The following is a 132377-nucleotide window of genomic DNA, read 5'->3' on the forward strand; positions in this document are numbered from 1 at the left end:
TCCCACTGCAAAAGGAATAGCGGACTTTGCAAGACAATTTTACTGGACACGTCATCTCCCTGTGGACTTCCGCGGCTCATTTTGTTTTGGTTACACTGCGTTGTTAGGCCGGCCGGCATCTGACCTCAGTGTTACTTCTTTAACGTGTTTCCACAAAATGAATCCAGCGAGCCACCTTTTACTCCTTTTGAGTCCTTTTCCCATGCGTTATGCATCCGTTGTGCACACAATTAAATGTTTGTCCTTGGTCTTGTGTTACCTTGCCACTGATTAGTGATTGTGCTCACCTGCTGAGGCGCCGCGGAGCAACGCACACGCCGTAGCGTGCATGCAGCAGCACGGCTGTCACACACACGCAGCTGCACCTCCAGGCAGATCGCCGCAGCAAATACTTTTGCTGGTCTTTTGCTACCAGCAGCACCAGCTTAATGAGCAATACGTGAGAGTGCTTGGTATTCGCAAGATGAGCTTCCTGTACCGTAATTCGAGAGCAGAAGAAGAAAAAAACTTCCCGACATTGATACGAAGGTCCGAACTATAAAAAAGTTGTTTTCACACTGCAAAAGGTTCGGACCTTGGTTCGTTTGGTCCGGACCGAGACCACCTCTTTTGGTCGGACCAAACTTTGGTCCTTTGGTCCGGACCGTGGTCCGCGGCACCTTTCACACCTGGAATTTAGGTTCGGATCAAACTGAAAAGTCCGAAAGTCCGGACCAAACGAGATAGGTGTGAAAGCGCCCTTAGTTAAGTAGAAATTTTGGGTATCTACCATAGACTGTATATAAATAATGGACGTAGTCACCGTGACGTCACCAGTTGGTTTGTGGCCCGTTGGAAGCATCGAGTTCAGCGTTATACTCGTCGCCATCTTGTTTCTGATACAGGAAGCAGACCATATTTGGACTGTGGAGGAGGAGAGGGATCTGATCACTGACTACAGCCTCTCTACACCTCAACCTGACTGATTCATATTAGCATTAACTTGGATGTTCATTTTGGCAAAAAACAAAATGTATGATACTGACCTCAGAAAACTGAGCAGCGACTCCTTGGAGTGTCTGTTAGTCCAACCAAACACTGAACAAGACATTTACTGAACAAAACGTTCAAATAAACTGTCATTAAGTGAAAATACAGTGAAAGGGTCAAAGTTATGAGACCAAACTGGTAAACTTTCTTTTTTATATATAACGTTATCATATCTTTTAGATTTAGATTAGATTAGATTAGATTTTTATTTGTCATTGCACAGAAATTCAACGAAATTCAATGCACTCAGGTACTGGACTCATATAAAAAAGCATAATAAATAGTAAATAACAAGAGCATACGAGACATTTAGAAAACAGTAAACTGCTAATAAACTAACTAGAGAGTACCAATACGTTGAGTGCTGAGCCGCAGCATGTACACGCGCCGCCATTGCAATCATCATCAAATTGGAATGACTATCATCATAGTCATCATATCTTCCACTCCATGAAACACATGTTAATGCTCAAGTAGTACACATATATGGTTCTTTAATGTCTTTGCACTGGACTAAAATATGTTCATTTTCAACGAGCTGGAAGAGGTGCTTCCCAAATGTTTCAACATTAACATTTATAAACAAAAATAGCTGATAAGAGTTTAATTTAAGAGCTGATATCTAGACATTTAACATGGTTTTCTGTGGCTCCGTTGGTAGAGCGGTCACCCACAGGTCGGTGGTTCGATCCCCGACCATGGCAGCTACATGTCGAAGTATCCTTGAGCAAGATACTGAACCCCAGATGTCTCCTGATGCTGCGTTCATCAGTGTGCGAATGAATTCCCAATGGTGGCAGGTGGCCTCTGCCACCAGTATGAATGTGTGAACGGGTGAATGAGTCAGTCTGTAGTGTAAATCGCTCTGAGTGGTCGCAAAGACTAGAAAAGCGATATAAAAGTGCAGGTCCATTTACCATTTCTAAATGTTCCTTTCCTTTATTCTACCTGATATCTATTTTTACTCTAAAATAGTCAACTTTTCATGTCAGAAAAACAGAAACCCTTTCCAGCTTTGTGAGGGGCATTTTGTGGCGTCTTCTCCTCTTCTTCTTCTTCTTCTTCTTCTTCTTCTTCTTCTTCTTCTTTTTTTTTTTCAACACAAATCACTGAGTCACACACTAGAGCAACTGGAGCCAAAAGCTGTTTCTCCTCCTGTTTGTAAGTTTTTACTAAGAGCATGATGGGAAAAAACTGCTAAAAGAATCTAGTTGTAGTCGTGTAAAGAGTTTCCCTGCTAGATTCACAGTCTAAAAACTCTAAACACTTGTCTTTAGATGTGAGCTGATAGTTTTCCAGGAGTCTTTTCCAAATCTTTTCAAAGTCTTCTGATGTAAAGGAAGCATAAGGGGGACAGATTGTTCACAGTCAGGGCCCCGAGGAAATCCGCTTGGCTGAGTCAGTGATTCTCTTATAAGTTTCTTCTTTAAACAAACTTTTATTGGAGAGCCTTTTCTGATTTTACCTGAACTTTAACTTCCCTTAAACTGTCTTTTAATTGCACAGAATGTTGTCACTTTCTCACATAACTTTTATCTGTAGTGTTATGTTTTTAACTTGTCTTTGTAAAGCACTATTTTACATGTTTTTTGAAAAGTTCTCTCTAAATAAAGATTATTTAGTTAATTATTATCATTATTGTTATTATTTTTATTTTCTGTCCGCTTGTGATCCGATCGCCCAAGGCACATTTTTAAACCAAGGCTCAGAGACAGATAACATCATGCTCTCATTGACTCCTACGGGCAATTTAAAGTAAAAATTTCAAGAAAAGCTGCACGTCTTTGGATTGTTGGTGGAACTGGGAGCTTTTAAGGTCATGATTAGATATTTTTCTATTTAAAAATAGTCTTGAATCATAAAGATTTAAGGGTAATTAGTTTTATGCCATGAGAGATTAAAAATAAAGGCTTCATGGTATCAAGTGCAATAAAAAAGTCTTATTTTTTTGTAAATGTAGCACACTAAGGAGATAAGGTTAAAAAATCTGATTTTGCCAGATATCCAGCTTTTATATTTCAGTAACTGAAATAAAAAACTCTTTCGATCAATTTTCACCTTAGATTTCAAATCTTGTGTGAAGAAGTGGCGCGGGGGATTAAACCAGAGAGAGAATAGAGATAAAAGCAGAGTGATTGTATATCAAAGAAAGTGGAAACTCTCCAGCTTATTTTTAGGTCAGAGAATACAAACAGCATTGTTTTTTTCCTGCTCTTTGTTTATAAGATAATCAGATGATTCTTGACCAGACATCAGCTGTCCTCCTTCTTTTGTCTTTCAACTCCCTCTAAATTAAAGCTGGATTAAAAAATTGCCCTTCTGCCAAGCAGGAAAAAAAACGCTCTGATGTGCGTTTTCTTCTAATAGCTTCTTCATTTATTTTCCTCGGTCCATTCTGAGTCACTTTAACACAGCAGGAGGCTTTAAGAGCACAGAAAAAAAGGCAAACACTCCGACTGCAAACACTTGAAAAAGAAAAAAACAGTTGAGAATAAGTGCAACACACTGCAGAAAATGAAGTCAGTGTGTGTCATGAGGTGAACTCAAAACAAAACTAATTAACTGTAAATGAGAACAATATCTGAGATCAAGATGCATGTGATCGAGCCTTTGATAAAATCTGTTTTCAAACTTTTCATGATTGCTTTGACAAAAAAAAAGATATGGAATTTATCTAAAATTTAATCCACATTATTGTAGTGACTCTTACATTCTCCAATTGTAAAAATATAGACAGGAAAATAACAACCTGGTCTCACAGGAATCCGTGGAATAGCCACGGAATCACTCAAATTTCCGTGAAACTGGCACGGATTTCGCTACAATGCGAGTTAATGACAGTCATATCCCGTGGCTATTCCAACATACAAAGTGATTATGTACATTCACTGAGTGAATATTTAGAAAATAAAACATATTTCTTGCTAGAAATGTGATCAAAATCCATTTTTATGCAGAAACTAAGTCAAAATATTGATTTTTTTTTCACTAAAAATGGACACAAACCAATAGGAAGTTCCAAAAAAGTGCCGGATCCTTCATTCCCATAATTCAACGCAGCAGCATATTTCCTTAAGTTTCCCCCAAAAAGACACAAAATGACCAAAAAAAGACACAAAATGACTTAAAAAAGACACAAAATGACCAAAAATGGAAACAAAATGACCAGAAAAGACACAAAAATACAAAAAAAAAGACACAAAATGACCAAAAAAGACACAGAATGACCAGAAGACACAAAATTGACACGGACACGGATTTGGCTACAATGCAAGTTAATGACAGTCATATCCCGTGGCTATTCCAACATACAAAGTGATTATGTACATTCACTGAGTGAATATTTAGAAAATAAAACATATTTCTTGCTAGAAATGTGATCAAAATCCATTTTTATGCAGAAACTAAGTCAAAATATTGATTTTTTCACTAAAAATGAGAGAACTGTCCGCCATGTTTTTTATTCTGACCGCTGGGACCTTGAAAGTCACGTGACTTGGAACAAACCAATAGGAACAAATATCCATGGAATAGCCACGGGATATGATGTCATTAACTTGCATTGTAGCCAAATCCGTGTCAGTTTCACGGAAATTTGAGTGATTCCGTGGCTATTCCACGGATTCCTGTGAGACCAGGTTCGAAAATATATATATTTTAGTCAACTTAAATGTGCATCATAGCCTATGACCATCTGGCTCTTTGTCCTATCCTCTTAATTTTTGCCCAAAATAGCTCCAACAGAAAAGACAGATTTGTTTAACATGAACCTCCAGAGCTTCACGATGAGTGATTTGCTTGATTTGCAGCGAATTAGCAAATTACATTCATTATAAGGATCAAAGATGCAGCTCCGGAGGGATTTTTCTTTCTGTTTTTTGGCCAAAAATGTCTCTTTTCATGGAAAAGGTTGCTGACTCCTGACCTATACAGTCATGGAAAAATGTATTAAACCCTTGTTTTATTCAAGTTCTTGTCCATTTTAATGCCTGGTCCAACTAAAGGTTCATTTATTTGGATGAATATAATGACAACAACAAAAATAGCTGATAAGAGTTTAGTTTAAGAGCTGATATCTAGACATTTTCCATGGTTTTCTTGCTAATAACCAAAATCATTATCAAGAAAACCACTGACAAAATGGGAGTCCTATTTTAGAGAAAGCTCGGTCCACTCTGGCTGATCTCTATTGTTGCTCAGACATGTTGAAAGGTCTGCAGGTTTTTATTTGTCACAAACTCAACATGTCTCCTCATTGTGCTGTGAAGTGCTTGTTTGCCTCTTACAGCACTCTGCCTGAAATATAGACATAAAAATATAATATATACAACAGTACAACTGGAGAACAACACAATATATACTACTATGCAGGATAGACAACAAGTGTATAGAATGTGCAAAATGAGAGTATTTATATCCTTGTTCATGTAACTTTGTGGTGAAAGAACACAAGCACCAGTTATCTTTATTTGTGCATCATTTTTCAATTTTCGAACACTTCTGTGACCCCGCAAAAACTGCAGTAGTTCTCAACGTTTTTGAGTCGCGGCCCCAAATTTAACATGCATTCAGATCACCCAAAAAACAAACAAAAAAATGACCACAAAAAGACACAAAATGACTAAAAAGACACAAAATTACCAAAAAAGGAAACAAAATTACCAAAAAAGACACAACATGACCAAAAAGACACAAAATGATGCAGAAAAGAAACAAAATGACCAAAAAAAGACAAAATGACTAAAATAGACACAAAATGACAAAAAAAAGACACAAAATGACTAAAAAAAGACACAAAATGACAAAGAAAAGACACAAAATGACGAAAAAATGAAACAAAATGACCAAAAAAAGACACAAATTGACCACAAAATTATCAAAAAAGACACAAAATGACCAAGAAAAGACACAAAATGACAAAAAAAACCCCAAAATGACCAAAAAAAGACATGAAATGACCAAAAAGACTAAAACACATTAACACATGAACACTTTAACACAGTGGAGACAGAGCTGACTTCCTAAATGATTTGGAAGTGAAATGAAGGTTGAGAATAGCTGCTCTATAGTACAGTGTTGCCCTCAGGCAACATAACCATTTTTGGCCTGTCAAATTTCTACAATGCATGTTTTATATAACAATAATAATACATTTTATTTATAAGGCACTTTTATTAAAGTAATCTCAAAGTGATACAGAAACCAGAAACAAAAAAAACAAAAGACTAAGAGAAAAAAATGATGTGATACTTTAAAAAGGAGGGAAGAGTCTAGGGAACCAATAGCAATGCTTTAATTTGTCACATGACAGCTTTGACATTTTGTGCCACAAAAAAATCACTCAAAACATAATTTCCTTCCCTTTTCCATCTGTAAAAATATATATTCCTACTGATAGATGAGTTAACCTTCAGTTTTGATAGTTTCATACATTTAGACTGTTCATTCATTTCAATGGGTCGTTGGTTCAATGGTTCAATGTTTCCTACAGGCAACATTCAGACAAGAAACCGGTTAAAAAAGTTCCTTTTATAATCTTTTTAAATGTAAAATGTTATGTATTGTACCCTGTTGAAGCTAGTTGAAGTAGTTTTGTTGCTTGAACCTTACTAAGTAGTTCTTTTATAAAATGTCAACAAGGTTTTATGAGTGATCGTCACAAGTTTTAGTGTTTCACAACATAAAATATAATAGTCTAGTAATTTTTAGAATATGAAACATCTCCATCATTTGTGAAATTACATTGACATAAGTTGTTTGTTTCTACCCTGTTAGATCCTCAGGAGAGCTTCCTAAATCAGCGCCATTAAAGGTGTCAGGAGATCAAAAGTCCTTATACTAAATGTAACTTTTGCAGTTTTTAACGTGGTTAACCTAGTAAAACATTAGCTAGCTATTAGTTTTTGGTTTAGGCAAAAAACTATGAAAAAGATCGTGATTTGGTGAAAAATAACTATGTTATACGTTACTTCCCTGCTAAATGTAATAAATCTGACCTACTTACGTACTTAATGTTATAATTTTAGTACCCTGGTTAAGTTAAAATAAGTTATTCCTGAATTAAGGTGTCACATGGGACATTGAACATCATCTCCTCAGTTAAAATCCTGTTTGTTTGATCCATTCGAACACTCCGACCTCTGTCCTGTGTGGACTTTATCGCTCTTTATACAATGTCACAGAACATCCTACTTTGCTCCCATCATATTTTTTTTGTGCATGAGGTCACAGCCTAACAATAAACTGAAAAAATATTAATACGGACCATCCACCAATGAATTCTTCTGGTGTATCATGGACATTAAATCCTTAATTTTGTCTAAATCTTAACAAATCAAAGAGGTTTTTGACTTTAATCAAACAAAAAGCTGTTTAATGGATTGAAACATTGAGGCCTGAAACACACAGAACGAATATAAATTGTGTCAAATGATCTTTAATGTGAAACATCAAAGATTTGTGATTTGTTTGCGCTATAATGAATTTCTTAACTACATATTAATAATTAAAATGTGGAATCTAAGTAATCTCCCTTTTGAAACAGATAATTGTTATAGATGCCTTCATGAATAAATCAGTGTTTTGTGATGATTATAAAATCATGTAGTAGAATTTATAATATATATAATGTGGGTCAAATGTAAATGTAGAGGCATAGTTACAGATCCACACAAGCCTTTATGCTCAATTTAATGCAGTTCTTCACGTTCGAAGTTGTAAAATATTGCTTTCAATATCTGCGATATCTCTGTCTTGTGGAATCCCTCCAGTGATTCACTTTCAAATAAAATATGTTCAGTTTACAGGGTAAGAAACTCTATTTATTTAAATAATATTTGTGGTGCTGCTGTAAAAACTGGCTGTGAAACATCTGTAATGGGGTTACAACTTCAGATGCCTTTAAGCAGAACTGTGGGGGGTTTAAATCATAAACACAGCTTGATATATTTATAATGTGGGTCAAATGATAAATATAACATGCTTTTACTTTTACTTTTACTTTTACTTAGATTTTTCAAATTTTGCAGTATGTGTTTCAACATTTTTAATGCAATCTTTTGTGTTTACTGTTTTTTTTTGTGTGTGGTTTTGTGTGATTTTGGGGTATTTTTTGTGTTTTTCCTGTGTTATTTGTAATTTTTTGTGGTTTTTATGTTTTTAGTAAAAAACAAACAAAAAAAAAACGTTTTTTTGTAAAAACAAAATTGTGCTTTTTGTGTGTTTGTTTGTGGGTTGTTGTTTTTTTTTAAATTTTGTGTGTGTTTATGTGTGTTTTTGTGTTTCAAAATGTTGATCCAGTAAGTCAAAATGACAAAATAATAATGAGGTAGAGGTTGAGTTGAAAATGATGATATCAGCATGACATGGTGATCATTATTTAAGTTGCATATACAGGCAGAATGAAAAAGAGTCAAAAAAATAGTTTATAATATATATAATGTGGGTCAAATGTAAATGTAGAGGCATAGTTACAGATCCACACAAGCCTTTATGCTCAATTTAATGCACTTCTTCACGTTCGAAGTTGCAAAATATTGCTTTCAATATCTGCGATATCTCTCTCTTGTGAAATCCTTCCAGTGATTCACTTTCAAATAAAATATGTTCAGTTTACAGTTTAAGAAACTCTAAAACTGGCTGTGAAACATCTATAATGGGGTTACAACTTCAGATGCCTTTAAGCAGAACTGTGGGGGGTTTAAATCATAAACACAGCTTGTTATATTTATAATGTGGGTCAAATGTAAACAGCCTCTTCCCAAACAGTGGGGGATATACCAGGGAGGGATTTAGCACATTTGTGGATAAATTTCTGGATGGTAGAATGAGTCTTCACAGCTTTGGATACTCTGGTATGAAGCCTTTGAGCATGCCTTGATGTATGGCGTTTAATTTTTAAAGGTAAGGGAACATTACGCTCTCCGTCGGCTGCTTTCTGCTTCAGGCTCCTGCAGCTGCACATATTTTCAGTCGGCGCTGCTGAAAACAACCACATAACAGCTGGAGATTAAACTCATTATTTACTCCCCCGACGTGTCAGCAGAAACACAGCTAACATCATAACTGCTTCAAATAAAAAAAAAAATATCAACAGAATTCTAAACAAATGAAGAGAAAAGGGATGATGAGGAATCTCAGAGCATGCAGGGACTCTGATAACTCTGATAACAGGAGCTTTCTGCCCTCTGAGGACGCTTACAGCAGCATCAGTCCTCATAACGCAACAGTTAGAGGACCACAAGCACAACGAGGACGGATCGCCTCTCAGCACTGTGTGTGTGTGTGTGTGTGTGTGTGTGTGTGTATTTGCATGTGTGTTTGTGTGTGTGTTTGCATATGCATGTGTGTATTTGCGTGTGTGCATGTGTGTGTATATTTGCATGTGTGTGTGTGTGTGTTTGTGCGTATGTGTGCACGTGTGTATTTGTGTGTGTATGTTTGTGTGCATGTGTGTGCGTGTCTGTGTGTGCGTGTATTTGCATGTGTGCGTTTGTGCGTGTATGTGTGTGTGTTTGCATGTGTGTTTGTGTGTGTGTTTGCAAGTGCATGTGTATGTGTGTATTTGCGTGCGTGCATGTGTGTGTTTGCATGTGTGTGTGTGTGTTTGTGCGTGTGTGTGCACGTGTGTGTGTATTTGCATGTGTGTGTGTGTGTTTGTGCGTATGTGTGCACGTGTGTATTTGTGTGTGTATGTTTGTGTGCATGTGTGTGCGTGTCTGTGTGTGCGTGTATTTGCATGTGTGCGTGTGTGTTTGTGCGTGTATGTGTGTGTTTGCATGTGCGTGCGCATGTGTGAATTTGCGTGTGTGCATGTGTGTGTGTGTCTGCGTGTGTGTTTGTGTTTGCGTGTGTGTGTGTGTGTGTGCATGTGTGTGTATTTGCATGTGTGTGTGCGTGTGTACGTGTGTGTGTGTGCATGTGTTTGTGCGCGTATGTTTGTGCGTATTTGCGTGTGTTTGCCTGTGTGTGTGTGTATTTGCGTGTGTTTGCATGTGTGTGTGCGTTTGTGTGTGTGTATGTATGTGTGTGTGTGTGTGTGTGTGTGTGTGTGTGTGTGTGTGTATGTATGTATGTATGTGTATGTGTGTATGTGTGTGTGTGTGTGTGGTGCTCTTGTACTTCTGTCTTTGTGAGGACCAATTTGAGCTTTCGTCCTTGAGAGTGAGGACATTTATTTTTCTAGTCTTCATTTTTTTTTTAAAAGGCTTCTTTAAGATTTAAAACTTTCAGACTATTTTTTTCTTCAGGTCAGAGCGTCACGTAGGGCCACCTGATAAGAACACAAGGTTGCAAAAATTATGAATAAGAAAAGATGACATTCTTTAAAATCTAATTCACTTTTGACATTTCATTCAAATTGCTGAAAATAAATTGCTTTAATGTCAAGAACATTGACCTTCCTGCAGGCTGCAGGTTGATGTGACCAGGCAACCACACAGCTGAAAGGAACTATAATAAGGTCGTCAGAAACATCTACTGGAGCTGTCAGGAAAATGAGAATCCATTTGTGGAAAAGGTTTAGTTTGAGACAAGAAAGACTCACTCAGAGCTGATTTTAGACCAAATTACACATGTCTTGGCTGTTTTTCACAGCATGGAGAGTTAAAAGGTGTTCACTCTTTGTGCTGGTTTGCACAAACAACAGGAGAGCATATTGTAGGCAGCTCTTTATTCAGCTCACTGTGGTAGAGAAGTACCGAACAAGCTGCTGAAAAGTACATTTTTCTATAAATTATTAATTTTTCACATGAGAAAAGCTTGACGGAAACACCAAAATTTGATAAAACGGTAACACTTTACAATAACCATCTAAGTAATGTTTCTTAGACATTTTAATAATGAGTGAAACTAAAATTATTAATAAACTATTAATTATAATTTAATTGTTTGTTAATGGTAAATTAATTATAAACTTACATTTTTCTGAGTGCCCTATTAAGGGTTAAAGGGAGAGTTTGAAGTTTGAAGCACTCCCCCAGCTTGGAGGTGCAGGCAGGACGCTAAGCAAAGTGTTGATGGTTTAAATGTAAGTATTTCTGGGATATTTTCAGTGCTGTCAGACAGTCCTGTGTAGGTCCAGAAGGGCAGAAAATTGGTCATTCTGCTTACAAGCATGGAGATGGTGCCCCGCTTTAAATCGTCTACCAGTCAACAGCAAAATAAGAGTTGACCAGAGAGTTCTTTCTCTGAGATCTGGGTCAGGGTTAGGCAAGGCAAGGTAGGTTATGGCAATAACACAATTTAAAGGTCTTTTTATAAAACAGTAAAAGCTCAAAATCAACACTTTACAAAAGGACATTTACAGACAGGTTGACAGTTATTAAAGACCAAAGAGAATCAAATATAAAAATTGAATTAAACAGGAATAAAAGCAAGAATAAGAGTCACAGTGTGGTGTTAGAAATTAATGATTATTTGACTTTATTCAAAGCCTTCAACCTTCAGTTATGAAATGTACGACATCAAAGAGACATCAAACACACACACACACACACACACACACACACACACACATTGTACAATTGTAACCTTAAAAAGTCACGACAACACATTTTGTAGGACGATATACTTTCCCAGAAACTATCACGATAGTATCGTTGATGTAATTTTAGGACCATTTAACCACTTATATAAAGATACAAGACCATAATGATCCAAGTACATCCTTTTCAACAGCATTCATTTTTAAATCTCAAGAATATTAAACATTGTAATTGAATTGTGGAAAAGAAATATTAAAATATCCTAGATAAATGAAACAAAAACACCTGTGTTCCTGACAGGTTTGTTTGTGTATTCCTTGTGTTTTAATGACCTATGTATTGCAAGAAAATGGGTTCTTAGCATTTTATTCAGTATTCATCCATATTCTCAGGTTTGTATAAAATATTGAATATCCTAAATCTCATTTCTTCGAACCTTTCTATAAAAAAAGTATTTTACTTGCAGTAAATGAAGCATAGGAAGATGTGACTCTTTTTTTTTTTTACTCACTCATTATTTATGCCTTTTTCTTTTTTTTTTTTTTACATTAATAGTAATGTTGTAGGTCCAGTTTTGGGCCATAGTATAAGTAATATCCTGCAGGTACAAAGCTGATAAACAGCCAGATTAAAAAACCCCAATAAGATCCAAGTTAAGCTAATCGGGCAAGTTGTAAGATAGTTAAGCTAGCTGTAAGTTAGTTGTAAACTAGTTGTGAGCTAGTTAGGTTGTACGGTACTTTAAAGCTACTTCTAAGTTAATTGAGCTAGTTTTAGGCTTGTTTAAACTAACAACCCCTGCCCTGGTCAACCAAGGCGTCCCACAAGGATCTGTGCTTGGACCCCTCCTCTTCACTATGTACAAATATATCAACATGGCCTCAACTTCTGCTCTTACACAAACAACACAGATGTACATTAGAACCAAACCCTCTACTGCAGGGTTAGGGCTATCAAATCCTGCATCGACTACAAAATGAACCTGGTCTCACAGGAATCCGTGAAATAGCCACGGATTTGCTTAACTCAAAATCCGTGGAATAGCCACGGAATCACTCAAATTTCCGTGAAACTGACATGGATTTCGCTACAATGCAAGTTAATGACAGTCATATCCCGTGGCTATTCCATGGATATTTGTTCCTATTGGTTTGTTCCAAGTCACGTGACTTTCAAGGTCCCGGCGGTCAGAACAAAAAACATGGCCGACAGTTCTCTCATTTTTAGTGGAAAAATCAATATTTTGACTTAGTTTCTGCATAAAAATGGATTTTGATCACATTTCTAGCGAGAAATATTTGTTTTATTTTCTAAATATTCACTCAGTGAATGTACATAATCACTTTGTATGTTGGAATAGCCACGGGATGTGACTGTCATTAACTTGCATTGTAGCCAATCCGTGTCAGTTTCACGGAAATTTGAGTGATTCTGTGACTATTCCACAGATTTTGAGTGAAGCAAATCCGTGGCTATTTCACGGATTCCTGTGAGACCATGTTGACAAAATACTCCCTCCCACATACAAATCCCTCCATTCCCTTGACCCCCAGTACCTAGCTCCATCCCCTTCACCAGGCAGCAGACTTTTTGGAAACAGAGCTTTCAGTGCCCCTCTTACCCAGCCAACATTTTTAAGTGGGGCCCATGTGGGTACAAAGTGGGCTAAATAATGGGTCCTGTATGGGATTCTCAGATCACACCCATATGGGATTGTCCGCGGGTTCCATGGTGGCCCCAAGCCAGTTGCCCATGTGGGTTTAAGGTAGGATTACACAAGGTTTTAGGTAGGCCCCAGCTGGGCAAAGCAGACAAGACTCATCTTGGTCCCAGCTTTAAGTCCTATGTGGGACCTACATGGGGACAGTATGCAGGAATATTATACATTGTATAATAGTTTAACTCTCTGGAGTCATATAGGGATATTTTGTCCATTTTTGAATCCTTTTCATGTCTTTACATGTCTTTGTAAGTCATTTTGTTAATTTGGTTGTCTTTTTTAGTTATTTTGTGTCTTTTTTTTGTCATTTTGTGTCTTTTTTGTCATTGGTGTCATTTATGTGTCTTTTTTGTGTCTGTTTTAGTTATTTTGTGTCTTTTTTGGTCATTTTTATGTCTTCTGTGGGTTTTTTTTTTGGTTATTCTGTCTTCTCATTTTGTGTCTTTTTTGGTCATTTTGTGTCTTTTTCAAGACATTCAAAGATTTTGAATGCTTAAATATCATCTTTGCCATTTTTTCATGTGCTAATGTGCCCCTCTGATTAAACACTGGCCCCTCCTTGGCCCCCACAGTAAAACTGGTCTGGAACCGCCACTGACAGTATGGGCCAAAATATGGGTTGCAAGTGGGATTGTCCACAGGTTCCATGTTGGCCCAATGCTAACTGACCATGTGGGTTTAAGGCAGGATTACACAAGGTGTCAGATGGGCTCCAACTGGGCAAGATATGCAAGACCCTTTTTTGTCCCAGCTTTAAGTCGTATGTTGGTCCTAAATGGGGACAATGTGAGCTGAAACATGGGTGGATAGTCTAGTGCTGTAACTCGCTCCGTAGACATGTTTTGATAAGGATGATTAAAAGTGCTTCATATTATTTTGTACTGTCATTTATTAAACCATGTATTTATGATTTCAAATCAAACATTTATCAGTTTATGAGGTCCATGCATTCCAAAGTCCTGCAGTAAATCCTCCCTTTATAACAATAAATAAAAGTTTATTGATCCCAATAGAACAAATGCAGGTGTTGGAGCAGCACAAAGACTGAAGGAAGTCCAGAAACTGAATATATGTTTTTTGAACAACCTTGAAATGTTGCAGAAGATGTGTTTAGATGGAGCTGTTTGTAGTTTGAGGGACTAAACTGGTTCACTACCTGTGAAAAGGACTTCTAATATGATGTTTAATCTATGTTGGGTTGGTCAGTTTTTTTATTAGCGTGTCATAAAGTGCTGTAGACTCGCCCCATAGACACGTTTTGATAAGAGAGATTAAAAGTCAAAGTCTCTCTGGTTACTTCACTCTGTCCCTCGTTGTGATGCAGATGCTACCTCCGTGTTAAACTTTGGGTAAGTGACACTTGTTTTAGGATTCTCAGCTGATCTCTGATCACATGTTAGTTTAATCAAACTGCAAAATGCAGAAATTCAGGCGTTTGTGTGTGTAAAACTGCAGTTTGTAATAAGAAGAGCTCAGCTCTGTGCTAACAGTTAGCCTCCATGTTCAGGATCACCAGCTGCTCTAACAGAAGCACAATGATTTATATTCAACAGTGTTTAAAAATGACTGAAAAAACTTAATCATCAAAGTAGTCGCTTGTTTGTTTAATACGGCAGTTTAAACTAGAACAACACACCTGATTTTATAGATTCTTTGTTTTGTCTGTACAATCTTCATCTGTAGAGTAATAGTAACTAGAAAATTTCTAAAGAAATTTTGATTGTGTGCTTGCCTCTGGACCGTGACTCTTGTGGCTTATCAAAAGGGGCAGGGATTAAACAGGGACTTTCTGCTGAGTACACTGACACCTCATACAAGTCTCCAGGACAAATGGTTCAAGAGTTAGTAAAAGGGGGCGTGGCTAATAAAAAGGGGCGGGGTAATCAATCACCAGTTAAACAGGGACTCTATTCCGAGTACACTGACACCTTATACAAGTTTCTAGGACAAACAGTTCATTAGTTATGAAAGGGAGCGTGGCTAATCCTGCGTTTTTAATATGGGAGCCAATGAGGCTGTTGGTGGTGTTGGTGGATCATCTGTGCATCCTACGCCCAAACTATAACTCTGACAGCCTTACCAGAGGATTGTGAGGGAGAAGACAAATTTTCCTACGTTTCTATGTATAAATTATTTCTGTAGAGTGGAATTTGCGGCCAGTTTTCAAATGAATTTTTTGACAGTTTATTCTCTCCCTCTACACTCTGGCGATGATGTCACACACTGTGACACGAACATTCCGTGCAATACACACCCATTATAATCTCAGAATTTCTCCAAAAATGATCATGGTCATTGAACAGGGATTGATAAAAAACTATATGACCTATCGAAACGTGGATTAATACACTGATACACAAGACTTGTGTCTACTGTTTAAAGTTTAAATGGAGTCTCTAGGTGAAATTATGCCGGAGAAATAGACATTTAAAAATCTCCAATTATTGTTCTTTTTCGCTCATTTTCTTTCGCCCGTCCCATTCATTTCAATGCAAAATTTTGGGCATTTTTTCACGACTTACGTCACAAAAAATTCGTATTCTGTAGAGAAAAGTAATAGCACACCGATCCCGATCAAACCGCACGTTTTGATATATAATTTGTCCTGCAACTCTTCAAGTTGTAGGACTAGTAGCGGGACGAAATTGCGTCCGGAAGAGGAAGAAGAAGAAATCCACAGTATAACAGTAGTGCTCGGTGTGATTGCCCCGAGGCCCTAACTATCAGATAAATGTAGTGCAGTAAAAGGAGAAAGGAACACAAGATGCAAATACTCAAAGTACAAGAAATTGTGAAACTCAGGGCTAAATGTTATTTTCTACTATCATTTATTATTTGTGTATTTGATATAAAATCAATAATTTATCAGTTTATGGGTCAATACAGTCCAAAGTCCTGCAGTAAATCCTCCCTTTATAACATTAAATAAAACTTTATTGATCCCCAGAGAACAAATTCAAGTGTTGGTCCAACAGCACAAAGACAGAAGGAAGTACAGAAACAGAATATATGTTTTTTTATATGTTTTTCAACCTTGATATGTTGCAGAATATGTGTGTAGATGGAGCTGTTTGTAGTTTGAGGGACTTAACTGGTTCATTACCTGTGAAAAGGACTTTTAATATGATGTTTAATCTGTGTTGGGTTGGTCAGTTTTTTTATTAGCGTGTCATAAAGTGCTGTAGACTAGATCCATAGACGTGTTTTATAAGGGAGATTAAAAGTCAAAGTCTCTCTCTGGTTACTTCACTCCGTCCCTCGTTGTGACGCAGATGCTACCTCTGTGTTAAACTTTGGGTAAGTGACACTTGTTGAATGATTCTCAGCTGATCTCTGATCACATGTTAGTTTAATCAAACTGCAAAAAGCAGAAATTCAGGCGTTTGTGTGTGTAAAACTGTAGTTTGTAATAAGAAGAGCGCAGCTCTGTGTCACATCTCTCTGTTTTGTCTGTAAAATCTTCATCTGTACAGTTACTGTAACAGTTAGATAAATGTAGTGAGAAAGGAGAATAAATAAAGGAGAAAGGAACACAAGATGGAAATACTCAAAGTAGAAGAAACTGTAAAACTACAAAAATGCTTCATGTTATTTTGTACTGTAATTTATTAAACCATGTATTTATGATATAAAATCAAACATTTACCAGTTTACGAGGTCCATGCAGTTCAAAGTCCTGCAGTAAATCCTCCCTTTATAACATTAAGTAAGGAGTAATCTGATTCCATCTACTATAATACATCAATACAGTCATTTATCCAGTGGAAAATTTAATTAAAGTTAATCTGATAAAACAGTTACATGATAGGTGCCCCATCCAGAGGTGACCCAGAGTAAATGAAGTCATAATATTTTATATAATAATAAATGTTGATAATTATTAATAACTTCTGACCCACATAAGTGGTGCTCAGGTGTGAGGCAGAGTAAATCCCAACAATTATTACTGTTAAAACATGGTTATTATTGCTAACTAAGTGTTGTTGTTGTCTAAACCTGCTCATTTTAGTTGCTTGTTTCAAATAATTAATAATAATAATAATAATAATAATAATAATAATAATAAGACATTAAAATAATAATAAACACTAATTTTGTCACAAATATGTGCAACATATTATAAAAGCATTTATTTTTTTAACAAAGCAAAGTAAAAGAAAACACTGTTTATTCCAAGCAGTGTTTCCCCTATATTTTTTTTGTAGCAACAATGATGTGAGTTGGTCACCTAGCAATGCGAGGGGGTCTGGGGGCATGCCATATCGAAAAATAACCCTTTGAAATGGTTACTCGTGGTGACATTTTTTGGGGAAAAATGGACAGATTGAGACTTAAAAATATGACATAACAATCAACAGAGTCAAGGTTTATGCTGAGACCGGATTAATGTGCAAATGTAATCTCTGTTATATGCTGTGTCTTGGGTTTATAACCTGGAGACCCCTGTTGTGAAAGAGGTCCTTCTGACTAATGAGGTCCTCATACATAGGTGTGAAACTGTGAGGGATCCTGGGGAACTGAGTTCTGAAGCTGAAGATACAAAGACTCTGAGCTGACCAGAGAATATCGTCACTGTTGTTGTTGTTGTTGTTGTTGTAGTGACAGAGTAAATCTCTCTCTGCAGGTGTGGACTCTGCTATGGATCAGTGGGAGGACAGCGAGGAGGGAGACCCTCCCTCTGAAACTACTCTGTGTGGGGAACATGACAGCCAGACCAAAGCTAAGAGGTGAGTTGAGGATCTTTAACTGTCCAGGGGCCTCATGTATCAAAGAGTGCGCAGCTTTCATACTGAAAGATGGCCTACTCCCAAAACTAGGAAAGTATGTACGCAAACTCACCTTCACATGTATCAAACTGTGCTTACGCCAGGTTCTGCGCACCTTTCCTTGATACATCCCAACCAGCGTGGAACTGAGCGCACATGCACGTGCCACCAACCACGCCCCGGCTCCTCCAGCAAATGAATACGCAGATGACATACAAATGACTATAAATCCGCCGGCATACCCGCTGATTATCTAGAAACAATGGCAATTCAACGTCTTGGATCAGCAATAAGGTGTCACAGAGATCCACACCATGGCAGAAGTGTCCCTAAACTCTCGGTCCGTCTAAGATCTACCGTTGTCTCTGTTATCCAGAGCCAACAGAGCAGCCTTTGCGTAACGCATGCCAAAATCATTTTTACGCATCAGTTTATACGCCACACTTTGCCTGTACCTTTTTCCTAATTAATCATCACCTGCGGGATCAAATATGCACCACACCTGACTCATTCTGAAAGGATTTCCCACACATGTTTTTTCTCAGGGGAGAGAGGTATCTGTGCGTCATGAATTGCTGTGCACCATGTTAAACCAAAGAGGAAACAGTCAGTGATCGGGACTTTGACACAGTGATTTAGGCATGTTATCTGTGAAGAATTTGTTTCACTAGGTTTATATTGCGCTCCATATTGATCAGAATCAGAAATACTTTATTGATCCCTGGAGGGAAATTCAGTAAATATTAAAATAGTGGAAATAGCAAAAATATATAGACTCAAGAAAATATACAATCTTAAAAAATAAACAGACTTAAAAATATACAGACTTCAACATACTATTATTGCACAAGTAAGCAGCAGTATGCAGGTGAAATATAAAATATAATAATAGATGATAAAAATCATGGAGATTTTCCTCCATTGTCAGAGAGCTATAAACTGTGAACACAATGGCAGTTGGTGTAGTTTTAGTTTTGATGTAAAAAAAACCCAACAACCACATTTTAAATAGAGCGTAAAAGACAGTAGTTTCTGCCATACAAAAGTTTGCGGTGCACCGCATATTCTCAACGCAAGTTCACTTTTCATCATGTGCCGTGTGTGGGAACAGCGTATGCAATGTTTTTGTGCGTACGCACTTTGATACATAAGGCCCCAGGACTCTTCATGTCAGAGCTCGGCACTCAAATCACTCCACCATCATTATTCACATCAGACACTCAACTACTGAATGTATACATAGTGTTCTCTCCTTATATACAGTTTTAAACTATACATTGAGGAGTGTCTAAACTAAATGATGATCATGATTTGTAGAAAAGGTTACTGCACTGTACCTTTCTGGCTGAATTTATCTTGTGATTCTATTAGGAGAAAACTGGAAAAACCTGAACCCAGCTGTGTGTCCATGAAGAGTGACAAGTCTATGGGTACTCCTTTTTTCTTCAAAGATGAACGCCACTCTGTTGATCAAAGGTAAGGTTTGATAAAAGACAAAATCATGTGTTTTTCAATCCAACTATTAGTTGTGAGATCTCCAGTTTCTAAACCTTTACTGGCTCAGATGAAGTTCTCAAAGCACCAAAAGTCTAATATAAGTCAAACACATTCACACTGGGATCTGCCCAGTACAACCAGTGTGACACCAAACAGCTCCACTGGAGCAGCTGGAGGTTCTGGGTGTCTTGCTCTAGGGCTCTTCAGCAGTGAACAGTGAGGGAGAGTTATATGGAGGGTTGATGAGAGCTTTTGGGACTAAACCAAACTGACTGGTGCAGAAAACAGTGAGCTGAAAGCGACAAAAAGCTGCAGACTGAGCTGTTGATTCTCAGATCAGCAGAACGAGTAACTTGAAAACTGGATCTACTACAACCTCTTAGATACAAAAATGGGGACGAAAGGTTCAGATGGCCCGCCTAAAAGGTTCAAATAAAACTAAAACATGTCTAAATAGCATATTGATTAGGAATCATGCAAGCTGTGTTGTTTATTGTAGATTCAGAGCAGAATTTATCTTGTTTTTCTACCAGGAGGAAAATAAAAAAACCTGAACCCAGCTGTGTGTCCATGAAGAGTGACAAGTCTATGGGTACTCCTTTTTTCTTCAAAGATGAACGCCACTATGTTGATCAAAGGTGAGGTTTGATAAAAGACAAAATCATGTGTTTTTCATCCGACTATTAGTTGTGAGATCTCCAGTTTCTAAACCTTTACTGGTTCAGATGAAGTTCTCAAAGCACCAAAAGTCTAAGTCAAACACATTCACACTGGGATCTGCCCAGTACAACCAGTGTGACACCAAGCAGCTCCAATGGAGCAGCTGGAGGTTCTGGGTGTCTTGCTCTAGGGCTCTTCAGCAGTGAACAGTGAGGGAGAGTTATATGGAGGGTTGATGAGAGCTGTTGGGACCCAATTGACTGGTGAAGAAACAAGTGAGCTGAAAGCTACAAAAAGCTGCAGAGTGAGCGGTTGATTCTCAGTTAGATCAGCAGAACGAGTAGCTTGGAAACTGGATCTACTACAACCTCTTAGATACAAAAATGGGGACGAAAGTTCAGATGGCCCTTCTAAAGGGTTCAAATAAAACTAAAACATGTCTAAATAGCATATTGATTAGGAATCATGCAAGCCGTGTTGTTTCTTGTAGATTCAGAGCAAAATTTATCTTGTTTTTCTATCAGGAGGAAAATCGAAAAACCTGAACCCAGCTGTGTGTTCATGAAGAGTGACCAGTCCAAGGGTACTCCTTTTTTCTTCAAAGATGAACGCCACTATGTTGATCAAAGGTGAGGTTTGATAAAAGACAAAATCATGTGTTTTTCATCCAACTCTTAGTTGTGAGATCTCCAGTTTCTAAACCTTTACTGACACAGATGAAGTTCTGGGGTTGTGAGGTTCTAGGTGTCTTGCTCATGAGGACTACAGCAGTGAACAGTCATGGAGATTAATATGGAGGGTTGATGAGTGCTTTTGGGACTAAACCAAACTGACTGGTGCAGAAAACAGTGAGCTGAAAGCGATAAAAAGCTGCAGACTGAGCTGTTGATTCTCAGTTGGATCAGCAGAACGAGTAGCTTGAAAACTGGATCTACTACAACCTCTCAGATACAAAAATTGGGACAAAATGTTCAGATGGCCCGTCTAAGGGGCTCAAATAACACTAAACATGTCCAAATAGAATATTGATTATGAATGATGCAAGCCGTGTTGTTTCTTGTAGGTTCAGAGCAGAATTTATCTTGTTTTTATATTAGGAGAAAACTGGAAAAACCTGAACCCAGCTGTGTGTCCATGAAGAGTGATCAGTCTAAGGGTACTCCTTTTTTCTTCAAAGATGAACGCCACTATGTTGATCAAAGGTGAGGTTTGATAAAGGACAAAAATCATGTGTTTTTCAATCCGACTCATAGTTGTGAGATCTCCAGTTTCTAAACCTTTACTGGCTCAGATGAAGTTCTCAAAGCACCAAAAGTCTAAGTCAAACACATTCACTCTGGGATCTGCCCAGTACAACCAGTGTGACACCAAGCAGCTCCAATGGAGCAGCTGGAGGTTCTGGGTGTCTTGCTCTAGGGCAATTCAGCAGTGAAGAGGGAGGGAGAGTTATATTATGGAGGGTTGATGAGAGCTGTTGGGACTAAACCAAACTGACTGGTGAAGAAAACAGTGAGCTGAAAGCGACAAAAAGCTGCAGAGTGAGCGGTTGATTCTCAGTTAGATCAGCAGAACGAGTAGCTTGGAAACTGGATCTACTTCAACCTCTTAGATACAAAAATGGGGACGAAAGTTCAGATGGCCCGTCTAAGGGGCTCAAATAACACTAAACATGTCCAAATAGAATATTGATTATGAATGATGCAAGCCGTGTTGTTTCTTGTAGGTTCAGAGCAAAATTTATCTTGTTTTTCTATCAGGAGGAAAATCGAAAAACCTGAACCCAGCTCTGTGTCCATGAAGAGTGACCAGTCCAAGGGTACTCCTTTTTTCTTTAAAGATGAACGCCACTATGTTGATCAAAGGTGAGGTTTGATAAAAGACAAAATCATGTGTTTTTCATCCAACTCTTAGTTGTGAGATCTCCAGTTTCTAAACCTTTACTGACACAGATGAAGTTCTGGGGTTGTGAGGTTCTAGGTGTCTTGCTCATGAGGACTACAGCAGTGAACAGTCATGGAGATTAATATGGAGGGTTGATGAGTGCTTTTGGGACTAAACCAAACTGACTGGTGCAGAAAACAGTGAGCTGAAAGCGATAAAAAGCTGCAGACTGAGCTGTTGATTCTCAGTTGGATCAGCAGAACGAGTAGCTTGAAAACTGGATCTACTACAACCTCTCAGATACAAAAATTGGGACAAAATGTTCAGATGGCCCGTCTAAGGGGCTCAAATAACACTAAACATGTCCAAATAGAATATTGATTATGAATGATGCAAGCCGTGTTGTTTCTTGTAGGTTCAGAGCAGAATTTATCTTGTTTTTCTATCAGGAGGAAAATCGAAAAACCTGAACCCAGCTCTGTGTCCATGAAGAGTGGCCAGTCTAAGGGTACTCCTTTTTTCTTCAAAGATGAACGCCACTATGTTGATCAAAGGTGAGGTTTGATAAAAGACAAAAATCATGTGTTTTTCAATCCGACTCTTAGTTGTGAGATCTCCAGTTTCTAAACCTTTACTGGCTCAGATGAAGTTCTCAAAGCACCAAAAGTCTAAGTCAAACACATTCACACTGGGATCTGCCCAGTACAACCAGTGTGACACTGAGCAGCTCCACTAGAGCAGCTGGAGGTTTTGGGTGTCTTGCTCTAGGGCACTTCAGCAGTGAACATTGAGGGAGAGTTATATGATGGAGGGTTGATGAGAGCTGTTGGGACTCAATTGACTGGTGAAGAAACAAGTGAGCTGAAAGCTACAAAAAGCTGCAGACTGAGCTGTTAATTCTCATTGGGATCAGAGTCATCTGATTCACTGTTCACCTCCTTACATCTCCTCATGGATCTTTACGGACGTAATGTGAGCTCAATCTTCATGATTCCTCCACAGAGTGGACCAGGAGAGCTCAGAGGTTCCCAGTGGTCACTCTGCCCAGCAGCATCAAACGCACCTGGATTCCATATTTAGGGTCTGTACATGTACAACAGCTACTTTTACACCTATTCTGGTCACAATCATTTCCATGCTGCACTGTTTAGACAAATGGACTGTTAGTCTGCCCAACATGGAGCTATGTTTGCTTCTGGGATTTTCGTTTGATTGTGTTGTTTATATAATATTCTGTTCCAGCTGCTGGAGGAGGACATCGTCACTTTTGTGAAGAACGAGCTGAAGAAGATGCAGAAGGTTCTGAGTCCAGATTACCCAGAATGCTTAGAGAGTCAGAGGGAGGATGAGGAGGAGTTGGAGGGTGAGGATGAGGAGCAGAGGAGGAGAAGCAGAGTGGAGTTTCTGAAGATCACACTTCACTTCCTGAGAAGAATGAAGCAGGAGGAGCTGGCTGACTGTCTGCAGAGCAGTAAGTGGAATTCTCTAAGATTTAATATGATAAAAGATGAAATGGAAGCAACATAGGCAATGTTTACATTTCCAATTTCTGCAGTGCATATACTGAACACATCTGTATCAGATCACAAGCTGTTTGTCCTGATGAGCCAAATAAAACTGTCCGAGGAGCAAAAACTCTACAGTCACACTCACATGTTGCATTAAAGGATGCACTCACTGATTTCATCTGTTGTTTGTTCATTCAGGAACTCGTGCTGCAGTGGGCCGACGCAGCCTGAAGTCTAACTTGAAGAAGAAGTTCCAGTGTGTGTTTGAGGGGGTTTCTAAAGCAGGAAACCCAACCCTTCTGAATCAGATCTACACAGAGCTCTACATCATAGAGGGAGGGACTGCAGAGGTCAATAAGGAACATGAGGTCAGACAGATTGAAACAGCATCCAGGAAACCAGCCAGACCAGAAACAACAATCAGACGAGAAGACATCTTTAAAGCCTCACCAGGAAGACATGAACCAATCAGAACAGTGCTGACAAAGGGAGTGGCTGGCATTGGGAAAACAGTCTTAACACAGAAGTTCACTCTGGACTGGGCTGAAGACAAAACCAACCAGGACACCCACTTCACATTTCCATTCACTTTCAGAGAGTTGAATGTGCTGAAAGAGAAAAAGTTCAGCTTGGTGGAACTTGTTCATCACTTCTTCCCTGAAACCAAAGAAGCACGGTTTGAAGAGTTTGATGTTATGTTCATCTTTGACGGTCTGGATGAGTGTCGACTTCCTCTGGACTTCAACAACACTGAGACCCTGACTGATGTCACAGAGTCCACCTCAGTGGATGTGCTGCTGACAAACCTCATCAGGGGGAAACTGCTTCCCTCTGCTCGCCTCTGGATAACCACACGACCTGCAGCAGCCAATCAGATCCCTGCTGACTGCGTTGACATGGTGACAGAGGTCAGAGGGTTCACTGACCCACAGAAGGAGGAGTACTTCAGGAAGAGATTCAGAGATGAGGAGCAGGCCGGCAGGATCATCTCCCACATCAAGACATCACGAAGCCTCCACATCATGTGCCACATCCCAGTCTTCTGCTGGATCTCTGCTGGAGTTCTGGAGGAGCTGATGAAAACCAGAGAGGGAGGAGAGCTGCCCAAGACCCAGACTGAGATGTACATCCACTTCCTGGTGGTTCAGTCCAAAATAAAGAACATCAAATATGATGGAGGAGCTGAGACGGATCCACACTGGAGTCCAGAGAGCAGGAAGATGATCGAGTCTCTGGGAAAACTTGCTTTTGATCAGCTGCAGAAAGGGAACCTGATCTTCTATGACTCAGACCTGACAGAGTGTGGCATCGATATCACAGCAGCCTCAGTGTATTCAGGAGTGTTTACACAGGTCTTTAGAGAGGAGAGAGGACTGTACCAGGACAGGGTGTTCTGCTTTGTCCATCTGAGTGTTCAGGAGTTTCTGGCTGCTCTTCATGTCCATCTGACCTTCTTCAACTCTGGAGTCAATCTGATGGAAGAAAAACAAACAACCTCCAACTGGTTTATCCTACTACTAAACAAACCTGAACCAACACGTCTCTACCAGAGTGCTGTTGACAAGGCCTTACAGAGTCCAAATGGACATCTGGACTTGTTCCTCCGCTTCCTCCTGGGTCTTTCTCTGGAGACCAATCAAACTCTCCTCAGAGGCCTGCTGAGACAAACAGGAAGTAACTCAAAGACCAATCAGAAAACAGTTGAATACATCAAGAAGAAGATCAGTGGGGATCTGTATGTAGAGAGAAGCATCAACCTGTTCCACTGTCTGAATGAACTGAATGACCATTCTCTAGTGGAGCAGATCCAACAGTCCATGAGATCAGGAAGTCTCTCCACAGATAAACTGTCTCCTGCTCACTGGTCAGCTCTGGTCTTCATCTTACTGTCATCAGAAACAGATCTGGACGTGTTTGACCTGAAGAAATACTCTGCTTCAGAGGAGGCTCTTCTCAGGCTGCTGCCGCTGGTCAAAGTCTCCAACAAAGCTCTGTAGGTGCACACATAACTATCCAGATTAAATGTAGTTTCCATTGTTTGCATTTGTTATCATGTTTTGCTGATTCCTTTTCCAGGCTTGGTGCCTGTATGCTCTCAGAGAGAAGCTGTGAAGCTCTGTCCTCAGTCCTCAGCTCCCAGTCCTCTAGTCTGAGACACCTGGACCTGAGTAACAACGAACTGCAGGATTCAGGAGTGCAGCATTTTTCTGCTGGACTGAAGAGTCCGCACTGCAGACTGGAAACTCTCAGGTCAGAATTCAACTGTTTTTTAGAAGCTTACAGCTGTTTTATTTTGAGCTCCATTAGTGTTACAGTTATGAACATCTAGCAAGGTTTACGCTTACTGTGTGTGTGTGTGTGTTTAGTCTGTCAGGCTGTATGATCACAGAGGAAGGCTGTGCTTCGCTGGCCTCAGCTCTGAGCTCCAACCCCTCCCATCTGAAAGAGCTGGACCTGAGATACAATCATCCAGGAGACTCAGGAGAGAAGTGTCTGTCTGCTGGACTGATGGATCCACACTGGAGACTGAAAACTCTCAGGTATGGACAGGCAGGTGGACACACAGCAGCTCTCACTCTGTCTCTGTCTCTAACTGAGTGTCTCTGGTTCACATTCAATGATGATATGAAGTCGAATGTGTCTGTGTCTCTTCCTACAGGATGGACCATAGTGGACTGCAGTGGTTGAAACCTGGTCTGAGGAAGTGTGAGTGTGTTTCAGCTTAATTCATTAGAACTCTGCACATGTTACAGCAGATTTCACATTCTGTTTTCAGTCAGTGTGGCTGGAAAGATGTTAGAATTCAATCAATCCATTTAAAATCCACAAACACAAAGAAAGGGAACACAGTGATCCAACAAAACTAATAAATACATTTCATGAACAGTGCAGCCAACATAAAGCGGACTTTGTTTCCTGGTACTTTTACGTCCAGTTAACCTAAGATTATGACTGAGCTGAAGCAGTTCTGTCAGGAAGAATGTCCAAAATTCCTTCTGAACGTTGTGCAGGTCTGATCAGCAGCTACCAGAAGCATTTGGTTTAGGTTATTGCTGCCAAAGGAGGTTGGACCAGTTATTAAGTCCAAGGATTCACTTACTATTTCCACCCGCACTATTAATGTTGTGATGTGTGATGATGTGGTCAGTAAAGACATGAAATATTGTAATTGTGTGTGAGGTATGACATGTTGACTCACATGTTAACTTACTGTTAAATTGTGAAAGTTTGAATGATATTCTTTCACTAATTGTCAGTAAAGTTGTTAATAAAATCAACAGATGATAACCTGCTGCTGTTTTGTGTCTTGTTCTCTCCATCAGATGTCTGTAAACTGGAACTGGACACAAACGCAGCAAACAGAAAACTCAAACTGTCTGACAGCAACACGAAGGTGACACGTGTGGAGGAGGATCAGCCATATCCTGATCATCCAGACAGATTTGACTGGTATCCTCAGGTGCTGTGTAGAATTGGTCGGACTGGTCGCTGTTACTGGGAGGTTGAGTGGAGAGGAAAAGTTGATATCTCAGTGTGTTACAGGGGAATTGGCAGGGGAAGAGACAGTTATGACTTTGTGTTTGGAGGGAATGATCAGTCCTGGAGTCTGAGGTGCTCTGATGAAGATTACTTTGTCTGCCACAATAACATTAGAACAGACCTCTCCTCCTCCTCCTCCTCCTCCTCCTCTGGTAGAGTAGCAGTGTATGTGGACTGTCCTGCTGGCTCTCTGTCCTTCTACAGAGTCTCCTCTGACTCACTGATCCACCTCCACACCTTCAACACCACATTCACTGAACCTCTTTATCCTGGGTTCAGGATCTGGTCACCTGGTTCTTCAGTGTCTCTGTGTCCTCTGCAGGTCTGAGACTCTCTTCTGTGGACAGAAACTCTGCTGAGTGAAATCATTTCAGTCTGCTCACCATCACTCACAACCTGCAATGTAAAGCAGATCTGTCTCAGACTCAAACACAAAACTTTCATTTGTCCGTGATGATGATCAACATTTTCCTTGTTTCACTGGAAACACTTTAAGTATATCTTTTTTCTTTTTTGTTCAATGCTTATAAATGCTCACTATGCTGTCTATACACTTCATCTTGAGTGCCATCTTTTGTTTATGTAATCGTGTTCATATTTGCTGACATTGACTGTGCTACTTTTATGTCTGTATTTTGCACCAAAATAGGGTTGACTGTAAAACGTTAGGGTTATTATTATCTGACCAACAAGACCAACTCAGTGCTATTGAGAGAGACCAACTAAAACGTGTATCATTCATTTATTTGATTTGTTTAACTGCAATGTGATTGATACAGGCTAGCGGGCTAGCGTTTGTGTTTCAAATGTCAAGTGATCCACAGGTTCTGCTTCTCGGTTTACCCAGTCCTCATCTTAAAGGGTCTCATTAGAGATCAAAGCTGCTCAGTATTCTCACATTTGCTGCTTGAAAGAATATATTGCTCAGATGGATTGATAATGCACCTCCAACAATTGGGGGCTGGCAAAGTGATATTTGACTTCATCTGGGCACCCTTCTTCAACACTCACAACTATTGAATTTAAATGGGATGGTAGATGGCAATAAGGGAAACAGGCTAACTGATGTTTTTGGGTTATAAGGCAGGACATTACTTTACGTATAATTATTATTATTTTTAATATATATATTTTTTTCCTTTCAAAATACATAATTTTCTCTCGAAATGGAAATTGAGATTATTGTAAAAATAGTTTTTTTTACTACTTACTACTCTTTTTTTCCCAGATGTATATATTTAGATGTATATAATTGTAATGGGACCGAGCATTTTCATTGTATTGTCTGTATTGCATAATAAGTAGTTGGATATTTGTTTTTTTGTGGCCACAGTTTGTTGTTTGTTGTTTTTGTCTATATTGGAACATGCAATAAAAATATTACTCAAAAAAAAAAAAAACATTTCCAGGTTTGTTGTATTGCCAGTTTGCATTGCCACTGTTCTCATACCAGCAGGTTGACGTTACTGGGTTCTGCTCGCTCATTCGGCTGGAATCTGAAAAAATGTTCCCACACCACAACGGCTTTTAAACCAATTCCATTTATTCCACCAAACTTTCTGGAGTTGTGCAGCCGTCGGGAAATTTAGCTTTGAGTAACACACTCACTGTGCTTCAGCTGGCTAGTGTCTGCACTGTGTGTGTGTGTGTGTGTGTGTGTGTGTGTGTGTGTGTTTGTGTGAGCCCTGCCTCCTGCACAGAGCAGGCTGAGTGACATGGGAGGTAAAGAAGCAGCACGATTGGCCAAAATGTTGATGGCTTATGTAAACAAACACGCATGTAAATGACAATAGATCGAGTCCTGAAAAAAACTATTGTGTCCATTTTATATATCAAACAATAAGTCGAACTAGTAATGATCATGCATAAAAATGAGGAACTGCCAAAATGTCCTCACTTCCCAAAAATGTCCTCACGTCACCCGGTCCTCACTATGTAGGAAGTACAAGTATACACACACACACCTACAATTGTATCCTGGACCTAAAAGCAAAGTATTTACCCTCAAACAGGCCTAGAAGTGAGGTCCGGTCAAAATGTCCACACTTCCCAAAAATGTCCTTACTCTGTTGGTTGAATATGTTTAGCGGTCCTCATTATGTAGGAAGTACAAGCACACACACACACACACACACACACACACACCCACCCACAATTGTATCCTGGACCTTAAAGCAAAGTCAGGCCTAGAACTGAGGACTGGCAAAAATGTCCACACTTCCCATAAATGTCCTCACTCTGTTGGTTAAATAGCGGTCCTCACTATGTAGGAAGTACAAGTATTCACAAACACACACACCTACAATTGTATCCTGGACCTCAAAGCAAAGTATTTACCCTCAAACAGGCCTAGAAGTGAGGACCGGCCAAAATTTCCTCACTTCCCCTTAAATGTCGTCACTATGTTGGTTAAATAGCGGTCCTCACTATGTAGGAAGTACAAGTATTCACAAACACACACACCCACAATTGTATCCTGGACCTTAAAGCAAAGTCTTTACCCTCAAACAGGTCTAGAAGTGAGGACCGGCCAAAATGTCCTCACTTCCCTAAAATGTCCTCATTCTGCTGGTTAAATACATTTAGCGGTCCTCACTATGTAGGAAGTACAAGCACACACACACACACACACACACACACACACACACACACACACACACACACCCACAATTGTATCCTGGACCTTAAAGCAAAGTCTTTACCCTCAAACAGGCCTAGAAGTGAGGACCGGCCAAAATGTCCTCACTTCCCAAAAATGTCCTCGCTCTGTTGGTTGAATATGTTTAGCGGTCCTCACTTTGTAGGAAGTACAAGCACACACACACACACACACACACACACACACACACACACACACCAACACACCCACAATTGTATCCTGGACCTTTAAGCAAAGTCAGGCCTAGAAGTGAGGACCAGCCAAAATGTCCTCACTATCCCTAAAATGTCGTCACTCTGTTGGATGAATACGTTTAGCGATCCTCTTTATGCAGGAAGTACAAGTACAAGTACACACACACACACACACACACACACAATTGTATCCTGGACCTTAAAGCAAAGTCAGGCCTAGAACTGAGGACTGGCAAAAATGTCCACACTTCCCATAAATGTCCTCACTCTGTTGGTTAAATAGCGGTCCTCACTATGTAGGAAGTACAAGTATTCACAAACACACACACCTACAATTGTATCCTGGACCTTAAAGCAAAGTATTTACCCTTAAACAGGCCTAGAAGTGAGGACCAGCCAAAATGTCCTCACTTCCCAAAAATGTCCTCACTCTGTTGGTTAAATCTGTTTAGCGGTCCTCACTATGTAGGAAGTACAAGTACACACACACACTCGGATCCACACACCCAGTGTTTAAAAGTGAAGCGAACTCCTCTCACTCTTTTAATTTTACACTTAATTTCTACTCATTTATTTGCGTCTCTTTGATCGATTACGGTCGGCGCCTCGACTGTTTTTCATCCTGAGCTGATGTTTTTTTTTTATTTCTCTCTATCCCATTTATAAATGATTTAGTGAGTTAAACAGTAATACATTATGTATTTACCATTCTAAATGGCCTATAAACGGTTTATGAATGTTGATTAAACATTAATAAACTATCTGTTTATCATTTATAAATGATCGTTATGTAAAGTGTTACCGATAAAACTTTTGAAAATGCAGATAAAAGTTTTTAGTCTTGCTTGAGGTGTTCTTTTGTCTTTTTTTAAAATATAGTTTAAATGCTAAATGGGCGTTACACGTTTTCCAAATGCCTTCTGACATTTAACTGATCAGTTGTTTCCGTTCTGCCGGAAAAAACAAAAGAAGAAGAAGAAGAAGAAGAAGAAGAAGAAGAAGAAGAAGAAGAAGCTCTTTCCACTGTCTGAGATTACTGCATTACACTGCCATCTTCTTACCAAAGTATGTTTATGCAGTTGATGGAAAAGTCTCTAATTCACATTTTCTTTAATGCACATTTGCTTCAAAATTTGCTTCAACTTTAGTGGAAACACGGCTACAGATTCACCCTGGGCTGCACAAATTGAGATGTAGATTTTATTCATCCTTATCCAAGATTTTGCTTAAAATTCACTTTGAAATAAATAGGAACATGGCTAATAAAAGACTCTTAGCTTGCTGTTAGAAAGGCGAAGCAGCAACAGCAGGAAATGTTTTGTTTCAGCAGTAATTTAACAGAGAACATGACGTGTTGGTGGCGTGTATGTACAAATTACCAAAATGTTTTTTTTTTAAATTACCCCCCAAAATATGTGAAACTAACAAAAAATATAAAATTACCCCAAAAAAGATGTAAAATTACCAAAAAAAGATGTAAAATTATCCCCAAAAGATGTAAAATCACCAAAAAAATGTTAAATTACAAAAAAGATTTAAAATTACAAAAAGAGATCTTAAAGTATCCCAAAATATGTAAAATTATCCAAAAAAACATGTAAAATCACCAAAAAATTTAAAATTACCAAAAACATGATGTAAAATTACCCGAAATATCCCGTGGCTATTCCATGGATATTTTTTCCTATTGGTTTGTTCCAAGTCACGTGACTTTCAAGGTCCCGGCGGTAAGAACAAAAAACATGGCGGACAGTTCTCTCATTTATAGTGAAAAAATCAATATTTTGACTTTTTCTGCATAAAAATGGATTTTGATCACATTTCTAGCGAGAAATATATGTTTTATTTTCTAAATATTCACTCAGTGAATGTACATAATCACTTTGTATGTTGGAATAGCCACGGGATGTGACTGTCATTAACTTGCATTGTAGCCAAATCCGTGTCAGTTTCACGGAAATTTGAGTGATTCCGTGGCTATTCCACGGATTTTGAGTGAAGCAAATCCGTGGCTATTTCACGGATTCCTGTGAGACCATGTTGACAAAATACTCCCTCCCACATACAAATCCCTCCATTCCCTTCACCAGGCAGCAGACTTTTTGGAAACAGAGCTTTCGGTGCCCCTCTTACCCAGCCAACATTTTTAAGTGGGGCCCATGTGGGTACAAAGTGGGCTAAATAATGGGTCCTGTATGGGATTCTCAGATCACACCCATATGGGATTGTCCGCTGGTTCCATGGTGGCCCCAAGCCAGTTGCCCATGTGGGTTTAAGGTAGGATGACACAAGGTTTTAGGTAGGCCCCAGCTGGGCAAAGCAGACAAGACTCATCTTGGTCCCAGCTTTAAGTCCTATGTGGGACCTACATGGGGACAGTATGCAGTGGTGGTTCTACACAGGGGCCTCCAGGGGCCACTGCCCCTGTGAAGAAGCCTTTGGCCCCTGCTGTGGCCCCTGTGTCAAATTAATGATAAAATGATCAATTTATAACAATGAACAATGGAACAATTCTAACCTTTTTTTTGTTCAAACAATATCTCATTGTACACAAAAGGAACCCAGAATGTTACATTGTATAATAGTTTAACTCTCTGGAGTCTTATAGGGATATTTTGTCCATTTTTGAATCCTTTTCATGTCTTTACATGTCTTTGTAAGTCATTTTGTTAATTTTGTTGTCTTTTTTAGTTATTTTGTGTCTTTTTTTTGTCATTTTGTGTCTTTTTTGTCATTGGTGTCATTTATGTGTCTTTTTTGTGTCTGTTTTAGATATTTTGTGTCTTTTTTGGTCATTTTTATGTCTTCTGTGGGTTTTTTTTGGTTATTCTGTCTTCTCATTTTGTGTCTTTTTTGGTCATTTTGTGTCTTTTTCAAGACATTCAAAGATTTTGAATGCTTAAATATCATCTTTGCCATTTTTTCATGTGCTAATGTGCCCCTCTGATTAAACACTGGCCCCTCCTTGGCCCCCACAGTAAAACTGGTCTGGAACCGCCACTGACAGTATGGGCCGAAATATGGGTTGCAAGTGGGATTGTCCACAGGTTCCATGTTGGCCGAATGCTAACTGACCATGTGGGTTTAAGGCAGGATTACACAAGGTGTCAGGTGGGCTCCAACTGGGCAAGATATGCAAGACCCTTTTTTGTCCCAGCTTTAAGTCCTATGTTGGTCCTAAATGGGGACAATGTGAGCTGAAACATGGGTGGACAGTCTAGTGCTGTAACTCGCTCCGTAGACATGTTTTGATAAGGATGATTAAAAGTGCTTCATGTTATTTTGTACTGTCATTTATTAAACCATGTATTTATTATATAAAATCAATAATTTATGAGTTTATGAGGTCCATGCAGTTCAAAGTCCTGCAGTAAATCCTCCCTTGATAACATTAGATAAAAGTTTATTGATCCCAGAGAACAAATGCAGGTGTTGGAGCAGCACAAAGACAGAAGTAAGTCCAGAAACTGAATATATGTTTTTGTGAACAACCTTGATATGTTGCAGAAGATGTGTGTAGATGGAGCTGTTTGTAGTTTGAGGGACTAAACTGGTTCACTACCTGTGAAAAGGTCTTTTAATATGATGTTTAATCTGTGTTGGGTTGGTCAGTTTTTTTATTAGCGTGTCATAAAGTGCTGTAGAATCACGCTCCACATGTTTTATAAGGGAGATTAAAAGTCAAAGTCTCTCTCTGGTTACTTCACTCTGTCCCTCGTTGTGATGCAGATGCTACCTCCGTGTTAAACTTTTGGTAAGTGACACTTGTTTTAGGATTCTCAGCTGATCTCTGATCTCATGTTAGTTTAATCAGACTGCAAAATGCAGAAATTCAGACGTTTGTGTGTGTAAAACTGCAGTTTGTAATAAGAAGAGCTCAGCTCTGTGCTAACAGTTAGCCTCCATGTTCAGGATCACCCGCTGCTCTAACAACAGAAGCACAATGATTTATATTCAACAGTGTTTAAAAATGACTAAAAACACTGACTCATCAAAGTAGTCGCTTGTTTGTTTAATACGGCAGTTTAAACGAGAACAACACACCTGATTTTATAAATTCTTTGTTTTGTCTGTACAATCTTCATCTGTAGAGTAATAGTAACTAGAAAATTTCTAAAGAAATTTTGATTGTGTGCTTGCCTCTGGACCGTGACTCTTGTGGCTTATCAAAAGGGGAGGGGATTAAACAGGGACTTTCTGCTGAGTACACTGACACCTCATACAAGTCTCCAGGACAAATGGTTCAAGAGTTAGTAAAAGGGGGCGTGGCTAATAAAAAGGGGCGGGGTAATCAATCACCAGTTAAACAGGGACTCTATGCAGAGTAATCTGACACCTTATACAAGTTTCTAGGACAAACAGTTCATTAGTTATGAAAGGGGGCGTGGCTAATCAAAAAGGGCGGGAATTCATGAAACATTGTTATGTAGAACTGGTAAATGATGAACCATCATCATGCATGACAAGTTTGAGGCAGATTGGACAATGTATGGTCAAGTTATAAGGTCTCATTTTTTATGAAGAAATGCCATGTCTGTTGAGTTACAGTTAACTGTTTTCAGTTAAAATGTCTGTGTTGGAGGAGGGGGGGCTGTGGTAGCTAAGCAACCAGTTGGCCAGGTGGAGTCGACCAATCAGAGCAGAGCAATCAACTGAAATTAACTGAAGGTGGAGACAGTTCTGCCACACTGAGCAGCAAGAGGTCGACAAACTGAAAATTCTGGCCTTGAACAGAAAGCATTTTTGGCAAAACCATAATACCTATCATTGATCCGACTTCACTTTGAGCGTCCTGAGTTCTTCCTGAACGTCTACATATGGTTTTTTTTTAAGAAAAATGAAAAAAATAGCTTTGTTAGAGCGATCTAAAAAAACTGTTACAAATCCCTTTTGCCAAAATCTTCCTGCGTTTTTAATATGGGAGCCAATGAGGCTGTTGGTGGTGTTGGTGGCGCATCTGGGCGTCCTACCCCAAAACTATAACTCTGACAGCTTTACCAGAGGATTGTGAGGGAGAAGACTAAATTTCCTACGTTTCTATGTATAAATTATTTCTGTAGAGTGGAATTTGCGGCCTGGAGCGCAGTTTTCAAATTTATTTTTTGACAGTTTTTTCTCTCCCTCTACACTCTGGCAATGATGTCACACACTGTGACACGAACATTCCGTGCAATACACACCCATTATAATCTCAGAATTTCTCCAAAAATGATCATGGTCATTGAACAGGGATTGATAAAAAACTATATGACCTATCGAAACGTGGATTAATACACTGATACACAAGACTTGTGTCTACTGTTTAAAGTTTAAATGGAGTCTCTAGGTGAAATTATGCCGGAGAAATAGACATTTAAAAATCTCCAATTATTGTTCTTTTTCGCTCATTTTCTTTCGCCCGTCCCATTCATTTCAATACAAAATTTTTGGCATTTTTTCACGATTTACGTCACAAAAAATTCGTATTATGTAGAGAAAAGTAATAGCACACCGATCCCGATCAAACCGCACGTTTTGATATATAATTTGTCCTTCACCTCTTCAAGTTGTAGGACTAGTAGCGGGACGAAATTGCGTCCGGAAGAGGAAGAAGAAGAAATCCACAGTATAACAGTAGTGCTCGGTGTGATTGCCCCGAGGCCCTAACTATCAGATAAATGTAGCAGTGGCGGTTCTACACAGGGGCCTACAGGGGCCACTGCCCCTGTGAAGAAGCCCTTGGCCCCTGCTGTGGCCCCTGTGTCAAATTAATAATAAAATGATAAATTTGTAACAATGAACAACAGAACAATTCTGACCTATTTTTTGTTCAAACAATATCTCATTGTACACAAAAGGAACCCAAAATGTGTACATTATATAATAGTTTAATTGTGCAATAACAGCTAAATATAAAGATCATTCTCACTGTGCTGCACTTTCAAAATAAAAATAAAAAGTAATTGTGCACAAAAATGAGAAATGTCATTGTCGTACAAAAATAACTGTTAATGTTGGTGAGTCTCAGTGTTTCAATCAATGTAGTTCTTCCAAATATGAGACTTTTAGCTAAAATAAAGGTTTTGATGCTTAAATATCATTTTTGACGATTTTTAATGTGCCCCTCTGATTAAACACTGGCCCCTCCTTGGCCAAACAGTAAAATTGGTCTAGAACCGCCACTGAAATGTAGTGCAGTAAAAGGAGAAAGGAACACAAGATGCAAATACTCAAAGTACAAGAAATTGTGAAACTCAGGGCTAAATGTTATTTTGTCATTTATTATTTGTGTATTTGATATAAAATCAATGATTTATCAGTTTATGGGTCAATACAGTCCAAAGTCCTGCAGTAAATCCTCCCTTTATAACATTAAATAAAACTATTATTGATCCCCAGAGTACAAATTCAAGTGTTGGTCCAACAGCACCAAAGACAGAAGGAAGTACAGAAACAGAATATATGTTTTTTTATATGTTTTTCAACCTTGATATGTTGCAGAATATGTGTGTAGATGGAGCTGTTTGTAGTTTGAGGGACTAAACTGGTTCATTACCTGTGAAAAGGACTTTTAATATGATGTTTAATCTGTGTTGGGTAGGTCAGTTTTATTATTGGCGTGTTTTGATAAAAGAGATTAAAAGTCAAAGTCTCTCTGGTTCTTCACTCTGTCCCTCGTTGTGACGCAGATGCTACCTCCGTGTTAAACTTTGGGTAAGTGACACTTGTTGAATGTTTCTCAGCTGATCTCTGATCACATGTTAGTTTAATCAGACTGCAAAATGCAGAAATTCAGGCGTTTGTGTGTGTAAAACTGCAGTTTGTAATAAGAACAGCGCAGCTCTGTGTAACACAACACATCAGATTTTATAAACTCTTTGTTTTGTCTGTAAAATCTTCATCTGTACAGTTACTGTAACAGTTAGATAAATGTAGTGAGAAAGGGGAATAAATAAAGGAGAAAGGAAGACAAGATGGAAATACTCAGTTTAAGTAGAAGAAACTGTAAAACTACAAAAATGCTTCATGTTATTTTGTACTGTCACTTAATAAACCACGCATTTATGATAGAAAATCAAACATTTACCAGTTTACAAGGTCCGTGCAGTTCAAAGTCCTGCAGTAAATCCTCCCTTTATAACATTAAATAAAACTTTATTGATCCCCAGAGAATAAATGCAGGTGTTGCAGCAGCACAAAGACTGAAGGAGGAGTAATCTGATTCCATCTACTATAATACATCAATACAGTCATTTATCCAGTGGAAAATGTAATTAAAGTTAATCTGATAAAACAGTTACATGATAGGTGCCCCATCCAGAGGTGACCCAGAGTAAATGAAGTCATAATATTTTATATAATAATAAATGTTGATAATTATTAATAACTTCTGACCCACATAAGTGGTGCTCAGGTGTGAGGCAGAGTAAACCCCAACAATTATTACTGTTAAAACATGGTTATTATTGCTAAATAAGTGTTGTTGTTGTCTAAACCTGCTCATTTAAGTTGCTTGTTTCAAATAATTAATAATAATAATAATAATAATAATAATAATAATAATAATAATGATAATAATAAGACATTAAAATAATAATAAATACTAATTTTGTCACAAATATGTGCAACGTATTATAAATCAAATATGATCCTATTAAATCATTTCACACACTTTAGTATTTTATAGATAATTAAATATATTTTACCTGTACAAGAGGTTAAATAAAAAGTCTTTGTACAGATGTCATTTTAAGACAACATTCCAAAGTTTTTTGGAACTGGGGTTATGTTCAGTAAATATGAAGAAATTAAACCCAGACATTGGATGTTTTATACCCAAGAAGCCTGATAACATTCAGAACTTAAATAATGGTACCATGGTACATGGTTGTAGTCGTACAGGTCTGTGAGATAAGGTGCACTCACATTATTCCTGATTTTGCATTGTTTTTATTTTCCATATTGTTTGGTGATCTCTTAAACTACATACTTTCAATTTGGAACACTTATTAATGCCTGACTTAATAATTATAACCAAATTACCATGTCAATTTTTATTAAAGGTTGAAATGAATTTGGAGTTATTTTCATAGAAGAGGTTGGCATAAGTCATTATCATAATCACAACATTTAATGGACAGCATGTATATTCCAAAAAACATTTATTTATAAGAAAGCAAAGTAAAAGAAAACACTGTTTAATCCAAGCAGACTATTTATGTGTGTGTGTGTGTGTGTGTGTGTGTGTGTGTGTGTGTGTGTGTGTGTGTGCAGTTTTTCCCCTAGATTTTTTTGTAGCAACAGCAATGGGGGTCTGCGGGCATGCCATCTTGAAAAATAACCCTTTAAAATGGTATCTTCTGATGTTTTTGGGAAAGAATGAACAGATTGAGACTTAACAACATTACATAACAATGAACAGAGTCAAGGCTTATGCTGAGACCGGATCATTGTGCAAATGTAATTGCTGTTCTTTGCTGTGTCTTGGGTTCATAACTTGGAGACCCCTGTTGTGCCAGAGGTCCTTTTGACCAATGAGGTTCTCATACATAGGTGTGAAACTGGGAGGGATCCTGGGGAACTGAGTTCTGAAGCTGAAGATACAAAGACTCTGACTGAATTAATTCAGCAGCTGAGCATCTTCCAGAGAATATCGTCACTGTTGTTGTTGTTGTTGTTGTTGTTGTTGTTGTTGTTGTTGTAGTGACAGAGTGAATCTCTCTCTGCAGGTGTGGACTCTGCTATGGATCAGTGTGAGGACAGAGAGGAGGGAGACCCTCCCTCTGAAACTACTCTGTGTTGGGAACATGACAGCCAGACCAAAGCTAAGAGGTGAGTTGAGGATCTCTGTCCAGGACTATTCTTCATTGAGCTCAGCACTCAAAATCACTCCACCATCATTGTTCACATCAGACACTGAACTACAGAATGTATACATAATGTCTCTCCTTATTGGACAACATTACTATCAACCATTGTGGTCACCCTACAAAATAAATTCCTGCTGCACACTGCATTGAATACAGTTTTAAACTGTACATTGAGGAGTGTCTAAATTAAATGATGATCATGAATCTTAGAAAATGTTACAAATGCCTTCTGGGAACAGTGCAGAATTTATCTTGTGTTTCTATCAGGAGGAAACTGGAAAAGCCTGAACCCAGCTGTGTGTCCATGAGTGACCGGTCTATGGGTACTCCTGTTGTCTTCAACGATGAGCGCCACTATGTTGATCAAAGGTGGGGTTTGATAAAAGACAAAATCATGTGTTTCAGTCCGACTGTTAGTTGTGAAATCTCCAGTTTCTAAACCTTTACTGACTCAGATGAAGTTCTCAAAGCCCCAAAAGTCTTAGTCAAACACATAAACACTGGGAACTGCCCAGTACAACCAGTGTGACACTGAGCAGCTCCACTGGAGCAGCTGGGGGTTTTGGGTGTTTTGCTCCAGGGCAATTCAGCAGGGTACAATGAGAGAGAGTTTTATAATGTAGGGTTGTTGAGAGGTATTGGGACTAAACCAAACTGACTGGTGAAGAAAACAGTGAGGTGAAAACAACAAAAAGCTGCAGACTGAGCTGTTGATTCTCAGTCGGATCAGCAGGACGAGTAGCTTGAAATCTGGGTCCACTACAACCTCTCAGATACAACAATGGGGGCAAAAGGTTCAGATGGCTTGTCTGAGGGGTTCAAATAACACTACAACTTGTCTAAATGGATATTGATCGTGAATCATGCAAGCTGTGATGTTTCTTGTCGGTTCAGAGCAGAATTTATCTTTTGTTTCTATCAGGAGGAAACTGGAAAAACCTGAACCCAGCTGTGTGTCCATGAAGAGTCACCGGTCTATGGGTACTCCTGTTGTCTTCAATGATGAGCGCCACTATGTTGATCAAAGGTGAGGTTTGATAAAAGACAAAATCATGTGTTTCAATCCGACTATTAGTTGTGAGATCTCCAGTTTCTAACCCTTTACTGACTCAGATGAAGTTCTTAAAGCCCCAAAAGCACATTAACACTGGGATCTGCCCAGTACAACCAGTGCGACACTGAGCAGCTCCACTAGAGCAGCTGGAGGTTTTGGGTGTTTTGCTCCAGGGCAATTCAGCAGGGTACAATGAGAGAGAGTTTTAGGGTTTGTGAGAGGTATTGGGACTAAACCAAACTGACTGGTGAAGAAAACAGTGAGGTGAAAACAACAAGAAGTGCAGAATGAGCTGTTGATTCTCAGTCGGATCAGCAGGATGAGTAGCTTGAAATCTGGGTCCACTACAACCTCTCAGATACAACAATGGGGGCAAAAGGTTCAGATGGCTTGTCTGAGGGGTTCAAATAACACTACAACTTGTCTAAATGGATATTGATCGTGAATCATGCAAGCTGTGATGTTTCTTGTCGGTTCAGAGCAGAATTTATCTTTTGTTTCTATCAGGAGGAAACTGGAAAAACCTGAACCCAGCAGTGTGTCCATGAAGAGTCACCGGTCTATGGGTACTCCTGTTGTCTTCAACGATGAGCGCCACTATGTTGATCAAAGGTGAGGTTTGATAAAAGACAAAATCATGTGTTTCAATCCGACTATTAGTTGTGAGATCTCCAGTTTCTAACCCTTTACTGACTCAGATGAAGTTCTTAAAGCCCCAAAAGCACATTAACAGTGGGATCTGCCCAGTACAACCAGTGCGACACTGAGCAGCTCCACTGGAGCAGCTGGAGGTTTTGGGTGTTTTGCTCCAGGGCAATTCAGCAGGGTACAATGAGAGAGAGTTTTAGGGTTTGTGAGAGGTATTGGGACTAAACCAAACTGACTGGTGAAGAAAACAGTGAGGTGAAAACAACAAAAAGCTGCAGACTGAGCTGTTGATTCTCAGTCGGATCAGCAGGACGAGTAGCTTGAAATCTGGTTCCACTACAACCTCTCAGATACAACAATGGGGGCAAAATGTTCCGATGGCTTGTCTGAGGGGTTCAAATAACACTACAACATGTCCAAATAGAATATTAATCATGAATCATGCAAGCCCTGATGTTTCTTGTAGGTTCAGAGCAGAATTGATTTTGTATTTCTATCAGGGACTAACTGGAAAAACCTGAACCCAGCTCTGTGTCCATGAAGAGTCACCGGTCTATGGGTACTCCTGTTGTCTTCTCAAAAGCTTCTCAAAGCACCAAAAGTCTTAGTCAAACACATTCACACTGGGATCTGCCCAGTACAACCAGTGTGACACTGAGCAGCTCCACTGGAGCAGCTTGAGGTTTTGGGTGTCTTGCTCCAGGGCACTTCATCAGTGAACAGTGAGGGAGAGTTATATGATGGAGGGTTGGTGAGAGCTGTTGGGACTCAATTGACTGGTGAAGAAAAAAGTGAGCTGAAAGCTACAAAAAGCTGCAGACTGAGCTGTTAATTCTCAGTGGGATCAGAGTCATCTGATTCACGTTTCACCTCCTTACATCTCCTCATGGATCTTTACGGACGTAATGTGAGCTCATTCTTCATGATTCCTCCACAGAGTGGACCAGGAGAGCTCAGTGGTTCCCGGTGGTCACTCTGCCCAGCAGCATCAAACGCACCTGGACTCCATATTTAGGGTCTGTACATGTACAACAGCTACTTTTACACCTATTCTGGTCACAATCATTTCCATGCTGCACTGTTTAGACAAATGGACTGTTAGTCTGTCCAACATGGAGCTGATGTTTGCTTCTGGGATTTTCATTTGATTGTGTTGTTTATATAATATTCTGTTCCAGCTACTGGAGGAGGACATCGTCACTTTTGTGAAGAACGAGCTGAAGAAGATCCAGAAGGTTCTGAGTCCAGATTACCCAGACTGCTTAGAGAGTCAGAAGGAGGATGAGGAGGTGTTAAAGGGTGAGGATGAGGAGCAGAGAGGGAGAAGCAGAGAGGCATTTGTGAAGATCACACTTCACTTCCTGAGACGAATGAAGCAGGAGGAGCTGGCTGACTGTCTGCAGAGCAGTAAGTGGATTTCTCTAAAATTTAACATGATAAAAGATGAAAAGGAAGCAACATGGGCAATGTTTACATTTCCAGTCTCTATGCTGGACTGACTCTACTGCTACACATCTGCATCAGATTAGAAGCTGTTTGTCCTCAACTGATGAGCCGAATAAAACTGACCGAGGAGCAAAAACTCTACAGTCACACTCACATGTTGCATTAAAGGATGCACTCACTGATTTCATCTGTTGTTTGTTCATTCAGGAACTCGTGCTGCAGTGTGCCGACGTAGCCTGAAGTCTGACCTGAGGAAGAAGTTCCAGTGTGTGTTTGAGGGGATCTCTAAAGCAGGAAACCCAACCCTTCTGAATCAGATCTACACAGAGCTCTACATCATAGAGGGAGGGACTGCAGAGGTCAATGATGAACATGAGGTCAGACAGATTGAAAAGGCATACAGGAAGCCAGCCAGACCAGAAACAACAATCAGACGAGAAGACATCTTTAAAGCCCCACCTGGAAGAGATAAACCAATCAGAACCGTGCTGACAAAGGGAGTGGCTGGCATTGGGAAAACAGTCTTAACACAGAAGTTCACTCTGGACTGGGCTGAAGACAAAACCAACCAGGACATCCACTTTATATTTCCATTCACTTTCAGAGAGTTGAATATGTTGAAAGAGAAAAAGTTCAGCTTGGTGGAGCTTGTTCATCACTTCTTTCCTGAAACCAAAGAAGCACGGTTTGAAGAGTTTGATGTTTTGTTCATCTTTGACGGTCTGGATGAGTATCGATATCGTCTGGAATTTCAAACCACTGAGATCCTGACTGATGTCACAGAGTCCACCTCAGTGGCTGTGCTGCTGATAAACCTCATCAGGGGAAAACTGCTTCCCTCTGCTCGCCTCTGGATAACCACACGGCCTGCAGCAGCCAATCAGATCCCTCCTGGCTGTGTTGACATGGTGACAGAGGTCAGAGGGTTCACTGACCCACAGAAGAAGGAGTACTTCAGGAAGAAATTCAGAGAAAAGGAGCAGGCCGGCAGAATCATCTCCCACATAAAGAAATCACGAAGCCTCCACATCATGTGCCACATCCCAGTCTTCTGCTGGATCTCTGCTACAGTTCTGGAGAAGCTGATGAAAACCAGAGAGGGAGGAGAACTGCCCAAGACCCTGACTGAGCTGTACATCCACTTCCTGGTGGTTCAGTCCAAAATGAAGAACATCAAGTATGATGGAGGAGCTGAGACAGATCCACACTGGAGTGCAGAGAGCAGGGAGATGATTGAGTCTCTGGGAAAACTGGCTTTTGATCAGCTGCAGAAAGGAAACCTAATCTTCTATGACTCAGACCTGAAAGACTGTGGCATCGATATCGAAGCAGCCTCAGTGTACTCAGGAGTGTTCACACAGGTCTTTAGAGAGGAAAGTGGACTGTACCAGAACAGGGTGTTCTGCTTCGTCCATCTGAGTGTTCAGGAGTTTCTCGCTGCTCTTCATGTCCATCTGACCTTCTTCAACTCTGGAGTCAATCTGATGGAAGAAAAACCAACAACCTCCAACTGGTTTATCCTACTACTGAACAAACCTGACCCAACTAGTCTCTACCAGAGTGCTGTTGACAAGGCCTTGCAGAGTCCAAATGGACACCTAGACTTGTTCCTACGCTTCCTCCTGGGTCTTTCTCTGCAGACCAATCAGGATCTCCTCAGAGGCCTGCTAACACAAACAGGAAGTAGCTCACAGAACAATCAGAAAACAGTCGAATACATCAAGAAGAAGATCAGTGGGGATCTGCATGTAGAGAGAAGCATCAACCTGTTCCACTGTCTGAATGAACTGAATTATTGTTCTCTAGTGGAGGAGATCCAACAGTCCATGAGATCAGGAAGTCTCTCCACAGATAAACTGTCTCCTGCTCACTGGTCAGCTCTGGTCTTCATCTTACTGTCATCAAAAACAGATCTGGACGTGTTTGACCTGAAGAAATACTCTGCTTCAGAGGAGGCTCTTCTCAGGCTGCTGCCGCTGGTCAAAGTCTCCAACAAAGCTCTGTAGGTGCTCACACTATCCAGATTAAATGTAGTTTCTATTGTTTGTATTTGTTCTCATGTTTTTCTGATTCCTTTTCCAGGCTCGGTGCCTGTAAGCTCTCAGAGAGAAGCTGTGAAGCTCTGTCGTCAGTCCTCAGCTCCCAGTCCTCTAGACTGAGACACCTGGACCTGAGTAACAACGAACTGCAGGATTCAGGAGTGCAGCATTTTTCTGCTGGACTGAAGAGTCCGCACTGCAGACTGGAAACTCTCAGGTCAGAATTCTACTGTTTTTTAGAAGCTTACAGCTGTTTTATTTTGAGCTCCATTAGTGTTACAGTTATGAACATCTAGCAAGGTTTACGCTTACTGTGTGTGTATGTGTGTTTAGTCTGTCAGGCTGTATGATCACAGAGGAAGGCTGTGCTTCTCTGGCCTCAGCTCTGAGCTCCAACCCCTCCCATCTGAGAGAGCTGGACCTGAGATACAATCATCCAGGAGACTCAGGAGAGAAGCGTCTGTCTGCTGGACTGATGGATCGCAACTGGAGACTGGAAACTCTCAGGTATGGACAGGCAGGTGGACAGGTGGACAGACAGCAGCTCTCACTGTGTCTGTGTCTCTAAGAGTGTCTATGGTTCACGTTTAATGGTGATATGAAGTCGATTGTGTCTGTGTCTCTTCCTGCAGGGTGGACCATAGTGGACTGCAGTGGTTGAAACCTGGTCTGAGGAAGTGTGAGTGTGTTTCAGCTTAATTCATTAGAACTCTGCACATGTTACAGCAGATTTCACATTCTGTTTTCAGTCAGTGTGGCTGGAAAGATGTTAGAATTCAATCAATCCATTTAAAATCCACAAACACAAAGAAAGTGAACACAGTGATCCAAAAAACTAATAAATACATTTCATTAACAGTGCAGCCAACATAAAGCAGACTTTGATTCCTGGTACTTTTACATCCGGTTAACCTAAGATTACAGCTGAGCTGAAGCAGTTCTGTCAGAAAGAATGTCCAAAATTCCTTCTGAATGTTGTGCAGGTCTGATCAGCAGCTACCAGAATTTTGGTTGAGGTTATTGCTGCCAAAGGAGGTTGGACCAGCTATTAAGTTCAAGGGTTCACTTTCTTTTTCCACCCGCACTATTAATGTTGTGATGTGTGATGATGTGGTCAGTAAAGACATGAAATATTGTCATTGTGTGTGAGGTATGACATGTTGACTCTCATGTTAACTTACTGTTAAACTGTGAAAGTTTGAATGATATTCTTTCACTGATTGTCAGTAAAGTTGTTAATAAATCAACAGATGATAACCTGCTGCTGTTTTGTGTCTTGTTCTCTCCATCAGATGTCTGTGAACTGGAACTGGACACAAACACAGCAAACAGAAAACTCAAACTGTCTGACAGCAACACGAAGGTGACACGTATGGAGGAGGATCAGCCATATCCTCGTTATCCAGACAGATTTGACTGGTATCCTCAGGTGCTGTGTAGAACTGGTCGGACTGGTCGCTGTTACTGGGAGGTTGAGTGGAGAGGAAAAGTTGATATCTCAGTGAGTTACAGAGGAATCAGCAGGGGAGGAGACAGTTATGACTGTTTGTTTGGAGCGAATGATCAGTCCTGGAGTCTGAGGTGCTCTGATGAAGGTTACTTTGTCTGCCACAAAAACATAAGAACAGATCTCTCCTCCTCCTCTTCCTCCTCTGGTAGAGTAGCAGTGTATGTGGACTGTCCTGCTGGCTCTCTGTCCTTCTACAGAGTCTCCTCTGACTCTCTGATCCACCTCCACACCTTCAACACCACATTCACTGAACCTCTTTATCCTGGGTTCAGGTTCTGGTCACCTGGTTCCTCAGTGTCTCTGTGTCCTCTGCAGGTCTGAGACTCTCTTCTGTGAACAGAAACTCTGCTGAGTGAAATCATTTCAGTCTGCTCACCATGACTCACAACCTGCAATGTGAAGCAGATCTGTCTCAGACTCAAACACAAAACATTCATTTGTCCGTGATGATGATCAACAATTGATCAACACATGATCAACAATTTTCCTTGTTTCACTGGAAACACTTTAAGTATATCTTTTTTCTTTTTTGTTCAATGCTTATAAATGCTCACTATGCTATCTATACACTTCATCTTGAGTGCCATCTTTTGTTTATGTAATCGTGTTCATATTTGCTGACATTGACTGTGCTACTTTTATGTCTGTATTTTGCACCAAAATAGGGTTGACTGTAAAACGTTAGGGTTATTATTATCTGACCAACAAGACCAACTCAGTGCTATTGAGAGAGACCAACTAAAACGTGTATCATTCATTTATTTGATTTGTTTAACTGCAATGTGATTGATACAGGCTAGCGGGCTAGCGTTTGTGTTTCAAATGTCAAGTGATCCACAGGTTCTGCTTCTCGGTTTACCCAGTCCTCATATTAAAGGGTCTCATTAGAGATCAGAGCTGCTCAGTATTCTCACATTTGCTGCTTGAAAGAATATATTGCTCAGATGGATTGATAATGCACCTCCAACAATTGGGGGCTGGCAATGTGATATTTGACTTCATCTGGGCACCCTTCTTCAACACTCACAACTATTGAATTTAAATGGGATGATAGATGGCAATAAGGGAAACAGGCTAACTGATGTTTTTGGGTTATAAGGCAGGACATTACTTTACGTATAATTATTATTGTTTATAATATATATATATTTTCCTTTCAAAATACATAATTTTCTCTCAAAATGGAAATTGAGATTATTGTAAATATTTTTTTTTTTTTTTACTACTTACTACTCTTTTTTCCCCAGATGTATATATTTAGATGTATATAATTGTAATGGGACCGAGCATTTTCATTGTATTGTCTGTATTACATAATAAGTAGTTGGATATTTGTTTTTTTGTGGCCACAGTTTGTTGTTTGTTGTTTTTGTCTATATTGGAACATGCAATAAAAATATTACTCAAAAAAAAAAAAAAGCATTTCCAGGTTTGTTGTATTGCCAGTTTGCGTTGCCACTGTTCTCATACCAGCAGGTTGACGTTACTGGGTTCTGCTCGCTCATTCGGCTGGAATCTGAAAAAATGTTCCCACACCACAACAGCTTTTAAACCAATTCCATTTATTCCACCAAACTTTCTGGAGTTGTGCAGCCGTCGGGAAATTTAGCTTTGAGTAACACACTCACTGTGCTTCAGCTGGCTAGTGTCTGCACTGTGTGTGTGTGTGTGTGTGTGTGTGTGTTTGTGTGAGCCCTGCCTCCTGCACAGAGCAGGCTGAGTGACATGGGAGGTAAAGAAGCAGCACGATTGGCCAAAATGTTGATGGCTTATGTAAACAAACACGCATGTAAATGACAATATATCGAGTCCTGAAAAAAACTATTGTGTCCATTTTATATATCGAACGATAAGTCGAACTAGTAATGATCGTGCATAAAAATGAGGAACTGCCAAAATGTCCTCACTTCCCAAAAATGTCCTCACGTCACCCGGTCCTCACTATGTAGGAAGTACAAGTATACACACACACACCTACAATTGTATCCTGGACCTAAAAGCAAAGTATTTACCCTCAAACAGGCCTAGAAGTGAGGTCCGGTCAAAATGTCCACACTTCCCAAAAATGTCCTTACTCTGTTGGTTGAATATGTTTAGCGGTCCTCATTATGTAGGAAGTACAAGCACACACACACACACACACACACACACACACACACACACACACACACACCCACAATTGTATCCTGGACCTTAAAGCAAAGTCAGGCCTAGAACTGAGGACTGGCAAAAATGTCCACACTTCCCATAAATGTCCTCACTCTGTTGGTTAAATAGCGGTCCTCACTATGTAGGAAGTACAAGTATTCACAAACACACACACCTACAATTGTATCCTGGACCTCAAAGCAAAGTATTTACCCTCAAACAGGCCTAGAAGTGAGGACCGGCCAAAATTTCCTCACTTCCCCTTAAATGTCGTCACTATGTTGGTTAAATAGCGGTCCTCACTATGTAGGAAGTACAAGTATTCACAAACACACACACCCACAATTGTATCCTGGACCTTAAAGCAAAGTCTTTACCCTCAAACAGGTCTAGAAGTGAGGACCGGCCAAAATGTCCTCACTTCCCTAAAATGTCCTCATTCTGCTGGTTAAATACGTTTAGCGGTCCTCACTATGTAGGAAGTACAAGCACACACACACACACACACACACACACACACACACACACACACACACACACCAACACGCCCACAATTGTATCCTGGACCTTAAAGCAAAGTCTTTACCCTCAAACAGGCCTAGAAGTGAGGACCGGCCAAAATGTCCTCACTTCCCAAAAATGTCCTCGCTCTGTTGGTTGAATATGTTTAGCGGTCCTCACTTTGTAGGAAGTACAAGCACACACACACACACACACACACACACACACACACACACACCAACACACCCACAATTGTATCCTGGACCTTTAAGCAAAGTCAGGCCTAGAAGTGAGGACCAGCCAAAATGTCCTCACTATCCCTAAAATGTCGTCACTCTGTTGGATGAATACGTTTAGCGATCCTCTTTATGCAGGAAGTACAAGTACAAGTACACACACACACACACACACACAATTGTATCCTGGACCTTAAAGCAAAGTCAGGCCTAGAACTGAGGACTGGCAAAAATGTCCACACTTCCCATAAATGTCCTCACTCTGTTGGTTAAATAGCGGTCCTCACTATGTAGGAAGTACAAGTATTCACAAACACACACACCTACAATTGTATCCTGGACCATAAAGCAAAGTCTTTACCCTCAAACAGGCCTAGAGGTGAGGACCAGCTAAAATGTCTTCACTTCCCTAAAATGTCCTCACTCTGTTGGTTGAATACGTTTAGCGGTCCTCTTAATGCAGGAAGTACAAGTACATACACACACCAACACACCCACAATTGTATCCTGGACCTTAAAACAAAGTCTTTACCCTCAAACAGGCCTAGAAGTGAGGACCGGTCAAAATGTCCTCACTTCCCAAAAATGTCCTCACTCTGCTGGTTAAATACGTTTAGCGGTCCTCACTATGTAGGAAGTACAAGTACACACACACACTCAGATCCACACACTCAGTGTTTAAAAGTGAAGCGAACTCCTCTCACTCTTTTAATTTTACACTTAATTTCTACTCATTTATTTGCGTCTCTTTGATCGATTACGGTCGGCGCCTCGACTGTTTTTCATCCTGAGCTGATGTTTTTTTTTATTTCTCTCTATCCCATTTATAAATGATTTAGTTACTTAAACAGTAATACATTATGTATTTACCATTCTAAATGGCCTATAAACGGTTTATGAATGTTGATTAAACATTAATAAACTATCTGTTTATCATTTATAAATGATCGTTATGTAAAGTGTTACCGATAAAACTTTTGAAAATGCAGATAAAAGTTTTTAGTCTTGCTTGAGGTGTTCTTTTGTCTTTTTTTAAAATATAGTTTAAATGCTAAATGGGCGTTACACGTTTTCCAAATGCCTTCTGACATTTAACTGATCAGTTGTTTCCGTTCTGCCGGAAAAAACAAAAGAAGAAGAAGAAGAAGAAGAAGAAGAAGAAGAAGCTCTTTCCACTGTCTGAGATTACTGCATTACACTGCCATCTTCTTACCAAAGTATGTTTATGCAGTTGATGGAAAAGTCTCTAATTCACATTTTCTTTAATGCACATTTGCTTCAAAATTTGCTTCAACTTTAGTGGAAACACGGCTACAGATTCACCCTGGGCTGCACAAATTGAGATGTAGATTTTATTCATCCTTATCCAAGATTTTGCTTAAAATTCACTTTGAATTAAATAGGAACATGGCTAATAAAAGACTCTTAGTTTGCTGTTGGAAAGGCGAAGCAGCAACAGCAGGAAATGTTTTGTTTCAGCAGTAAATTATTTTATTTTATAATAAATATATCAACATCGCCTCAACTTCTACTCTTACACAAACAACACAGATCTACATTAGAACCAAACCCTCTACTGCAGGGTTAGGGCTATCAAATCCTGCATCAACTACAAAATACTCCCTCCCACATACTAATCCCTCCATTCCCTTGACCCCCAGTACCTAGCTCCATCCCCTTCACCAAACGGAGCTTTCGGTGCCCCTCTTACCCAGCCAACATTTTTAAGTGGGGCCCATGTGGGTACAAAATGGGCTAAATAATGGGTCCTGTATGGGATTCTCAGATCACACCCACACTGCAAAAAAGCCAACTTGTATTTTTTGGCCTAAAACAGTGATTTAAGTTGGTAAAACTTGGAAATATAAATATAAATGATTGACATTTAGGGCAATAATGTAAGTTAGCACAACAAAGGAAGCCAGTTGTCTGCTCAAAAACAAGTTGGTGAGTTGTTGTTACTTATATCTTTAAGTTGGGGTTCACAACAAGGGACAATAGTTCTGATAACTCTTATTTCTTTGTTGTGAAATGCTGGAAAGCGGTGAAATTCGGTCATTAGCGAAAGCTAGCGGCTAACTGATGCTAGCGGCTAACTGATGCTAGCGGCTAACTGACGCTAGCGGCGCTGCTTGTTGCAGCTACAAGAGTAGCCATTAGCGTATCAATGCTAACTCAAAATTGTGGTCACAACATTAGCTGACATTTCATAGCGGTGTTACAATCGTGTTGAGTTGACAAAAATCTGAATTCAGAGTTGAGCAAACTCAAAAAAAACTTAAAATATTTAGTTTAATTGTCCAACTTGAAATTTTTATTGAAATTTGTTGCCTTGAAATTTTGAGTTCACCCAACTTTTCTTTTTTTGCAGTGCATATGGGATTGTCCGCTGGTTCCATGGTGGCCCCAGGCCAATTGCCCACATGGGTTTGAAGTAGGACTACACAAGGTTTTAGGTAGGCCCCAGCTGGGCAAAGCAGACAAGACTCATCTTGGTCCCAGCTTTAAGTCCTATGTGGGACCTACATGGGGACAGTATGGGCTGAAATATGGGTTGCAAGTGGGATTGTCCACAGGTTCCATGTTGTCCCAATGCTAACTGACCATGTGGGTTTAAGGCAGGATTACACAAGGTGTCAGGTGGGCTCCAACTGGGCAAGATATGCAAGACCCTTTTTGTCCCAGCTTTAAGTCGTACGTTGGTCCTAAATGGGGACAATGTGAGCTGAAACATGGGTGGCTAGTCTAGTGCTGTAACTCGCTCCGTAGACATGTTTTGATAAGGATGATTAAAAGTGCTTCATATTATTTTGTCATTAATAATATGACTTAGTAATATTGTCATTTATTAAACCATGTATTTATTATATAAAATCAATAATTTATGAGTTTATGAGGTCCATGCAGTTCAAGGTACTGCAGTAAATCCTCCCTTTATAACATTAAATAAAACTTTACTGATCCCCAGAGAACAAATGCAGGTGTTGCAGCAGCACAAAGACTGAAGGAAGTCCAGAAACGGAATATATGTTTTTGTGAACAACCTTGATATGTTGCTGAAGATGTGTGTAGATGGAGCTGTTTGTAGTTTGAGGGACTAAACTGGTTCACTACCTGTGAAAAGGATTTTTAATTCGATGTTTAATCTGTGTTGGGTTGGTCTATATTTTTATTAGCTTGTTTTGATAAGAGAGATTAAAAGTCAAAGTCTCTCTGGTTACTTCACTCTGTCCCTCGTTGTGATGCAGATGCTACCTCCGTGTTAAACTTTTGGTAAGTGACACTTGTTGAATGATTCTCAGCTGATCTCTGATCTCATGTTAGTTTAATCAGACTGCAAAAAGCAGAAATTCAGGCGTTTGTGTGTGTAAAACTGCAGTTTGTAATAAGAAGAGCGCAGCTCTGTGCTAACAGTTAGCCTCCATGTTCAGGATCACCCGCTGCTCTAACAGAAGCACAATGATTTATATTCAACAGTGTTTAAAAATGACTGAAAAAACGTAATCATCAAAGTAGTTGCTTGCTTGTTAAATACGGCAGTTTAAACTAGAACAACACACCTGATTTTATAAATTCTTTGTTTTGTCTGTATAATCTTCATCTGTAGAGTAACTGTAACTATCAGATAAATGTAGTGCAGTAAAAGGAGAAAGGAACACAAGATGGAAATACTCAAAGAACAAGAAACTGTGAAACTACTAAAAGGCTTAATGTTATTTTCTACTATCATTTATTATTTGTGTATTTGATACAAAATCAATAATTTATCAGTTTATGGGTAAATGCAGTCCAAAGTCCTGCAGTAAATCCTCCCTTTATAACATTAAATACAACTTTATTGATCCCCAGAGAACAAATTCAAGTGTTGGTCCAACAGCACAAAGACAGAAGGAAGTCCAGAAACTCCTTATGTTTTTGTGAACAACCTTGATATGTTGCAGGTTGTGTGTAGATGGAGCTGTTTGTAGTTTGAGGGACTAAACTTGTTTACTACCTGTGAAAAGGTCTTTTAATATGATGTTTAATCTGTGTTGGGTTGGTCAGTTTTTTATTAGCGTGTCATAAAGTGCTGTACACTAGAGCCGTAGATATATTTTGATAAGAGAGATTAAAAGTCAAAGTCTCTCTGGTTACTTCATTCCGTCCCTCGTTGTGACGCAGATGCTACCTCCGTGTTAAACTTTTGGTAAGTGACACTTACTACATTCAACAAGTTGAATGATTCTCAGTTGATAGTTTAATCAAACTCCAAAAAGCAGAAATTCAGGCTTTTGTGTGTGTGTGTGTGTGTGTGTGTGTAAAACTGCAGTTTGTAATAAGAAGAGCTCAGCTCTGTGCTAACAGTTAGCCTCCATGTTCAGGATCACCAGCTAACAACAGAAGCACAATGATTTATATTCAACAGTGTTTAAAAATGACTGAAAAAAAAAATCCACTCATCAAAGTAGTTGCTTGTTTGTGACTTTAATTCAGCACTTTAAACTAGAACAACGAATCAGATTTTATAAACTCTTTGTTTTGTCTGTAAAATCTTCACCTGTACAGTAACTGTAACAGTTAGATAAATGTAGTGAGAAAGGAGAATAAATAGAGGAGAAAGGAACACAAGATGGAAATTCTCAGAGTAGAAGAAACTGTGAAACTACTAAAAAGGTTCATGATATTTTGTACTGTAATTTATTAAACCACGCATTTACGATATGAAATCAAACATTTGTCAGTTTATGATGTCCATGCAGTAAATCCTCCCTTTATAGCATTAAATAAAAGTTTATTGAACCCCAGAGAACAAATGCAGGTGTTGCAGCAGCACAAAGACTGAAGGAGGAGTAATCTGATTCCATCTACTATAATACATCAATACAGTCATTTATGTAGTGGAAAATTGAATTAAAGTTAATCTGATAAAACATACTACAACCTGTACAAGAGGTTAAGCTAGAAAATTTCCTCTGGGGAAATTTTGAAAGGGCCACGGGGGCTACTGCCGGTGTGTGTACACTATGATGAGATTCTTCAGAGATTTCAAACTATGCCCTTTAACCTCAAAATGTGTGTGTGTGTGTGTGTGTGTAATTAAAATCACATAAAGTTACTGTGTGTGTGCGTGTGTGTGTGTGTGTGTGTGTGGGTGCGTGCGTGCGTGCGTGCGTGCGTGTGTTTGAAGCATGTGTATGCATGTGTGAGGAGTGTGCGTGCTTACGCACGTGTGTGTGTGTGTATCTGTAACTGTAATCACATCAAAGATCAAAGCAATCAACAGAATTAACTGACACCTGTTACAGTGACAGCAGAGGTGGACAGACTGAAATTTCTGGCCTCAAACAGAAAGCATTTTTGGCAAAACCATAATACCTATCATTGATCCGACTTCACTTTGAGCGTCCTGTGTTCTTCCTGAACGTCTACATATGTTTTTTTTTTCAGAAAACTGAAAAAACTGCTTTATTAGGGCGATCTAAAAAAACTGTTACATTTCCCTTCTTCCGAAATCTTCCTGCGTTTTTAATATGGGACCCAATGAGGCTGTTGTGGTGTTGGTGGATCATCTGTGCGTCTTACGCCCAAATTATAACTCTGACAGCTTTACCAGAGGATTGTGAGTGAGAAGACAAATTTTCCTACGTTTCTATGTATAAATTATTTCTGTAGAGTGGAATTTGCGGCCTGGAGCGCAGTTTTAAAATTTATTTTTTGACAATTGTTTCTCTCCCTCTACTCTCTGGCGATGATGTCACACACTGTGGCACGAACATTCCGTGCAATACACACCCATTATAATCTCAGAATTTCTCCAAAAATGATCATGGTCATTGAACAGGGATTGATAAAAAACTATATGACCTATCGAAACGTGGATTAATACACCGATACACAAGACTTGTGTCTACTGTTTAAAGTTTAAATGGAGTCTCTAGGTGAAATTATGCCTGAGAAGTAGACGTTTAAATATCTCCAATTATTGTTCTTTTTCGCTCATTTTGTGTTGGCCGTCCCATTCATTTCAATGCAAAATTTTGGGCAGTTTTTCGCGACTTACGTCGCGAAAAATTCATATTCTGTAGAGAAAAGTAATAGCACACCGATCCCGATCAAACCGCACGTTTTGATGTATAATTTGTCCTGCAACTCTTTAAGTTGTAGGACTAGTAGCGGGACGAAATTGCGTCCGGAAGAGGAAGAAGAAGAAATCCACAGTATAACAGTAGTGCAGCACTGGTCCCATCAGATATTGCTGGATGGGATCAGTGCTCGGTGAGATTGCCCCGAGGCCCTAATAAAACGTCTTTGTACAGATGTCATTTTAAGACAACATTCCAAAGTTTTTTGGAACTGGGGTTATGTTCAGTAAATATGAAGAAATTAAACCCACACATTGGATGTTTTATACCCAAGAAGCCTGATAACATTCAGAACTTAAATAATGGAGCCATGGTACATGGTTGTAGTCGTACAGGTCTGTGAGATAAGATGCACTCACATTATTCCTGATTTTGCATTGTTTTTATTTTCCATATTGTTTGGTGATCTCTTAAACTACATACTATCAATTTGGAACACTTATTAATGACTGACTTAATAATTATAACCAAATTACCATGTAAATATTTAGTAAAGGTTGAAATGAATTTGGAGTTATTTTCATAGAAGAGGTTGGCATAAGTCATTATCATAATCACAACATTGAATGGACAGCATGTATATTCCAAAAAAAATTTATTTATAAGAAAGCAAAGTAAAAGAAAACACTGTTTAATCCAAGCAGACTATATACGTGTGTGTGTTTGTGTTTTTCCCCTAGATTTTTTTGTAGCAGCAGCAATGTGAGTTGGTAACCTAGCAACGCTAGGGGCGGTCTGCGGGCATGCCATCTTGAAATATAACCCTTTTCAAATGGTATCTTCTGATGTTTTTAGGGGGAAGAATGAGCAGATTGAGACTTAACAATATGACATAACAATGAACATAGTCAAGGCTTATGCTGAGACCGGATCATTGTGCAAATGTAATAGCTGTTCTTTGCTGTGTCTTGGGTTCATAACTTGGAGACCCCTGTTGTGCCAGAGGTCCTTTTGACCAATGAGGTCCTCATACATAGGTGTGAAACTGTGAGGGATCCTGGGGAACTGAGTTCTGAAGCTGAAGATACAAAGACTCTGACTGAATTAATTCAGCAGCTGAGCATCTTCCAGAGAATATCGTCACTGTTGTTGTTGTTGTTGTTGTTGTTGTTGTTGTTGTTGTAGTGACAGAGTGAATCTCTCTCTGCAGGTGTGGACCCTGCTATGGATCAGTGTGAGGACAGAGAGGAGGGAGACCCTCCCTCTGAAACTACTCTGTGTTGGGAACATGACAGCCAGACCAAAGCTAAGAGGTGAGTTGAGGATCTCTGTCCAGGACTATTCTTCATTGAGCTCAGCACTCAAAATCACTCCACCATCATTGTTCACATCAGACACTGAACTACTGAATGTATACATAATGTCTCTCATTGTTGGACCACATTACTATCAACCATTGTGGTCACTCTACAAAATAAATTCCTGCTGCACACTGCATTGAATACAGTTTTAAACTGTACATTGAGGAGTGTCTAAATTAAATGATGATCATGAATCTTAGAAAATGTTACAAATGCCTTCTGGGAACAGTGCAGAATTTATCTTGTGTTTCTATCAGGAGGAAACTGGAAAAGCCTGAACCCAGCTGTGTGTCCATGAAGAGTGACAAGTCTATGGGTATTCCTGTTGTCTTCAACGATGAACGCCACTATGTTGATCAAAGGTAAGGTTTGATAAAAAACAAAATCATGTGTTTCAATCCGACTATTAGTTGTGAGATCTCCAGTTTCCAAACCTTTACTGATGAAGTTCTAAAAGCACCAAAAGTCTAAGTCAAACACATTAACACTGGGATCTGCCCAGTACAACCAGTGTGGCACTGAGCAGCTCCACTGGAGCAGCTGGAGGTTCTGGGTGTTTTGCTCCAGGGCACTTCAGCAGTGAACAGTGAGGGAGAGTTTTATAATGTAGGGTTGGTGAGAGGTATTGGGACTAAACCAAACTGACTGGTGAAGAAAACAGTGAGGTGAAAACAACAAAAAGCTGCAGACTGAGCTGTTGATTCTCAGTCGGATCAGCAGGACGAGTAGCTTGAAATCTGGGTCCACTACAACCTCTCAGATACAACAATGGGGGCAAAAGGTTCAGATGGCCAGCCTAAGGGGTTCAAATAACACTACAACATGTCTAAATAGAATATTAATCATGAATCATGCAAGCCGTGATGTTTCTTGTAGGTTCAGAGCAGAATTGATTTTGTGTTTCTATCAGGAGGAAACTGGAAAAACCTGAACCCAGCTCAGTGTCCATGAAGAGTGACAAGTCTATGGGTACTCCTGTTGTCTTCAACGATGAACGCCACTATGTTGATCAAAGGTGAGGTTTGATAAAAGACAAAATCATGTGTTTCAATCCGACTGTTAGTTGTGAGATCTCCAGTTTCTAAACCTTTACTGACTCAGATGAAGTTCTCAAAGCACCAAACGTCTAAGTCAAACACATTAACACTGGGGTCTGCCCAGTACAACCAGTGTGGCACTGAGCAGCTCCACTGGAGCAGCTGGAGGTTTTGGGTGTCTTGCTCCAGGGCTCTTCAGCAGTGAACAGTGAGGGAGAGTTATATGATGGAGGGTTGGTTAGAGCTACAAAAAGCTACAAAAAGCTGCAGCCTGAGCTGTTAATTCTCAGTGGGATCAGAGTCATCTGATTCACTGTTCACCTCCAAACATCTCCTCATGGATCTTTACGGACGTAATGTGAGCTCATTCTTCATGATTCCTCCACAGAGTGGACCAGGAGAGCTCAGAGGTTCCCGGTGGTCACTCTGCCCAGCAGCATCAAACACACCTGGATTCCATATTTAGGGTCTGTACATGTACAACAGCTACTTTTACATCTATTCTGGTCACAATCATTTCCATGCTGCACTGTTTGGACAAATGGACTGTCGGTCTGCCCAACATGGAGCTATGTTCGCTTCTGGGATTTTCGTTTGATTGTGGTGTTTATATAATATTCTATTCCAGCTGCTGGAGGAGGACATCGTCACTTTTGTGAAGAACGAGCTGAAAGAGATCCAGAAGGTTCTGAGTCCAGATTACCCAGAATGCTTAGAGAGTCAGAAGGAGGATGAGGAGGTGTTGGAGGGTGAGGATAAGGAGCAGAGAAGGAGAAGCAGAGAGGCATTTGTGAAGATCACACTTCACTTCCTGAGAAGAATGAAGCAGGAGGAGCTAGCTGACTGTCTGCAGAGCAGTAAGTGGATTTCTCTAAAATTTAACATGATAAAAGATGAAAAGGAAGCAACATGGGCAATGTTTACATTTCCAGTCTCTATGCTGGACTGACTCTACTGCTACACATCTGCATCAGATTAGAAGCTGTTTGTCCTCAACTGATGAGCCGAATAAAACTGACCGAGGAGCAAAAACTCTACTGTCACACTCACATGTTGCATTAAAGGATGCACTCACTGATTTCATCTGTTGTTTGTTCATTCAGGAACTCGTGCTGCAGTGTGCCGACGTAGCCTGAAGTCTAACCTGAGGGAGCAGTTCCAGTGTGTGTTTGAGGGGATCTCTAAAGCAGGAAACCCAACCCTTCTGAATCAGATCTACACAGAGCTCTACATCATAGAGGGTGGGACTGCAGAGGTCAATGATGAACATGAGGTCAGACAGATTGAAAAGGCATACAGGAAGCCAGCCAGACCAGAAACAACAATCAGACGAGAAGACATCTTTAAAGCCCCACCAGGAAGACATGAACCAATCAGAACAGTGCTGACAAAGGGAGTGGCTGGCAATGGGAAAACAGTCTTAACACAGAAGTTCACTCTGGACTGGGCTGAAGACAAAACCAACCAGGACATCCACTTCACATTTCCATTCACTTTCAGAGAGCTGAATGCGCTGAAAGAGGAAAAGTTCAGTTTGGTGGAACTTGTTCATCTCTTCTTTCCTGAAACCAAAGAAGCAGGGTTTGAAGAGTTTGATGTTTTGTTCATCTTTGACGGTCTGGATGAGTATCGATATCGTCTGGACTTTCAAACCACTGAGATCCTGACTGATGTCACAGAGTCCACCTCAGTGGCTGTGCTGCTGATAAACCTCATCAGGGGAAAACTGCTTCCCTCTGCTCGCCTCTGGATAACCACGCGACCTGCAGCAGCCAATCAGATCCCTGCTGACTGTGTTGGCATGGAGACAGAGGTCAGAGGGTTCACTGACCCACAGAAGGAGGAGTACTTCAGGAAGAAATTCAGAGAAAAGGAGCAGGCCGGCAGAATCATCTCCCACATAAAGAAATCACGAAGCCTCCACATCATGTGCCACATCCCAGTCTTCTGCTGGATCTCTGCTACAGTTCTGGAGAAGCTGATGAAAACCAGGGAGGGAGGAGAGCTGCCCATGACCCTGACTGAGCTGTACATCCACTTCCTGGTGGTTCAGTCCAAAATGAAGAACATCAAGTATGATGGAGGAGCTGAGACAGATCCACACTGGAGTCCAGAGAGCAGGAAGATGATTGAATCTCTGGGAAAACTGGCTTTTGGTCAGCTGCAGAAAGGAAACCTAATCTTCTATGACTCAGACCTGAAAGACTGTGGCATCGATATCGAAGCAGCCTCAGTGTACTCAGGAGTGTTCACACAGGTCTTTAGAGAGGAAAGTGGACTGTACCAGAACAGGGTGTTCTGCTTCGTCCATCTGAGTTTTCAGGAGTTTCTCGCTGCTCTTCATGTCCATCTGACCTTCTTCAACTCTGGAGTCAATCTGATGGAAGAAAAACCAACAACCTCCAACTGGTTTATCCTACTACTGAACAAACCTGACCCAACTAGTCTCTACCAGAGTGCTGTTGACAAGGCCTTGCAGAGTCCAAATGGACACCTAGACTTGTTCCTACGCTTCCTCCTGGGTCTTTCTCTGCAGACCAATCAGGATCTCCTCAGAGGCCTGCTGACACAAACAGGAAGTAGCTCACAGAACAATCAGAAAACAGTCGAATACATCAAGAAGAAGATCAGTGGGGATCTGCATGTAGAGAGAAGCATCAACCTGTTCCACTGTCTGAATGAACTGAATTATTGTTCTCTAGTGGAGGAGATCCAACAGTCCATGAGATCAGGAAGTCTCTCCACAGATAAACTGTCTCCTGCTCACTGGTCAGCTCTGGTCTTCATCTTACTGTCATCAAAAACAGATCTGGACGTGTTTGACCTGAAGAAATACTCTGCTTCAGAGGAGGCTCTTCTCAGGCTGCTGCCGCTGGTCAAAGTCTCCAACAAAGCTCTGTAGGTGCTCACACTATCCAGATTAAATGTAGTTTCCATTGTTTGTATTTGTTCTCATGTTTTTCTGATTCCTTTTCCAGGCTCGGTGCCTGTAAGCTCTCAGAGAGAAGCTGTGAAGCTCTGTCCTCAGTCCTCAGCTCCCAGTCCTCTAGACTGAGACACCTGGACCTGAGTAACAACGACCTGAAGGATTCAGGAGTGCAGCATTTTTCTGCTGGACTGAAGAGTCCGCACTGCAGACTGGAAACTCTCAGGTCAGAATTCTACTGTTTTTTAGAAGCTTACAGCTGTTTTATTTTGAGCTCCATTAGTGTTACAGTTATGAACATCTAGCAAGGTTTACACTTAATGTGTGTGTATGTGTGTTTAGTCTGTCAGGCTGTATGATCACAGAGGAAGGCTGTGCTTCTCTGGCCTCAGCTCTGAGCTCCAACCCCTCCCATCTGAGAGAGCTGGACATGAGCTACAATCATCCAGGAGACTCAGGAGAGAAGTGTCTGTCTGCTGGACTGAAGGATCCAAACTGGAGACTGGAAACTCTCAGGTATGGACAGGCAGGTGGACACTCTCAGGTATGGACAGGCAGGTGGACACTCTCAGGTATGGACAGACAGACAGGTGGACAGACAGCAGCTCTCACTGTGTCTCTGTCTCTAACTGAGTGTCTCTGGTTCACGTTTAGTGGTGATATGAAGTCGATTGTGTCTGTGTCTCTTCCTGCAGGGTGGACCATAGTGGACTGCAGTGGTTGAAACCTGGTCTGAGGAAGTGTGAGTGTGTTTCAGCTTAATTCATTAGAACTCTGCACATGTTACAGCAGATGTCACATTCTGTTTTCAGTCAGTGTGGCTGGAAAGATGTTAGAATTCAATCAATCCATTTAAAATCCACAAACACAAAGAAAGTGAACACAGTGATCCAACAAAACTAATAAATACATTTCATTAACAGTGCAGCAAACATAAAGCAGACTTTGTTTCCTGGTACTTGTACGTCCGGTTAACCTAAGATTACAGCTGAGCTGAAGCAGTTCTGTCAGAAAGAATGTCCAAAATTCCCTCTGAATGTTGTGCAGGTCTGATCAGCAGCTACCAGAAGCATTTGGTTTAAGTTATTGCTGCCAAAGGAGGTTGGACCAGTTATTAAGTCCAAGGATTCACTTACTATTTCCACCCGCACTATTAATGTTGTGATGTGTGATGATGTGTTCAGTAAAGACATGACATATTGTAATTGTGTGTGAGGTATGACATGTTGACTCTCATGTTAACTTACTGTTAAACTGTGAAAGTTTGAATAATATTCTTTCACTGATTGTCAGTAAAGTTGTTAGTAAATCAACAGATGATAACCTGCTGCTGTTTTGTGTCTTGCTCTCTCCATCAGATGTCTGTAAACTGGAACTGGACACAAACACAGTAAACAGAAGACTCAAACTGTCTGAAAACAACAGGAAGGTGACACGTGTGGAAAAGGATCAGCCATATCCTGATCATCCAGACAGATTTGACTGGTATCCTCAGCTACTGTGTAGAACTGGTCGGACTGGTCGCTGTTACTGGGAGGTTGAGTGGAGAGGAAAAGTTGATATCTCAGTGAGTTACGGAGGAATCAGCAGGGGAGGAGACAGTTATGACTGTGTGTTTGGAGGGAATGATCAGTCCTGGAGTCTGAGGTGCTCTGATGAAGGTTACTTTGTCTGCCGCAATAACATGAGAACAGATCTCTTCTCCTCCTCTTCCTCCTCTGGTAGAGTAGCAGTGTATGTGGACTGTCCTGCTGGCTCTCTGTCCTTCTACAGAGTCTCCTCTGACTCACTGATCCACCTCCACACCTTCAACACCACATTCACTGAACCTCTTTATCCTGGGTTCAGGTTCTGGTCACCTGGTTCCTCAGTGTCTCTGTGTCCTCTGCAGGTCTGAGACTCTCTTCTGTGAACAGAAACTCTGCTGAGTGAAATCATTTCAGTCTGCTCACCATGACTCACAACCTGCAATGTGAAGCAGATCTGTCTCAGACTCAAACACAAAACTTTCATTTGTTCGTGATGATGATCAACATTTTCATTGTTTCACTGGAAACACTTTGAGTATTTCTTTTTTTGTTCAATGTTTATAAATGCTATCTATACACTTCATCTTGAGTGCCATCTTTTGTTTATGTAATCGTGTTCATATTTGCTGACATTGTGCGAGTTTTGTGTCTGTATTTTGCAACAAAATAGGGTTGACTGTAAAACGTTCGGGTTATTATTATCTGACCAACAAGACCAACTCAGTGCTATTGAGAGAGACCAACTAAAACGTGTATCATTCATTTATTTGACTTGTTTAACTGCAATGTGATTGACACAGGCTAGCGGGGTAGCGTTTGTGTTCCAAATGTCAAGTAGAGGTGGGAAGCTATAGGCACTGTATCTGGTCATGTATCCATGTTGAGAAGTACTGGGGAAAATGGTTAGTAAACTTAATTTGATTTTGAATGTCCAGCTTGGTGCTGATCCACAGGTTCTGCTTCTCGGTTTACCCAGTCCTCATATTAAAGGGAGTCATCAGAGATCAGAGCTGCTCAGTATTCTCACATTTGCTGCTTGAAAGAATATATTGCTCAGATGGATTGATAATGCACCTCCAACAAATGGGGGCTGGCACAAAGTGATATTTGACTTATTACCAATGGAATGTCTAACACAGAGATTTAAATGTAGGATGGATGTTTTTTTAAAGATCTGGGCACCCTTCTTCAAGTATTCTGGTAAAAACAACACTCACAACTATTGAATTTAAATGGGATGGTAGATGGCAATGAGGGAAACTGGCTAACTGATGTTTTTGGGTTATAAGGCAGGACATTACTTTACGTATAATTATTTTCTTTATTATTTTTATTTATATATATATATATATATATATATATATATATATATATATATATATATATATATATTTTTACTACTTACTACTCTTTTTTCCCCAGATGTATATATTTAGATGTATATAATTGTAATGGGACTGAGTATTTTCATTGTATTGTCTGTATTACATAATAAGTAGTTGGATATTTGTTTTTTTGTGGCCACAGTTTGTTGTTTGTTGTTTTTGTCTATATTGGAACATGCAATAAAAATATTACTCCAAAAAAAAAAAAACATTTCCAGGTTTGTTGTATTGCCAGTTTGCGTTGCCACTGTTCTCACACCAGCAGGTTGACGTTACTGGGTTCTGCTCGCTCATTCGGCTGGAATCCGAAAATGTTCCCACACCACAACGGCTTTTAAACCAATTCCATTCATTCTACCAAACCTTCTGGAGTTGTGCAGCCGTCTGAATGACATGGGAGGTAAAGAAACAGCACGATTGGCCAAAATGTTGATGGCTTATGTAAACAAACATGCATGTAAATGACAATATATCGAGTCCTGAAAAAAACTATTGTGTCCATTTTATATATCAAACGATAAGTCGATATAGTAATGATCATGCATAAAAGTGAGGAACTGCCAAAATGTCCTCACTTCCCAAAAATGTCCTCACTCTGTTGGTTAAATAGCGGTCCTCACTATGTAGGAAGTACAAGTATATATACACACACACACACACACACACACACCTACAATTGTATCCTGGACCTCAAAGCAAAGTATTTACCCTCAAACAGGCCTAGAAGTGAGGACCGGTCAAAATGTCCTCACTTCCCCAAAATGTCCTCACTCTGTTGGTTAAACACGTTTAGCGGTCCTCACTTTGAAGGAAGTACAAGTACACACACACACACACACACACACTCGGATCCACACACCCAGTGTTTAAAAGTGAAGCGAACTCCTCTCACTCTTTTAATTTTACACTTAATTTCTACTCATTTATTTGCGTCTCTTTGATCGATTACGGTCGGCGCCTCGACTGTTTTTCATCCTGAGCTGATGTGTTTTTTTATTTCTCTCTCACACAAACCGCCTCTTGACGAAAGAAACACATTTATTTTCCTCCTAAACGTTCCCGTCTCCGAGGCTCTTTAAAGATAAGCACATCCAACACTTCACTTCTAACAGGAGTGTTGGGATTTAGATTTGAGAAATGTCTGGAACAATTTAACGTCTTCACCTCATTACACGCCACGTTTCTGACTGTTTCTGACTGTTTCTGACTGTGTGTTCTTGTCAACATGTAATGCTTTTGTGCACGGTGTGCAGTGTGTGTGGGCTGAGCTGGAATCACTCAGAATGGCAGCTGTCAGGTCGCAGATGAAAAAGTTTCATTTAAATAATTGAATAGAGAGCTGTGCTGAGTGTGATTGGCTGATGAAGCCATTCTGTGGTCTGTCATGTGTGAATATCAGACTGATGTTTGACATAATGACCCACTATTCACTGAGCACAAAGCTGCTGATTGCTGGTTAGAGGCTTTATCTTTTGACATCCAACACTGATTGAAATGATTACGGGCAAACAAAGAAAGAGAAAAAAAAAACAGTTTGCCTCCATATCAGAACTAGAAGCAGTTTAGCAGGATTCAGGACAGTTTGATCAAAGAAAGCAAACAATAAAGACACTTTCTTCTTCCAAATATGAACGCTGTGCTGCAGGCAGAAATATCTGAGACAGGTATGGTTAAACCAACCTGGGCAAATAAAATAAAATCTGTCTGCATGGATAAATACCCCGAGGTAACTGAGAAAATATGTTTTTTTGTGATGAACTGCCCAAACACAGTCTCACTCCTGTGGTGAGTGGTTACTTATTTTCCTAAAAAATCAAATACCAGAAAGTTTTGTTGTTGTTTTTTGAAGCAGTGTATTTTCTGTTCGGATTATGTTCACTTGCAAATTTTGTTTTCCAATCAAACAGATTTGTTTTTGCACATGGAGGTGTACAATGTGCTGTACTTTTTGCATTCATTGAAGGCTTATTTATGACTTTATTTAACTATGGAAGGGCCTCACAGATATCAACATATTCTCATTAAAGTGTTGGTGTGGTTTCCAATAAAAATGATTTGTATCATATCCTATGAAATGTGAAATCTGACTATTTTAACAGCTGTTGTACAAAATGAACAAAAAAGACACAAAATGAACAAAAACATGAAATCTTAAAAATGCATCTTTACACTGCACTTTTAAGATTTCATGTTTTTGTTCATTTTGTGTCTTTTCTTTGATCATTTTGTGTCTTTTTTTGTTCATTTTGTGTCTTTTTTGGTCATTTTGTGTCTTTTCTTTGATCATTTTGTGTCTTTTTTGTTCATTTTGTGTCTTTTTTTTGGTCATTTTGTGTCGTCTTTTGTTCATTTTGAGTCTATTTGTTTATTTTGTGTCTATTTGTTTACAGTGCAGTAATTTAACATATTTCATGCTCTAATGCATGTATAACAGTATAAATAGGAAAACAAAAGGTTTGAATCAAATAAAGAATAACCACTTACTGTGATTTCTTTTTTTTCCAGTGCAAGAACAGCAGACCAACATTAATTACAAGAAGTCATTTTGTGCATTTTTACACTGCACTTTTAAGATTTCATGCTCAAATGCATGTAGTTGTACTGAGGGCCACTTCAGGTGAGGGTGAGGGCCGTACACTGTAAAAAGAGATAAACAATAGCTACTCAATAAAACTGAGGCAACAGATTGCACACAATATTATTAATTAAATCTAACTACGTTACAAGTTGAGTTAATAACAACTTAACAGGAAGTGCCTGTCAATTAAAAACTGACTAATTCTATTGTGTTGGATACCCATAAAGATTATATTTAATGTGATCAAAATAAGTAGATTCTATCTCAAACATTTTTATAGTAAATTACTTAAACAACTGCCTGAAAATCAAGGACGCATTTATATTTGATCCTGCAGCAGCATCAGTAATTAATTATTAAGCATTCATCAAAATAATAGCAGACAAATGAACAGAACTGAAGGCTTGTGCTCCTCTTTACTACAGACGGAGTGTGACAGTGACGGACAGATGGTTCGTCCAATCACCTGCCAGATACGTTTGTCTGAATACCTGGCAGCTTGTCTCAGTGTCTGCTCTTAAAAAACATTTTCCAGTGACAGCTTCTCAGATTGTTCTGTGTAACAAACCACCTGGCAGTGTCAGGTTTCCCCACAACATAATGTAACTACACATATAACACAAACACATGATACATTAGATCAGGGGTGTCAAACTCGCAGTGTAATTTTATTTGGCCCGCGAGGCAATACCAAATTATTATATTATTATTGTGCTATAAAAGCTGACCCGCCGGTATTATACGGCACATTTACCGCTAATTTATTATTGTTATTTTATTTTTAAATGTTTTAACCTGTTGAAAAAGTTTATTTTGATATTTAAATCAGAAGGATGCAAATAGAAAAGAGGCATACGATTTTTATTTGATTTTTATTTAATAAATTAATGACAATGATGTGTTTTTTTATTTGAAATTTGATTTTGCATGTCTGCACTATTTAGTTATATATTGTATGTTTATAAGCGTTGCTGGTTCCATATTTAATGTTAAAGCAAAACATGTTTGGTATATATTAAAAGGTTTATTTGTTCAATGTTGGCCCGCCATTTTATTCAAGTTTTACATTTTGGCCCATTGTGGATTTGAGTTTGACACCCCTGGATTAGATTAAAGATGAACTGAATTGGGCTAAAGAGGATGACACAAACCAATTTTCAGTCATTTCAGCAAATTCCACAAAACGATTTTTTTCTCTCTAGTAGAAATTAGGACTAGGAATTTAGAAAAATATGCTGCAGACATGTCTTTTGTAATTTTTGTGTGTTTTTTGTATTTTTATTATGTTTTTGGTGTGTTTTGAGTGTGTTTGTATGTGTTTTTTGTAATTTTGTGTTTTTATCTGTTTTTTATGTGTCTTTTGTCATTTTTGTGTGTTTTTTTTGTATTTTTATTATGTTTTTGGTGTGTTTTTAGTGTGTTTGTATGTGTTTTTTGTAATTTTGTGTTTTTATCTGTTTTTTATGTGTCTTTTGTAATTTTTGTCTGTTTTTTTTATTTTTATTATGTTTTTGGTGTGTTTTGAGTGTGTTTGTATGTGTTTTTTGTAATTTTGTGTTTTTATCTGTTTTTTATGTGTCTTTTGTAATTTCTGTGTGTTTTTTGTATTTTTATTATGTTTTTGGTGTGTTTTGAGTGTGTTTGTTTGTGTTTTTTGTAATTTTGAACAGAACATAAAGTAACTACACATATAACACAAACACATGATACATTAGATTAAAGATGAACTGAATTGGGCTAAAGAGGATGACACAAACCAATTTTCAGTCATTTCAGCAAATTCTCCAAAACGATTTTTTTCTCTCTAGTAGAAATTAGGACTACATGCTGTTATAACATGGAGAGGTAAGGTTGGTGTAGAGCAGTGATGGGCAACTTAAATGCTGCAGGGGGCCACAGATTATCATGTTCACTACCACAGGGCCACATATAGGAGCATCACTTAACCAGATATGATGAAACTGACATTTTAAATATGTTTACAGTGCAGAAACTTAACATATTTCATGCTCTAATGCATGTTTAACAGTATAAATAGGAACACAAAAGGTTTGAAGCAAATAAAAAATAACCACTTACTGTGATTTCTTTTTTTTCAGTGCAACAACAGCAGACCAACATTAATTACTAGAAGTCATTTTGTGCATTTTTACACTGCACTTTTAAGATTTCATGTTTTTGTTCATGTTGTGTCTTTTTTGGTAATTTTGTGTCTTTTTTTGTTCATTTTGTGTCTTTTCTTTGATCATTTTGTGTCTTTTTTGTTCATTTTGTGTCTTTTCTTTGATCACTTTGTGTCTTTTTTATTCATTTTGTGTCTCTTTTGTTCATTTTGTGTCTTTTTTGTTCATTTTGTGTCTTTTTTTGTTCATTTTGTGTCTTTTTTGTTCATTTTGTGTCTTTTCTTTGATCACTTTGTGTCTTTTTTGTTCATTTTGTGTCTTTTCTTTGATCATTTTGTGTCTTTTTTGTTCATTTTGTGTCTTTTTTTGTTCATTTTGTGTCTTTTTTGTTCATTTTGTGTCTTTTTTTGTTCATTTTGTGTCTTTTTTGGTCATTTTGTGTCTTTTCTTTGATCACTTTGTGTCTTTTTTGTTCATTTTGTGTCTTTTTTTGTTCATCTTGTGTCTTTTTTTGTTCATTTTGTGTCTTTTTGGTCATTTTGTGTCTTTTCTTTGATCATTTTGTGTCTTTTTTTCTCTCTAGTAGAAATTAGGACTAGGAAATTAGAAAAATATGCTCCAGACATATCATCATATTCTGTCAGAGTTATTGTAATGTTGACATGCAGGCGTCCACACTGTGTTCTGATCTGCTCTGTTAGCTGGTCGGGGCTCCAGAGGGACGTGATGCATGTGGAGATGAATCTCTCCCTCAGGAATCATTAAGCCAAAACACCCTGCAAAGCAATAATTGACGTATGTGGTGTGATGTTCTTAATTTAAAGCTCCGACAGCAGATAGACGCTGCAGACAGCAGACTGAAGCGTCAGCAGTTTCAAGATTTTTTTTTTTTTTTACCGCCCTATGGTTATGAGATTAGATTATTAGATGTTCTGTTCAATGGAAAATGTATTAAATCTTATCTTACCAGTTTTGTTGTGCATCACTTAATCAATATGTATATTGTGCACTGTTTTCCAGATATTGTTCTGCATGTTTCAAGCTGAATAAGCCAGTGTTTGAAGACACACGTCTCTATGTGAAAGGGTGCCTACAAAGCGTTTATTCAAATCAATTCAGTGCCCTCATGAAAATCTAGTTTGGTTATTTTTTACCTCAAAAAATCTGCTAGTTTTGAATATGTGGTGACACCAGAGCTTGAATCAGAGCGATACTCACCAGTACAGAAAACACTTTTAACTAGATAACATCTAGATCAGGGGTTTCAAACTCAAATTACCTGGGGGCCGCTGGAGGCAGTATTAAAATGACCAAAAAAAGACACAAAATTATTTAAAAAAAGACACAAAATGAGAGAAAAAAATAAATTACTAAAAAAGACACAAAAGGACACAAAATTACTAAAAAAAAAGACATAAAACGACTGAAAAAACACTAAATTACTAAAAAAAAAGACACAAAATGACTAAAAAAACCTAAATTACTCAAAAAAGACACAAAATGACCAAAAAAGGACACAAAATTACTAAAAAAAAAAGACAAAACGACTGAAAACCTCTAAATTACTAAAAAAAAGACACAAAATGACTGAAAAAAAACCTAAATTACTTACAAAAGACACAAAATGACCAAAAAAAGACACAAAATTACAACAAAAAGACACAAAATTATTAGAAAAAGACACAAAATTACCAAAAAAAAGACACAAAATTACTTTACATAACATTTCAACTTCTTGCGGTAACAACAACACGGCAGATAATAAACGCTCCGGTAGCAGCTGCCTTTCTTTTTGTTAACGTCGTCATAGAAACAAGTGAAACAATAAAGGGACCTTCCACACACAACACGGTAAAGTGCCATTCATATAAAACTCACATTAAACTTTCATATCAAGGTGGGGGCCACAAAATATCACCACGAGGGCCACAATTGGCCCGCGGGCCGCGAGTTTTAGACCCCTGATCTAGATTATCATTATTTTTCCACGTATGTTTCTCATGAGTCAGTGTTGTGCAAATTAAAAATGCTAGTTAAATCCTAAGCGAGTTCATTCTTGTCCTTTGGAACAGTACGTGATATCCCAAGGTCCATTTATTAACCTTTCTGGCTAGTTTGAGATTTGAGACTAATACTCATTAGTGAATTAGTCTGATGATGCAAGCTCATTAATAAGTGGACCTTGCATAGACATTTTTGATATGAACTCCTAAAAAAAGTTTGGAAATGTAATTTATGTCATGAATGAAGCAGCAGTTTTGGCTTTTCCAGAAGTTTCCATGTCCAATTTAATGCATTAACCCTTTTTTAGCAAAGGTTAAAAAAAAACCTTGAAGTGTATTAACATGATTTGACTTTTTTTGCAGAGATTTTTCTAATTTAGCTTTGTTCATTTAACATTCGTAATCCAATCTTTTGTGTTTACTGTTTTTTTGTATTTTTTTTGTGTTTTTATCTGTGTTTTTTATGTGTCTTTTGTAATTTTTGTGTGTGTTTTGTATTTTTATTATGTTTTTGGTGTGTTTTGAGTGTGTTTGTACGTGTTTTTTGTAATTTTTGTATTTTTATTATGTTTTTGGTGTGTTTTGAGTTTGTTTTTTATGTGTCGTTTGTAATTTTTGTGTGTTTTTTGTATTTTTATTATGTTTTTTGTGTGTTTTGAGTGTGTTTTTTATGTGTCTTTTGTAATTTTTGTGTGTTTTTTGTGTTTTTATTATGTTTTTGGTGTGTTTTGAGTGTGTTTTTTATGTCTTTTGTAATTTAAGTGTGTTTTTTGTATTTTTATTATGTTTTTGGTGTGTTTTGAGTGTGTTTTTTTATGTGTCTTTTGTAATTTTTGTGTGTTTTTTGTATTTTTATTATGTTTTTTGTGTGTTTTGAGTGTGTTTTTTATGTGTCTTTTGTAATTTTTGTGTGTTTTTAGTATTTTTATTATGTTTTTTGTGTGTTTTGAGTGTGTTTTTTATGTGTCTTGTAATTTTTGTGTGTTTTTTGTATTTTTATTATGTTTTTGGTGTGTTTTGAGTGTGTTTGTATGTGTTTTTTGTAATTTTGTGTGTGTTTTGGGTTTGTTTTTCATGTTTTATGAGTGTTTTTTGTATTTTTTTTGTGTGTTTTTGTGTTTTTTTTGCGTTCAAAATGTTGATCGAGTAAGTCAAAATGAAACTATAATCAGTTCATATAGGTGAGGTTGTGCTGAAAACAATGATAGCAACACGTAATGGTAAAGATGTTAAGTGGTTTATACAGGCAGAATGAAAAGGAGTCAAAAACCTACAAAATAGCTCCAAACTCCAAAGGGTTAAGAAATGTGAATGCTTAGACTTTTAAGGATTAATAATACTAATTGGTGATTTATTATATAAATAATGATTCCAAACTTCTTTTGAGGAGTTTATATCCGGAGTGAACTTTAATGCTTCAATTACAAACCAACAGAACAGCTATTGAGCAAACTGCATCTGCTAATGAAGGCCATTTAACACATTTAAAGCTAATTAGTAAAGCTTGAGTTGGGATTGTTTTCACACTAGTTGTTCAAACTTTCAAGGTTTTTTTTTTTTGCAGATATTTTTCTAATTTAGCTTTGTTCATTTAGCATTTGTAATGCAATCTTTTGTGTTTACTGTTTTTTTTTAGTTTTTTTGCAATTTCTTTGTGTTTTTATCTGTGTTTTTTATGTGTCTTTTGTAATTTTTGTGTGTTTTTTGTATTTTTATTATGTTTTTGGTGTGTTTTGAGTGTGTTTTTTATATGTCTTTTGTAATTTTTGTGTGTTTTTAGTATTTTTATTATGTTTTTTGTGTGTTTTGAGTGTGTTTTTTATGTGTCTTTTGTAATTTTTGTGTTTTTATTATGTTTTTGGTGTGTTTTGAGTTTGTTTTTTATGTATCTTTTGTAATTTTTGTGTGTTTTTTGTATTTTTTTTATGTTTTTGGTGTGTTTTGAGTGTGTTTTTTATGTGTCTTTTGTCATTTTTGTGTGTTTTTAGTATTTTTATCATGTTTTTGGTGTGTTGTGAGTGTGTTTGTATGTGTTTTTTGTAATTTTGTGTGTGTTTTGGTGTTTTTGGTTTGTTTTTCATGTTTTATGTGTGTTTTTGTAATTTTTTTGTGTTTCTTTTGTGTTCAAAATGTTGATCCAGTAAGTCTAAATGAAAAAATAATCAGTTCATATAGTCAAAAACTGACAAAATAGCTCCAAACTCCAAAGGGTTAAGTCATGTGAATGCTTAGACTTCTAAGGATTAATAATACTAATTGGTGATTTATTATATAAATAATGATTCCAAACTTCTTTTGAGGAGTTTATATCAGGAGTGAACTTTAATGCTTCAATTACAAACCAACACAACAGCTATTGAGCCAACTCCATCTGCTAATGAAGGCCATTTAACACATTTAAAGCTAATTAGTAAAGCTTGACTTGGGATTGTTTTCACACTAGTTGTTCAAACTTTCAAGGTTTTAAGAAACACAAGACACAAGGCTCAACATTAACACGGGCTTCTTCATAATTGTTCACCTGTTTGTGTCTCTCCTGTCAAAAACCTTCACATGACAGCTTCCTGTCTGAATAAATCTCGTCAACATGAATCTTAATAGCCTTGTTAATATCACAGAACTTGTTTGGTTAATGTTTTTTATTAATCAGTTTCTTTCACCTTGAGACACGCGACCCTGACTCTCTGATTGGCTGGTTTGGAGGCTGAACTCTCTCAGTAGGAATACTTAAATTATCCAAGAGACTCTTTGTGTTGGGAAACATTTAAGTTTACTTTAAAGTAAACTTTGAGACTTTGAGACTTTTTGGTGGGAGACAGCTGTGCTGCTTCTTCTTCAAGGATCTCACATTGACTTCCCTCTTTAACCTCCAGCTAATTAGGTCTGATGGAGAGGAATGGATACATTTACTGACTGAGCATTTTCCTCACACACACACACACACACACACACACACACACACACACATTCTTGTACTTCTATCTTTGTGAGGACCCTCGTTGTAATAGTGAATTCCCTTGCAAGGTTATAATAGTTTTGGATTTTTCATTAGTTTTAGTTTTAATTTTGTCGTGAATTTTTGTTTTCAAATCCAGTTAGTTTTAATGAGTTTTTAGAGTGAGTTTGCTAGTTTTAGTTTAGTATTTATTTTTTTTGAAATGCTTTAGTTTTAGTGTAGTTTTTATTAGTTGTAGTTTTTTGTAATGGGGTATTTGTTGGGTGGGAGATTAAAAGAGGTCACAGTAAATTTTGCCTTTATTTCCTTTGTCTGATCCATCTTCATCATGTATGAAAAAAGTTGACAAAGACGAAAACGAAGGACATTTTCACTATAATTGTAGTTAGTTTTGTAACCACACAATACAGTTTCAGTTAATTATCATTATCATGTAACCTTTAACCCTTAAAACAAAGTCTGAAATCACAAAAAAAGCCTTTAAAGAAGTGAGGACCGGCCGAAATGTCCTCACTTTGCGAAAAATGTCCTCACTCTGTTGGTTAAAAACGTGTTCCGGTCCTCACTATGTAGGAAGGACAAGAACACACACACACACACACACACACACACACACACACACAGACACACACAATCTAGTAAGTTTGTCTCCGTCACACACACATGCAAACGTAATTCACTTGGCTGCTTCATTAATCCTCCCATCAAGACACACACACACTCACATAACACACACACTCACACACTCACACACACACACACACACACACACAGTCAGTGCGAGTGATCCATGTCGGCTGTATTGAAGTGTGAGGTTGTTGAATGGTCCAGTGGGACCGCTCCATTACACTGTCTGTTAGCAATTAGCACCAGTGCTAATGACAGGACAGTGACTAATGGACATGCACACACACACACACACACACACACACACACACACACACACACACACACACACACCAGAAGTACTTCATTATTCTGCGTGCTAGCAATTAGCATCAGTGCTAACGACAGCAAAATGATGGAGGACGCACACACACACATGTGCAAACTACTTCATTATTCTCTCTGCAAGCAATTAGCAATGGCAGTATCGACAGTAAACACACACACACACACACACACACACACACACACACACACACACACACAGAACTTTAGAGCTGAACAAATCCTCTCTGCAGTGTGTGTGTATTGATGAATCTCTGACTGAGTTACAGGTTCAGTTCCCTGTTGGCTGCCCTGCTAAAGGGCAGTTTCTTTTCAGTTCCTTGACTCAGAAAATAGATGGACTCCCATTTCTGTATCAATCCACACAGACATTGACATTCAAATCACACTAACAGAAGGTTCAGAGTTTTAAGGGGAAGCGCTTATGTGCTTTATTTGAGTTATATTTTGTTAAGGATGCACATTAGATCAGTAGTTCTCAACCTTTTTGAGTCGCAACCCCCAATTTAACATGCATGTTTAACATGCACGCGACCCCCGCTCACTGAACACAATCTCACACGCACAGTTCAGATCACCCAAAAAAGAAACAAAATGACCAAAAAAAGACACAAAATGACCAAAAAAAGACACAAAATTACCAAAAAAGACACAAAATTACTAAAATAAGACACAAAATTACAAAAAAAGACACAAAATTACAAAAAAGACACAAAATTACAAAAACCCCCACAAAATGACAAGAAAAGACACAAAAAGACACAAAATTACAAAAAAAGACACAAAATGACCAAAAAAAGACACAAAATGACAAAAAAACACAAACAAGACACAAAAAAGACACAAAATTACCAAACAAGACACAAAAAAGACACAAAATTACCAAAAAAAGACACAAAATTACCAAATAAGACACAAAATTACCAAAAAAAGACACAAAATTACCAAAAAAAAGACATTAAATGACCAAAAAAGACTAGAACACATGAACACTTTAACACAGTTTAGACAGAGCTGACTTCCAAAATGATTTGGCGACCCCCAGAAATCATCTCGCGACCCCAATTAGGGTCCCGACCCCAAGGTTGAGAATAGCTGCATTAGATGATGCCATATTAACCAGATTAACATCTTTGCCAATCGTTTGTGTTTGTGTTAAATGCAGAGCTGGAGAATTAGAGGAAACAGCTAGTCTGGTTCACTAATTGACCTTTGGGTACCAGATCTAGTTTTCTGCTGTCATTGCAATGTAAATGCTAATTTGGACTGCTTAAAGCACTGGGGGGATTGTTGATGTTTACACCGCTAGCACAGGTGCTTTGGACCGTGGGGAGGAGGAGATATTCAGGCTTGGGGCAGCAGCTTCTACAGACAAACCAAGACTAGCTAGAAATCCACAAAACTAGCCTGAAAATAATGGAAATCTGGATGGAATGCATGGAAGTCTATGGAACAGAGCCGTATAGTTTGCCGGAACTTCAGTTTGAACTGAGTTAATTGAGTTTTAACTGACCTGTGAGCTTGAATATGATAAAGACTGTGAAGACTGATGACATAAGACATTTCAGCAGTGCAGAAGGGATGAACAGATATCTGCATATGAAGCAGGCCAACTTAGAGTGGAACTGAAATCAGTCTAAATATGTTTCTCCAGCTGGCCAGTTGGCAGTTAAATAATAGGAATAACCCCAAAAACCTGCACCATCATATAACTTAAATAACTTAATTCATCTAATTTTCCAGCTTTAATTGAAAAATATGGTTCAGATTAGAGTTGGTATCTGACAAATAAGTGGCTGGATGTTAAAGCAGATTTAAGAAAAATGCTGTTTTTTCTACACACCACCTGCTGCAGGCTGCAGGGCTCAACCCTCAACTTGGAGACAAGCAGGTTGGACTTAAAGGTTTCCACAATTCAAAACAGGGTTCATAAGGCAAAAGACCAAGAAGCAGACAGCTGCTCCTAACAAAACAACAGAGGGACGGGAGGCCTGAATATATACTGAGGAGCTGGTGACTGGAGATTGAGATCAGGTGGTAAAGGGACAGCAGGTAATTCACCTATGGCTAAGCCACACCCCCAAACGCGATGAGCCAATCACAGTGCGCATAGCTAACTCAATACACTTGGACATTCTCTGCTTCCACATCCATTGAAATGCATTGGAGTTAGTCCTTTTTCAGTCGTTTTTTATGTGTTTTTTCTTGAGATTTTAAGTTTAAAATGGTCAAACGGTGTGCACGGGGTACATGCAACTCTGACACAATATCTCCTCATTAATGACTGGAGACAAATCCAGCGACTCCGTCTTAACGAGCGCTAACGAGGTCGGCCGGCTGGTTAACGAGCCGGCTGACCTCGTTATCGGCAGTTAGCTACAGTTAGCTCTGTAGCAGTACAGTGTGTATGTGCTAACAGGCTAACAGTTAGCTCTGTAGCTGTACAGTGTGTATGTGCTAACAGGCTAACAGTTAGCTCTGTAGCAGTACAGTGTGTATGTGCTAACAGGCTAACAGTTAGCTCTGTAGCAGTACAGTGTGTATGTGCTAACAGGCTAACAGTTAGCTCTGTAGCAATACAGTGTGTATGTGCTGCTGCTGCAGGAGGTGTTAGCTTAGCGATCTCTGTTTGTTTACAACAAGCAGCAGAATGAGCGGTGTCAGTGGGGTGAAAAGACGAGTGGAAACCTCTAACCTGTTAATGAAGGCCCTTTTGGTGACTTCCAGATGATATTTCATCTTTCTGTCTCCAAAAGTGATTAATTGCCTCCTGTGAAATTTCTCCGACTGTCACAGCTGCCATAGCGCCCGTCACCGAATGTTGACAGTTTGTCCGAGTGAGTGGAGGGGGCGGGGCTTAGCCATAGGTGAATTATAATGCAGGTGACATGAATATTTGGTTGTTGATCACTCACAGTAACCTGCTTCTTTGCATGCATTTGAATATCAAGAACTAACTGAAAAAACAACTTTAACAACTCAAAATGTAGTCATCTGAAACCGAACATGACTCTGAGACATATAAACATGATTTTGTGACATCACAACTTGTTAAAATGCCAGTCATTAACAGCTTTATTTCCTCATCCAGCAGAGAAACACAGTCATCCCACTGTAATCATGTTTGTGTCCACCTGATGAATGTGACTCTTCTTTTCTCTCCCTTTTAGTTTCGGTTGGAGCAGGTGGAGTAACAGTGGAGTTATCTGCTGAAAAAAGCTGCATGCTTCTGGCTGGAAATGTGCTTTAAAACCAAAACTATGAGACTATATGTACCCTGTAAAAAATGTTTGTAGAAATAACAGTAAAACACTGTCAAATAGGGGGTAAAATGAAAAATTTTATTAGAAAAATTGTATTAGAAACCGTATTAGACACTTTTAGTTACCGTAAAACAAAGAATAGCACAAAACTTTTACTTTTACTGTCATAAACTGGAAGAAACACACAGTTTTGCTGTAAAAATATAACATTTTCATGCAAAATGTATGGAGAAATACCATGATGTGGGAATGAATGACACAATAACCCTAAAAAATAACAGGATTATTCAGTCTAAATTACATTTTTTGCTGATATTTACATTTAAATTTAGAATAGAAAACCCACTCACTGTAATTTTTACGGTGAGGTTCTGGCAACCACAGCTGCCGGTATTTTACCGTAAATTAAACAGATTATCTTTTACAGTGTATGTATGAGGCTTTTAGCCGCAGAGTTGGTGAGAATAATTTACGGGTTCATCACTATGAGTGACCCCTTACACATTACATGTAGTTATTGATTCATTGTCATTAGGAAAATATCGATCAGTGCAGCTTTAAAGCTATATATACCAACACCTTGTGTATTATAGCCTCGGGCTGTAAAAGACTACAAATCTGGACATTAAATGGATGAATGCATCAAACACACATGCTTGTACACACACACACTCGCATTGAGATGCATAAATAGTACACACCAGCAGAGAATGTCATGTATGCACACACACAAGCAGATCAATACTTGTTGATTGAGAAGGGACCATGGAGAGTTCTTCTCAGCAAAGTAGATGAGGTTAACTAACTCACTGACAAGTAGAGTGATCTGTGTGTGTGTGTGTGTGTGTGTGTGTGTGTGTGTGTGTCTGTGTGTGTGTGTGTGTGTGTGTGTGTGTCTGTGTGTGTACTCCATCACTTTGACTCTAATTGCAGGCAGACAATGTAATAGAGTTCTTGTATGGGTAAGATGTATTACCAACACTCTCTCTTTCATCTGTGTGTGTGTGTGTGTGTGTGTGTGTGTGTGAGATTCCTCTTAGTGGTTCAATTACTGCAGAGCTGACTCACTGCATGTAAACACATCTTGGGATATTTTCAATTGTTAAAGTGATCCTCCACATCAAATCTATCTTGTTGATATGAAGCAGTGTGAACCTGCAGCCTGTTGTAGTTGTAGTTCAGTGGAAGCTGTTACTGTTCGGTTCAGACTAGAGATTTACAACCAGACAAAACCATTTTTTAAACATTGCAGGAAAAAAAAGTTGCAGCATGTGAACCGGCCTGTTTCAGATCAACTCAACTGGTCTAAATGTGTCGTTTGTGACTTATTTCGTAGAATTGTGAGTGGATGTTTTTAATGTTATTTGTTGCATTCATCCATCCATTTTTCTCCGCTTATCCGGGGCCGGGTCGCGGGGGCAGCAGGCTAAGCAGGGCATTCCAGACTATCTCCAAAGCCTGATTTCCACCGGGCGTGGAACGGCAGCGCTGCAGTCGCTGTTGCTGATCGCTGCCACTCTAATCCAGCTGTTCTCAACCTTGGGGTCAGGACCCCAATTGGCGATGATTTCTGGGGGTCGCCAAATCATTTTGGAAGTCAGCTCTGTCTCCACTGTGTTAAAGTGTTCATGTGTTAATGTGTTTTAGTCTTTTTGTCACTGTCAGTCTGTTTTAGTCACTTAATGTCTTTTTTTGGTCATTTTGTGTCTTTTTTAGTCATTTTGTGTCCCTTTTGGTCAATTTGTGTCTTTTTTGGTCAATTTGTGTCTTTTTGTGGTCATTTTTTTGTCATTTTGTATCTTTTTCTGATCATTTTGTGTCATGAAATATAAAAAAATATATAAATGCATAGACAGAGAGATGTTTTAGTTGTTGTCCGCTTCATTATTTGTCCAAAATTCATCGTATCAACTGACTTTGTATGATCTGGACAACATGCATGTTGAATTGGGGGTCGCTACTCAGAAAGGTTGGCCGGTGGATGTTTTTAATGTTATTTGTTACATCCATCCATCCATCCATCCATCCATCCATCCATCATCCATCCATCCATCCATTCTCATCCACTTATCCGGGGCCGGGTCGCGGGGGCAGCAGGCTAAGCAGGGCATTCCAGGCGTCCCTCTCCCCAGCCACAACGTCCAGCTCCTCCTGGACCCCGAGGCGTTCCCAGGCCAGGAGAGAGATATAATCCCTCCACCGTGTTCTCCTACCAGTTGGACCTGGAACTCCTCTAACGGGAGGCACCCGGGAGGATCCTTACCAGATGCCCAAACCTCCTCAACTGGCTCCTTTAGAGGAGAAGGAGCAGCGGCTCTACTATTAAAGCTAATTCACCGGTGTTAGCGTCCTGTTGCCGACTCTGGTAAACCCATGGCACATGTTTAAAACGATATACGGTTCGAAAGATAAGAAGTTAGACTCTAGTTTCACACCACTTAATTAACTTAAACATAACATGATGATTTACATTAAGTAGTTAATGAGAAATTTTGATAGAATGTGAAGCCAATAGCTGTCAGACTGGTGATGAAGTGATGATGTGATACGTACCTTAACCCATTGAAGCCTGGAAAGCAGATACGTCGTTTTGCAGTATTTGTATAAGCTCTCAAATACTTTTTGAATTTCATTTCTATCTGCTACAGAGGCTGAACAATCTATTATTTAGTAGAAGTTTTGACACTTCTGTTGAATTTACAGAAAAACTTCAGGTTTTAGGGGCTTATTTTAAAATCGGACAGAGGTTTTACAGGCGTTTTAGGCCTTAATGGGTGAAAACAATATTGTGGTTTCACAGGGAACAGTGGTGTCCTGGATGTGTGTTCTGTGTTTTCTGACCCATCCATCCACCCTGATCACCTGCTCCCATCATAACTACACCCTAACAACCAGTGTCAGTATCAGTCATGTATTATATACACATTAGAGCGCATTACTTAGTATGGGAGGTATGAGTACAGACATTGAATGAGAAAAATTACAATTTTCTGCCATGTATGTGTCTGTAATGCAGCTATTCTCAACCTTGGGGTCGGGACCCCAATTGGGGTCGTGAGATGATTTCTGGGGGTCGCCAAATCATTTTGGAAGTCAGCTCTGTCTCCACTGTGTTAAAGTGTTCATGTGTTTTAGTCTTTTTTGGTCATTTTGTGTCTTTTTTGGTCATTTTGTGTCTTTTTTTGTAATTTTGTGTCTTTTTTTTTTGTAATTTTGTGTCTTCTTTGGTCATTTTGTGTCTCTTTTGGTCATTTTGTCTCTTTTTTTGATCATTTTGTGGTCAATTTGTGTCTTTTTGGTCATTTTGTGTCTATTTTGGTTATTTTGTTTCTTTTTTGGGTCATTTTGTGTATTTTTTTGATAATTTTGTGTATTTTTTTGGTCATTTTGTGTCTTTTTTGGTCATTTTGTTTCCTTTTTTTGGTCTTTTTGTGTCTTTTGGTGGTCATTTTGTTTGTTTTTTGGGTGATCTGAACTGTGCGCGTGAGATTCTGTTCAGTGAGCAACTACTGCTGTAATGAATAACTACTACAGAGTGTAAAAATTGAATTTTTCCAATGAGGGATTGATTTTCTTCCGAACCACTTTGACTCAGTGAGTGTAAATCAAACATTGTGACTACTCAGTCATGCACATCAGTAAAGGTTTATTTTATCTCCAATCTGCAATTCTTATTTTTTTCCCCTAATCAACTAGAGCTAGAGGAAAGGTCTTAAAAAGACCTCATCAGCTCAATCAGCCTCCTTCCTTCCTTTCTCAGCAGCATCCAGCGATTGTATCAGCCTCTGATTGGATGATGCTAATGAACCCTTGCTCTGAATGGAGTGTAATTGTAGTGGTCTGTTTTGTTGTGCACATCTTGTGGTTAACATTTTGTTTGGGGAGATATGAGGCCTTTCATGAATTAATAATGAATAATTGTGGTGTGATGCATTGGTAAACAGAGGCCAAACAAATGATTAGAGATGCAAAAGTGCTGAAAAATGTGTAAACAGAACTGGATTCAGTTTCTGCAGAGCCTGCAGAGTGTCATTAATATGACTTTATAATGCCATTTTTTGTTTTTATATAACTTATGTGAAATGTGTTTGTGTATCAGATAAGCTGCATCAACATTTCCTCAAACAACCGTTTGTGTGGTGTGAAATATGACTTCTTTTTGTATTTTTGTAAATATGACTGTTTTTGTAAACCTGTGATGGTCAAGTTTTTAACGCATCGTTCATGTTGTTGAACTGAGCTACTTTGTCAGGTTTTGGCAACAAAACTACTTGGCTAAGTGTTCGGAAGTTTACTTACAATTTAACCTCCTTATGTAACTTTAAATTACAACATTGACTTTTGTTTCACAGGGAACTGCTGTCTCCTGCTCTCCATCCACCCGTCCTCCTCCCCATGTGGGCTTTACGGTGGTCAAACACAAGAAAATATGCAGAAAAACTGCCCTTTTGATATGAAAAGTTTAACGTGAGTTTTATATGAATGGCACTTTACCGTGTTGTGTGTGGAAGGTCCCTTTGATTACTTTTTTTGGTAATTTTGTGTCTTTTTAAAAATAATAATTTTGTGTCTTTTTTTGGTAATTTTGTGTCTTTAAAAAAAAATAATTTTGTGTTTTTTTGGTAATTTTGTGTCTTTTTTAAGTAATTTCGTTTTTTTTCTGTCATTTTCTAGCCTGGCTAACACCAGACTAATCACAAATGAGATTAGTTTGGAAACCAGCCGTTCATTTCTCTGTAGAGGAGGTGTGGTTTACGATCCTCCGGAGCCGTTTATTGGACGCTTAGAATGTCTATCAAAGCGTCTGTAGGTAGCTCTTAGCCAATCAGATCAGTTATACCAGATGACGTAGTAGAGCAACAGAGATGGATGTTTGTTGTGTGTGTGTCTGTGAGAGAGTGTTGCTGCTGCTTTGCTTCTCCAGTTCTCTCTTTCTGCAAGATTATTTATTTTCACGCTTTATTCCCCCTCATGTCATTCAGCCACACACATCCACTGATTTTATGGGCAATAAACAAGCTGCTGCGGGTCTCTGGGGGCTCCGCTGTCCGCGGTAGCGGGGCTATTAGCCGCTAGTGACGCTAGTAGCTATTAGCCGCTAGCGGCACTAATAGCTGCTAGCAACGCTAATAGCCCCGCTACCATAACGCCGGTGATCTCAGCAGAGCCGCCGAGAGACCTTTCGCCTTTCAACTTTTGCTCTAAACTATTTAAAACACCATCTACAGCTAAAGAGAGTTTTGCGTCCGCAGCAGCCATGTTGGATCCGGAAGAAAACTACAAGCTTCCGTCTGTCCAGTAGTACGCGCCATCGTCTTGCCGTCCCTCCCCGCTCTGTGATTGGATCCTAAAACAGGACTAAGAAACCTCTCTGGTTTCCAGACTGTCTGGAGGTTCGAAATGAAATTCGAGCGCGCAAGGCAGTCTGGGTATACCCAGGCTAGTCTTTTTGTGTCTTTTTTGGGTCATTTTTTGTCTTTTTTTAAGTCATTTTGTTTCTGTTTTTGGTCATTATTCCTTTATTAACAGAAATAAGTATCAATAAAATAATAACAAATAGAAACACAATATTATCCAGAATATAAATTATAGTATTATATATTATATATATAGAAATATGAACAATTTAGACATGAAGAAATATGCAATTTGGAACAATATGTACAATATAAACAGCTAAAAACTGCACTATTTCACCAAGAAAAATATGAGAAATAAGCCTGAAGTACTGAAGGCAGTGGCCTGTAATGTGATGCAGGTCCCTACAAGGTGCCCTTAAATGGGGAACACCTGATAATGTGCCCTTTTAGATGCCTTTCCAGTGCAGAAAATGTGATAAAATGCCCTGTAGGGTTTTCCATTCCTGCCCCTCAGAATATGAACGTGATTCATATTGTAAACATTTGAATGCAACGTCCTCTTTGTGTTTTATCCGTGCAGTCTGACCCCAAACCTCTGCTGTCCCCTGCTTGTCTTACATTGTTCAAAACTGCTCAGTGGGGCTCAGAGAAGTTCAAACTGGGTGCAGAATGACTCTTCCACTGTGCAGCGCAACAGTTTCTGTAGACTGGAGAGAGTCGCTGACCTCCATTATGTTTTCATGTTTTGCTCCGGGCACCTCGATGGAAAATATTCTACCACACTGCCTCAGTACAGGCTCTTCAGTCATCGACAGGAGTGTGTGCATGAATGTGTGTGTGTGTGTGTGTGTGTGTGTTCACCCCAGCCCACTGTGGTGCTGATCACAAAGCTAATTGTGATGAAGTGTTAATTAAAATGGATATGTGGATGGATACTGGGGCTCTGTCAGGAATCGAGCCCGGCTGGTAAACACTCGACTAATCAGACAAACTACTTTAGCCTCTAATAGCTGAATGAGAAGCAGCCCTGTGGCTCAGTGGGGACACACACACACACACACACACACACACACACACACACACACACACACACACACATTCACTTAAAGCTGCAGCACACATTCACACTATAAACGACTTGTATATCAAACAGTGGTGGCTGTCGAAGCTGTCACATCAGGGCCTGTACTTGATTATTTTAATCACAGTAATCAGAACCCAGTGAAAGATCCACTTTAATCAAATACCACTGTAGCACAATGAAGCACATCACAATACGTCCCCACTATGAAGAGCTGGTGGAGGTATGAAGTTGTTAGTGCTGGTAAAAATAAAATTGAACAAACAAATGTGAACTAATGAAACACTTCCCATGTCTGCTGTAGCAGCCAAAACAAGTCAATATTTGCAGAAGTTCTCACCTTTTCCCGCCTACTCCGGGTTAGAGGTGGATGAAAAGGATGCATGGCAGCCTTAACCACTAGTGTGTGTGTGTGTGTGTGTGTGTGTGTGTGTTCTTGTACTTCCTACATAGTGAGGACCGTAACACGTTTCTCTAACGCAGTACTTCTCAACCTTTTTGAGTCGTGACCCCCAATTTAACATGCATGTTGTCCGCAACCCCCGCTCACTGAACACAATCTCACACGCACAGTTCAGATCAGCCAAAAAAAGACAGAAAATGACCAAAAAAGACACAAAATGACCAAAAAACACACAAAATGACCAAAAAAGACACAAAATGACAAAAAAAGACACAAAATGACCAAAAAAAGGAAACAAAATGACCAAAAAAGACACAAAATGACAAAAAAAGACACAAAATGACCAAAAAAAGGAAACAAAATGACCAAAAAAGACACAAATTGACCACAAAATGATCTAAAAAAGACACAAAATGACCAAAAAAGACACAAAATGACCAAAAAAAGACACAAAATGACCAAAAAAAGGAAACAAAATGACCAAAAAAGACACAAAATGACCAAAAAAGACACAAAATGACCAAAAAAGACACACAATGACAAAAAAAGACACAAAATGACAAAAAACTAAACACAAAATGACCAAAAAAAGACACAAAATGACCAAAAAAGACACAAAATGACCAAAAAAGACACAAAATGACCAAAAAAGACACACAATGACAAAAAAAAGACACAAAATGACAAAAAACTAAACACAAAATGACCAAAAAAAGGCACAAAATGACCAAAAAAAGACACAAAATGACAAAAAAAGGAAACAAAATGACAAAAAAAGGAAACAAAATGACCAAAAAAGACACAAAATGACAAAAAAAAAGACACAAAATGACCAAACTAAAACTAAAGCATTTCAAAAAAATAAATACTAAACTAAAACTAGCAAACACACTCTAAAAACTAACAACTAACTAAAACTAATGAAAAATCAAAAACTATTATAACCTTGCAAGGGAATTCACTGTTCCAATGAGGGTCCTCACAAAGATAGAAGTACTAGAATGTGTGTGTGTGTGTGTGTGTGTGTGTGTGTGTGTGTGTGTGTGTGTGTGTGTGTGTGTGTGTGTGAAAGAGAGAGAGAAAAAGTAAAATCAAAACTGCATATTTCATTGTTTGCTTCACAGAGACTGATTATTATTAAAAATGACAGTGTCTGAGAACAAGAACAGCATTTATAACAAGATCATGTCTTCACAGTTGAACCATCAGAGAAATATTTATTGTGTGTGTGTGTGTGTGTGTTGTTGGAGACATTAAAGTGCGGTATTGATGAAGTGGGATCTCACAGGGAAACATCACGCAACATGACCTGGAGGACATATAAATATTGAAAAGTGAAAAGACTCTCTCTCACACACACACACACACACACACACACACACACACACACACATTTAGTATTTACATGTTTTTATGGCGTCTTCATGTGTTTATGTAAAATGCAAAGGAACACTGAAAGTTTAAACCTCTGTCTCTCTGTTCCCGGGTGTGTGAGTTCTCGTCCTGCAGACTCTTTGATGGGTTTGTTTTCATGCTGTGCAGGTTCACCAACATCACACCGGACTGTAATATCTGATGGTCCCACAGTGTGTTTGGGTCTGGGAGTCCTCCCTCTGTGTGTGTGTGTGTGTGTGTGTGTGTTTGTGTGTGTGTGTGTGTTCTTGTCTTTAAAGAAGTGAGGACCGGCCAAAATGTCCTCACTTTGTTGGTTAAAAATGTGTTCCGGAACACATTGTGTTTCTCAAACACGCAGTGTTTGAGTGGAGCAGAGAAAAGCTTGTAACACATTTTGAAACTGTAAAATATCTCATTGGGTCGTCCGGCTTCCTCACACAGTCCAAACACATGGTTCAATTGGTGACTCAAAATTGCCTGTAGGAGTGTATGAGAATGGTTGTCTGTCTCTATGTCCTTTTCAGGGTTTAAGTGGTGAAGGATAAAGAATGAAAAAAGGATACTGGATCGTTTGCAAGAGCTCCATCTACAGAGGGATTTCTGTCAAAGAGTCACAAAATATTTCCATGCAGGTATTTGAAACGTCTGAAAAAATAGGAAATATTTGATATTTTCTCGCTAATTTAAGTAGAAAGATCGTAGAAAAACACTCTCTTCAAGAAAAACCTGAGTGTTGTTACACTCCGGTGAGGTGGTGTTTGATTTTGGTGTTTTGGTCCTGTCATTTCCTGTTTTATTTTGAAATAGTAACTCTCCTCTCGTTTCAGGTCACTTGCCCTTCCCTGTGTGTCATCTGTCTGATTGTCCCCCTAATTACCGACTGTGTTCACCTGGTGCTCCCTTCCCTCCATGTGATCCAATACTCTGTGTTTCCTTGTCTTGGACCATACCAACCCGTTTTTCTCGTTCATGCTACAGCCTCAGATTTCCTTGCTTCACCTTTTTGAGTATTCCTCGCAAGAGTGATTTTTGTTTGTAGTTTATTGTCAGTTTAGCGCTAGGATTTAGTTTCATAGTTTCTCTTGTCAGCCATTTTTTTCTCTCTCCCTTTTGGAGTGCCTGGAACATTGTGCAAAAGCAGCTGAAGCTGTCGGAGCTGGTCACCTCGGGAGAATTCAAAGGAATCCTGAAGAACAGAGAAGATAGTTCTCTTGGTCAATGCAATTGTTTGGAAGACTATTTTCTGATAACGACCGGGTTTATTCATTCATCTGTCACCAGTTTATTAATTTCATTTTTAACTGTACTCATTTCAATCTTCATATAGTCTTGTCCCTGATCTTGTATGTACTTTAATTGATGTTGAATGTGGTGTATGAGAATTGTGGTTGATTGTTCTTATTGTATCATGGTGCTGCCTTCTTGGCCAGGTCATTCTTGAAAAATAGATTTTAATCTCAATGAATTTTACCTGGTTAAATAAAGGATATTGATTGATTGATTGAGTGATTTTGTGTTCATTTTCGTTTCCCCCCTTTAGTCTATTTCCCAGTTCATTGTAGAGTTTTGTAGATCCCTTTGTTTTTGCTGTCAGGTTTGGATCCTCCCTTTTGTGATCCTCCCGGGTGAATGATCGTAGTCTGTAGTGTGAAGCGCTTTGGATAAAAGCACTAGATAAGTGCACTCCATTTACCATTACATAACCAACCTGGTCTCACAGGAATCGGTGGAATAGCCACGGAATCACTCAAATTTCCGTGAAACTGACACGAATTTCGCTACAATGCAAGTTAATGACAGTCATCAGACAGTCGTGGCTATTCCATTGATATTTTTTCCTATTGGTTTTTGTCCTAGTCAAGTGACTTTTAAAAAAATAATTTTTTTTTATTAATTTAAACAAAACACAACATAAATCACCAATGGACAAACACAGTAAAACAAAAAAAAAGTCACGTGACTTTCAAGGTCCTGGCGGTCAGAACAAAAAACATGGCGGACAGTTCTCTCATTTTTAGTGAAAAAATCAATATTTTGACTTAGTTTCTGCATAAAAATGGATTTTGATCACATTTCTAGCGAGAAATATATGTTTTATTTTCTAAATATGCACTCAGTGAATGTACATAATCACTTTGTCGCGAAGATGTCGCCAGAAAAACACGATCCGCTGTGTTTTATTTTGAAATCTCCCTGGTCCTCTGTGTATTTAACGGATCAAACCTTCGCCCATTTTGAGTAAAGCAAATCCGTGGCTATTTCACGGATTCCTGTGACACCATGTTGACATAACCCAAAATTCAGCCATATACTAGTATTTGACCACACACACACACACACACATTCCTGTCCTTACTGCCTAGTAAGGACCGAGTAAAACGACTCACAAACTGAGGACCACCATTGTTAAAATTTTGAGAAAAACAAAGTTTCAAGTAAAAGTAAAAACCAGTTTGTGTTTTTATTAATCCAAAGTATATTACTGCTACTGTTGATGTTTAAGGTTCATTTTATATTATATCACCTAGAATACCAGACTAGACCATTGGGGGAGCTCACGAGCAAAAAATGTGTGAAAATCCGGCGAGACTTCGGAGGGTCCCGAACTCATTTTGGTATTCAAGAAGGGACTTTTGAGAAAACAAGTGAGTAGCATCTACATAGCATCTAGCTAGCCTCAGGAGGTTTTTTAAGGAAAGACAAAGTGAGGACCGGCCAAAATGTCCTCACTTCCCAAAAAAAACTTCACTATGTTGGTTTAAAACTCATGCCGGTCCTCAGTATGTGGTAAGTACAGGAACACACACACACACACACACACACACACACACTAGTCCCCCCCGCCAAACACACACACACACACACACACACACACACACACACACACACACACATTGGTTTTCATGCATCATCCCTTTTGGGGACCACCCTTTCTAGAGGTCGTAGAGAGCTGAAAAAAATTGAGTAAACTTGCCACAGCTTAGTTAGCCTATACACGCCTTCAAACCTCTGAAATGATGACGTGATGTTTTATGGGCTTTATGGGGACATCCAGAAAAACCAGTAAACATGCTTTCAGGGTACATTATTTACATGAATTAGCATATTTCACACAGATTATTTGGTGACAAATGGGGACTACTTTTAGATAAAACAATGAAAATGAGATACTTTTCTAAGAAGCCAATTCTATTAAAAATAATATTGAGTAGAGACAGTTCAAATGATGTTGAACTTTAGATGTTCATATATGACAAAGCATTTTTTTATACTAAATGTTTTGATCTCATTGTGTGAAAATATTTCCGTTTACAGCATTTTTTACATGGTTTACATTGTGTCAAAACTAGTTTTCATGAACTTTCTTCAGCTGTGGTTTGTTCAATGTGAAATATCTGTGAAACAACAACAACAACAACAACAACACACACACACACACACACACACACACACACATACTGGTTTTCATACATCATGGGGACTCCAGTTTTAATCATGCCTTGTGGGGACCACCCTTTCTAGAGGTCGTAGAGAGCTGAAAAAAATTGAGTAAACTTGCCACAGCTTAGTTAGCCTATACACACCTTCAAACCTCTGAAATGATGAATGTTGAACTTGTTCATATATTACAAAACATTTTTTATACTAAATGTATTGATCTCATTGTGTGAAAATATTTCCATTTGCAGCCTTTTTTACATGGACAGTTTGTGTCAAAACTAGTTTTCATGAACTTTCTTCAGCTGTGGTTTGTTCAATGTGAAATATCTGTACAACAACAACAACACACACACACACACACACACACACACACACACACAGGTTCCTTATTGATCATGGGGACCCAAGTTTTAATCATCCCTTGTGGGGACCAACCTTTATACATGGACAGTTTGTGTCAAAACTAGTTTTCATGAATTTTCTACAGCTGTGGTTTGTTCAATGTGAAATATCTGTGCAACAACAACAACAACAACAACAACACACACACACACACACACCCCTACAGGTTTTTATTGATCATGGGGACCCAAGTTTTAATCATCCCTTGTGGGGACCACCCTTTTTACATGGACAGTTTGTGTCAAAACTAGTTTCCATGAACTTTCTTCAGCTGTGGTTTGTTCAATGTGAAATATCTGTGCAACAACAACAACAACACACACACACACACACACACACACACAGCTGTGCCTCCTGTGTTGGTGCAGGCCAGTGGGACTGCCTTTGTGTTCCTCTTGCATGTTAACATCTCCACCTTTTTATCTGTCAAATTAGCCGTGCAGTCCCGGCGGCCGAGCTAATCCTCCCGGAGAGAACGGAGCAGCGAGCTATCTCCGAAGTTAAGATCTGCTCTTCAAAAGAAAAAATGTTCATGTCAAACAATTAATTTCCAAATGACTTCAGAGGGAGAATGTGAAGATAAGCAGAGAGAGGATCCACAGAGCCCGGCGCTGTCACCGAAGATAAATGAGAGGATTTAAAATCATTTAAAGGTGCTGCACTGATCATTTTTTAACTCTGAGTGTATTACTGTCTAATTAGTGTTTGGTACTCGGTGTAATTAGTTCAGCAAATATGATCATGACTGAGAGTGGTCACCTCTGTTTTATTAAAGAGCTGTTGATGGCTCATGTTTTTGTGAAGTAGAGAGTCTTAATATCACTGGAAACATTTCCTTTCACTCTTCACACTATTGATTTTAAAGCAGCTTTAATTTGGAGCAGCAATGACTGATCACTTTCTGTCTGTAATGGGATTTTGAGGTTGCTGGAATAAACAACTTTACTCCTTTCCTCTTGGAAGTCTTTCCAACCAGTAGGCAGGGGCCTCCAGGGGCCCCTGCTCCTGTGAAGAAGCCTTTGGCCCCTGCTGTGGCCCCTGTGTCAAATTAATGATAAAATGATCAATTTATAACAATGAACAATGGAGCAATTCTAACCTTTTCCAATTCTTAGAATTCAACCAATTCTAACATTCTTTTTGTTCAAACAATATCTCATTGTACACAAAAGGAACCCAGAACATTGTGTAATAGTTTAACTCTATGGAGTCTTATAGGGATATTTTGTCCATTTTTTAATCCTTTTCATGTCTTTACGTGTCTTTCTAAGTCATTTTGTGTCTTTTTTTGGTCATTTGTGTCTTTTTTGTGTCTTTTTTTGGTCATTTTATGTCTTTTTTGATCATTTGTGTCTTTTTTGTGTCTTTTTTTGGTCATTTGTGTCTTTTTTGTGTCTTTTTTTGTCTGTTGTTGTGTCTTTTTTAGTTATTTTGTGTCTTTTTTGTCATTGGTGTCATTTATGTCTTTTTGTGTCTGTTTTAGTTATTTTGTTAGTTGTTTTTTTGTTATTCTGTCTTCTCATTTTGTGTCTTTTTTTGGTCATTTTGTGTCTTTTTTTGTCATTTTGTGTCTTATTTGTCATTGGTGTCATTTATGTCTTTTTTGTGTCTGTTTTAGTTATTTTGTGTCTTTTTTGGGTCATTTTGTGTCTTTTTTTGTCATTTTTTTGTCTTCTGTGGGGTTTTTTTGTTATTCTGTCTTATCATTTTGTGTCTTTTTTTGGTCATTTTTGAATCCTTTTCATGTCTTTACGTGTCTTTGTAAGTCATTTTGTGTCTTTTTTGGTCATTTTGTGTCTTTTTTGTGTCTTTTTTTGGTCATTTTGTGTCTTTTTTGGTCATTTTTGTCTTTTTTGTGTCTTTTTTTGGTCATTTGTGTCTTTTTTTGTCTGTTGTTGTGTCTTTTTTAGTCATTTTGTGTCTTTTTTTGTCATTTTGTGTCTTTTTTGTCATTGGTGTCATTTATGTATTTTTGTGTCTGTTTTAGTTATTTTGTGTCTTTTTTTGATAATTTTGTGTCTTTTTTGTCATTTTTATGTCTTCTGTGGGTCTTTTTTGTTATTCTGTCTTATCATTTTGTGTCTTTTTTTTGGTCATTTTGTGTCTTTTTCAAGACATTCAAAGATTTTGAATGCTTAAATACAATCTTTGCCATTTTTTCATGTGCTAATGTGCCCCTCTGATTAAACACTGGCCCCTCCTTGGCCCCCACAGTAAAACTGGTCTAGAACCGCCACTGTTTCCAACTCTTTGGTTACATGTACAGCAGTTGGAGTCCTTAATATCACAAGATCACCAATTCATCTTGTCAGGCTTCAAATAATATTTTGGTGTCCAAACCACAGACTGGAGAAAGAATGGACGAAACGTCTCCACAAGCCAAAATATCCATAATGTGAAGCCAGATTCGATGCAATCTTGAGCCTTGGTATTGAGTTTCTGAGTTTCTGCATTTTTTCCAGGCGTTTTAGGTCTAAATGTGTTGACCTATAGCTGAATAGAGGAAGTGAGCCTTGCTCACTATGAGGTCAGGATGTGACCCGTTGACCTGCAGTTCAGTAGAGCAGCTAGTCTCAACCTTGGGGTCGGGACCCCAGTTGGGGTCGCGAGATGATTTCTGGGGGTCGCCAAATCATTTTGGAAGTCAGCTCTGTCTCCACTGTGTTAAAGTGTTCATGTGTTTTAGTCTTTTTGGCCCTTTAATGTCTTTTTTTGGTCATTTTGGCGGTCAATTTGAGTCCTTTTTTGCTTAATGCTATGTAATTTTTTGGGTAATTTTGTGTCTTTTCTGACAAATCCCAAAGTATCAAGTTGTTACTTTCCAAGGAGTCTCTGGCTTGAAGCTGACTGTTACACACTCAGGAGGTCAGAATGGACCTTTAAACTGATAGCAAAGGACTTAGATTAAAAGTAACAATAAAATATAAAGTGAGTGGGGGTCGCGGACAACATGCATGTTAAATTGGGGGTCGCGACTCAAAAAGGTTGAGAATAGCTGCAATAGAGGAAGTAAGCCGTAAATCTTCGTTGAACATTCTTCTGCAAAGTCACAAAAGTTTTTTTTATAACAAATAATAGTTTCAACACAGTTACAGCTAAGCTAAGCTAAGCTAAGCTAAGCTAAGCTAAGCTTAACCCTTTGGAGTCTTGGGCTATTTTGTCCATTTTTTAAATACTTTTCATTCCGCCACTTGGAAAAAAACCCGTAACATGCATATTTAACATATTTATCACTATCATACATCTCATTTATGTAACCTGACAATTATTATTTCACTTTGACTTACTGGATAAACATTTTGAACCCAAAAGAAACCAAAAAACTACAAACATTAAAATCTGATTTTAAAAAAATTATGTTTTTTCCCCCCTTTGGTAACAATAACACTCAATGAGTTTTATTTTTTACATGTTGCAAATGTGTTTACAGGTTGCAAATATAACATATGAGTTCTATATTTTAATACTGAATATATTTGACTTTATCTCTGTTTTACTTTGGTTATCATCATTAAATAAAACCAGCTAGTTTTTTATGTTGTGACGTGAAGTAATGCGTCCATGACTTCACCGACTCAAGAGGATTAATATCCTTATCCTTCATTACTTTGAATTAAAACCCCAAACAATGACTCAACCTCCAAATTGTTTCATTAAAATCACTTTGCACAGTGACATTGTGCATCTTTGCGGAGGCTACTTCTTTCCATTCATGGAGCCGTTTACCTTTTCCTGATGAGGATCTCTTTCAGATTGAAATGTCTCTTTATATAATTTATTGTGAGCTGTCGACACAGTGAGCAGAAGCTGTTTCCTCCATTTAATGGCTGCATTGACATTATGTTTGAGTCTGACATTCGAGTTCCCACAAGGATGAACTCTATTGATCCAGTGACCTGCAGCTCTCTGCAGCTCTATAAGAGCTGCTGGCAGCTGTGGACTCTGACACTTCATCTTTATAGGTTTACTAGATACTAGAGCAGGAGATTCTACAGAAACTATATAAAGCATGTCCAAATCACTTATACTTCTAGTTACATGGCACAAGTGGTAAAGGGGTTTTATTTAGGCTCCGTTTCCATGGTGACGGTCTGAACAGAAGACGCAAAAGTGGCGTCACGTCTTCACTTTTTATTCCTCGTTTAGACGAGCGTTTTCAGGAGGAAATCTGCTGCATACGGTGATCTAAAGTGTGTGAATGTGATTGTATGCAGCCAGGCGGCATCACTTAAAGCCATAAGAGCATCTTTGGATATGTTGAAGTTTTCATGCCGTCTTTTTTAAAATCATTTTGTGTCTTTTTTTTTTAATAATTTTGTGTCTTTTTTGGTAATTCTGTGTCTGTTTTTGGTAATTTTGTGTCTTTTTTTGTAATTTTGTGTCTTTTGGTCATTTTGTTTCTTCTTTAAGTGATTTAGTTTTTTTCTGTCATTTTGTGTCTTTTTTTTGTAATTTTTTAGTCTCTTTTTGGTCATTTTGTGTCTTTTTTGGGTCATTTTGTGTTTTTAAAAAAAAATATTTTCTCTTTTATGGCAATTCTGTGTATATTTTGGTAATTTTATGTCTTTTTTTTTAAAGTAATTTAGTGTTTTTTCAGTCATTTTGTGTCTTTTTTTGGTCATTTTGTGTCTTTTTTGGTCCTTTTGTGTCTTTTTTAAGTAATTCAGTTTTTTTCTGTCATTTTGTATCTTTTTTTTGTTGTAATTTTGTGTCTTTTTTTGGTCATTTTGATACAGTCTCCAGTGGCCCCCAGGTAATTTAGACACTGTGACTCAGTGAATCTGATATTTACTTGTGTATTTTCATAAAAAAAACAAGTGGTTCTATTAAATAAATATTACTTAGAAACAGCCTGAGTAAAGATTACAAACACTTTCTGTGTGGAAAAATTTGACGAGCTTTTTTAAGTAAATGTCACTCCATTTTTTCAGTGTAGGAAGGAAACGATTGAAAGTCTTAATCCTTTATTCAAAGCCCTGATTGGTCGACTGGGGAAACAGCTGTTACTGCCCACATGTGACCTTTAATAATTGCATGTTTTAATGTTTATTTATGCTGTAAATAATCTTCTAACCACATTGGCCTTGCAGGACATCAAGGCATAAATGAAAATGAATCGTGCAGATGTCACGCCTCCTTTTTTATTCACACAGACAGAGGCACTGACTTATTTATCTATTTATTTACTTCCTCCTTTCAGGATAGTTGTGTGTGTGTCTTGCTAACAAACAGCTCTGGTGCTTTGGGCCTGGACTGTGTGGATAATTAGAGAGTTAGAAAGGTGAGGATAAATATTCTGGCTCTCCAGAGACCGCCTGTGTGATGGATGAATAAGTAGATGGCAGATGGAACTAGATGGAGACTAGATTAAAAAATAAAAAAACGGAAAAGGAGACAGAGTGGCAGATAGATGGAGAGATGAATGAGTGTTTGAGCTGCTGATGGAGGAGTGGATGGATGGCTGTGGATGGATGGATGCTTTACAGAAAGGTGTCAGATAGGAATCATTTAGGGAGAGATAACCTTATACACTTATCAGAAATGATGGAAGGAAATGTGTTTGATGCAGCAAGATAACTTTTTTCAGCAGGAAAGTTACAACTGCAAAGTTCTGAGCAATTAACCCTTCAACAGGCAAAGAGCTATATTTGGTAACTTCAGGTAATATTTTGAGAAAAAAGTTGCAAACACAAAAAAGAAAAAAAAATCACAAAAAACACAAATAAAAACACAAAAAATTACTAAAAACACAAATAAAAACACACAAAATAATTACAAAAAACACATGAAACAAAAAAAAACACAAAAATATTTTTAAAAAATACAAAAAACATTTTTTTTTTTTTACAAAAACACACACAAAAATAATTACTAGAAACACACATAAAAACACAAAAATATGACAAAAAACACAAATAAAGAAAAACATAAAAAATACAATAAACACAAATAAAAACACAAAAAATTCCAAAAAACACAAATAAAAACACAACATAATTACAAAAAACACACATAAACTTCAGGTAATGTTTTGAGAAAAAAGTTGCAAATACAAAAAACACAAAAAAGAAAAGAAAATCACAAAAAACAAATAAAAACACAAAAAATTACTAAAAACACAAATAAAAACACAAAATAATTACAAAAAACACACATAAAACAAAAACAAAACACAAAAATATTTTTAAAAAATACAAAAAACATATTTTTTTTTACAAAAAAACACACAAAAATAATTACTAGAAACACACATAAAAACACAAAAAAATTCCAAAAAACACAAGAAAAGAAAAACATAAAAAATACAATAAACACAAATAAAAACACGAAAAATTCCAAAAAACACAAATAAAAACACAAAATAATTACAAAAAACACACATAAACTTCAGGTAATATTTTGAGAAAAAAGTTGCAAATACAAAAAACACAAAAAAGAAAAAAAAAACAACACAAAAATATTTAAAAAAAAATACAAAAAACATTTTTTTTTTACAAAAAAACACACAAAAATAATTACTAGAAACACACATAAAAACACAAAAAAATTACAAAAAACACAAGAAAAGAAAAACATAAAAAATACAATAAACACAAATAAAAACACGAAAACTTCCAAAAAACACAAATAAAAACACAAAATAATTACAAAAAACACACATAAACTTCAGGTAATATTTTGAGAAAAAAGTTGCAAATACAAAAAACACAAAAAAGAAAAAAAAACAACACAAAAATATTTTTAAAAAATACAAAAAACATTTTTTTTTACAAAAAAACACACAAAAATAATTACTAGAAACACACATAAAAACACAAAAAAATTACAAAAAACACAAGAAAAGAAAAACATAAAAAATACAATAAACACAAATAAAAACACGAAAACTTCCAAAAAACACAAATAAAAACACAAAATAATTACAAAAAACACACATAAACTTCAGGTAATATTTTGAGAAAAAAGTTGCAAATACAAAAAACACAAAAAAGAAAAAAAAACAACACAAAAATATTTTTAAAAAATACAAAAAACATTTTTTTTTACAAAAAAACACACAAAAATAATTACTAGAAACACACATAAAAACACAAAAAAATTACAAAAAACACAAGAAAAGAAAAACATAAAAAATACAATAAACACAAATAAAAACACGAAAACTTCCAAAAAACACAAATAAAAACACAAAATAATTACAAAAAACACACATAAACTTCAGGTAATATTTTGAGAAAAAAAGTTGCAAATTTACTAGGTTAAAGTGACAAATCTACAAGAAAAAAAGTTGCAGATTTAAGAGAAAAAAGTGGGAAAAAAGCAACTTTTTTTCTCCCAGATTCACCACTTTAACCCTTAATAGGACACTCATTGAAATACTTGCAAATTCCAGATTTCAACCCTAGAGAATATTGGAGGATATTACATACAGCCAGAATGTGTAAAAAAAAACATATGAAAATAATATTTTGAGAAAAAAGTTTACGAGATTAAAGTGGCAAATCTACAAGAAAAAAAGTTGCAGATTTATGAGATTTAAAGTGGTGAATCTGGGAGAAAATAGTTGTTTTTTTCCCGATTTTTTCTCATAAATTGCGACTTTTTTTGCACAGATTTGCCACTTTAAATCTCGTAAATCTGCGACTTTTTTTCTTGTAGATTTGCCACTTTAATCTAGTAAATTTGCAACTTTTTTCTCGAAATATTACCTGACTCTAACTACCAAATATAGTTCTTTGCCTGATAAAGGGTTAAGCGCCGCTGCTGATCTGGAGACAGTGATAAATGTTGAAGAAATGGCAGGTTTTTTTTGTTTTTCTCACAGGATGAAGGCGACAGGAACCTGCTGCAGCGTGTAACATCAGGAAACTGACAGCAGCGGTGACGGAAACTCAGAAACACAGCACGACAACGGACACAACGGCTTCAGTGAAAGAGCCACAAAGGTGTCAGAGTATTGAGGAGCTGTTTGATCGGTCACCAGATATAATGAGCTGCACCTTCACACTGTTCATCCAGAATAGACGACAGGACGACATTAACACTTTGGAGTCTGGGGCTCCATAGAAACCACTTAAAGATCTTTACCAGGACCTGTTGGTATCACTGTTTTCAGCACAATCTCACCTATATGACCTGATTATTATTTTCATTCTGACTTACTGGATCAACATTTTGCACACAAAAAACACGCAAAAATAATTACAAAAAACACATAAAAACACAACAAAATTACATAAAACACACAAAAACAAAAAAAAAATCACAAAAAACAAAAAAAAACACAGAAAATGACCAAAAACACAAATAAAAACACACAAAATAATTACAAAAACACACATAAAACAAAAAAAACACAAAAATATTTAAAAAAAAATACAAAAAACATTTTTTTTTTTTTTTACAAAAACACACATAAAAACACACAAAAATAATTACAAAAAACACAAGAAAAGAAAAACATAAAAAATACAAAAAACACAAATAAAAACACAAAAAATACCAAAAAAAACCACAAATAAAAAACATAATAATTACAAAAAACACAAGAAAAGAAAAACATAAAAATTACAAAAAAACTAATAAAAACACAAAAAAAATTACAAAAAAACACAAATAAAAACACAATTAATTACAACAAACACACATAAAACAAAAAAACCCCACAAAAATATTTAAAAAATTACAAAAACCCAATTTTTTTTTTACAAAAACACACATAAAAACACACACAAAAAAACACTAAAGACTGCAATAAAAATACTGAATGCACACAGCAAAATTAGAAAAATCACTGCAAAAAAAACTACACTTGAAGGTGTTTTTTTTTAGCTTTGCTGAAAAATGGGCTAATGCATTAAATTGGACATGGAAACGGTAGAGTCCAGCTGCCAGCAGGGAAACATGCTGCTTCGTTTCTACGCTGTGACGTGGTGAAGAAGTCTCCTGGACTCCAGAGGGTGAAACAAAGCTGATGAAGTGGAAAATGAAATGCAGACACTTTCCAATAATACAACAAAGCCATCATGAATTTTCAGAGCGATGACCACAGCGACTATAGAGCCAATAAGCCTGTTTGCCCTCCTGAGCCTGAACCAGCTCCTGTTCCAGGTTTCCTCTGCTGTGGAGGCTTCTGAACTCTGAGCTAACAAGCTGTGGCTTGTTTACAGTGGCGGGCCCCCGGGGGCCCATCAGGCCTCATCTGACAGCCAGAAAGCTTAAGATAAGCAGTGGAGGGCCCCCGAGGGCCCTCACACTGACACCTTAGTCAACCAGCTGTCAGGTCGGACATAATCATATGCAGCTCTGATGAGACGCTGCAACACAAGCTGATAAAACATATTCCTGTTGTTGTTAAAACAGCATGTGGACTCTGTATCTGGACGGAGAGACGTCATGTTGTGTGAAAGCAGAACAGTGTTTTACTTGTTTAATTCCAGCCTTTGTTCTGACAGGTGGATTAGGTCACATGACACTGCCAGGTCATAATGTACAGCAGGGGTCTCAAACTAGTGGGCCAATTGTGGCCCTCGTGACGATATTTTGTGGCCCCCACCTTGATATGAAAGTTTAATGTGAGTTTTATATGAATGGCACTTTACCGTGTTGTGTGTGGAAGGTCCCTTTAATTATTTTTTTGGGTAATTTTATGTCTTTTTTTGGTAATTTTGTGTCTTTGAGTTGTAATTTTGTGTCTTTTTTGGGAATTTTTTTGGTAAAATGACTAAAAAAAGACACAAAATGACAAAAAAAGATACAAAATGACCATAAAAAGACATAAAATGACCATAAAAGACACAAAATGACAAAAAAAGACACAAACTGAAAAAAAAAGACATAAAATGACCATAAAAAGACACAAAATGACTAAAAAAAGATACAAAAAGAGCATAAAAAGACACAAAATGACTAAAAAGATATAAAATGACTAAAAAAGACACAGAATGACCAAAAAAGACACAAAATTATTTAAAAAAAAAGACACAAAATTACAAAAAAAAGATACAAAACAACCATAAAAAGACACAAAGTGACCAAAAAAGACACAAAAAAGACACAAATGACCAAAAAAGACTAACCCAAAGACATGAAAAGGGATTCAAAAATGGACAAAATAGCCCCAGACTCCAAAGAGTTAAATTTTGACGACAGCTCCTTTACTTCCTGTTGTAACGGTTGGATAATGTCCATCAACTGCTCCATCAAAAAATCAACAGATTGAGTCAACATGAAAGGAGAAGAAGAACAATTAAAACGTGTGCCTTTTTTTACATTCCTTTACAAAAAAATCATTGAAATCTCATTCAGTTTCATTCATCCTCAGGGGGCGATTGATTTATGAACAAAAAGAAATTATGCCACACGGGAAATAAAACATTAAAAATCGACAGAGAGATTGAGTGAGAAGAAGAGAGAGAAAATGAGGAGAGAGACGAGAAGAAGAGTTAAATCATACGTAGAAGAAGAGCAGAGTTTAGGGCAAACGACACAAAAAGACACAAAATTACTAAAAAAAAGATACAAAATGACCACAAAAAAGACACAAATTGACTGAAAAAACACTAAATTACTTAAAAAAGACACAAAATGACCAAAAAAGACACAAAATTATAAAAAAACGACACAAAATGACCAAAAAAAGACACAAAATTACCAAAAAATACACAAAATTATTTTAAAAAGACACAAGATGACCAAAAATGTGGCTGTTCCATGTTCAGCTGTTTCTTAAAACCCATATATAAAGAAATCCTTTATATATATAAAGGCCTTAACTCTATGGTGTCTTGAGTCCATGTTTGAATCCTTTCCATCCTGCCTGTATTCACCACTTAAACAATGTTTAAATGCCATGTTGGTATAATTTTTTTCAGCACAACCTCACCTCAAACAAAGAAAAACCAACATAAATGTGATCTTGTGATTGTGTGTGATCCTGTCATCAACTCTGGTTTTTATTCTAGTGGGACTATTTAATTTCATTCAATCCCAGTCATTTTGTGTCTTTTTTGGTCATGTTGTGTCTTTGTATGTTCATTTTGTGTCTTTTTTGTCATTTTGTGTCTTTTTTTTAGTCATTTTGTGTCTTTTTTGATCATTTTGTGTCTTTTTTGGTCATTTTGTGTCTTTTTTTTTGTCATTTTGTGTCTTTTTTAGTCATTTTGTGTCTTTTTTGATCATTTTGTGTCTTTTTTGGTCATGTTGTGTCTTTTTATGTTCATTTTGTGTCTTTTTTGTCATTTTGTGTCTTTTTTTTGGGTCATTTTGTGTCTTTTTTTTTAGTCATTTTGTGTCTTTTTTTTTAGTCATTTTGTGTCTTTTTTAGTCATTTTGTGTCTTTTTTGATCATTTTGTGTCTTTTTTGGTCATTTTGTGTCTTTTTTTGTCATTTTGTGTCTTTTTTGTCATTTTGTGTCTTTTTTTTGTCATTTTGTGTCTTTTTTGTCATTTTGTGTCTTTTTTGGTCATTTTGTGTCTTTTTTGATCATTTTGTGTCTTTTTTGGTCATTTTGTGTCTTTTTTTGGTCATTTTGTGTCTTTTTTCTGTAATTTTGTGTCTTTTTTTGGTCATTTTGTGTCTTATTTTTGTCATTTTGTGTCTTTTTTGATCATTTTGTGTCTTTTTTGGTCATTTTGTGTCTTTTTTTGGTCATTTTGTGTCTTTTTTCTGTAATTTTGTGTCTTTTTTTGGTCATTTTGTGTCTTATTTTTGTCATTTTGTGTCTTTTTTTGTCATTTTGTGTCTTTTTTGATCATTTTGTGTCTTTTTTGGTCATTTTGTGTCTTTTTTTGGTCATTTTGTTTCTTTTTTGGGTGATCTGAACTGTGCGTGTGAGATTGTGTTCAGTGAGTGGGGGTTCGGACAACATGCATGTTAAATTGGGGGTCGCGACTCAAAAAGCTTGAGAACTACTGGGTTAGACAGTGCAAAAATAAACTCACAGTTTTATTTCTTATTGGTTGGAACGTTGATGGAAAAAAAATGGAAACACAGGAATAAACAAGTCAACATGGAGCAAAACGCACCATGAGTACCTTTGATCATACCGGCCGTAATCTGCTCTGGAAACCAATTTGGTAAGAAATTTTCAGAACTGTTGAGGCTTCGGGTTGATGCTTTATTTCCAACAACTGTATAATCAGAGAAGGCGAACCAAGGTAAATATGATCATTATTTTATTTTATTGATTTATTTTTAGCAGTACGTTGATAATTCTGCAGTGAGCCGTGATGTCAAAACACCTTTTCCTCGTTTTTTAGAACTTTAATTTTTGTGTGTGAAACCAAACTTGAAGCACCTTCTCTGCATAACTTCTCTCCAACACTGTTCATGTTTCCATTAGTGAAACTCTGCAGGGATCAATGTTTCCACATCCCTGCAGCTCTGGAGGCTTCACTGCCCAATTATCTTTGATGCAGGACAAAAAAAAAAAAAAAATGAAAAAGAAGAGCTGATTAAATGTGCAGGAAATCCGAATGAATCTGTAAATCTTTAATTTTTTTTATGTTTAAGGAATCATTAATATTTTGACAGCTCCCTGAGTGCTTTCTGTGTGAGAGTTTATTCTACCAGAACCACATTAAAACAATTCTGCCTTGTGCTCAGTTGGACATATTAACCCTCTAAAGTCTCCAGAAGCTCCAAATAATCCAGACTTGTTGCCTCCATCAGACCAGAAAACAAAGCAGCGTGGAGCCCTACTGTACATTTACCTCTAAAGTTCTGGCTGTAAACTCCATGAGGCCAGTTTCAGTTTGATGATGATATACCAAGTAAAACTGGAGACAAGCTCAAATAGATTTAGTATCAAATGATAGAACTGGATGGAACCCTCTTATATGGTAGATTTGACACCTTTGGTCACATTTGACACATTTAAAATTCTTTATTGAGCATGATAGTGTTTTGAAAGTTAAAAAAAGATTCAAAATCACATTTTATGTTGGACTAAAGGACTAAAAAAGACACAAAATGACCCAAAAAAGACACAAAATGACCAAAAAAGGACACAAAATGACCTACAAAGATACAAAAAAGACACAACATGAACAAAAAAGACACAAAATGACTAGAAAAAGACACAAAATGACCAAAAAAAGACACAAAATGACCAAAAAGGACACAAAATGACCTACAAAGACACAAAAAAGACACAACATGAACAAAGAAGACACAAAATGTCTAAAAAAAGACACAAAATGACTAGAAAAAGACACAAAATGACTAGAAAAAGACACAAAATGACCATAAAAGGACACAAAATGACCTACAAAGACACAAAAAAGACACAAAAAGACACAACATGACCAAAAAAGACACAAAAAGACTAAAACACATGAACACTTTAACACAGTGGAGACAGAGCTGACTTCCAAAATGATTTGGCGACCCCCAGAAATCATCTCGCGACCCCAATTGGGGTCCCGACCCCAAGGTTGAGAATAGCTGCTCTAAACAAACCAGACTAAATAAAAATCAAACTAAAAGCATCAATTTCACTCTGATTGGGACTAACCAAACTGACTTTGGGTAATAAAAGCGCCCTAAGAGGACTCAAGTCAAATAACCCAGGAAGAGGCGCCCATTTTTGGTAGAATAAAGACTTTTCGTACTTAATAATGAATAAATGAAGAAGGAATACAATGTAGGAAAGAGAGACAGAACGTTAGAATTAAATCTAATTACCTTGTTCATTTAAACTGCTCCTACCTCTCCAATCTCACGGTTCATTAAGACTATTGTGACTTGGTGCTCTTGAACTCAAACACTTTACTGAAGAGTGTAATAATAGTCCAAGACCCTGATTACATTGTGTTCAATAACAACTGGGTTTCCTTTATTTTCTGCCATGTTGTTGATCAAAACCTGTTCAGATTATTTGAAGGAGCAGTCAACACTGCAAAAAAAGCCAACTTGTATTTTTTGGCCTAAAACAGTGATTTAATTTGGTAAAACTTGTAAATATAAATTATTGACATTTAGGGCAATAATGTAAGTTAGCACAACAAAGGAAGCCAGTTGTCTGCTCAAAAACAAGTTGGTGAGTTGTTGTTACTTATATCTTTAAGTTGGGGTTCACAACAAGGGACAATAGTTCTGATAACTCTTATTTCTTTGTTGGGAAATTCGGTCATTAGCGAAAGCTAGCGGCTAACTGATGCTAGCAGCTAACTGATGCTAGCGGCTAACTGATGCTTGTTACAGCTACAAGAGTAGCCATTATTATTATATTTCTTTGTTGTGAAATTCGGTCGTTAGCGAAAACTAGCGGCTAACTGATGCTAGCGGCTAACCGATGCTAGCAGCTAACTGATGCTAGCGGCTAACCGATGCTAGCGGCTAACTGATGCTAGCGGCTAACTGATGCTAGCTGCGCTGCTTGTTACAGCTACAAGAGTAGCCATTAGCGTATCAATGCTAACTCAAAATTGTGGTCACAACATTAGCTGACATTTCAAATCAGCAAACTCAAAAACAAAACTAAATTTTTTTTCGAAGTTTGTTGCCTTGAAATTTTGAGTTCACCCAACTTTTCTTTTTTTGCAGTGCAGCAAATCCTGATCAGTGAAGCATATCTTTTGCATAATAAGGCACTTTTTTCCTTGATTTTAAGATTAAGTCATTGGATCTGCTTTATTTATAACCAGAAAAGACAGAACGACCATGTTGATAAACCACCAAGGTTATAATAGTTTTGGATTTTTCAATAGTTTTAGTTTTAATTTTGTTGTGATTTTTTGTTTTCAAATTCAGTTAATTTAACATAGTTTTTAGAGTGAGTTTGCTAGTTTTAATTAGTTTTTATTTTTGGGAAAATGCTTAGTTTTAGTTTAGTTTTTATTAGTTTTTTTGTAATGGGGTATTTGTTGGGTCCAGATTCAATAAGGTCACAATAAATGTTTCCTTTATTTCCTTTGTCTGATCCATCTCAGCCCCAATAAGTTTATTAAATCATAAAAACAGATAGATGAAATCGATTTCATATCAACCAAAAAGGTTTACGGATGAAAGAAGTTGACAAAGACCAAAACGAAGGACATTTTCACTATAATTTCAGTTAGTTTTGTAACCACAAAATGTATTTTCTGCCATGTTGTTGATCAAAACCTGTTCAGATTATTTGAAGGAGCAGTCCAGCAAAAAAAAAAAAAGAAAAGTGAATTGAAGGCGTCTGCCAGCTACAGTTAGTTAGTTTCAGCAAATCCTGATCAGTGAAGCAGATCTTTAGCATAATAAGGAACTTTTTTCCTTGATTTTAAGATTCAATCATTGGATCTGCTTTATCGAAGGACGAAGTACATTTTCACTATAATTTCAGTTAGTTTTAGTTAGTTTTGTAACCACAAAATGTATTTTCTGCCATGTTGTTGATCAAAACCTTTTCATTTTTTTGGCTGGACTGCTCCTTCAAATAATCTGAAAAGTGAATTGAAGGCGTCTGCCAGCTACAGTTAGTTAGTTTCAGCAAATCCTGATCACTGAAGCAGATCTTTTGCATGATAAGCCACTTTTTTCTTGTCTAGTTTTCTGGCCGTGGAGCAGCAGGATGTAAAGACTGACCAGAGTCAGTTAAAGCTCCAGCTGCTGTGGATGGGAAACCCATTTTTATATCTGACAACAAATCCCACGAACGGACAAAAACCACCACGTATTGATTGACTCTGTGCCAAAGACCTCCATTATTGTCCGACAAACTATTAAAACCACATCAATAAGCCACACGGCGCTCTGCAACATGCTCCATGAGCCGTTTGTTCTGACTGGCAGCTGAGCTGTTGTCATGTAAACCAGATCTCATTATTATAATGATCTCAATCATGGATTCAGCTGGGAAGCGTCCAGTATCCCACACAGACTCACACACAATGAAAACAACACCCACACAAATAGATAATGGATGTATTAAAGAATCAGACTAAAAAAGTGAACAAATAACAGTTTTAGGCTCGATGCCGCTGACTAATGGCCCCATCAGTCTCACACACACACACACACACACACACACACACACACAGAAACACACTGTTCAAGGTTAGACCAAAGCTGATCACAGACATTATTCTTTATTTTCTAGCTCCATGCTGCAATGACACTGTCCTCCATCAGAAAACACCACACAACTTTGTAGCTGCAACTTTTTAAAACATTTTTTATTTTGTGTCTTTTTTTAATAATTGTGTGTCTTTTTGAATAATTTTGTGTCTTTTATTTTATTTAATTTTTTTTTAGCATTTTTGTCTTTTTTTGGTCATTTTCTGTCTTAAAAAATAATTTTATTTCTTTTTTAAGTAATTTTTTTTTTTTAGTAATTTTGTGTCTTTTTTCGTAATTCTGTGTATATTTTTTTTATGTCATTTTGTGTCTTTTTTAAAATACACTGTGCAGGGTTAGTCCGTTCTTCAAAGCTGATCACAGACATTATTCTTTATTTTCTAGCTCCATGCTGCAATGACACTGTCCTCCCTCAGAAAACACCACACAACTTTGTAGCTGCAACTTTTTATTATTTTTTTATTTTGTGTCTTTTTTTGGTAATTTTGTATCTTTTTAAAACAATTTTGTGTCTTTTTTTTTTAAATAATTTTGAGTCTTTTTTTTTATTTTTAGCATTTTTGTCTTTTTTTGGTCATTTTGTGTCTTTTAAAAAATAAATTTGTTTCTTTTTTAAGTAATTTAGTTTTTTTCTGTCATTTTGTGTCTTTTTTCTAGTAATTTTGTGTCTTTTTTTTAGTAATTTTGTGTCTTTTTTTTTGTAATTTTTTGTCTTTTTTCGTAATTCTGTGTATTTTTTTATGTAATTTTGTGTCTTCTTTAAAATACACTGTGCAGGGTTAGCTCCGTACTTCCAAGCTGATCAGACATTATTCTTTATTTTCTAGCTCCATGCTGCAATGACACTGTCCTCCCTCAGAAAACACTTTGAAGCAGTAATTTTGTGACTTTTTTTAAAATAATTGTGTCTTTTTGAATAATTTTGTGGTTTTTTTTTTTTTTTTTTTTTTAGCATTTTTGTCTTTTTTTGGTCATTTTGTGTCTTTTTTGGTCATTTTGTTTCTTTATTAAGCAATTTAGTTTTTTTCTGTCATTTTGTGTCTTTTTTTTTTTTTAGTAATTTTGTGTCTTTTTTCGTAATTCTGTGTATTTTTCTTATGTAATTTTGTGTCTTTTTTTAAATACACTGTGCAGGGTTAGCTCCGTACTTCAAAGCTGATGACAGACATTATTCTTTATTTTCTAGCCGAATGCTGCAATGACACTGTCCTCCCTCAAAAACACCACACAACTTTGTAGCTGCGACTTTTTTTATTTTTACATATTTACATTCATTGTTAGGCGGTCACCTCCGATGGCAGTAGTGATTACGACGGGAGCAAAGGAGGAAAATGTGATATCAAGAGTCTACAGAGGGAGGTCAGTGATTGGTCAATTTCATGGGTCTCAAACTGGTGGCCCGCGGGCCAATTGTGGCCCACGTGACGATATTTTGTGGCCCCCACCTTGATATGAAAGTTTAATGTGAGTTTTATCATGTTGTGTGTGGAAGGTCCCTTTAATTATTTTAATTATTTTTTTTATTTTTATTTTGTGCCTTTTTTTGGTAATTTTGTGGGGTTTTTTTTAAATAATTTTGTGTCTTTTTTAGTAATTTTGTGTATTTTTTGGTAATTTTGTGCCTTTTTTTTTGGTAATTTTGTGTCTTTTTTAAAATAATTTTGTGTATTTTTAAAAATAATTTTGTGTATTTTTTGGGTAATTTTGTGTCTTTTTTTGGGTAATTTTGTGTCTTTTTTTTGTAATTTTGTGCATTTTTTGGGTCATTTTGTGCCTTTTTTGGGTCATTTTGTGTCTTTTTTTAAATAATTTTGTGTATTTTTTGGTAGTTTTTAGTTGTGTACAGTCGGTGGGGATAAATGTGATCTTACCAGCTGGAGGACTTCTTGGCTGCAATAATTCCTCTTAAATTCTATCAAACTTGAAGTTTTAGTTGTTTATGTGAACATATTAGTGGCTAAAAAGAATCACATTCCTGAGTTTTTGTATGTTGCTGGGGAATCAAAACCAGAAGGCCAAAACAACAAACAAATGAATTCCCTGTTAAAGTAAAACTGTGATGCTCTTGAACCTGAAAGCCTCATCGTTAAGAATAAAAAACGACAATGTCAGTGTCATTTTTTACTACAAGGGAGACGCATAACAATAAATACAAGCAAAAGGAAAAAACACAAAACACAACACAGAGTGTGAGCTCCTGTGTGTGTGAGCAGCTCGTGTCCAGTCCCATCACCCTCTGGTGATTTTGTGGGTTTTTTTAAAATAATTTTGTGTCTTTTTTTAGTAATTTTGTGCATTTTTTGTGTCATTTTGTGTCTTTTTTTGTGTCATTTTGTGCCTTTTTTGGGTCATTTTGTGTCTTTTTTTGTGTCATTTTGTGCCTTTTTTTGTGTCATTTTGTGCCTTTTTTGTGTCATTTTGTGCCTTTTTTGTGTCACTTTGTGTCTTTTTTTGTGTCATTTTGTGTCTTTTTTTTTATGTGAAGATATTTGTTTATGTGAACATATTAGTGGCTAAAAAGAATCACATTCCTGAGTGTTTGTATGTTGCTGGGAAATCAAAACCAGAAGGCCAAAACAACAAACAAATGAATTCCCTGTTAAAGTAAAACTGTGATGCTCTTGAACCTGAAAGCCTCATCGTTAAGAATAAAAAACGACAATGTCAGTGTCATTTTTTACTACGAGGGAGACGCATAAGAATAAATACAAGCGAAAGGGAAAAAACACAAAGCACAACACAGAGTGTGAGCTCCTGGTGTCCAGTCCCATCACCCTCTGGACCTCCACGCTGGAATATAAATGTGGAGCAGAGCAGCGATGGAGGATTTCCCCCGAGGCCGGAGACTAAACGGCCTCTTTGCCTCGCTGCCTATTTTCACGCTCATGTAAAATACATTGGTTTCATGACACGCTGGACTGGATCAACAGAGAAACAGAATGAATATAACAAGATGACAGCAGCCTCTGGAGGCTTCGTGCTGGTTTGGATCATAAATCTCACAGCAAACAACTCGTGCAATCATGGGGAGTCGCTGCAGAACCACCAGGCTGCAGAAAAGTTTATTTGTATTATATAGCACAATTCAACACAAGGTAATTCAAAGTGCTTTACATACACATTGAAACAGCAGGACACAATTGAAAACAGTAAAAACAGTCAATTAAAACAGGGAAATAGAAATAAAAATACAGGGTAACACTTTACAATAACCAACTAAATAATGTTTACAGATGGTTTATAAACCAATTATTAACCATTTACAAAGTGCTATATATATTTAATCTTTAAATGTTTTCAACCAATTTCTTAAAGGTATATGCATAATTTCAAAATCATTAACATACTAAATATGGTGTTAAAAATGTTATAATGAGTTCAAGTAAAACTATAAATAAACTATTAATTATAATTTGATTGTTGTCAATGGTAAATTAACTATAAACTTACATTAATATACCATCTATTTGTCATTTATAAATTATTTAGTTTGTTAAACATTAATAAATTATCTATTTACCATTCTAAATAGCTTATAAACGGTTTATAAATGATAATCTGTTTACCATTTATAAATGATGGTTATTGTAAAGTGTTACCAAATACAGATAAGAGCTGGCTGCTGCAGCTTGTTGTCCTGCATCAGTTCAGTTCACATTTTTAAAATCCAAGGTTTGTTTTTCTAATTCAGTTTACTAATAACTAGGGCCGGGACTCGATTAAAAAAATCAATCTAATTAATTAGAGGCTTTGTAATTAATTAATCTAAATTAATCGCATTTGAATCGCATATAAATATTTGACCTGAGAACAGTGAAAAGTAATTTTGTTCACATGGATTTTTAGTATACCATTGAATAATGACTGAATACAGAAGCTTAAGCAACAAAAATATTGTTTATTTTTTGTTCAAGTCCAACAGACCAGTGACATTTTTGCCATTAATTGTAGCAATAAAATGTAAAAAAAAAGATAAACAATAGCTACTAAATAAAATTGAGGCAACAGATTGCAGGCAATATTATTAATTAAATCTAACTACGTTACAAGTTGAGTTAACAACTTAACAGGAAGTGCCTGTCATTTAAAAACAGACTAATTCTATTGTGTTGGAGTCATTCAAAATTCTCTTGATTTAGAATTACATACACATAAAGATTATTTTTAATGTGATCAAAATAAGTAGATTCTATCTCAAACATTTTTATATTAAAGTTACTTAAACAACTGCCTCAAAATCAAGGACGCTTTTATATTTCATACATTTTATCAAATATATTCAGTAAAATGAAATGAATACAGGATCATTTATTACAGTGTAGCATATTTATAAATATAGAACATTTCATAAATCCAGGTAGCCTCTAGGTAGGTAGACCTTCTGTAAACTAGAATACTTTGGTTTTTGAAGTAAAACACAATCCACGCTAGCTAGCACACTAGCCGCTAGCTGCTATATGTTTAGCATTGAGGTGATACTTGAGGCTGGATGTGTTGCTATGGTGATATGTGAATTCCTTGTTGCCTAGCAACACAACCATGCTCTTATCGATCAGTGTCTGTTGTTGTGTCCTTTTTTGTCATTTTGTGTCTTTTTTTTTAGTAATTCTGTCTTTTTTTTGTCATTTTGTGTCTTTTTTGTCATTTTGTGTCTTTTTTTAGTCATTTTGTGTCTTTTTTTAGTCATTTTGTGTCTTTTTTTTTGTAATTTTATGTCTTTTTTGTCATTTTGTGTCTTTTTTTTGGTCATTTTATGTCTTTTTTGTCATTTTGTGTCTTTTTTCAAGTCATTTTGTGTCTTTTTTTTGGCCATTTTATGCCTTTTTGTCATTTTGTGTCTTTTTTTGTCATTTTGTGTCTTTTTCCATCATTTGTGTCTGTTGTGTCTTGTGTCTTTAGTTATTTTGTGCCCTTTTTCTGTCATTTTGTGTCTTTTTAGCAATTTGCCATTAAAATGCGTCATTTTTTTTAACATTTCTCAAAATGTCCTCACTATGTGGGTTAACAATTTGCTATGGTCCTCCTTATGTATGATGCACAAGTTCAAAAACACACACGCATCCAAAAGTTACTATAAAGTGACTTATGTCAAACAAAGAAACCACAGCAGCATTAAACTAGGGGAAAAGCAGTTCTGCCCAATAAAAACGAATATTGTCTTCCTTCTTAATTTGAAATACTTCAATCAATTGGTTTATCAGAAATAAATGCTTGTTTCTAATTATAGTTGTAAACCCATATTTCTCTGCAAATAACGTCATGGTTGACATTTTCCCTTAGCATTTAAAGCAGAGCGATGGCGACCGTAGCATGATGTTAATAGCTCTCTTTCATTTAAATGTCCTAGTTTTACAACTGACATTTTAAATCATCGATTTTGCTGTAACTTGCTCTGAGGAACTGCATTAAAATAATTGCATAATAATAAATAAATGCAAATAAATGCATTTGTCCATCATAAACACAGTTTAATGTACACACTGAGTATTTTTTATGGTTTGCTTTTATTTATTGTTTTTTAAATTGTCTTTTAAAAAGCAATGAATCTATTTAATTTAGTGTTTATTTCCTGTTTTATTTATTTTATTGTCTCTTGTTCTGTTTGTTTATGTACAGCATTTTGTTGCGGCTGAGGTTGTTTTAAAGTGATTTACAAATAAAGTTGAGTTGAGTTGAGTTGAGTATCCACGTGACAAAGACAGACACGGTTGTAAAATGTTTGGATGTTTAGAAACACTAGATTTGAGTTGTTTATTGTAAAAAAAAAAAAAAAAAGCACATCTCCACATTAAGACCTTTTAAAATCCCCATAAAAGCTTCATAAAGTCATCAAAAAATAAATAAACAGCTCACACATACACATGCTTTGCAACCCAAATCTGAAACTAAACTAAGAAGTGACAGATTTAGGACAAAGTAACTTTTACCAACATGAAACTCTCCGCTGTGTTTTGTAATCAAACCTAAATCAAGCTTTAATGGACATTTTAAATCATTGATTTTGCTGTAACTTGCTCTGAGGAACTGCATTAAATAATTGCATAATAATAAATAAATGCAAATAAATGCATTTGTCCATCATAAACACAGTTTAAAGTACATACTGAGTACCCACGTGACAAAGACAGACACCGTTGTAAAATGTTTGGATGTTTAGAAACACTAGAGTTATCGTATTACTTTTGACAAATCTGAAACTAAAATAATAAGTGACAGATTTAGGACAAAACAGGAGCAACGTACGTCATTTTTACCAACATGACCAACAACTCCTCCACTGTGTTGTGTGATCAAACCTAAGTCTTGTAATAAACAGTAACTGTTGAACAGAGAAGCAAAGAAGAAGAAGAAGCCTGGTCACGTCTTACAGCAACAGAGATGTTGATAGAAGCAGATTGGGGATCCTGGAAAAGCAGCAAACTCAACAGTTTTGGCATGAAGCCTTACCTCAACAGAAAACAGCTTCACACCAGATCCTCTCCTTAATCCATCCTGCTGCTCTCCTCATGCACAACTCCCCTCACCTCCTCCTCTCCTCATGGTCTCACCCTCCTCCTCCTCTGCTCCTTCTCTGCTCGCCTTCATTAACTCTGTTTTTCTCCCACAAGATCTCTCCAACTCCAGGATTCTGCTGACACCCAAAGTTCCTCACTCGTCCTCCTGGTGGAGAATAAATAAAAGAAATCCCACAACCTGGGCCTGTAGAACCTGATAATGTAATAAACTCCCGATTATGTAATAACCCCGATAACATAATAAAAATCTGCACTTGAGTCCATTGAAAATGTAATAAAACCTGATAATGTAATAAATTCCAGATAATGTAATAAAGTGCATTTCCCAATAATGTAATAGACGTTTTACCAATAATGTAATAAAGTATAACACCAAGCACCTTTAGATTTCAAGAAGCTGTTGAATGCATTCGTGATTTATTACAATATTGGGGAATTATTACATTATCAGGACTTGGGAAATGAAGGCTAACCTGATAATGTAATAACCTCCATTAATGTTATACTTTATTACATTATTGGTAAAAAAAAAAGTGTATTACATTATTGGGAAATGCACTTTATTACATTATCGGGAAGTTATTACATTATCAGGTTTTATTACATTTTCAATGGACTCAAGTGCAGATTTTTATTACATTATCGGGAATGTTCTCAAGTTTGTCACATTGTTAGCTCAGCTAGTCAGAAACGTAGCTTCAGTTTGAAATAATAAACTCATTCTGCTAATTAGAAGGTTAATAATTTACCTGTGTTCCTTTAAACATTTAAACAAAAAAAGAAAAGTTGGGTGAACTCAAAATTTCAAGGCAACAAACTGCGATAAAATTTTAAGTTGGACAATTAAACTAAATATTTTAAGTTTTGTTTTTAGTTTGCTCAACTCTGAATTTCTCTGGCACGATTGTAACGCCGCTATGAAATGTCAGCTAATGTTGCGACCACAATTTTGAGTTAGCATTGATACGCTAATGGCTACTCTTGTAGCTGTAACAAGCAGCGCCGCTAGCATCAGTTAGCCATTAGCATCATTTAGCCGCTAGCATCGGTTAGCTGCTAGCATCAGTTAGCCGCTAGCGTCAGTTAGCCATTAGCATCATTTAGCCGCTAGCTTTCGCTAATGACCGAATTTCCCAACAAAGAAATAAGAGTTATCAGAACTATTGTCCCTTGTTGTGAACCCCAACTTAAAGATATAAGTAGCCGCTAGCGTCAGTTAGCCGCTAGCATCAGTTAGCCTCTAGCATCAGTTAGCCTCTAGCATCAGTTAGCCGCTAGCTTTCGCTAATGACTGAATTTCCCAACAAAGAAATAAGAGTTATCAGAACTATTGTCCCTTGTTGTGAACCCCAACTTAAAGATATAAGTAACAACAACTCACCAACTTGTTTTTGAGCAGACAACTGGCTTCCTTTGTTGTGCTAACTTACATTATTGACCTAAATATCAATAATTTATATTTCCAAGTTTTACCAAATTAAATCACTGTTTTAGGCCAAAAAATACAAGTTGGCTTTTTTGCAGTGTGGTATCCAACATCACTAATTCAGAAAGAAGTTCTGCTGAAACTTTCAATTATTGGAAGAGAGTTTGAATAGTCACCTGACCAAGGTTATTATAGTTAACGAAAACTAACGAAATAACGAAAACTAGAATTGAAAAAACATTTTCGTTAACTGAAATAAAAACAAAAACTAGAGTTTTTAAAAAAACGATAACTAACTGAAACTGTATTGTGTGGTTACAAAACTAACTAAAATTATAGTGAAAATGTCCTTAGTTTTCGTTTTTGTCAACTTTTTTCATTCATAATTCAGTGTATTTTTTTGAACATGCAACACATGGTGAATATGTTTATTGAGACTGGAACCAAAATTCAAAACACCCAGAGCTGTAAGAGTTAATAAGCTTATTGGGGCTGAGATGATAAACCAAAGGAAATAAAGGAAACATTTATTATGACCTCTTTGAATCTGGCACCCAACACATAGCCCATTATAAAAAAACTAAAACTAACACTAAAATTAATAAAAACTAAACTAAAACTAAGCATTTTCAAAAAATAAAAACTAAACTAAAACTAGAAAACTCACTCTAAAAACTAACTAAAACTAACTGAATTTGAAAACAAAAATTCACAACGAAATTAAAACTAAAACTAATGAAAAATCCAAAACTATTATAACCTTGCACCTGACTCTATTCCAACCTGTCCTGACTGTATTTCATATAAACCTCCTGCCAGCAGCAGCATGTGTCCATGAGGAGGAATCTGATCAATACACTACGTTTATTTCTCTCCGTTATTGAACTCTCTCTCTCTCCTTTCTTATCTTCCTTCTCTCTTCTCCCCCTGTGGTTTATGGCCTTTCTCACTCTTCTTTTCCTTTTTTATCAACTTTTTTTTGTCTTTCTCCTCCTCCTCCTCACCCTTCACTTGCCTTGTAATCACTCTTTTCTCCTTCTTCCTTTTGTCCTTTTTTCTAATTTACTGTCCTTCCTCTTCCTCTTAACCTCCCTCTCTCTTCTTCACCTCTGCCTCCTGTTTTCATGCATTTACTGGTCTCCATTCTTCCCTTTGTTCTTTGTTTCTGTCATCATCTCCTCCCCACTCTACTCTTTCTCTTCACCTTCACAACTCATCAACCTCTCCTAACCTTTTTACCTTTATCTTCTCTCTTCCTCACCTCCTTCCCTCCCTTTGTTTCTTCCCTTGGCAGTGTCACATTGCTCCAAAACTATTGCCATTGTATAGATTTTTTCTTCACTCAACCCAGATTTTAAAAAACACCAACCAGCAAAACCACATCGTGATTATTTGATGACATATAGACTTTTACCTACACTGCAAAAAAGCCAACTTGTATTTTTTGGCCTAAAACAGTGATTTAAGTTGGTAAAACTTTGAAATATAAATTATTGACATTTAGGGCAATAATGTAAGTTAGCACAACAAAGGAAGCCAGTCGTCTGCTCAAAAACAAGTTGGTGAGTTGTTGTTACTTATATCTTTAAGTTGGGGTTCACAACAAGGGACAATAGTTCTGATAACTCTTATTTCTTTGTTGGGAAATGCGGGAAAGCGGTGAAATTAGATCATTAGCAAAAGCTAGCGGCTAGCGGCTAACTGATGCTAGCAGCGCTGCTTGTTACAGCTACAAGAGTAGCCATTAGCGTATCAATGCTAACTCAAAATTGTGGTCGCAACATTAGCTGACATTTCATAGCGGCGTTACAATCGTGCCAATTCAGCACATTGCAGAAGTTAGCAGGAGTAAGGATTAAAAGTTATTACAATGTAAAATTATAAGTTAGTACAACTTACAGTTGAGTTGACAAAAATCTGAATTCAGAGTTGAGCAAACTCAAAAACAATACTTAAAATATTTAGTGTAATTGTCCAACTTAAAATTTTATCGAAGTTTGTTGCCTTGAAATTTTGAGTTCACCCAACTTTTCTTTTTTTTACAGTGTACAATATTTGGTTTCCAATGAAAGGATCCAGCTTGACTTGATCTCACACTGTATTTTTTTTTTTTTGCACTGAAGACAATTTCATGACATGTTGCTTTGATGATCAGCTGAGAAACTATTTTGTTGGGAAACTATCTGCAGTGGGAAGCACAATAAAGGAAAGTAACGTCACTGTATCCCACATCGGACAGCTTTTGGCTAACATTCTATCTAAATTTGACATTAACTACTAATATAAATGATCATGTTATGTTTCCAATTAATGAAGTGGTGTGAAACTAGAGTCTAACTTCTTATATTTCAAACCGTAGATCGTTTTAACCGTATTTGTTAGCCGTGGATTTACCAGAGTCGGTTAAAGGATGCTAACGCCGGTGAATTAGCCGTGTGCTACCTTTGTCCCAGATCAGACACTTTTGTCTCCTTGCTGTAAATCTATGGAGGCTGCTGACTTTTTCAGGGGAAATTGGATGTTTCTGGGTAAGCCAAATAAATATCACCGCTATCAACACACCTGGACCGTACACCTGTCCTTCACCATAAAATACAGAAGCATAGAAGGTATAAATAATAGACGTAGTCACCGTGACGTCATCCATTGGTTCGTGGCCCGTTGGAAGCCTCGAGTTCAGCGTTACACTCGTCGCCATCTTGTTTCTGATACAGGAAGCAGACCATATTTGGACTGTGGAGGAGGAGAGGGATCTGATCACTGACTACAGCCTCTCTACACCTCAACCTGACTGAGAGAAGCTGCTGATAATTCATGTTAGCATTAACTGGAGCATTAACTGGGATGTTAGTTTTGGCAAAAAAACAAAAACAAAATGTTTGTTACTGACCTCAGAAAACTGAGCAGCGACTCCTTGGAGTGTCTGTTAGTCCAACCAAACACTGAACAAGACATTTAATGAACAAAACGTTCAAATAAACTGTCATTAAGTGAAAATACAGTGAAAGGGTCAAAGTTATGAGACCAAACCGCTAAACGTCCTCTTTTCTATCTATATAACGTTATATATAACTTTATTGACACGTTGCCGTGGATACGCATTGTTCTTCTTCTCTCCTGGTGACGGCTCGCCTTGTTAGTGACCTGTCAATCAAAGGTAGCCCCGCCCCCAAATCATACGATTCTTCATCTTCTATTTTCTTCTAAATGGGGCCATTATTAGAACTATTGACATCAAATTGTCTTGAAGAAGATTTTTTTTTACTAGTGATTGAGACCATAGTGTTGTTTCTGAGGTAATAAATCAAGTGAAAAGTTTTCTCATTTTGCATTGAAATGAATGGAACAAAATGCTTCTGCAGCCAAACTTAGCCCCCCCTGCTGGAATTCTTGATAGAATGCAGCTTAAAGCACTTCCTGGTTTGCCTCCCTGCTCAGACCAGGAGGTTACCGCCTGCTCAGGAAACACGTGACTCAGTATTTTCTTTTATCTGGCTGTTTGTTTTGCGGTCGCTCTCCCCTTGAACCTTTTCATTCTCCGCCCCTCCCTTTGCTTCATCTGTTCTCCTCTTCGTATGTCCCCATCCTTCACATTTAAGTGAAGCTTTTATTTAATTCCCTTTCCTCTTTCACTGTGGCAAACTGGCTTATGTGTTTGTGTCATCAGGAGCTTTCTCTCACTCATGAATCTCTCTTCTGTCTTTTCCACAGAAGGATAATATCATCTGAGGAACTTTAGTCCTCCTTCCTCCTATTTAACTCACCTGTTGTTCCTCATCGCTTCTCTTATCTCTTCTTGTTTCTCTTCATTTGTATTCCTTCTCATTTTCTCTCCCGTTTCTCCAATCTTCTTTTTTTAAATGTCTTTTTTCTCCTTTCTTTATCTGCAACATGATACTCCTTTTATATTCTCTCCTCACCTTTTTCTCATTTTCTTCTCTTTTCATCTCCTCTGTCTGTAATTAAACATGAAAGTATTTTTTCCCTTCTTTTTCTTTCATTCATTTATTAGTCAATAATTGTTAAATTCATTTCACTGTCAGGGAAATTATATGGATAGTGGCAGGCTTATTTAGGGCACTTTAGTTTGGTGTCAACTTTTTCAAAGAAAATTGGACATTTATCATAATGCATTTGAAAACAAATTAATCTAGCTGAAAATTGGATTATAATAATTCAATTATCTGTGTTTCTGTTTTTTTTTAAGACTTGAAGGGACTCTGGTGGAGCTGCAGCAGCTGCTTTATTAAACTTTAATGTTTAGAAATACAAACATTTAGGTGTCTTTTTGTTTAATTTCGGAAAAAAAAGCTCTTCATTGCACACACACACACACACACACACACACACACATTCTTGTACTTCTATCTTTGTGAGGACCCTCATTGTAACAGTGAATTCCCTTGCAAGGTTATAATAGTTTTGGATTTTTCATTAGTTTTAATTTTTATTTTGTTGTGAATTTTTGTTTTCAAATTCAGTTAGTTTTAATAAGTTTTTAGAGAGAGTTTGCTAGTTTTAGTTTAGTATTTATTTATTTTTAATGCTTTAGTTTTAGTTTAGTTTTTATTAGTTTTAGTGTTTTGTAATGGGGTATTTGTTGGGTGGGAGATTAAAAGAGGTCACAGTAAATTTTGCCTTTATTTCCTTTGTCTGATCCATCTTCATTATGTATGAAAAAAGTTGACAAAGACGAAAACGAAGGACATTTTCACTATAATTTCAGTTAGTTTTGTAACCACACAATACAGTTTCAGTTAATTATCATTATCATGTAACCTTTAACCCTTAAAACAAAGTCTGAAATCTAAAAAAGCCTTTAAAGAAGTGAGGACCGGCCGAAATGTCCTCACTTTGCAAAAATGTCCTCACTCTGTTGGTTTAAAACATGTTCCGGTCCTCACTATGTAGGAAGTACAAGAACACACACACACACACACACACACATCGATAATCACCACACACACATTCAACTTTGGAAGCCTCTTGCTGCCCAGGCAACCTTCCAGTGAACGGATCAAACCAAGTGAGCCAGTGAGCCAGCATTGTAATTAGTGTGTGTGTGTGTGTGTGTGTGTGTGTGTGTGTGTGTGAGTGTGTGTGTGTGAGTGTGTGTGTGTGTGTGTCTGAGTACTAAACAGAGACACCTGTCGTTAGTCAGGTACTGGCTGTGCCAACCAGACGCCTGAGCAATGCCAGAATCACACACATGCACACACACACACACACACACACACTCTCACACACACACACACACACACACACACACACTCTCTCTGGCTCCTCAGACGTATCCGTAGCCTGGGGATCAGTTTGGCTGTAGATTCATGATACGGTCAGCCTGAAAGTGCTGCTGTAATTTATTTCCATTTCCTTTCATCTCCAGTCTGAGTGTGACCTGTTCACGGACTCACAGGAGATCTGGACCTGCAGGAGAAACATCCTGATGTCAATATATACAGAAAACAAGGAGAAGGAAAATCAGTTTAGCTAATTTTGAAGGTTGAACTGAAAGCATCCAATGTGATTTTTAAAAAAAATAACTTGAAGGCGAATAAATTAGTGGGAAAATTTGTCATAGATGGAACTGTCACCGCAGTAATAATGTAATAAAATGTCATCGTGGAGTAGAAAATACTAGCTGTTGGGTGAGGAGAATGAATCAAAGAGCCTTGATGTTCCTTTTCATTTTCTTTATTAGTAGACATCAAATAGACTGCCGAGGTACAGCGGGAGAATATAATATAATATTTTGAAAACAAAAGTTGACAAGATTAAAGTGGCAAATCTACGAGAACATTTTTTGCAGGTTTATGAGATTTAAAGTGGTGTATCTGCAAGAAAAAAGTTGTTTTTTTCCCACTTTTTTTCTCTTAAATCTGCAACTTTTTTCGTGCAGATTTGCCACTTTAAATCTCTTAAATCTGCGACTTTTTTTCTTGTAGATTTGCCACTTTAATCTAGTAAATTTGCAACTTTTTTCTCAAAATCCATGTGGTTCTACAACCAAACAGAGAGACATGGGGACCCCATTTTGATATCCACTGAAGTTACCAAATATAGTTCTTCGCCCGATAAAGGGTTAAAGATCCCGTCTTCAACTCAGTCCTGTGTTCTCTGTCTCTCTCTGTGTGTCGGGGCGTATTTAACCCTTCTGCAAATCAGAATCTGTGACGCCATACAGCTCAATGCATGGTGCATGTGTACGTACACATGCAATCTTCTAGAGCAGGGATGGCAACTTAAATGCTGCAGGGGGCCACAGTTTTTCATGTTCACTACCACAGGGCCACATATAGGAGCGTGCATTAACCAGATATGATGAAACTGCAATTTTAAATATGTTTACAGTGCAGTAACTTAACATATTTCATGCTCAAATGCATGTTTAACAGTATAAATAGGAATACAAAAGGTTTGAAGCAAATAAAAAATAACCACTTACTGTGATTTCTTTTTTTTTTTAGTGCAAGAACAGCAGACCAACATTAATTGCAAGAAGTAATTTTGTGCATTTTTACACTGCATTTTTACGATTTCATGCTCAAATGCATGTAGTTGTACTGAGGGCCACTTCAAGAGAGGGTGAGGGCTGTATGTGGACCCCGGGCCTCCTGTTGCCCATCCCTGTTCTAGGATATACTTTTATATGTTTATGTTCCCAAACTCCTCTAATGTCTGACATCATCTCAAAGTTCTATACCGAGCTGTTACCCAACAAGGAGCCTCTGGCTTTTATACACTCAGTCAGAATGGGGCCTAAACTGAAGACAAAAGTCTTCATAAAACATAAAATATACCACATGTAACAAACAATATACTACAACCGCTAGTTTGCTGAACACAAAAATCGGTTATGTGATTGGTCTATAGGTAGGAAGTGTCGGTACAACTCCGTTTCAGTCGTTCTCCGGCTGCAATGATGGTGCAGAGATGCAGAAAACAAGATCTGCAACATAAACGACAGAATAGGTTGTATTTCAATAAATTGTTGTAGCCAATTGCATTTACAGTTGTAAAATCCCTTGTTAACTCTCTAACTTGCTTGAATAACCACTCAGCTACACAAGGCAGATATAAAATGCCTATAAAAACCTAAGCATAGAAATTAAAAAAGGACAGCTATTGACATTTTTTTATTTATTTAAACACACACACACCTAACAAAACAAGTAAAGTACTAAAAAAAATAGAAATTAAACACAGCAATCAAGTAAATGTGCTTTGTTAAAGCCAACTACTGACATCTGGACAAACAAACAAAATGTTTTTGGTAAAGAGTAAAAATAATAATAAATAAGCAACATAATAAAAATAAATATAATACAATGTGCAAAACAGCATCCAACAGTTTTAGGTTACGCTTGTTCTGCTTCTCTCCTGGTGACGGCTCGCCTTGTCAGTGACCTGTCAATCAAAGGTAGCCCCGCCCCCAAATCATACGATTCTTTATCTTCTATTTTCTTCTAAATGGGGCCATTATTAGAACTATTAATATGAAATTGTCTTGAAGAAGTTTTTTTTACTAGTGATTGAGACCATAATGTTGTCCTGAAAAAACATTTATGAGCTAATAAATCTTTGGGGTAATTTTACATATTTTTTGGCAATTTTACATCTTTTTTGGGGTAATTTTAAAAAATTGGTAATTTTTACCTATTTTTTGGGTAATTTTACATCTTTTTGGGGAAATTTACATCTTTTTTGGGGTAATTAAAAGAAAGGTAATTTTTACATATTTTTTGGGGTAATTTTACATATTTTTTTGGCAATTTTACATCTTTTTTGGGGTAATTTTAAAAAATTGGTAATTTTTACATATTTTTTGGGTAATTTTACATCTTTTTGGGGAAATTTACATCTTTTTTGGGGTAATTAAAAGAAAGGTAATTTTTACATATTTTTTGGGGTAATTTTACATATTTTTTGGTAATTTTACATCTTTTTTGGGGGTAATTTAAAAAAAAAGGTAATTTTTACATATTTTTTAGGGTAGTTTTAGGGTTTTTTTTTGGGTAATATTACATATTATTTCTATTCAATTCTAGTGATTGAGACCATAGTGTTGTCCTGAAAAACATTTCTGAGGTAATAAATCAAGTGAGAAGTTTTCTCATTTTGCACTGAAATGAATGGACAGAAATCTTTCTGAAGCCAAACTTAGCGCCCCCTGCTGGAATTTATGGCAGAATGCAGCTTAAGGCACTTCCTGGTTTGCCTCCCTGCTCAGACCAGGAGGTTGCCGCCTGGTAGAAACCCAGAATAACAGTGTGAACCTGAACAGAGCATCATATGTCCCCTTTGAACGGTCCTGATTAACTGGCAGCTTCCAGCCTCTGTTGTTTCCACAAACATGAGCAGATGAGACCAACAAATTGTGTTTGGAAAGGAAACATGTAAACTGGCCTCATGTGGTCTCTTCCCCCACCAGAGACCACCTCCAGACCTGGATCCTGCCCCACTGTCTGCCCAGTTTAGCCCAAAATATTGACTTCACCATGCCAGGCTGAGTGTTGGGTATTCTGAGGTAGTAGTTCTCAACCTTTTTGAGTCGCGACCCCCAATTTAACTTGCATGTTGTCCGCGACCCCCGCTCACAGAACAGAATTTCAGTGAGCGGGGTCAGATCATACAAACTCAGTTGGTACAACAAATTTTGGACAAATAATGAAGCACAAAATGACCCAAAAAAGAAACAAAATGATCAAAAAAATACATTAAATGACAAAAAAAAAGACACGAAATGACCATAAAAAGACACAAAATGACCAAAAAAAGACAAAAAATGTCTAAAAACAAAAAAAGACACAAAATGACCAAAAGAAGGAAACAAAATGACCAAAAAAGACACAAATTGACCACAAAATGATCAAAAAAATACATAAAATGACAAAAAAAAAGATCATACAAACTCAGTTGGTACAACAAATTTTGGACAAATAATGAAGCACAAAATGACCCAAAAAAGAAACAAAATGATCAAAAAAATACATAAAATGACAAAAAAAAAGACACAAAATGACCATAAAAAGACACAAAATTACTAAAAAAGACACAAAATGTCTAAAAACAAAAAAAGACACAAAATGACCAAAAGAAGGAAACAAAATGACCAAAAAAGACACAAATTGACCACAAAATGATCAAAAAAATACATAAAATGACAAAAAAAAAGATCATACAAACTCAGTTGGTACAACAAATTTTGGACAAATAATGAAGCACAAAATGACCCAAAAAAGAAACAAAATGATCAAAAAAATACATAAAATGACAAAAAAAAAGACACAAAATGACCATAAAAAGACACAAAATTACTAAAAAAGACACAAAATGACTTAAAAAGTCGACTGTCATTCATGTTATGCAGTAAACCATTAATTTATTAACTTTATGCAAATAGCAATACGTGTTTTTGACAGGGTACCGAGGTAACTCAGTGTATTTTGTGGAACTCGTTTCTTTGCAGGCAGATATACGTAAACCACCTTCAAAATAAAAGCACTGCCGCAGACCTGCTTCCAGCTGCTGCACAGAAACGGGACATTTTATCCGTCTTTTGTGCCGAATAACGTGACTACATGAAGCAAATCGTCTCCTCCAGCTTCTCTTCTCCTCTTCCTCGTATCTCCATCACTGTGTGGCCTCAGCAGCAGCAGCAGCCGCTCTCTACTTGACTGCTTTCTTCGAGCTCACATCAAAAGGAACGCCGCGGTGCTAATTACTCCCACAAGTGGAGCCGTGCCGTCGAGTACAAAGCGTGAAACGTAGATTTTCTTTTCATCTGTGACTCTGAAAGGCTGCTCGCTCCTTCAACTCACTTGACCTCCTCCTCCCTTGAAGTCCTACTTTTCTGTACTCTAGATTTATTTTATTTTATTTTATTTTTCTTTACATCTCAGCATGTTCACCTCTGCAGCAGCTCGGTGGCAGATATCTGCCCTGAAGATCTGCTGTTTGTACCGCGACTCAGACTCTTTACTGCTCTCTGATAAACAGGCCGGATCTGTCATTTTTATAAAGTGTTGATGAATTTACCATCATCTGTTGGTCCTGTATGTGTGGAAGCTGCAGCTGAAGCAGTCTTCAAATTCAAAATTCAAAGTTACTGTATTTATCCCAGAGGGTAAATCCAGTGAGTGTGTTATCTCTGTTAGAATGAGACAGTCTGATGTCTGGAGGAGAGAATAATAATAATAATAATAATAATAATAATAATAGGAGAGAAGGATCTTTTGAATCTCTCCGTCCTGCAGCAGAGAGAGAGAGAGGAGCCGTCCACTGCTTTTTATTTTTTTTGGTAATTTTACAATTTTTTGGGTTATTTTACAATTTTTTTTGGTATAATTTTACATCTCTTTTGGGTAAGTTTACATCTTTTTTTGTGGTGATTTTACATATTTTTTTTTTTTTTTTTTTTTAACAAAAATGGTAATTTTACATTTTTTGGGGTACTTAAAAAATTGGTAATTTTTACATCTTTTTGGGTAATTTTACATCTTTTTGGGGAAATTTACATCTTTTTTGGGGTAATTATAAAAAAGGTAATTTTTACATATTTTTTGGGTAATTTTACAGAAATTTTTGGGTTAATTTTACATATTTTTTGGTAATTTTACATATTTTTGAGGGGAAATTGACATCTTTTTTTGTGGTTATTTTACATCTTTTTGGGGAAATTTACATCTTCTTTGGGGTAATTAAAAAAAAGGTAATTTTTACATATTTTTGGGTAATTTTACATCTTTTTGGTAATTTTACATCTTCTTTGGGGTAATTAAAATAAAAGGTAATTTTTACATATTTTTTGGGTAATTATACAGAATTTTTTGGGGTAATTTTACATATTTTTTGGTAATTTTACATCTTCTTTGGGGGTAATTAAAAAAAAGGTAATTTTTACATATTTTTGGGTAATTTTACATCTTTTTTGGTAATTTTACATCTTTTTTGGGGGAAAATTTACATCTTTTTTGTGGTAATTTTACATTTTTGGGGGTAATTTAAAAAATTGGTATTTTTTACATATTTTTGATAAGTCTGTGTCTTTTTTGGTAATTTTGTGTCTTTTTAAAATAATTTTGTGTCTTTTTGGTCATTTTGTGTCTTTTCTGGTCATTTTGATCCTGCCTCCTGGTTATTTGAGTTTGAGACTCCTGATTTAGCTGCTCTGAACAAATCCTGCTGCACTGTGCACACACAGCTGAGAGATGTATGATGGGAAATATCATCAAGTTCAGATCAATGCTTTTCTTATGTTTGGTCTCTCTCTCTCTCTCTCTCTGTGTGTGTGTGTGTGTGTGTGTGTGTGTGTGTGTGTGTGTGTGTGTGACAGGGATCAGAGGCTCTGTGGCCTGTGAGACAGTAGAGTTAAAGCCTCCTTCACTCAGATCAAAGATGCTGCTGCTGTTGAAAGAGCAGACAGAGAAAGAGAGAGAGAGACATCACTGATCAGAGAGAGAGAGAGAGAGAGAGAGAGAGAGAGAGAGAGAGACAGAGAGAGAGAGAGAGAGAGAGAGAGAGAGACAGAGAGAGAGAGAGAGAGAGAGAGAGAGAGAGAGAGAGAGAGAGAGAGACTGCTGCCTGCATGAAAGACAGAAAGAAACAGGACAGAGTTGAAATCCATTTAACCTTAATTGACCAGTTTTTAACCTCTTACATACAGTAAATCGTCCCAACATGGAAATCATCAGCTGCAAAAAAAAGTTGAATATAAAAAAATGTCAAAGGCATCTGGACCAACAATGAAGATGTCAATTATTTTTATGAAGGACTAGTTTAAAACTTATTGATGGATCATCATGCAAAATACCACTTTAAATCGTTTAATCTCACGAACGACTCACTCAGCATGAAAAGGCTTTTAAAAAGTCATCTAAAACCGGCGGCCAAAGATTGCAGTGATTCATTTTCTCAGTTTGTGCTTAGAAAGTCCAAATTTTGTTTATAGATGTAACACCTTTTAGCTTTTAATCGTGTCTCAAATGTCTGTATTTGGTGCTATTTAGTTGTTGTCAATAGTAATTATTGTGTACTGTAAATCATCTGTAACATCTGTATTGTTTGTTGTTTGTATAAGTTGATTTTGTGGCAAAATAAGTTTCCACTGGGGATTAAAGTTAATCTTACTGTTATAAATTAGATTAGAAATATCAAAGACATTGGCATTTATTTCAATTATTTTATGAAGGAATAGTTTAAAACTTATTGATGGATGGTTTTGCTTTTCGTTTTGTTTTTTTACCGTTGTGCTCAGTATTTAACCCATAAGAACCTATGGTGACACCTGTGTAACAAACACTTTAAATCTCCTATAATCTCCCTTATTACTATATATTATTGATAATATTAATATTATACTAAACACGCTGGTGTGGTGGTCATGTGACTGTGACAAGAAGTGACTTCAAAAAGCTTATTTTTTTTTTTCCGAGGCTAAGTTTAAACCCATTTAATCAATAAGTTGACACATTTGAACCAAATCTCCTGGACTAAAGAGGTTTAATGCTACAATTTTGATAAATGTTGTGGAGATCCAAAGAAAAAGGCAAATTTGTGTCTCTGTAAGTAGAAAAAGTGTCTATGTTTTTAATTTTAAAATAAGAAATATCATAAACATAAATACCATAATATCACATCACATATATATTGATTTAGATTTTTTTTTTTTTTTTTAAACATCATAAATGTGTTCTATGTGGTCCATTTGGTCTGTGGTATATCCCATAGTTTACCTTTAAGGATTACTGGGTCTGGGTTCTTAGGGGTTAAAATTGTGGTTGCCAATAATAATGGTGGCCAAAATCTATTCACCTAAAATTACCCTAATACAGTAGTTGTTTTCTTCTTCTGCTGTCTAGAAAACTTCAAAAGCTATACAATGAGAACCAGATTAAACAGGTAAATGTGATCATCTGGATATGTGGAAAATATTGTGTAAGTCCTTAGGAGAGTCGTCTCCCTTATGGTGTCTTTTAGTATTTTTTTCTGTCATTTTGTTTCTTTCTTTTTTTTTTGTAAGTTTGTGTCTTTTTTTGGTAATTCTTTGTATTTTTTGGTCATTTTGTGTCTTTTTTTTGTAATTTTGTGTCTTTTTTAAGTATTTTTTTCTGTCATTTTGTTTCTTTCTTTTTTTGTAAGTTTGTGTCTTTTTTTGGTAATTCTTTGGTCATTTTGTGTCTTTTTTTTGTAATTTTGTGTCTTTTTTAAGTATTTTTTTCTGTCATTTTGTTTCTTCCTTTTTTTTGGTGTAATTTTGTGTCTTTTTTTGTTAATTTTGTGTCTTATTTGGTCATTTTGATAGTACCCCCAGCGGCCCCCAGATAATTTGAGTATGAGACCCCTGTTCTTAACTAACAGAGTGAGGACATTTTTGTGAAGTGAGGACAATTTGGACTTTTGGTCTTCACTTCTTCAAAGCCTTGTTGGAGGTATAATAAGACTAAACAGGTAAATGTGATATTAATCCTGTCCTGCTCCGTCTCTTGGTCTCTGCGGTTTCTCAGTGTCAGCCATGTTATATGTCTGCTCAGCCACATGCATTAAGAGCTGGTCGCCTGCTCTGACATTTGACCATCTTAAAAGATGAAAGAGCTCTGAGGCAGGTACAGGTGTGTGTCTGTGTGCTGCAGGTGTCAGGCTGCGTCTGGCATTTCATTTCACTCACACACCAAAAGGTTGTTGGACTCAGAGTTCAACAGTGGAAGCTGTTCCTGCAGGCTGCTGCAGAGAGACGCACTTATCACACACAGGCTTATTAAAGCCTGAGGACACACACACACACACACACACACACACACACACACACACACACACACACACACACACGAAGACAGACATGAATGAAAAAATATAGGGACACACAGGGAGAAATTCAGACACATAGACACATAAAACACACAGCATTACATTGGCAAGTGTGCACACACATCAATGTTAAAGCCACACACACATTCACACACACACATACACACACACACACACACACACACACTGCAGGGCGAGATAAAGTGTAACCTGTCGCTGCTTCCTCGGGGGCAGGGCTGAACTTTTATTCATTCTGAGTCATTTTCACTTCTGCTGCTCTGCACTTTAACTCTCTCTGTGTCGGTTACTTCCCTCACACAGAGACGTATGGCTTCAGCTGTGAGTGTGTGTGTGTGTGTGTGTGTGTGTGTGTGTGTGTGTGTGTTCTTGTACTTCCTACATAGTGAGGACCAGAACACGTTTTTAACCAACAGATTGAGGACATTTCGGCCGGTCCTCACTTCTTTAAACTCTTTTTGAGAGTTCAGTCTTTAATAACTTTACCTTTTTTGGTAATTCTGTGTCTTTCTTGGTAATTTTGTGTCTTTTTTGAATCATTTTGTGTCTTTTTAGTAATGTTGTGTCTTTTTCTGGTCATTTTGATCCTGCCTCCAGCGGCCTCCTGGTTATTTGAGTTTGAGTCTCCTGATTTAGCTGCTCTGAACAAATCCTGCTGCACTGTGCACACACAGCTGAGAGATGTATGATGGGAAATATCATCAAGTTCAAATCAATGCTTTCTTTAAAGGCTTTTTGAGAGTTCAGACTTTGTTTTAGGGTTAAAGGTTACAATTAGGTTTATGTTAGGGTTAGGGTTGGCCATTTAGTTGTGATGGTGAAGGTTAGGGTAAGGTTTAGGGTAAGGGGCTATTATTCCAATGCAGGCCCTCACAAAGATAGAAGTACAAGCGTGTGTGTGGGTGTATTATTCATTCTGTTTCATTTAAAAACATTACTCTGTTGTTGGGACTCGCCTTCCTTATGGGGACAAGTACCAACAATGTGCATCAGTAAAGACCCGGTTCAATGTTAGGTTAAAGTCCTTAGGAGAGTCGTCTTCCTTATGGTGTCTTTTTTGATAATACTTTTCATTTTGTGTCTTTTTTAAGTAATTTTGTGTTTTTTCAGTAATTTTGTCTTTTTTTGTGAATTTGCTGACTTTTTTGGTCATTTTGTGTCTTTTTTTAGTCATTTTGTGTCTTTTTTTGGTCATTTTGTGTCTTTTTTTGGTCATTTTGTGTCTTTTTTTGGTCATTTTGTGTCTTTTTTTAGTCGTTTTGTGTCTTTTTTTAGTTGTTTTGTGTCTTTTTTTGGTCATTTTGTGTCTTTTTTTAGTCGTTTTGTGTCTTTTTTTTGGTCATTTTGTGTCTTTTTTTGGTCATTTTGATACTGCCCCCAGTGGCCCCCAGGTAATTTGAGTTTGAGACCCCTGTTCTTCACTAACAGAGTGAGGACATCTTTGTGAAGTGAGGACAATTTGGACTTTTGGTCTTCACTTCTTCAAAGCCTTGTTGGAGGTATAAGACTAGGTTTTTAAGGTTAAGGGTCCAATCAGGTTTGTGTATGTTTGTGAGTGTGTGTGTTTACTTTTACGTCCTACATAGTGAGGACCAGAAACATTCTTAACTAACAGAGTGAGGACAGCTTTGTGAAGTGAGGACATTTTGGCCGGTCCTCACTTCTTCAGAGGCCTGTGTGACTTTAAGGTTCAGGTTATATTTAGGTTGAGACCAGGTGTCAGGGTCGGGGTAAATCATTTAGTTCTGATGATAAAGATTAAGGTAAGGGGCTTAGGAGTGCTTTATTTCACTGTAGGGTCCTCACAAAGACAAGTAAAAAGGTATGTGTGTGTTTAAAAATGACAGTGGAGTGAGCAAAATTGAATTTCCCCCAAAGGGATTAATAAAGTTATCCTTCTTCTTCTTCTTTTGTCAGGTCAGAAAGTTTGATGGGCTGTCTCACAGTTTGTGCAGGCCGGCGGTCTGATTTCCCTCGTGGCTGCTGTCAGAAGATCTGTTATAAACTGCAGTCAGCTTGTTTTCATACGGTGAGGGAGATATTTTACATGTTGGTGGGAAAACTGTATAACTGAGTCACTGTTTGTTCTGGTGGAAATAAAACATACATAAAGTATGTTTTACTGCATCTCAAGGTCTCTTTCTGATCAGAGGAGGATTAAATAAAGTAATGCTGCCTTTCTCTTTTTAGTCGTTGTTTTTGGGGATGTACACTACCGGTCAAAAGTTTTAGAACACCCCAATTTTTCCAGTTTTTTATTGAAATTCAAGCAGTTCAAGTCAAATGAACAGCTTGAAAGGGTCCAAAGGTAAGTGGTGAACTGCCAGAGGTAAATAAAAAAAGGTAAGCTTAACCAAAACTGGAAAATAATGTACATTTCAGAATTATACAAGTAGGCCTTTTTCAGGGAACAAGAAATGGGTTAACAACTTAACTCTATGGAGTCTTGGGCTATTTTGTCCATTTTTGAATTATTTTCATGTCTTTGTAAGTCATTTTGTGTCTTTTGGTGTCTTTTTCTGGCATTTTGTGTCTTTTTTTGGTCGTTTTGTGTCTTTTTTTAGTCCTTTAGTTCAACATAAAATGTAATTTTGAATCTTTTTTTTATTTTCAAAACACTATCATGCTCAATAAAGAATTTTAAATGTTGCAAATGTGCATTAATTTTAGAGTACACTGAGACATTAAACTGCATCATTTTCAATTAAATTAAAATTTGGTGTGTTCTAAAACTTTTGACCAGTAGTGTAGGTTTCTAAATGTGCAGAATTGGTGCAAAAAAAGCTGATAAGACAGTTCTTCACAGCTTGACAACATAAATATGCAATAATTGCAAAAGGAACAGTTGAAAATATTTATTCCTGTGCATCAAAAACACTCTTACACACTTCATTTTAATTTTGGCAATACAAATTAAATGCATTGGGAGTTTTTTAGATCTCTAACTTTATGTTTCTACTTTCTACCTGTACGCTTCGAGAAAAATTCCCATGAGTCCATACTTCTGATGGAGCCTAAGAAAAAATAGTTTTTGTATTATTACGTAGCTAACTCTTGGCTAAGTAGCTTGCTAAGCTAACTACTTAGCCAAGAGTTAGCTAAGTAGTTAGCTTAGTAAGCCACTTAGCCAAGAAGGTAGCTAAGTAGTTAGCTTAGCAAGCTACTTAGCTATATACTTAGCCAAGAAGTTAGCTAAGTAGTTATTTTAGCAAGCTACTTAGCTTAAAAATGGATATGGGTCATTTTTGACCCATGTTGTGCATTAGAAGAGTAGTGACAAAAAAAGGGATTTTATTAAAAAATTAATAAAAGAAAACATAAAATTAGGATGTATGATGATCGAAAACAAACTAATTGAGGAAAACCTGGAATACTGAATGATGAAAATAATTTATTGCAAAGATATAGAACATAAAAACTCTGTCGGGTCACTTTAGACCCATGTTGTGCATCAAAGGGTTAAAATAACATATCAACAGCTGGAATGGCTGCTTGGGAATATAGTTTTATTCAGCAATGCTGCCTGTAAAACACTTGCAGCATTACTTTAAACACAAAACAAAAAAAGCACAAAATTACGATTTTACGCATGTCATCGAAAATGTATTGAGTCCAGACAAAAACTATCATGTCCATTTTTATATATATATATATATATATATATATATATATATATATATATATATATATATATATATATATATTATTGTATTATTATTATTATTATTATTATTATTATATATATATTATTATATTATATATATATATATATTGAAGGATAAGTGGATATAGAAATTATTTTGACAGGCCTAAGAACAACAATTAATTGCATAATAATAGCAGGATATCAGTCATTCATTATACATATTTGCACAGTTTCTACCTACTTCAAAACACTTAATACACACACACACACACACACACACACACACACACAGGTAGCAGCTGGTGTCATCTGGGAGAGCAGGATGTGATGAAAGCTGCATGTTGCCAATCAGGTTTGTGTTTGATGTGAGCTTCTTCAGATTACTGCTGGATCCTCTGAGGGTCCTTCAACCAGATCCTCCAGAGAGAGAGAGAGAGAGAGAGAGAGAGAGAGAGAGAGAGAGAGAGAGAGATAAGACATCCACAGCTTCACAACGTGATGTTTATGTTCCTACAACATAAGTGTGACATGAGAAACTGTCTCTATCTGCTACAGCACATATTAGTGTCAGCTAACACACAGCTGCTCAGTCTTTACAGAAAAAGTGGAAATACCCCATGGACCTCTGACACATAGAGCACAATATGGCTCATATACACTCATATAGGTGTTGGGATTGTACCACAGGTGAATCTTGGGTTCATTTGTGGACTTTAAACCTCTTTAGTCCAGGAGATTTTGGTTCGAATTGGTCAACTTCCTCTGCATTAATTTTTGTCTCTGTTCAGCATCTTCCAGTCTGTCCTTACATCACATGCATGGCTCCTTTTTCTACACACAAACTTGGCTATCAGTCAGTTTTTACATTTTATTTTAATTAACAAAGTAAAACCATTACTATTAAACATTATTAAAACCATTTATATACACAAAAAGAAAAATAAGAAATAATAAAACTACAAAACAGTCTTTTGCATGTAAATTAAAAATAGTAATAGTTTTCATTGTAGAAAGAAAATTCACATTTTAAAAATGTTCTAGAAACATAAATGTGACACTGTGAAAGCTGCTATGATTGAACTTTAACTGGCTTTCTCAGCTTGTCTACATATCAGATATAAATAAAGTTATTACTGTATATAAAACATGAGTATTTTCAATAAAAACATGGACTCCAGAGGGTTAATATTTGTGGACTAAATGCAACAGCTTTCTGTGTCAACTCACAAAATGGAAATTCAGCCATCATAATTAATAATCAGTGTTCCAAATTGATAGTTTAGTAACGTTATGAGGCTGATTGAGGTGAATTGGCTATATTTTTCTGTTTTACAGATGGTGCCCCCAACGAGCTATGACTTAGAGCAATCAAGTCAAATCTTATAATTAATAATTATTTATGATAATTATTAATAACTCTTATTGCCATCTAACCAAACTTTTGAACCTTGAGATTCACACCATTGTTGCTCTGGTTCATCCCTACTTATTTGGTATCCTTATGGGAGGGATAGCATTTATGATAACGCCCTTTTATTAATATATTTGACGCCCTGTGCAAAGTCATAATTTATTAATAAAAGAGCCATCCTTAATTCCCAACATAGGGCTGAATGGGGCATTGTTTCAGCTTGGAAGTTGCAATGATTGCATGCACAATAATCACATTGCAGGATGTGCACACACATCATTGCACCTTATTTGTTTCATAGCACCAACATTTTTATACTGCATATTCATATTTATTCTGCACTGGAATTCTATTCTACTCCTTAATACATACTCCTTCTTTAGACACGTTTTTTTATTTTTACATGACATTTTATTGTATTTCATTGTATTTTTATATTTTATTGCTTGAAGTATGCCTAGGTTGTTCTTTTTATTTAATTGTGTTGTTATTGTCTCTGTGTGTAATGCTGTGTAATCTATCTATCTATCTATCTATCTATCTATCTATCTATCTATCTATCTATCTATCTATCTATCTATCTATCATGCTACAACTTAATACAAAAGGAAAACTTACTTGGTTCTCATTTTCCACAACTAATTCAGTGTTTACCTGCAGTCTAAATAGGCCTGCCACAGCTTCATAATGAACTGAAACTATTTTTACACTTCTCAATGGGCGGGGTCCGTGCAGCCTGCCCTGAGGATTCCCTCGTGGGATCTTTCTCCTTCCTCTCAACTGGGAGCATTTCCTCTGTGGTGTTGTGTCACTCACAGTTTACAAAGATGTAAATCCAGAGGTAAATATGATTGGCATATTAATCCCAATGCAGTG

At 37.4% G+C, this 132377-nt stretch overlaps 1 protein-coding gene across 1 annotated transcript; it reads left to right on the plus strand.

Annotated features, from left to right (window-relative positions):
- Positions 1–20057: 20057 nt before the first annotated feature.
- On the plus strand, positions 20058–61913 carry LOC131969113 (uncharacterized). The gene is made up of 31 exons (XM_059330266.1): positions 20058–20134; positions 23040–23118; positions 23280–23508; positions 23744–25538; positions 25622–25795; positions 25912–26085; positions 26205–26251; positions 26869–27407; positions 38670–38749; positions 39055–39156; positions 39710–39814; positions 40349–40453; positions 41427–41505; positions 41668–41896; positions 42143–42200; positions 42540–42735; positions 43093–43147; positions 43235–43937; positions 44018–44191; positions 44308–44481; positions 44607–44653; positions 55642–55744; positions 56050–56154; positions 56703–56807; positions 57206–57296; positions 57458–57686; positions 57933–59727; positions 59808–59981; positions 60098–60271; positions 60451–60497; positions 61114–61913. The coding sequence occupies exons 1-31, from the start codon at positions 20067–20069 to the stop codon at positions 61650–61652; spliced, it is 8574 nt and encodes a 2857-aa protein (XP_059186249.1). The 5' UTR covers positions 20058–20066; the 3' UTR covers positions 61653–61913.
- The last annotated feature ends 70464 nt before the right edge of the window (positions 61914–132377 follow it).

Source organism: Centropristis striata, chromosome 3, assembly GCF_030273125.1.
Source record: "Centropristis striata isolate RG_2023a ecotype Rhode Island chromosome 3, C.striata_1.0, whole genome shotgun sequence".
NCBI lineage: Eukaryota > Metazoa > Chordata > Actinopteri > Perciformes > Serranidae > Centropristis > Centropristis striata.

Bases quoted from the DNA above. Each gene is read 5' to 3' on its own strand.
- LOC131969113 (XM_059330266.1), top strand. From the start codon at position 20,067: ATGAAGAGTGACAAGTCTATGGGTACTCCTTTTTTCTTCAAAGATGAA. The intron at 25,539-25,621 runs GTAGGTGCACAC...TTCCTTTTCCAG, and splicing joins AAAGTCTCCAACAAAGCTCT to GCTTGGTGCCTGTATGCTCT. The intron at 41,506-41,667 runs GTCTGTACATGT...ATTCTGTTCCAG, and splicing joins ACCTGGACTCCATATTTAGG to CTACTGGAGGAGGACATCGT.